Source organism: Papaver somniferum, chromosome 7 (genome assembly GCF_003573695.1).
Source record: "Papaver somniferum cultivar HN1 chromosome 7, ASM357369v1, whole genome shotgun sequence".
NCBI lineage: Eukaryota > Viridiplantae > Streptophyta > Magnoliopsida > Ranunculales > Papaveraceae > Papaver > Papaver somniferum.
In genome coordinates, this window is record NC_039364.1 from 228,312,943 (window position 1) to 228,437,830 (window position 124,888).

The 124,888-nt window shown below is 36.7% G+C and overlaps 9 protein-coding genes, 3 non-coding genes and 2 pseudogenes across 13 annotated transcripts; 5 read left to right on the forward strand and 9 right to left on the reverse strand.

The window, feature by feature from the left end:
- Nucleotides 1-13,104: 13,104 nt before the first annotated feature.
- Nucleotides 13,105-17,224, forward strand: LOC113299739 (syntaxin-32-like). The gene is made up of 5 exons (XM_026548813.1): nt 13,105-13,756; nt 15,033-15,283; nt 15,394-15,569; nt 15,842-16,051; nt 16,818-17,224. The coding sequence occupies exons 1-5, from the start codon at nt 13,516-13,518 to the stop codon at nt 16,975-16,977; spliced, it is 1,038 nt and encodes a 345-aa protein (XP_026404598.1). The 5' UTR covers nt 13,105-13,515; the 3' UTR covers nt 16,978-17,224.
- Nucleotides 17,225-17,691: 467 nt separating this feature from the next.
- LOC113293444 lies at nt 17,692-19,226 on the forward strand. Its single transcript, XM_026542079.1, has 3 exons — nt 17,692-18,555; nt 18,722-18,778; nt 18,863-19,226. Exons 1-3 carry the CDS (start codon nt 17,733-17,735, stop codon nt 18,913-18,915), a joined length of 933 nt encoding a protein of 310 aa, XP_026397864.1. The 5' UTR covers nt 17,692-17,732; the 3' UTR covers nt 18,916-19,226.
- A 10,484-nt stretch (nt 19,227-29,710) lies between these two features.
- LOC113299741 (UPF0481 protein At3g47200-like) lies at nt 29,711-32,370 on the forward strand. 2 transcript variants are annotated; one of them, XM_026548815.1, is made up of 3 exons: nt 29,711-29,982; nt 30,666-31,353; nt 31,443-32,370. In XM_026548815.1, exons 2-3 carry the CDS (start codon nt 30,757-30,759, stop codon nt 32,172-32,174), a joined length of 1,329 nt encoding a protein of 442 aa, XP_026404600.1. In that variant the 5' UTR covers nt 29,711-29,982; nt 30,666-30,756; the 3' UTR covers nt 32,175-32,370. The 2 variants fall into 2 exon arrangements, with proteins under 2 accessions (XP_026404600.1, XP_026404599.1); XM_026548814.1 differs by lacking the exon at nt 29,711-29,982 and having other exon boundaries at nt 30,475-31,353.
- A 101-nt stretch (nt 32,371-32,471) lies between these two features.
- LOC113299742 (chlorophyll a-b binding protein of LHCII type 1-like) lies at nt 32,472-33,475 on the reverse strand. The gene has a single exon (XM_026548816.1). The coding sequence runs from the start codon at nt 33,398-33,400 to the stop codon at nt 32,585-32,587; it is 816 nt and encodes a 271-aa protein (XP_026404601.1). The 5' UTR covers nt 33,401-33,475; the 3' UTR covers nt 32,472-32,584.
- Nucleotides 33,476-55,652: 22,177 nt separating this feature from the next.
- On the forward strand, nt 55,653-59,882 carry LOC113299743 (bifunctional TH2 protein, mitochondrial-like). Its single transcript, XM_026548817.1, has 7 exons — nt 55,653-55,968; nt 56,102-56,421; nt 56,523-56,634; nt 57,429-57,701; nt 57,827-58,241; nt 58,394-58,654; nt 58,872-59,882. Exons 2-7 carry the CDS (start codon nt 56,216-56,218, stop codon nt 59,726-59,728), a joined length of 2,124 nt encoding a protein of 707 aa, XP_026404602.1. The 5' UTR covers nt 55,653-55,968; nt 56,102-56,215; the 3' UTR covers nt 59,729-59,882.
- Nucleotides 59,883-60,649: 767 nt separating this feature from the next.
- On the reverse strand, nt 60,650-60,811 carry LOC113300736. Its single transcript, XR_003335912.1, has one exon. It is a non-coding gene; the product is annotated as a U1 spliceosomal RNA (small nuclear RNA).
- A 1,023-nt stretch (nt 60,812-61,834) lies between these two features.
- Nucleotides 61,835-62,047, reverse strand: LOC113300929 (annotated as a pseudogene).
- Nucleotides 62,048-74,587: 12,540 nt separating this feature from the next.
- On the forward strand, nt 74,588-74,669 carry TRNAS-AGA. Its single transcript has one exon. It is a non-coding gene; the product is annotated as a tRNA-Ser (tRNA).
- Nucleotides 74,670-75,051: 382 nt separating this feature from the next.
- Nucleotides 75,052-76,285, reverse strand: LOC113293445 (annotated as a pseudogene).
- Nucleotides 76,286-91,408: 15,123 nt separating this feature from the next.
- LOC113300659 lies at nt 91,409-91,564 on the reverse strand. The gene has a single exon (XR_003335871.1). It is a non-coding gene; the product is annotated as a U4 spliceosomal RNA (small nuclear RNA).
- A 375-nt stretch (nt 91,565-91,939) lies between these two features.
- LOC113296071 (serpin-ZX-like) lies at nt 91,940-93,276 on the reverse strand. The gene is made up of 2 exons (XM_026544411.1): nt 93,205-93,276; nt 91,940-92,782 (listed from the first exon to the last, which is right to left on the reverse strand). Exons 1-2 carry the CDS (start codon nt 93,274-93,276, stop codon nt 91,940-91,942), a joined length of 915 nt encoding a protein of 304 aa, XP_026400196.1.
- A 475-nt stretch (nt 93,277-93,751) lies between these two features.
- LOC113296072 (zinc finger BED domain-containing protein RICESLEEPER 2-like) lies at nt 93,752-95,469 on the reverse strand. The gene is made up of 4 exons (XM_026544412.1): nt 95,218-95,469; nt 94,077-94,968; nt 93,846-93,959; nt 93,752-93,756 (listed from the first exon to the last, which is right to left on the reverse strand). The coding sequence occupies exons 1-4, from the start codon at nt 95,467-95,469 to the stop codon at nt 93,752-93,754; spliced, it is 1,263 nt and encodes a 420-aa protein (XP_026400197.1).
- A 69-nt stretch (nt 95,470-95,538) lies between these two features.
- Nucleotides 95,539-95,853, reverse strand: LOC113296073. The gene has a single exon (XM_026544413.1). The coding sequence runs from the start codon at nt 95,851-95,853 to the stop codon at nt 95,539-95,541; it is 315 nt and encodes a 104-aa protein (XP_026400198.1).
- Nucleotides 95,854-100,384: 4,531 nt separating this feature from the next.
- LOC113293447 lies at nt 100,385-102,358 on the reverse strand. Its single transcript, XM_026542081.1, has 6 exons — nt 102,175-102,358; nt 101,721-101,989; nt 101,443-101,600; nt 101,212-101,331; nt 100,721-100,931; nt 100,385-100,450 (listed from the first exon to the last, which is right to left on the reverse strand). The coding sequence occupies exons 2-5, from the start codon at nt 101,812-101,814 to the stop codon at nt 100,896-100,898; spliced, it is 408 nt and encodes a 135-aa protein (XP_026397866.1). The 5' UTR covers nt 101,815-101,989; nt 102,175-102,358; the 3' UTR covers nt 100,385-100,450; nt 100,721-100,895.
- Nucleotides 102,359-124,888: the final 22,530 nt, after the last annotated feature.

Consider the following 124,888-nt stretch of genomic DNA (forward strand, 5'->3'; position numbering starts at 1 on the left):
TAAGAGGCGACCTAATTACTAAGGGGCATCCATTTCCAGGTAGCTGCTAAAGGGAGACCAGCACAGGATAGGGGGAGGTCACTTTCTTCTCAAATTCGAATGAAATTTTGGCGGGAAAAATATCCAGCAAAGAACCAAACTTTGGGTTGGATTTCGAAGATGTTTTAGAGAGATTCAATCGCTGAAATTTGTTGGGCTGGACGTGATTGAGCATAACAGGCTTGGTATGTGCGCTGGAATCGATCAAATTGGGATGGATAATCCAGAAAAAGGAAACAAAGTTTGAGTTTTGCACGAAAACTTTGTGGAATTATTTTAGGAATTCCAGGGAGACTAAAGGCGTGATATTGTTTCCTAAGGTGATATTCTATCTAAGGAAGAGTTTCGGATGATTTGGAAGTCTTAGAAACGCTTAAGCAAATCGGCAGAGAAGATTATTTTCGTGGCTTGCACGAAAAGAAAAAGAGAGAATTAATCGCTATTTTTAGGTTTCTGAGTAGTATAAAAGGTGTGTTCGAGTCCCAGGGAAGGTTACGAAGTTATTGGAACAATTTTGGGGAAGTTTAGAATACCACAGAGATCAACAGGAGGAGTTGCAGGAAATCGAGTGCTGCTGGTGTAGAAGGAAGAACACGAAGAACATTAAACTCCTCAGGACAGTCTTTTATTCTACAACAACGCCTTCTGTCGTTTCCTGTAACAGTTTATTGCAACAGTTCCCTGTGACAGTCAGTTTGTAACGCCCATAAACCGTTGCAAACTGTCTGCTTAACTAGTTTTCTCTTGTTTTTCACCCTTTTGAGCTATGAAAACCTATTTTGAGTATGTGAATAATATGAAGAGCTAAACCCCATTGCTGAGGCGACGGAGGAAGCCATTTTTCCAATTATTATGTGGTAAATTCTATTTAATTTAATTTTTGTAATTCTTTTATGATTATTTGCACTGAACTGAAATCGAATATATGATTCTGATTAAGTGGTTGTGTTCTCAATTGATGGGTCATGCTTAGGTTAAGTCTTTTGATGGTCCATGCTTTAGATTTACAACTATTGTTTTGAGAATCTACTTGTCTAGGCAAAAATATTAGAATCACTTTAAACATAAAGAGTTGCATAAATATTGACTAGATTAAATCACATAAAAATTGGAGATTGGTGGAATCCTGAGTCTCAGTGCTTTTTATAATCTTGATAACAATTTCATTTTAAGTTTTCTATTTTAATTTGAGTCTAAAATCGAGTCTATACAGGCTGAGTTGAACAAACTTTACTACCACTTAAAAACTACATCACCTAGTTAATAGTTAGAGTTGTCCTTTTCCTCTGAGAAACATAATTAGGTTTACGACTAAAAGACTTTGCTTTAGGGGTGCGTGAATCTAGGTCCGACTATCTTTTATCTTGATAGTTTATGTATCCCGATCTTGTTGTTATGTTATCGAGGTTTTCGTAATCTCTTTCAGTAAAGATAAATAGAAATCGAAAAGTCCTCTTCGTCTCACACTTTGTGATTCCTCAAGATAGATATCTGAAAACTGTTACTAAATTGATTATTTCAAAATTGTTCTTAAGAGTGGTTAAAGATCCGGGATTCTCAGCTAACTGAGTGTAACTGTTCTGAATTGTGAGGTTTGCCAGCTTTATATATTGCAAACAGATTTCAACCCTTGATCTTTGATCTAACGGGAAATGAAAAAGCGGGGGTCTAACAATACCACCCAATATTTCTCTTAGCAATCTGTATGGACAAACTCCGAAATACTTTGCTAGAGAATCAACTAGACAACTAGACTCAATCTAGATTAAAGTATCTCAAGGAGTCAATATCTCTCACTTGTTTTGATTTACTCAAGCTAAAACAATAACGAGACTTTAATCAAACACAAGGAATAACTTGGACGGTACCAAAGACCAATATCCAAGGATCAATCAATATCAATCAACAACCAAAGGTCGGATTTCCAATTTGATGATCACGAACGCATAACCTGTATTATTTCAATTATATAGCAAATATATTGCGGAAAAGAAATAACACAGACTACAGAAGTTTTGTTAACGAGGAAACCGCAAATGCAGAAAAACCACGGGACCTAGTACAGATTGAATACACACTGTATTAAGCCGCTACAGACACGAGCCTACTCCAAGCTAACTTCGGACTGGACTATAGTTAAACCCCAATCAGTCTCCCACCGATCCAAGGTACAGTTGTACTCCTGCGCCTCTGATCCCAGCAGGATACTGCGCACTTGATTCCCTTAGCTGATCTCACCCACAACCAAGAGTTGCTGCAACCCAAAATCGCAGACTTGATAATAAACAAATCTTTCTCACACAGAAAAGTCTATCAAAGGATAAATCTGTCTCCCACATAAAAACCCTAGGTTTTGTTCCGTCTTAAGATATAAAATCAAGGTGAACATGAACCAATTGATAATCCGGTCTTATATTCCCGAAGAACAACCTAGATTAATCAATCACCTCTCAACAATCCTTCTTGACTACACAAGCGGTTTGTCGAGGAATCACAAACAGTCAGACGAAGATGTTTGTGACTTCTTTATCTTGCCTATCGGAGAACTCTCACGATCTCAAGCCAATAAATAGATTGTACTCATATGATAGAAGATGCAAGATCAGATCACACAACTACGATAAAAGTAGTATCGGTCTGGCTTCACAATCCCAATGAAGTCTTTAAGTCGTTAACCTGATTTTAGAGAAGAAAATCAAAGGTTAAAGGAGAATCGACTCTAGCGAGCGCACTAGTATCACACAGACGTGTGGGGATTAGTTTTGCAAAATGCTAGATCTTTATATAGCCTTCAAATCAGGATTTTGCCTTAGTTACAAAACAATCAATATTCACCGTTAGATGAAAACCTAATTTAGATTCAAGCTAATATTTCTCAACCGTTAGATCGAAAACTTAGCTTGTCACACACATTTGAGTATATACGTTTACTGGGTTTGTGAAAACCATGCCCAAACATGTGCGTGTATGTTGGTTCAACATAGTAACCCAAAAGGTTATCCATATGAGCATTTCATATTAACCTTGTTCTTCTTCACCATAACTAGTTCAATTGACTCAAATGAACTAGTTAGAGAGTTGTTCAATTGCTATGAGATCTTATGTAACTACACAAGACACAATTGAAACAAAGATGATTCGATTCGATGAATCGTCTCATGAACTTTATAGCCACGGTTTGCATAAATCATTCCTTAGTAATTTAAGTTTCATGTTCAAAGCACATCTTTAGATCATAACCACTTAAGATCACAAACAAGTTCGCGGACTTAAGGCAACCGGCAGAGTTTTCCAAACTCAGCAGAAATTCTCGGCAAGGAGACATCCGCCAGTTCGGGGACTAGGTTCGCGGACTAAACACGCAAACGATTTTTTGGAAAATCCCGGCAGAAATTCTCAGTAAGAGAACTTCCGTCAGTTCGGGGACTGAGTTCGCGGACTGGGTTCACGGACTTGGCAAAGCCAATTCCTCCGGTTTCTCTCAATCAACAAAGTTCAAAAACTTCGGATTAAGGAATACATGGTTATGTAATCTAAAATCTCATTCCAATCATTAAGACATTCTCAGAGGACGTTATATAGCCATTATTCACAGACCGTTTCACGTCAGAGCAATTCTCAAAGTAATTGAAACTTTTCATGACTTTCGTCACTAGGTGAAGATAAACTTGATCAAAGCGAAACGCTTTACCAACACACGATTTCGAGATATAGATAGGCGATATATACTCGGACCGAAATGTCAAATGTGTATGATTCAGTCTATATAGCATACGACTTTTTGTCTCATAAGAAGTAGGAGATAGAATAAATAGACTTTTGAGTGATAGATAAGTTCAAGTCTCCACATACCTTTTTGTTGATGAAATTACACGGTTCCTTGAGTAGATCTTCTTCGTTGTATGATGAATCGCCATGAAGTCCTTGAGCTCAATTACACTTTTCTATCCTAGTCCGAGACTTAGCTACATAGACTAGAAATCAAGACTCATAGTTTTGATCACTAACATTGACAAACATGCTTGAGATAGAAACACATGCGAGGTCGACCGAGCTATGCTCTAAAAATATCCCCCTTTGTCAATTTTAGTGACAAAACTATTAATACATATGGAATACAAAAAAGATAAACTTTAGTGGCTCCTATTCCATAGTCTAATCTTCAACGTTCCTTGAAATCTTCGTCCTTCCAAGTACTCCAATGATCCAAAAGATTGTAATTTTAGCACCACCGTTGTTGAAGATCCGTAGCTATAACAATGAGAGAAATCAAGATTCTCGATCATTATTATACAGTGTCATAGTATCATTATGTAACATCAAAGTCCAATTGCATCACGACTTTAACAACAATATTATGGTGATATGTATCACTCCCCCCTAGTCAATACTCCATCTCGATCATGGAAACCACTCCCCCTTACACAATGATCCGAAAACCATATGTATTTGTAGTGTGAACTACATTATTTCTCCCCCTTTTTGTCAATAAAATTGGCAAAGGTAAAAGAACGGGATCATAATGAAATTTCCACAAGAGACATTTCATAGACTAAAAGAAAAATACATACCAACTTAATTTAGATGCAATCATAAAGCCGAAGCTAAATGCATTCATCAAGGAGTTTAAAGATACAAGATAACCCCTATAAAATTCCATAGCCGCACACCCCGCAAGATATTACCGTTAAGCACAAGTTCAAAAGAACTCTCCCCCATCAGATGTCATTCCCGAGAGAACAATAAGAGCGGCCTTAATTTCTAAAGAAAAGAAGGATTTTTTAATTGGACACCAAAAACCATAGGAATGGTTTTCTATATCCAAAGCTCAACCAAATTAATCACAAGTAAATCCATGATTAATTCAATTGAAAACACAACTAAATCAAACCACAAAAGTGATCAATTTAATTGAAAGTGCTCAACATAAGTAACCTTACGGATCTACGACTAAGGTAATCATATGGAGATGACTAACTTAATCGTTCACATACTCAACACAAGGAAAACCTTACGGAATGTACGACTACATTAACCAATAGAACATGATTAGTATAGCCGTTTATATACTCAACACAAGAATTTGTGGAATATATGAAAAACTCAACTAGATTAATTACAAGAGAACCTATAATTAATCTAATTGGAATACACAACCAAACTAATCACCGAAGCAAACAATTTAATTGTCAAAAGATTTTGCTCGATAAAAGAAGACTTTCGGAGCAAATAACTAAATAACCAACCAAGATGATTAATTTAGTTCATAATGCTCAACATATAGCATCTTATGGAACAACCAACAAGCCAATAAGAAAAATTGACTTAGTTGTATCGTGCTCAACATAAGACACACAATGGAGCCTTCACGGTAATACAAAAAGAATGGATCAACGAAGATCAATACCGTGGATAACATACAAGGATCTATTATATTTTCCATCACTATTTGCATAACGACATAATAGACTTTATCCTTGTCAAACAAAAGATTTCATCCTATTTTCCATCAAATAAATGACTGCATAGGCATAACTTTTGTAATTGTCAAAAGTCCATTCGTCCTTTCATCAATACGAATATCAATTTATGAACGACTTTACTTTTGACAAAATATGGGACCTTCAAGTTCACGTATGCAAACAATACATATCCCATAAAAATATTTTAATACTTCAAAACAGATTAATACTGCAATAATATCATCCTCCAAATATTTTTAGAATTTAAAAACAAATAAACCTAAAAAATAACAACAAGATGAAAATAAAGATAGCTATGTGTAGTCACAATCATCGCTATTGAACACACTAGTTATTCTTCCAACTAAACCAAAAAGAAGACATACTAGGCAACAATTCCTTTGAGAAATTCTTTATCATTCCCGAACTCCTTGTTATCGACAACCATCAGGACATAAGGTTCACGGAGATAACTGTCAATACCCACGAACTGTCTTTGCTGAAGAGGTCGAATTAGGGTCCTCTGAATTTCCAAAGATTTAGACACGAACGTCTTTATTTCATAAATCTCCCTTCTTATTTCCTTTAACTCATCAAGAACATCAGAAAACTTCTGAGAGTTAGAAGGAACAACCCTGGGTTTTCTTGTATTCCTTCTTTTTCTTTTCAGGGACTTAGAAACATGAGATTTCTCTTTTTCCTTGATTGAAGACTTAACAATCATGTTGACATCCTTTCCATCTGACGACATAGTGCTTTGAGAACAGTTATGAACAACTAGATTTGTGTGATGGAATCACTTAACTCAACAAGCAGTCTTATAAAGGATGTCAAAAGGAAAAAGGAATGTAGGGTTCGAAACCTATTGACAGGTTCGTATACGTCCAACTCTAAAACCCTATAAGGAGTAGAATTGTCGATAATAACCCTTTCTTTTATTTGATAGACAAAAAAATAACAAATCTAAGAAAAGAAGGAAAAACTTTTCTGAAGCCTGGATTAACGCTCCATCTTGTCTCTTTTCGAACAGGCACATGAGACAAGATTTTCTCAACAACACAATCAAGTTGTGTTGCGATGAACAATAATTTTTCCATCTTTTTCCTCATGGGAGGAATCCTCTGATCTCTGTCTATCAAAACGATTTGACCATATTTTATTTTCAAATGGTCTCATTCTATCCTTGGAAACCAACTTCTTAGACGAAGATAAGATCCTACATACCTCGACGGTCTTCTGAGCGAGTTTCAGCTTCCTTGCTAATCGATCTGCTCTTCGTTGAAGTTTGCTAGCGTGCCTTATTTGGTGCTTGTATTTGTAACACCTTGATAGTTCGTGTCCCTTCATCGAACAAAATGAGCACGTCAATCTTGGATAGTATTCAGGCATATGAGATGTGAAAGCAGCTAGACATACAATTGATCCTGAAACATCACTGATAGGGTTTCCAGTTATCGGATTCAGTGAATCTTCAAGCTTGATTGGGTTTCCCTCTTCTTCGAACCCATTGAGGTTGATATATGTATTGCTACAAGTATCAAAATCGATGTTTTCACAAAGAAGCCTTACACTTGATTTCCTATCTTCATCGGAATCATAGGTTTCAGATATTTCTTCAAGTGTTACAGCTAGACCTTTGTTCCCAGTGTATTTTCTACGATTTGGGAATTCGTTAGCAAAATGGCCAAAACCCTTACATTTAAAGCACTGAGGCATGTCCTCATCATCAGCCTCGTCAGCATCCCTGTTTTTAGGAGGTACGCCACCGTGAGGTTTGTCTAATGACTTAGGTTTGTTTCTTGAAAACCATTTACTTATCTTCAACAGAAGATCCCTAAACTGTCTTGTGATCAAGGAGACTGATTTGTCAAGATCTTCATCCGAAAAATCATCCTCAGACTGATCATCCTCAGAGACATGAACACTCTTACCTTTGACAAGTAATTTAGTGTTATTTGTGCTTTAAAGGCAACATCCTTACCGACTTTGGATGTATGCTCATGGTCAAAGATCTTAAGCTTTCCAACCAAGGTGTTTCTGGAAAGATTATCGAGGTTATTCCCCTCAACGATGGCATGCTTCTTATACTCGTATCTAGATGGCAGCGATCTGAGAATTTTCATCACAATGTCCTTTTCAGGAATAGTCTTACCCAATGCAAAAGATGCATTAACAATTTCAGACACTTTGTTATTAAACTCATCAAATGTTTATTCATCTGCCATACGAAGGTTCTCCCAATCGGAATTAAGGTTTTGAAGCCTAGCATCCTTTTCACTGGAGTTGCCTTCAAATACGGTTTCTAAGATATCCAAAGCATCTTTAGATCTAGTGCAGTTTGTCACATGATACTGAAGATTTGGGGTAATGGCATGTATGATAGCATTCAAACCGTCGGAATTTTGCTTCGCAGCAGTTATTTCAACAGTGGTGTATTCACCAATAGGTTTGGGAACGTTTACATTACCAACTGCCACAACGGGAGCATCATACCCATTAACCACATATACCCATGATTGAAAATAACGCGATTGAAAAAAAGCTCGCATAACAATTTTCCACCATAAGTAATTGGAGCCATCGAAGACTGGTGGTATGTTAATAAAAATAACACCTCTGTCCATAGAGTCAGATCGCTACAAACACGGACTTGTTAGGTCTTAAACGTGTTTGCCTGCTCTGATACCAATTGAAAAAGCGGGGATCTAACAACAACACCCAATATTTCGCTTAGAAATCTGTATGGACCAACTCCGAAATACTTTTCTAGAGAATCAACTAGACAGTCAGACTCAATCTAGATTAAAGTATATCAAGGAGTCAATATCTCTCACTTGTTTTGATTTACTCAAGCTAAAACAATAGCGAGTCTTTAATCAAACACAAGGAATAACTTGGACGGTACCAAAGACCAATATCCAAGGATCAATCAATATCGATCAACAACCAAAGGTCGGATTTCCAATTGATGATCACGAACGCACAACCTGTATTATTTCAATTATATAACAAATATAATGCGGAAAAGAAATAACACAGACACCAGAAGTTTTGTTAGCAAGGAAACCGCAAATGCAGAAAAACCCCGGGACCTGGTCCAGATTGAATACATACTGTATTAAGCCGCTACATACACTAGCATATTCCAAGCTAACTTCGGACTGGACTATAGTTGAACCCCAATCAGTCTCCCACCGATCCAAGGTACATTTGTACTCCTACGCCTCTGATCCCAGCAGGATACTGTGCACTTCATTCCCTTAGATGATATCACCCACAACCAAGAGTTGCTGCAACCCAAAATCGCAAACTTGATAATAAACAAATCTGTCTCACACAGAAAAGTCTATCAAAGGATAAATCTGTCTCCCACAGAAAAACCCTAGGTTTTGTTATGTATTAAGATATAAAATCAAGGTGAACATGAACCAATTGATAATCCGGTCTTATATTCCCGAAGAACAGCCTAGATTAATCAATCACCTCTCAACAATCCTTCTTGACTACACAAGAGGTTTGTCGAGGAATCACAAACAGTGAGACAAAGATGTTTGTGACTTATTTCTCTTGCCTATTGGAGAACTCTCACGATCTCAAGCCAATCAATAGATTGTACTCGTACGATATAAGATGCAGGATCAGATCACACAACTACGATAAAAGTAGTATCGGCCTGGCTTCACAATCCCAATGAAGTCTTTAAGTCGTTAACCTGGTTTTAGAGAAGAAAACCAAAGGTTAAAGGAGAATCGACTCTAGCGAGCGCACTAGCATCATATAGACGTGTGGGGATTATTTTTGCACAATGCTAGATGTCTCCTTTATATAGCCTTCAAATCAGGGTTTTTCCTTAGTTACAAAGCAATCAATATTCACCGTTAGATGAAAACCTGATTTAGATTCAAGCTAATATTTCTCAACCGTTAGATGGAAAACTTAGCTTGTCACACACACTTGAGTATATATGTTTACTGGGTTTGTGAAAACCATGCCCAAACGTGTACGTGTATGTTGGTTCAACATAGTAACCCAAAAGGTTAACCGTATGAGCATTTCATATTAACCTTGTTCTTCTTCACCATAACTAGTTCAATTGACTCAAATGAACTAGTTAGAGAGTTGTTCAATTGCTATGAGATCTTATGTAACTACACAAGACACAATCGAAACAAAGATGATTCGATTTGATGAATCAGCTCACGAACTTTATAGCCACGGTTTGCATATTAATTTAAGTTTCGTGTTCAGAGCACATCTTTAGATCATAACCACTTAAGCTCACAAACAAGTTCGCGGACTTAAGGCAACCGACAGAGTTTTCCAAACTCAGCAGAAAATCTCGGCTAGGAGACTTACGCCAGTTTGCGGACTAAACCTTCAAACGAGTTTTTGGAAAATCCCAGCAGAAATTCTCGGTAAGAGAACTTCCGTCAGTTCGCGGACTGGGTTCGCGGACTTGGCAAATCCAATTCCTCCGGTTTCTCTCAATCAACAAAGTTTGAAAACTTTGGATTAAGGAATACATGGTTATGTAATCTAAACTCTCATTCCAATCATTGAGACATTCTCAGAGGACGTTATATAGCCGTTATTCACATACCGTTTCACGTCAGAGAAATTTTCAAAGTAATTGAAACTTTTCATGACTTTCGTCACTAGGTGAAGATAAACTTGATCAAAGCGAAATACTTTACCAACACACGATTTCGAGATATAGATAGGCGAGATATACTCGGCTCGAAATGTCAAATGTGTATGATTCAGTCTATATAGCATACGACTTTTTGTCTCATAAGAAGTAGGAGATAGAAAAGATAGACTTTTGATTGATAGATAAGTTCAAGTCTCCACATACCTTTTTGTTGATGAAGTTCTACGATTCCTTGAGTAGATATTCGTCGTTGTATGATGAATCGCCATGAAGTCATTGAGCTCAATTACACTTTTCTATCCTAGTCCGAGACTTAGCTATGTAGACTAAAAATCAAGACTCATAGTTTTGATCACTAACATTGACAAACATGCTTGAGATAACAACGCATGCGAGGTCGACCGACCTATGCTCTAACAGGAAATCAAATAGGCTTTTATGTAAGAGGAAAATTAGTATCAAAATTCTTCATTTAGGTTGCAATAACTCTTAGGCTGTAAAGGACGTCAGCTAAGGGAATCAATTACGTAAATCCTTACGGGGTTCAAGAGACGTAAAGATTACGACTGTAACTGAATCACTTGGAGGATGGATTCAGTCTCAACTATATTTTAGTCCGAAGTCTCACTTGGAGGCTAGTGTCTGTAGCGTCTTAATATAGTTTTGGTGTTCAAATCTGGACGAGGTCCCGGGATTTTTCTGCTACTGCGGTTTCCTCGTTAGCAAAACTTCTGGTTCCTTTGTTTTCCCTTTCCACATTATATTTTTCATCTTTATAATTGGATTTACATAGGTAATACGTATTCAATCTTAGTGATCGACTAAGAGACTCGTTCTTCTAGAATTCATATCTTGAAAGTTAGATAACAAGTTTGATACTTGGCAGAATTCTGATCGGATCATTTGGATACGACTAGATTGATCTTGGATATTTATTTTTGGGATCGTCCAAGTACTATTCTTAATAATCAGGTCCACAGATTTTATTGACTAGACTTTTTGATTGAGAAGAGATAGAGATATAAACTTTATATACATATTGTCAAGGTTAATTAAGTTGGCCTAATTTTTTTCCATACAGGTTGCAGAACGAAAAAGCCGACGGTGTACTTGGTACCCTCTCTTTTTCATAGAGAATAATAAAATAAATAGATAATGTTAAATACATAATATTTATAAAATATAGTCGATGGCAGCATACAAACTGCCTAACATCGCTAGTGTTAGTATAACTATCGCTAAGAGGCAAAGCCGCTAGGCTCCCTCCGCCGTTTGGCAGATGATCAATCATTTTTCATGTTTTACCATAGTGGAAAAATGTGTTTGCCTATTCACATGGCTTAGAAAATTTTTGTTGTTAAAACTAGCCTTAGGCCGGTTTTTAAGGAGGAGGCAAAGCCTCACGTTTGCCACTTTTGCACCCACTATGGGGATGGCAAAGTGGCAAATTTGGCACTTTTCCATGCCAGGTCGACTCTCGACCGCTCGGTGTAATCTACAACGAATGATCAAGAGTCAATCCACATCGTTGTACACTCGACCGCTTACTGCATGTCATCCGACGGTCATCAATTCATCACCCTATAAATATAATATTCAATTTTTTTTTTCATATCACACAATTTCTTCAATCTTCATTCTTTCACTCCATAAATCCAATATGTCAGTTCGAGGTCGCATATTTAGCTTATCTGAAGATGAATGCATTTGCAGGAATTATGTTCGTGTCGCACAAGATATCGTCAATGGTGCACAACAACAACAACTTACTGTATGGAAAAACATATTTCAGAAATCTTAAGAAGAAACATTGAAAATCAATAATCGAGATGCAAATTCTTTGTGTCATCACTTCCAAGTAATCAACAAGGATGTGATTTTGTTTGTTGCTACACTTATTCAAGGCAATCAAAACCGAGTAAATGGTTAAAACAAATTTGACGTGGAGCAAATGTATCGAGCTGAATGACAGAACATAGTGGGAAAATATTTTCAATTTGATAGTTGTTATCATATTTTGAGAGTGTTCCCCAAATGATGCATTTAGATTAACATTTGTAGGACGCATTTAATCAAGATTTAAAGTTATTATCAAACCTTATTGAAGTTAAGTTTAATTTTAAGATATTAAAACTAGTCTATCTTTCATTAAGTTTGATAATCTAATTTTCGAATTCTAATTTACATTAGTTTCTCTTTCATAAATCTAGATAATAGGATATAAACTAGACATTCATAACTTGCAATAAAGACTTTAAAGATAAAAATTAGCGACAATGTTCTTCATGTTGTTTATCTTCTTCATTTCACCAAACTTCCAGTCAATACGCTCACAAACGAAGTTTCCTTAGTTTATCTTCTTCTTTGCCTTCAAATTTTCCTTATCTTGAAAGTTTATTTATCTTTTCTTAGTTGGAGGTTTGATTTGGTTAATATCCAAAACTTGTAGACTTATTTGGTTATTACCCAGTTCTTTACAACTGTCACACATCTTACTAACAACGACTTTAAGCACCACTCCCGAAAAATCAAATTGGGTAGCCAAGTCTAGTTGAGATTCGAACTTTGCCGTTTGAATTATTTTGGAAAAAAAGATAGAAAATTTTCGAATAAAAATTTTGGTGTAAATTTTGTGTTTCAACTTCACATTTTTATAATTATAGAGAATGAGCTGATGGAGATTCAAAAACCACCGAACAATAGAGACTACACCGTTAGCGGTTGACACTAACCACTAGCAGTCGAGACCCGATTGCCTAACAATTTTCCCATAATGACTCGGCTAGTTTGCCAGGCCACCTGGCGTGGTATATGAGTGGGTTAGCCACCCCACCGGAACTGGCCTTAGGTTGGTATCCTTACCACAATTGGTTAGATTGTTGATTGAAACGCTCAAAAGTTGATAAATCTAACGGTGAAATTTGCTACTGTAGTTTAAGTCACAATGGGATTTACACGCCATCAACCTGACAAGAAATCCTTCTATTGAGAAATTAAAAAAGAAAACGGAGCCAATTTCTTCATCCTTGAGTTTTCCCTTTTTTCTCTCAATTTTCCAGCTGTAAAAAGGTATCCATTAATAATACAAATTTCTGATTTTATCATTCTCAATATCTCAGTTATTATCCCCTTCTTGAATTTGAGGGCAACATCAATAAAACTCCCCCCTAAATATCCAGATCTAGGCCTTTATCTTTACATCTCATCAAGTTTTGGTACTCTATTGCCGAATCCAGAGTAAATTTGGAGATTAGGGTTTTGGATCTGTTCATGTGATGCCAAATTCATCTTGATCCGGTAAAATTTGGAGGAATTTGGGAATTTCAGATAGATATACATAAGTTTGGTTAAATTTAGGTTAAAATGCCTGTTAAAAGTGCGCAGTCGTCATATAGGGATCGGACACAAGAGTTTTTGACAGTAATAGAGAGATTAAAGAAGAGTTATTCGCCAGGAGGACAAAATAATGTTCCAAGTAGTAGTAATTCAAGACCTGAAGGTCCTCGATCTGGAATTTCTATGCAATCTGAGTTTAATAAAAGAGCTTCTAAAATTGGTTATGGAATTCATCAGACTTCACAAAAGCTTGCAAAACTCGCTAAATGTAAGTATAAGTGTTTAATTTTATCAATATTACATTGAAAAATGTGGGTGTCTATCTTTTTTTTGTAATGTTGGAAGATTCATTAACATGATAAGTGAGTCTTGTACTGATTATAGTTGGATAAATTTTTCATTAGTTTTTGTAACGCACACTAGAAGCATTGTTATTCTTAAAGAGTAGAGAAATTTCAAATTCACTATCGGAGGAACAAACCACACAAACTAGATTACTGGAAGTACCCGAAGCACTAATACTGGATAACACTGGATGTTCGTAAATACACGTTGGTAGTAGGTAGAAGTATTGGAACATTTGTAGGGGCTGGTTAAATATAGGATTGAGCTTCCTGCACACATTGTTGCTAAATGTTATGCTGTTTGTATAGGGATCTGATTATTAGGATTGATGAGGAAAAAAAGCAAATTATACTGCTCGTGAGCAGATAATTTGTCCATTATATGTTACCCTACTGTAGTCCGAGTTGTTGCTGGTTTGTTAGTGAGATGGGAGGTTGCATGCGCTATTCGTTTGGGTATGCTAATTAGCTATCATCTAATGTTTTTTTAATTCTTGTGTGGCAGAAATTTAACCTGCTGTACATCAGTAGACTTTATAGCACTATTGTTTTCCGCTTTGTTTTATATTCCTACTTTTTGATCCACCAGTTTATGTGCTTAATGCTTTTGCCAACAATTTGGTTATTTAACTTATTTTATGTTGAAAGTAGGCTTTTCTGTGTGGATATATCATATATAGGAATTGATGTTTAAACAAAATGATTCAATATTGATGCAATTAGACATATTCCCGCTGTTTGACGTGTTATTTTAATAAATTAAATTTTCCTTTCCGCTTAATCTGCAAATACAATAAAATTTCAAAGTTTCTCCAACGAGTCAATTCTGATGTCTGCAGTGGATGATGTCGCCTCTACAAGATGATATAAACTGCTGCAACAGATGATGTCTGTCTCTACAATATGATATTCTTGTTTGCAATGCATATATATAACTGAAAACTGTTCTTTTCCTCTAGCACCATGCTTATCAAAAACACATAATTTTAATATTTTGGATTCAAAGAATAATCGCAGTCTTTATGTTTAAGTTGCTGATTCAATGATTTGTTGGTAGCTATAAGAGCAAGGGCTCGCTTTGCTTCCACCCATTTTTTTTTATCAATATGCTCTGCTAACTCCAGTTCATCTGTTATAGTAAAAAAATTGGCTTCCACTAAGCTACAAAATCCTGACTATGGTTTCCAATTTACATTGCAGTGGCAAAGAGAACATCAGTTTTTGATGATCCAACTGTGGAGATCCAAGAGTTAACCGCAGTTATAAAACAGGACATCACTGCGCTGAACTCAGCAGTGGTAGACCTGCAGCTTGTATGTAACACCCAGAACGATAGTGGGAACATCTCCAAGGATACCACCAGTCACTCAACCACAGTTGTAGATAATCTGAAGAATCGCTTGATGAGTGCCACTAAAGAATTTAAAGAAGTCCTTACTATGCGGACAGAGGTAGGTCTATTATTGCTATATTTCATGTTTATCTGCTGTCATGTATATGATCCCAGTAGTTCATAAATATGATTCTGTTTCTGAGATTGGTTTTACCTTTTGTTACTCAGAACTTGAAAGTTCATGAAAGCAGAAGGCAGTTATTTTCTTCCACTGCTTCAAAGGAATCTAGCAATCCTTTCGTACGACAGCGTCCATTAGCTGGGAGGGGAGCTGCTAGTTCCTCCGCTGCACCTCCTGCTCCATGGGCCAATGCACAAACTTCATCATCCCAGTTATTTCCTAGGTATGAACATATATTACTCTTGAAGTTTTGTTATCCATGATATGTATATTATAGTACATTGGCCAATATAAAGAAGCCTAATTCTCTGATGTGAAAATCATTTACTAAGTAACTATCCAGTATCAAGAAGTTTGTTTGTTTCATGTGATTGTCCCGCTTCCTGCAAAGTTTTTCGCTGATGAACTATTAGTAGTGCATTCGTGTTGCAAAAAGTGTTATACATATACGTTTTTATTCTTTTCTTATTTTTATTTTTATGGACATCCCTACAGGAAGCATAATGATGGAGAACCGTCGAAAGAAAATCAGCCATTGCTGCAGCAGCGTCAACAACAACAGCAACAAATGGTTCCATTACAAGACAGCTACATGAATAGCAGAGCTGAAGCGCTTCAAAATGTTGAATCTACCATCCACGAGTTGGGTAACATCTTTCAACAACTGGCGACAATGGTGTCTCAGCAAGGGGAGTTGGCCATCAGGTTTGTTTCTGGCTCAAAATGTCTTTATTGTCTGTTTCGTTCAGCTGTAAAATCTATCCCTAGTACTTGGCACTTGCATATTCTAAATGCTAAGACACAGTTTTTAGAATGTTGAAGTTGTTGAGTTGATCTGTGCATTTTTGACAGTAGCATCGTAGCATTGCTTGTTAGATGACGTAGTAAACGCATGGAAGACAAAAGTGGTGGTGTTAACAAGCAGCCAGTTGTTGGGTTCTTGTGTCTCAACTAAAAATTCTGTAGTTCTGAAAACCACTTCAGAACCTTTGGATTTGAAAGATTTGAGATGAGATTAGAACTTATGGTCGGGGTACATTCGTTTATAAATGAGTGCGCCATCTTGTTAGGAGAAAAGGTTTTGTTTTATTATAGATTGAAATTGGGAGCTAAAACATTCAAGCATGCAATATAAATACTAGACCTCCAGAATGTTTCAACTATAAAATGTATATGACATTATCATGTTTGGTATCAAAATTCTTCACAAGCATGACATTATCATATTTGAATTGTACATAGAATATGTTCGTTAAGAAACCTGTATGGTTATGTTTTTATTACTGGTACTCGCCGTTGAATTTGCTAACAACACATTGCATTACGTTCTGTGAGATCTGTGTCTGGGTGTCCTTAAATCTTTCTCCAGTAGGACTTGACAGTGATTTTTTTTTTCTTTGAGTTACATGTTTCGGTATCTGTTACCCTGATCTCTTTACATAAACTTAATTATGAATTTCTGATTTGTCAGGATCGATGAGAACATGGATGACACACTTGCAAATGTGGAAGGAGCGCAGGGAGCACTACTGAAGTATCTTAATGGGATCTCTTCCAACAGATGGCTGATGATCAAGATATTCTTTGTATTGATTGTATTCCTTATGATCTTCTTATTTTTTGTTGCATAGTAATGTTAGAAAATTTACAGGAACTCAAAGTAAACCAAAATATGACCGCAAGTAATGCTTTTTCAATACATTTACCTTCCCATGAGTCTGTTTTGTTTTCTGTCGTTAATTCTCGGACTTTCTTGTAGGCGTCTCAGTTGAAGTTTAAGCATCTTCACGAGAATATGAATATTTTGTAATAGTATATATGTGTAGTGTGTAAAATCCTTTACACTTTATAAACGGGAAGCCTATTTCACTCATTTAACCTTAGATTGTCAAAAGCTGTCAAGTTTCTTGCATAGAAAAACTGGTTAGATGGATGATAGAACCATGGAATTTGAATCGATTAAATATAAATTTCTGTTTTGATCGATAAATTTCTTTGTTGGTTCGACGTTTCATTTGAATCTTTGTTCGAGTTTCAGATGATGGATACTCCCATCAGTCCAACAGTGTAGATGCATCTGGGCTTGAAGCCTAATATCCCTCACTTCCATTTTTTCCTAGTTTCCTGCTTATTTTTAGAGGGAAAAGGGCGTTGAATCTGGGTTTTTAAGTTAAAAAAAAATGCAGCGGTGCTTAGTCAATGATTTTGATGCTGCCAGTTTGAAGCGTGTTACTTTACACTAAACTGTTTGGTGTTGTTGCCTAATATTGAAGCAAAGAATAATATTTGGCATCAAAAAGCTCCATCCAATTGCTTCTTCTGTCTCTTCATCTTTATGTAGCTAAGCAGCAAACCTTAACCTCACTTCACTCTCATGTCCTAGACAATGTCTCTTCTTAGTTTTGTTTTACTCTCAATCTTACTAACAAGAGCAGTTTCAGCTAATTTTGCTCACAGGAACAACACTTGTAGATCTTTCTGTGGAAATCTAACAATAGACTACCCATTTGCTACCCGGTCAGGTTGTGGCCACTTTGGCTACCGCGACCTCCTCTTCTGTGTAAACGATGTCCTCATGTTTCACATTACTTCGGGTTCTTACCGTGTCTTGGAGATTGACTACGCCTTCCAGACACTTACACTCAGCGATCCAGCCATGTCAACTTGCAATAGAATTTTACGAGATGGAAAAGGAAACGGTTTTGAAGTGGAATCATGGCGAAAACCTTACTTAAATCCAGCACCAGATAATATTTTCATGTTACTAGGATGTCATGCGCAGTCTCCACTTTTTCAAGGATTTCCCGAGAAACATTTACCATGTCGAAACGTATCGAGTATGGGTTGCGAAGCATATCAAGCATGTCCCGGGTGGACTTCATCTGGTTCTTATAAAAGTGAGAGAAATACAATTTATGGTTTGAGTCCACCAGACTGTTGCTCAGTTTCATTTGAATCAATTCGATCTATAAATCTTACTAGACTCAGATGTCAAGGGTACAGCAGTGCTTATAGTCTTGCCCCTATACATGTTTCTAGTACTCCTAATTCATGGTCGTACGGGATACGCGTGATTTATTCTGTTCCAGGTGATTTTTCATTTTGTCGATCGTGCGAAGCTACTGGTGGTACTTGTGGTTATGATGCTGATGCTGTTAGAGATTTGTGCTACTGTGGTAATTGGAATTCTACTTCCAACTGTGATAAAGGTCAGCAACACAAATTCTTTTTTATAAATGGTTTCTGTTGTAACATAAGTTCAATATCATTGTACTATGTTAAATGGTTTGTGCCTCCAGACATTCCCAACTTAACAATTCCGATAGGCCGTAACAATTTGGTGCTCACCATTGCTTTTACTTTTGTATGGTGCAGGTAGTAACATTAGCTCAGGAGGCAGACAGTTGTTGCCATCACTGGATTCTAAAGCAGGTACTCTTCAGCTAGCTGTCTGCTACTATTGTTGAAATCTTATATAGAAATGTCTGACAAATGACAATTTTCTTCTTCTTGCAGGGTTATGGGCTTGCTTATTAATATGGATGACTATTTGGCAAGTTTCAACATAAAGCCTAAGTCAGCAGATTCTATACTTGACATTGTCACTACCATAGAATTGTTTGATTTCTCCTCCACTAGTTTGGTCCGGAGCAGTCATTTTTGGCTTGAATTTTCATTTTTTATTGTATTTTTGGGTGAGGGCAGTTGACAATTGAGTTTTTTCATATGTACACATTAAAATTTATGCTTGAGAAGAAAGAAAAAAATACAAAGAATTTTGTAGTAGAATATTATGGAAAGAGAAAGAGGCAGAGAAAGAAACGAATTTCATTCATAACAGTTATCTCCTTTATGTACATGGAGAAAGGAAAAATAAAAGACTTCCGTTTTTGGACCACACATCAATAGACATGGGCCCTTTAACAATCCCCATTGTGAGGTTCAATAAAACTTCATATGAAATGCTTCACATTTAGGCTTCGAATGTTGATCTTCAAATGTAGTTCACTCCTTTATGACTATTGTGCCGAAATCAATTGCCTTACTAAAACTTTGACAAGGAAAAACCATGTGGGATAAAACCTTGGTACAACTCTTCGCATGTTGTCTCGTACTTTACATGGAGTTCATCACATGCAATACGATCTTCAAATATCGACGATTCTAAGTTAATTGCCTCGTTAAAACTTCGTTAGGAAAACCCAAATGGACGAAACCTGAACTAAAGAAAAAGAGTAAAATATTAAGCAAACTTAGAATTCAGTTGGACTCGAATATGTTGCCTTATTAAAACCTTGACAAGGAAAAACCCAGTGGGACAAAACCTTGGCGAAAGGAAAAGAGTACAACGTGACAGATGCAAGTAAAGATGATCAGTTGCAGATGATCACTTTGCTCAGTTGAAGTTGACTAGTTGCTTCACAACTCCTAAGGCAGAAAATCCTTATGGGAAAGACAATAGCCTTAGTTGGGAAATTACTTACCCGGTGTTTGTTGTCGTCTCATTAAAAACCTTGTCGAGTATTAAAACCCTGTGGGAAAAAGAAACCTCGGTGAAGGAAAATAGTTCAACACACCATTAGATGCTCCCTCTGATGTCAGACAATTTTCATTAGTCTAATGCAGTCAAAAGGAGTTTATCACACTTTACTTTGGTGACTTGAATGTTTATAAGACCATGTTATTGATTCTGGAAGTTACGTTGATTAACATACTATCACGTTTAATTTCTTTCATTTAGATATTTTCAGTAATATCAACGCGATCTTTGTGTCTTTAACGTTCAACATGCTTGATGTTTTTAATGTTGTCTCGCTAAAAACCTTGTCGCGTAACAAAACCCTTTGGTAAAAACTATTCTCGACTGAAGGGAAAAGAGTACAACACAGCTTCAATTTCGAAGTAAAATATGTCGACATCATATCCTTGGATCCTCCCCCTGATGTCGGCATCTCCCGCTGATTACTTTCAGAGTTGTTCCAGACAGTTCCTTTAGTCACATACTTTTCGAAACTGAATATCGGTACCATATCTCCCCCTGATTACTTTTGTTGGAGAAGAGATTATTGTTCATTCACAATCAACAACTTTTGGATTGCACTTTCATTAGCATTCCTTTTAATGTCTTTGCAGGGATAAAACAAAATTATGGCAATGATTACTTTTAAGTATATGATTACATTCACTATACCATTCCAATGACGTTGCGTTGGCTCTGAGTTATATCTAGCTAACAAGTTCCCCGAGGATGTAAAACTTAATCGAGTACATTATTATACTAAGTATAACAATGCGTCTATTGTACTTAGATATGAGAATTGCATCTCCCGACACATCTTCGTCATTTTCCTTTAGACGAAATGGCCACTTACTTACATTTGAACCTCGACTAATCATGAGAGTGCTAGCAGGATGCATGCCCTTATTAATTTCCTGACAACTTTAGACCTATGCAAACCGGTGAAATAATATACCATAAGCTCAATTTTAGATTGAGCTTTTCCAAGATTTCTCATCTCAAATTTTGATTTAGAGTAGCTTGTAGGATCTCTTATTTCATCAAGAGCACCCATCATGTCTGTACCATTGACATAGGTAGCTACAATTCCAAATCAGGAACTTGCATGTGAATACGCAAGGAAAAATACCTTACTCGTCTATCCCCTCCAAATCATATATCCACTTAGACGGTTATAACCCATTCACATGATTGTTTCATTCTGTAAGTGAACGCCCAGTTTAATTGTAAACACACTTTGTGGTCTAAAGTCACTTGATTTGGGTAACAAAAGGTTATCAGGGACTTCTGAAAATATCTTCTATCTCTTGATTCTTTCAGAGATACGTAATAACCACATACATATGATGCATTTCAAGTCCTTTTGAAACTACCAAGCTAACTAAGTAGCGGAATGCTATAACGTTCATTACAATAAAACAATTACAGGGTTTTGTGAAAAACCTCGTGCCACAAGGCGAGTCTTGATACTATGAGACTTAATTCTTCCCATTGTGCTCTATGACAAATAATCATGTATGTCCCATAGGATTTACACTTGGTTGGTTAGCACTACCACACCAAATACCTGTAAATTTTCCAAAGAACCAATTTCTACCTGGATTGTGTAGGCCAAATATGCTCTTTTTTGATATTAAACAGTAAGAAGCATGGTTCAATCTCGTCGTTCTCTATTTTATTAAGCAACTATATATAAAAATAATCATTAATATGTTCGCAAGATCTATCCATTGACTCGTGTGTGTTCTCATAATCCTTTAGGATTTCATTGTTCTCTGGAATCATTAAACTTCAGAGCATCCTCCAGTATTGATTCATGGAAATAATCAGAGACAATCAAATGAAATGATTTCATTAATGATACAAATTAGGTTATGCCTTACTCATCTACTTCCTTTCTAGGTGAGCATTGATCGAACCTGGTAGTCTCTCCATCTTCCTTTATGGAGCCACGACCTCAACCACACTCCCACTAAGTGTAGTTGCAACACCTTATGGTGTATATCCCTTATTGAGGATTCGTAACCTTGCAGGTAGGTTTGCACCTGGTATGTGCGATCTCATCACTTTAGCGTCGTCAGTGTACATTCTGAAAATCGTTTATTATTTGTCACTTCACATTTACATTTTTGTAGTACAAGAATCAATATGAGACAGCGGGAACACACCACGACAATTCATGTCGTTCCCTTAGAAAATATTTTTTCTTATCTCCCCCTAACGACGGGAAGATTGTCTCATTAAAATGACAACCCGCAAATCTAGCGGTAAGAGATCTCCTGCAAAAGGTTTGAACACGTGGATAATTGTTGGGAGTAAATATCCAACATAACTACTTAATCGTTTTCGTGACCCATCATAGTACGATGTGGACTCGTAATGACACATATATAGTGCAACCAAAAATGCGTAAGAACACGAATGTCAGGCTTATATCCAGTTACCAACCGGTACACATAAAAGGTTGACTAATATTAGGTTCTAAAACGAATGTAAGTAAAGGTACGTTTAATATTGCATGTCCCTAAATCAATAAAAGGTAGGTTGGTACACATAACTTATGCCGTAGACATCATCTATAACCTTTGATGATATATAGCATTTGCGAGACCATGAGGTATAGGATGCTCTGCATTGATCCTATAACCATGAAGTTCTTTTGATGTACACTCGCTAACATTTACAAGGAGTGGTGAGCCCTTACTTGTAAAATATGTGCTAGTAGTTTTCAAATCCAAATTCCTTAGGAACTATTACTAGTCCAAGATGTCAAAACATTCACCAGAGCCATAAGTCACTTTAATGTTCCGCATTCTGCATGAATATTTTTCTTAATTTCACCTTGTTATCTTTGTAATATGGATTGTTTACCATTTGCATCTTAGGATGGTCTCGATCCTGTTTTACTGAAGAATTTGTAAAATGGGTGACATGCTCTCTTACCTAAAAGCATAATGGGAGGGAGGAGGGGGTTGTGCATCTAGTACTTTAGAAAACAATTATTGAGAGATATGTCGTTACTTCACATTTTGTCAATCTTTTTCCCGTTGTCTCATCCACTCAAACACAATGATGTACGTATGAGTCATTGCAAAATGAAACATCATGTCACAACCAATTTGGTTTTATGGTTATGCCAAAGTCTGTATGAGTCAATTCCCGACATGTCGATGTCGGGGTTAATATGGATTCAATAATCCAAATACTAGTGATTTACATTTCACCAAATCGACTCATAAATTTCTCTAAGAATATGCTTCCTTCCAGATTCATTAAAGACAATAAAATATGCAATCAATTACATTCTCATTACTACGAGTTTCCATATGATAACCATTTGCATGGATGTCTTTGGAATTTAACAAGGTGTAGATAGCTCTAGGTAGATGCAGAGCTTTTGTGACTTTTGGTCCTTGTCCATTATAGAAACAAAGTTTGAGCGGTACTTCGCTCGATGACCCAATCATCGTAGTCATACTATCAGTTAGACATCGAGTCTTCTCCGGTGAGGTTTAATAAGTGGTGTGGCCTTATTACCTAACAAAAGTATTCAAATCAAGTAATTTAGCGTGTATGCTATGGTTCAGGGGAGATGATATACTTTTCATACAAATATATCTCAAGTGCTTTAGAGAAGTTTTCATCTCGTGATAATGATGTATTTTTCAAAAGTGTAGAAAATGGATCTAGTTCAACTGAAGTCAATTGGTTAGGGGAAGTTCTTCTTGCCAATAAAGTTGATATCTAAAGTATCACGTTCAAATCAAAATTTGTTGCTACTATGGTACCTGCATTACATTGCTTGTACTAATACCAGTAACAATTAATTTTTGATGCGAGCTAGAATTACATCTTAGCTTGATCCCATGTTCGGTTGATACCTATACTTTGGTGTCATTACTACCAGAGACAGAAATACATCTTTGTCTCATGAAATATATATCCATTTACACATGCTTCACATAAGTCAGTACACCTAACCCTCATTACTTCGGGGTTCTTTTTATTTTCACTTTTTCTACAATTAGCTTAATTTGAGAAATTTATGCATTGAACGGGTCAAGAGATTCTCACTTTGCATATCAACCACTTACTTTAGGTTGAATAGCTTACAAAAGATAGTGAATCTCGTTTGGATACTTTAACACATACTGGTTAGTTAGTATTATAAATGAAGTAGAAAAATTGAAAGAGAATAATTTCTGACTATTGCTTTTTGTGTGTTCGTTATACAAAGGCATATATTCCTTTCTCACAAATGAAATGGTTTCCACATCAAAAATACAATAACGGTGCTCAAGTACTTTTGAATCCAAAATATTATTTTTGAATGGAGTTGGGTCCAACTAAAAAGTACCTTAATAAAGGGTATTAAAATAAATAATTCCAGTATGATAATCCCAAACCAAATTTTGTTATGGTTGAAATGGATCTTTAGTAACAAATAGTGGAATATTTAATCCACATGACTGAGTTTCCCTTTTTCAGAAGTACACTACTTTGCTCTTTCCCTCGCTAGAAAAAAAATCATAAGCAACGGGTAAAGAACCCTCACTTCTTGTAGCAAGTAAACCACTAAGTACACCAGTATCAAATGTCGCGTAACTTTATTGATAACTTTAAAACTGAGTTGGTTGATTAAAAAAAAACTATTAGTCAATCTTCATAATTCCACCAAATTAAAAATTAATGTCAAATTCATAACACATTAACACAATACATACGTTATCAACGTTTGTAGACAAAGACTACGGAGAGAAAACAAACAATAAATCTAATACAAGACATGTATATAAATATGACTAAAATAGAATCTAGCTTGACACTTTGACACATAGACACAACACTTTGACATACTAATAAAATACATGTTAAACCAATAGACACCATTTCATGGCAGACAAACCAAACAACACCACTCAAAACGTGAATATATATATATATATATATATATATATTATAAAAACAATGATCATAAACATGTGATTTTAAGAAACATGATTAAAAATCTATCGAATTATTAGCAATATTTCATTACAGATATATCATAAACCATATCAAACACTACAATCCACGCAGTACAATCTAAGATTTGAAAAAAGAAAGAGTAATGATAGATGGATCATGAGTAAAACTTAAAAAGTGTTATTCTTTTTATGTTATTATAGATGGTCCAGAAGGAAATTTTTTTTATGAAAATCATAAAGATTTGATTCCAAGCATTTCAAATCAGTACAAGGCTATTAGCACTCATAGCATATCACCCTAGATGTTAAAACGAACAAATACAATTATGTATATCATGTAAATACAGAGAACATCTGAGGAGGACGATCAATTTTATATATATCTACTTATTTTTCTTTCAAGAAAATGATATGATTCGTGCAATCACAAGTATATCGATCATTTTTTTTTTAAAATATTTTATAAAGGAAAATTAACATTATATTAGACAGACATGTAAGAATAGAAAGAAAAAAATACCGCATAAGCATAGCCTAATATGACAAATCAGATGGTAGATTTGACAATAACATAATTATATATATTATAATATTAATCAATAGAAGAAAAAAAACAATTAACATCAAAACAGGTCGTATATATGAACATTAAGGGCGAGTCAAAAACAAACAAAAAGAGCATACAAGAGCATATGAACATGGATGATAGTCAATGATAATCAATTGATCTAACAATTCTTTATGGCAGACAAATAGGATCATAAGTAACTTGTTCTTGTATTAACGTCTGATGTGCAATAATGAAAACAAAAATGTTTAGGCATTCTTAGTGATTTTGATCGAAAACACAAAACAAAGTTCCTTGGAACCGTTCTCGATAGAATCAGATTATTGCGTCCACCTTAACTATTCAATCCAAGAAGAGAAGTATAGATCCAATGACGATGGAGATTTTTGCAGAAAAAATCAGAAACGCAGATCCAACTAAAAGTAGCGCTTCTTTCAGTGATTTGATGATAACCCAAAAGAAGACGGAAGAAAAAAAAATTCCAGCGGATGAGCTCGTGCTTGATAACGTTTTGTAGTAGAATATTAGGGAAAGATAAAGAGATAGAGAAAGAGAAAGAGAAAAATTTCATTCATAAGAGTTCTCTGGGTTACATAGATAGATTATCCTTTATATACAATGAGAGGGGGAAACCAAAAGACTTCCGTTTTTGGACCACACATTCATGGGCATGGGCCCTTTAACAAAAAAAGGTTATAAATCAAGTAGCTTCAGAGTGGACGTCGGAGTACCGCCAATCCACCGAGACAGTTCATTAGTTGCATAAAACAAGTGGTTATATGCATGATACAACAATGAAATAGAATTCCTTCGGATCCCGAAAGTATGCACCAGATTGACTCGATAAATATATTGAAAAGATGATTTGCTTGGTGGGGTATTTCCGAGATAAAATTTACTCAATGTCATCTCATAGACAATGACACTGCATAATGAAGAAATTCATGCCTCATCCTTTCCACTTCTGCAAGTGCATTATCATTCAATACACCAAAAACAATGACAACACACTTTCCCTAATCAGACGGAAATACCCTCTGCTACTGCCAGCAGTTGTTTGACAACGGGGAATTGAGTGAGGGTACTAATGTCATCTATTAGTATTTTACGAAACCTATTATCGGGGCGTCACATTCCAATAGAGGGGCTTCACATGAATTCCTAGTGACTAAACAGTTGGTTATGAGGTGTCTTGATGCGATAGAAAATGCTTAAGTTACCCTCCATCTAAACTAAAAATACAAAAACATAAAATCAAAACATAATTCTAATTTTAAAAAAATCTGCTCATGATCCTTTTTTCTCTTAAAATCCTTTCATAGTTTTTTTTCTTCAATTAAAATCGTTTTATCATCTTCAACAAACCTCAATTGAAATCGTTGCCCAAGCATGTGTTCTTCTCCTCTTCTTCAGTTCAACCGAATTATTTTAGAATGGAAAAACCCATCTTTTTTGTGTGTTTTAAATGGGTTAAATTGGTAGAAACCACAAAAAGATTAGGGTTGTAGTATCACTTACGGTTAGAAATTCTTAATTTCCTAACTATAAATTTATTTTCTGAAGCTGTTACGGTTAGGCAACTAGAGAATTGTCAACTGTAAAAAAAAAGTTACATGTGTTGTTACGGTTAGGTTCATAACCGTAAATGGATTTACGGTCAAATACGACTCTCTGAAAACCTAAACGTAAAAAATTCTGACTTACAACAGTTTTCCAAGTTTTCTAATAAAATTTGCGGTTGAGTTTGATCTTAAATAAACCAACCGTTATACATTTCCGTCTGGGTTCGACAAACACCAAACCTATCTGTAAATTTCCATCCACACTTATTGGCATTTGGCGACCCTACTAAGAATCTGTATCAGCCAGCCTCAATAAAATATGTTGTAGACCTCGATTTCCTTCCATACTTAGTGAATTCAAGTGATAACATCAATTACAAAATGTGAGAAAAATAAAGTTAATCAACTCAACTGCATTCAAGGTGGAATTAAGCAAAGTAGGAAGTCAGCGATGTGATTTAAATTTTTTAATACAGTTTTGATTGTGATACTTCCCATCTTTCTTTTTCTTTCTGCTACGGGAAGAGATCTAAGATTATTGATGGAGATGATGAAGAGAGAGGAGAGGAGGGAACAGTACGAGCAAAGAAGTAGTGGTAGAGAGAACTAATTGTAGAGAGTAGAGATGGTGCTGCCAAAATTGGCAAGCGATATGATTATTGTTGATCCAAAAAGTGGTTTTTGTAAATCGAGTTTCAATATTTTTAGTCACTCATAGGGGGGGTTATAAATCCCACCGCCTCTCCCTCTCTCACTCTTACAGTAACCGGAAAAAAAAACTCCCTGTTCTTCTTTGTTTTTCTTTTGAATTTCCCAGATTTGATACTGATTTTTCAGATCTTTCGGGAAGATCAAGGTTAATTTACTTTTTTTTGTACAATTTCAATAAAACAAATTGTTGTTCCAATAATTTTTAGGGTTCTTTTTATTTATTTATTTATTTTATCTGTCAGATGGCTTATGTATGTTATCTTGATTTCTTATTATATGTTTGTATAACAATTCCGTATAGCCTTCAAGGAGATTTTATCGATTGTTTCAATCGTTTTAAATACATCTCCGAGGGCGAATCACATTGGTTTGACGTTGATCGACATTAGTGTTAAGATCCATGGCTACCGGATATGATCGTGTTTTCGATTTACAACGGATATTACTCCTCTGTTGCAGGAGCGTCAAATCTTAAAGAAGAAGATAAATTTGCTCTTGATGAAGAACAACAATCCAAATGGTGAAATCAGAAACTTCACACCATCCCTCAAATAACATCGATTTCCTCAACGAATTACATGGATTTAATAATTTTGTTGTATTTTAAAACACATAGATTTTGTACATGTTCATGTGTTTCAGTTATGATGTATTCGATCGTTGTAAACGTTCTTATTAATATATGAAATTGGGAGCATTTGCTCCTGTTCCTTCAATTTTTTTTTAGTCAATCCAAAGAGATATGAAGTCTTATTCTTCTCTTCCGGAGTTGTTACTAGTGGCGGTGGATCTCAAATTAATAAAATATTTGATGCCGGGAGTTGTTATTGGTGGTGTTGGATCCCAAATTAATCAAATATTTGATGCCGAGGGTTAGGGATAGGGATAAAGGATTGTGTCCAAGAACTTTAGAGAATTGAAGTCGTCTTCCAAAACCTAACAGTAAATATTCACAAAATTACTTTAAATTTACACGATGAATTTTGGTTAGCTCCGAGATATCAAAATCCCAACCGTAATTGGTTTGTGATTTGGCTTTTCCTAATTTTATCAGGTTACAGTTAGGAGTTTATCACCGCCTAACCGTAAAATGGCCCTACGGCTGGCCATAAAGGAAAAACCTAACCATAAATCAGTTTGAAGCTGAAAAAAATTCAATTTTTGGTTGGTTGGATTTTGATCTCCACCTCAAATTTTTCACTGTATTAACTAGGGCTGCACAACGGGTAGGGTGGGTAGGATATGGCCTATACCCGCCACCCTACCCGTTTATTGGCGGTTAAGAAAATCTTTACCCGTCACCCTACCCGCCAAATAGTGGATAGGGTAGGATACGATTAAAAAACTGGCGGGTAGGGTAGGGTTGGCGGGTATGGGTAGGGTATGTGCACCCCTAGTAGGAATTGCTCGAAGACCAGTAGGGTAGGATAATTTCGAGCTTTACCCGTCACCCTACCCGTTTATTGGCGGTTAAGAAAATCTTCATCCGCCACCCTACCCGTCAAATAGTGGATAGGATAGGATACGGTTAAAAAACTGGCGGGTAGGGTAGGGTTGGCGGGTATGGATAGGGTATGTGCACCCCTAGTATTAACTCAATTTTGTTAGGTAAATCAAAAACTAGAGTTTTCAAAAAAGATTTTTTCTTTTCTTTTCTTTTTCTATTTTTTTTCCTCCAAAAACCAAATCACTAACTTTAACTATAAATTAAAATCATTAATCCAAACTAATAAAAACTAGACTTAGCTAATTCAACTAAATGGTTAACACTAATTAAAACAAGAGTTGTTTAGTTATTATAAAAATATTTTAGATAAAAGGTTTTTAGAATTCCTAACGGATGATCCGTTTTTGTCCTATTAGTGAAGCCCTTCTATTGGAATGCAACGCCCCGATACTAATAGGTTTCTTTATTTTGTACTATTTCCCATTAGTGCTCCCGAATGACCAAAACGAGCTAAGATTGAAAACATCCCCTTCTGAATGCAAAACCAGTTCCCCGAAAATCCTGATCAAGCTCCCAAATCATTTATTGCGGTAATGAATCTCTTCTGGAAAGATGGAAGGTTCAATAGCACAACTTCGTTCAAAAGCTTCTCATTCTTCATCACCATCATTATCAGCTTCATCTGTAGTTGGATATGATGACTGATAACGATGATGAAGAAGAAGAAGATTCAATGTGGGTATATACTAATGTTCGATTTGGGAGCAATTCAAATTCGAGGAATGCAAAAACAAGCTGGAGATTCTTCAATAGACCTAAAACTGGAGCTTATAGCTCAAGAAAAGATTGATTGAAAAGCGAGGTAATTCTTCATAAGTTCATAAAATTTGAATCGATTTAATTTATATTTCTGTATTTTTTTTTAATCGATAAATTTATATTTGTTCGTCTTTGAATCTTAGTTCAATTTGAGTTCAGATAATGCATTCATTCCTAGTTTCCTGCTTATTTTTAGAATCTGAGCTAGTATCAGGGCCTAAACTTCTTCTTGCAATGTAATAAGCTTTTAAAAGCTCTCTTTGACTGTCTATACATATAAGAAGTTTCATATTCACATTTTAAAGGAATAATGGCAATTACTTTAATCTTGTTTTTTTTTCCTTTTTCTAAAACCTCTTTGGAAGGGAAAGGAATAATGGCAATTTTCATAGTTTCATATTCACATTTTAAAGGAATCCATTTTAAAAGGAAAAGAAAAAGCATTTGGAATGATTTAAGCCTCACTCAATTAGGCATGTTACTATATTAAAGAAGTGCCTGCAAAAGGAATTCATACCCAGTCTTTTGCCTCCTTTTCCCCACTCATTGTTAGATTAATGAACTACTTGTTGAAGATGGCACTACTAGTGTCGGATTATGTAAGAGTAGTTCAATCCTTCCACTGGTATTTATTAGAGCTACTTATCCTTAATCAAATCATTATTAACATCAGTATTATTCTTGTCTTCCGAACATGTCCTCCTCAATATCACTGTCTGAAATTAGTGGTCAAGAAGTTGAGCAACTTTATCATGAAAGCAGTAACAGCAGACAGAATAGTAAATGGGTAATCGATGTGAAAGAAAAACTAGAAAAGATGGATACATCAAATGAGGTGGATCACTGGAAGAAGAAATGCATCTACCAGATACCGGCATGCGTCAAAGATCTGAACAAGAAAGCTTACAAGCCGCAATCGGTGTCTTTCGGTCCCTATCACCATGGAGAAGAGCACTTGGTTCAAATGGAGGAACACAAGCACAGAGCGCTACTCCATTTCCTCAAGAGATCTAACAAACCAATCGAGTCTTATATGGATGCCCTTCATCGCGTTGGTAAGCATCTCATTGATTCTTATGATTGGCTTGACCTCAAGTGGCTCCAACAACGTAATGATAATGATGAAGCAAATGATGACCATGATCCGTATGGTAACTACAACGAACAATTCTTGCAGCTCATGATGCTGGATGGCTGCTTCATGCTCGAAGTTTTACGAACTGCCACGGGAACCACTGACGATTATGCTTTCAATGACCCAATTTTTAGTTACCATGGTAAGCTTTACATAATGCCGTACATAAGGAGGGATATGCTCATGCTCCAAAACCAACTCCCAATGCTTCTTTTGGACACTTTACTTGCTGTTGAAACTGGTGGAGCAGGAGGTACTACAACTGGTGGCAAACCAAAGGTAATATCGTCATTACAACACATACGCCTCTTATTTTCTGCTATTCATTTCTAACTTCTGATAGATTTCAATTATTCATCGACAAACAGAACGAGGAGTTCCTAAACAGGATCATATCCAAGTTCTGTTCCCCAACCACACCCATCCACAGCTTGGGGAAATGTCTACATGTACTAGACGTGTACAGGAAGAACCTGCTTCAAGAGCCACGAAAGAAACATCATCAAACACGTCTTAAGAGTACAGGTGATTACAGTGAAAGTAGTGGTGATATCATCCGTTCAGCGATGGAGCTTTACGAGGCTGGAATACGGTTCAAGACTAGTAAGACCACGAGTCTGAAGGATATCTCCTTTCGCGGTGGAGTTCTCAGACTCCCGTTGATTGTGGTGGATGACACTACTGAATCTACTTTTCTTAACTTGATGGCCTACGAGAGGTTCCATGTAGGAGCAGGAAATGAGGTTACTGCTTACATCTTCTTCATGGATAACATCATTGATTCGGCCAAGGATGTTAGTCTCCTCCACTCCAGCGGGATAATACAAAATGCAGTTGGCAGTGACAAGGCAGTTGCAAAGCTGTTCAACGAGCTGTCCAAGGATGTGACGCTTGATCCTGATAGTAGTCTAGATAAGGTGCACAAGAAGGTGAATGACTACTGCAAGAAGAAGTGGAATGAATGGCGTGCTAACCTGATTCATACCTACTTTAGGAGCCCGTGGGCCATTCTTTCCGTTGTTGCGGCTCTTTTCCTAATGGTACTCACCGTCGCTCAGACCTTCTATTCAGTTTATGGCTATTACAAGCCTAGAAACTAACAGGTGCTAACTAGTTTTTTTCTACTTCAAAGCTGATGAAGACTTTGTTATTGTGCCAACTGTGTCTTGTTTTGTTTTTCCTATTGGCAAGCATTGTGTATGTCTGTGTTTTAGACTGTGTTGTACTTTGAAATTTATGAGAAAAATGTGCCTGCCTGAGTGCCTGAACACATTCAGGATGCTTAGTTGCACTAAATTGTGCACCAAATTCTTGTTAGCAGGCACTAGAATAAATGTGTCTAAGCCAGAAGAAAAACCAAAAAACTACTAGTGACGAGAAGAACAGAAGATTCACAATTGGCACAAACAAAGTCTTCATTAGCTTTTAAAAAATTTACAAACTCACTAAAAATTCACATCTCTCCATCAGTTTTCAATTATCTAATCAGACAATCTCATACAAAATTTCTTCACTTGCCGGGTGCGAAGTTAGTGGCGTAGTTCCAAGCATTGTTGCTAACTGGATCAGCTAGGTGATCAGCCAAATTTTCCAAAGGTCCCTTACCAGTCACAATAGCTTGGACAAAGAACCCAAACATTGAGAACATTGCCAATCTCCCATTCTTGATCTCTTTCACCTTCAATTCAGCAAAAGCCTCTGGATCGTCAGCAAGACCAAGAGGGTCAAAACTACCACCTGGGTAAAGTGGGTCGACAACCTCTCCAAGTGGACCACCAGCAACACGGTAGCCTTCAACTGCACCCATCAAGATCACTTGTGTTGCCCAGATTGCGAGAATACTCTGAGCATGAACCAAACTTGAGTTACCCAAGTAGTCCAATCCACCTTCACTGAATATCTGTGAACCGGCTTTGAACCATACAGCTTCGCCGAATTTAACACCGTTACGGGAAAGCAATTCAGGGAAGACACAACCAAGAGCTCCAAGCATGGCCCATCTGCAGTGAATAACTTCTAGCTCACGGTTCTTGGAGAAGGTTTCAGGGTCAGCAGAAAGCCCGGCTGTGTCCCAACCATAATCACCTGGGAATTCACCAGTGAGGTAAGATGGAGACTCACCGGAGAATGGTCCCAAGTACTTAACACGGTCGGCACCGTACCATGGGCTACCAGAGGATACAGATTTGGTTGGCTTTGCTGTCTTTGGCGCTGTCTTCTTTTGGAAGAGCATGGTGATCCTTCCTTCACCAATGACATCTGGTGAAAGCTTCACTGCCTTCCCAGCAAGAGAGGGAGAAGAGAGAGCCATAGTTGAAGCAGCCATTGGGAAATGTTTGGAGTTGCAGTAGAAAGAAGTATGAGAAGGTTAATTTGGTTGTGTGATTGATGAAGGTGCTGGCGTTGGGTTTTATACTTGGGCAGCACTAGTAAAGATAAGATAAGAGAGATCAAAAATACAGGTAAATTATCTTCAGGGAGTATCTCTATCTTTCTTCTCATTGGTTAACAAGGTTCTCAAAATCCCATTTGGCTCTGCAAGTTGAGTGCCTGTACAGTTGGCTCTCTAAGATCCACTAATTCCATCTGACATAATTTCTGCACCACACAAAATCTGAGAGTTTTTTACATGGCCAAGAGTTCATTTGCTGCTAGATTTTTTTTTTCCTAGTTAGATTAGATTTATTGAAGATGTAATTAAGTTTCCGTCTTTGTGGTTTTTTACTTCAATTAGAATTACTGAATGTGCAAAATGATGATTATTGGAGAATTAGGTACTACTTTTGTCCGAACAATCAAATATCTGCACACACATACAACATGCATTTGTACATTAGACCATCAAATCACTAAATCTTCATTTCATTAGTTGGTATAAATTTGAGCAATAACATATTGATGACTTGGGTGTATATACTTTATATTTATTTTATTTTTCCCCCCATAAGCAACGAACAGTGAATAAGATTCTCCCTATTATGACATAGGGGGGACTGGAGTGAAATAGGGGTACAGACCATGCCATACGGCTGACATTAGTTTTAACCCATTGAGCTAGATCATGAGCAATTCCATTTACAAAACCGTTAACAAATACAAAGGATATAAATTTAAACTTAGAAATTTGGATTTTAATATCTTGTAACAGACAATGGGTTCTCTGATCTCCCATGAAGGTCTTCTTGTTAATTTGCTCCAAAATAGCTAAAATATCACTCTTGACAATGATTCGATCAAGTCTTTTCTCCACAGCCACCATCAAAGCATCTCTAATTGCTCAAGTCTCTGCTTCTTCTGTAGAAAAACATACTAAATAAGTTGACCGAGCATAAACAAATTTATGGTTTGAATCTCTAAAAATGAAACCAATTCTCCCATTTGGAGAATTTGGGTTCCAAGCACCATCGGTATTGATAAGTCCTTAATTTACATGATTTTAATGTCCATTCATACTTGTTTTAGCTATATTTCTTGCATTTTATGTTGTATTACTCTTGTTTTCTTTCTTATTTATTTATTTAGTTGAATTATCACAAATGAGTGGGAATTCCTAGAAAAGTGCTAAGGAATAAAGTTTACTAATTGTTAGAGCATTTCTCGCTCGAACTCGCAAGTATTGCTATCTCAAGCTTGTTGTATAATTTAGTTGCCAAAACCATAAGTCTTGATTTCTAGTCTACTTATTGCTAAGTCTCAGATTATGATAAAAAGTGCAGTTGAGCGTTAGACTTCACGACGTTCACCGATTGAAGACGAAGAACTACTAAGGGGAGCTTGTGGAACTTCATCAACAAAAGGTGTGAGGAGACTTGAACTCATCTATCGCTCAAAAGTCTATCTACTCTATCTCCTATTTGAGACAAAAGTCGTATAGCTATATAGACTTCATTTATACACATTTGATATTTCGAGTTGAGTTTAACTCGCTTACATATTTTTCGAAATATGTGTTGGTAAGCTTTTATTTTAACCAAGTTCATCTTATATTCTTGACGAAAGTCAAAGATGATCATATGAAAATCTCCTTGTAACATCTCATTTGATGTAGACTCGGAATGTTTCATATTGATTATGTCAATCACTTGAAAATAGCTTTGATGCTAATAGTTTGTGAAAACAACTATTGTCATCCTCTAAGAATGTTTCAATGATTGAAATAGAGTTTAGAGCAATTGGATTTAAACATAGTATGTGTACTTGCATACATGTAATCCATTTACGGGAACCATGGTATGCATAACCGTATGCGTACTGGTTGGTTTGAGAAGTCCGGCAACCTGGTATGCGTACTGGTGTAAGGTTCATGTCCGAAAATTTCTGCTGAGTTTGGATGGTATGCGTACCAGTTCGCGTACTGGCGAAACCTAAACTTGGTCCGGCTACTTACGTATGTGTACCTGTATGCATACCTAAGTAGATGATGTTCTAAAATCGGTTTGTTCATGAACTAATACATTTATATAATAAGGAATGCAATCTTTTGCAAATCGTGGCTATAATGTTCATGACTTGATTCGAGTGAATCAAAATCGATTTTGCTTCAATTGTATCTTGTATACTTCTATGAGAATATAAACAATTGAATAACTCTATAACTAGTTTCATTTGAGTCATTTAAACTAGTTATGATTAAGATGAATAAGGTTGATATGAAAGTGTTCATATAGCTAACTTCGGTTAACTATTGTTGAGCCAAAAAGGTGTACACGTTTAGGTACGGTTACTCATATCTAAATGAAGGTACATTTCATTTGTGTGTAACAAGCTAAGTTCGATCTAACGGTTGAAAGATATTAGCTTGAGTCTAATCAAGTTTTCATCTAACGATGAATATTGAATGCTTTGTTACCAAGGTAACATTGACTGCAAACCCTAATTTGAAGACTATATAAAGGAGAACTCTAGAAACTGGGAAACCTAATCCCCACACCTCCTGTGTGATACTAATTGCGACTAGAGTCGATTCTCCTTTAACCTTAGGTTTTTTCACGAAACCCTGTAGATTAACGACGTAAAGATTTCATTGGGATTGTGAATCCAGACCCAACAATTTTCTCTGTAGTTGCGTGATCTGATCTTGCATCTTGTATCGTGATTGAGTACTATCTTCTTTAAGATTGGCTCGAGATTTATTCTCTGAAAGCAAGATAAAAAGTAATCACAAACATCTTCGTCTCATCATTTGTGATTCCACAATATGTTGTTGCGCCACCATATAATTAAGATTATAGTGAGCTGATTGATATTTCTAGGTTGTTCTCCAAGAATATAAGTCTGGTATATCAATTGGTTCTTGTTCACCTTGATACAGATTTATCAAAAAACGGAACAAAACTCATAGGTTTATCTGTGGGAGACAGATTTATCTACACAATAGACTTTTTTGTGTGGTACAATTTTTTTTATCAAGTCTTCGACTTTGGGTCGTAGCAACTCTTAGTTGTGGGTGAGATCAACTAAGGAAATTAAGTGCGTAGTTTCCTGCTGGGATTCAGAGACGTAAGGAGCGCAACTGTACCTTGATCAGTGTAAGATTGGTTAGGGCTCAACTACATTCCAGTCCAAAGTTAACTTGGAGTAGGCAAGTGTCTGTAGCGGCTTAATACAATGTGGTTTTCAAATATGGACTAGGTCATGGGGTTTTTCTGTATTTGCAGTTTCCTCGTTAACAAAATTTCTGGTGTCTGTGTTATTTATTTTCCGCATTATATTTTGTTATAGAATAAAAATATCACAGGTTGTGCGTAGTTCAATCAATTAGAGAAACCAACCTTTGGTTGTTGATTATATTGATTGACACTTGAACATTGGTCTTTGGTACTGTTCAAGTTTTTTCACATTGAAAAAGCGGAGGTCTAACAACGACACCCAATATTTTGCTTAGCAATCTGTATGAAGAAACTCCAATATACTTTCTAGAGAATGAACTAGACAGCCATGCTCAATCTAGATAAAAAAGTATATCAAAGAGTTTATATCTCAATGATGAGTGTCAAATAATGCATAATTCTATACATTTTTATTGGCATTTAACTCATCTTTTGCGCTTTAAAATCATATATTATCCTAAATTCTGTATTTTTATTGTTTTCAAGAATAAATACTTGTGCTAATTAATTTTGTGTTTTTGGGTTACTATGTTGAACCAACATACACGTACACGTTTGGGCATGGTTTTCACAAACCCAGTAAACGTCTACCCAAATGTGTGTGACAAGCTAAGTTTTCGATCTAACGGTTGAGAAATATTAGTTTGAATCTAAATCAGGTTTTCATGTAACGGTGAACATGGATTGCTTTGTAACTAAGGTAAAACCCTGATTTGAAGGCTATATAAAGGAGACATCTAGCATTGTGCAAAACTAATCCCCACACGTCTGTGTGATGCTAGTGCGCTCGCTAGAGTCGATTCTCCTTTAACCTTTGGTTTTCTTCTCTAAAACCAGGTTAAGGACTTAAAGACTTCATTGGGATTGTGAAGCCAGACCGATACTACTTTTATCGTAGTTGTTTGATCTGATCTTGCATCTTCTATAGTACGAGTACAATCGATTGATTGGCTTGAGATCGTGAGAGTTCTTCGATAGGAAAGATAAAGAAGTCACAAACATCTTCGTATCACTGTTTGTGATTCCTCGACAAACCGCCTGTGTGGTCAGGAAGGATTGTAGAGAGGTGATTGATTAATCTAGGCCGTTCTTCGGGAATATAAGACCGTATTATTAATTGGTTCCTGTTCACCTTGATTTCATATCTTAAGACGGAAAAAAACCTAGGGTTTATCTGTGGGAGACATATTTATCCTTTGATAGACTTTTCAGTGTGAGACAAATTTGTTTATTATCAAGTCTGCGATTTTGGGTTGCAGCAACTCTTGGTTGTGGGTGAGATCAGCTAAAGGAATCAAGTGCGTAGTATCCTGCTTGGATCGGAAGCGTAGAAGTACAACTGTACCTTGGATCGGTGGGAGACTGATTGGGGTTCAACTATAGTCCAGTCCGAAGTTAGCTTGGAGTAGGCTAGTGTCTGTAGCGGCTTAATACAGTGTGTATTCAATCTGGACTAGGTCCCGGGGTTTTTTTGCATTTGAGATTTCCTTGTTAACAAATATTCTGGTGTCTGTGTTATTTCTTTTCCGCATTATATTTGTTATATAATTGAAATAATGCAGGTTGTGCGTTCGTGATCATCAGTTGGAAATCCAACCTTTGGTTGCTGATTGATATTGACTGATCCTTGGACATTGGTATTTCGTACCGTCCAAGTATTCCTTGTGTTTGATTAGGACTCGCTGATTTCTATTAGCTTGAGTAATATCAAAAACAAGAGAGAGATATTAACTCCTTGAGATACTTTTATCTAGATTGAGTCTGACTGTCTAGTTGATTCTCTAGCAAAGTATTTCGGAGTTAGTCCATACAGATTGCTAAGCGAAATATTGGGTGGTGTTTTTAGACCCCCGCTTTTTCAATTGGTATCAGAGCGGGCAAACACATTAAGACCTTATCAGTTTGTGTTTGTAGCGATCTGACTCTATGGACAAGAGTACTATCTCTGATAAACGCGTCACCAATAATAAATATCGTCTCTCGTCTAAATCTATTAAAGAGAAAAGTTCAATCTCGAATATAGAGAAACCTTATGGTTCGACGAGACAGACATACATTGACATGAGTGTTCATGACTACTCTTCGAAAGAGACCTTATCTTCTAATGAATGGGATACAACTGAAGAGAGTAAATTGGTTCTAAATCTTGTTAGATTTCAAGCTGTTAGAATGAATCAGTTAAAACACCATGTCAATGTTCTTCTTGGTATTGTAAGAGATTTCAAAGTCCATGGCAACACTGAAGATCAGTCTCCGTGCTTGACTCTTGAGGCTAGCCTCGAAAAGGATGCCTTGGATATTGAATGACGCTTGAATAAAATCTTCATTCAAGGATGTTCAAATCAATCTAATGTACCAAGAACTTCTGATGCTTTACATTCATAAGCAATTACAGATGTTCCTAATGTTTCCTCCAATCTTGAACTTGGGACATTCTGTAAAAGAGACAACTCTTCTGACGATGATCAAAAGGTATGTCTTGTTTGTGAGTCCAAGTGTTCTGTTAGACAAAATAGAAACTCCAAGTTGAATAAATACTCCTTAGTTCAACTTCAACACACCATAGATTTGATTCTCAAAGGTGTGACTGACATCCGTATGATTGAGCCAATTGGTTTTCGTACCTATCATGTGTATGCAACCAGGAAAGTTGATAGGATCCGGAGATACCTATTTATATAAACCGCAATTGCACGGTGTCTAACTAGTAGAACAATGGAAAGTACAGGTCGTTCCCACGAGGAGCGGTGGAAATACGTAATCAATATCTCTAATGGACTAACAAATAAAGATGTTTTTGGATTTTTGAAAGAATAAAGACAATGAGAAGAATAAACTCAAGTAACAAAACGAATCAAATGGGAGAGTTAGTAACCAGGGTTTAATGTATCCACCACTATTTCTATTCAAATACTGAAATGAAACATAATTCATGAAATTTATTGTTCGTTCTATTGACATCACCTATTATATATATTAGAGTCGCAAATATCACTGGGACTCCCTAAGCATGGCACATCAAAAGACTAAACCAAAGCATGCACCATCAAATTGCATTAGCGAGAAATTTATACGAAACTAAATACAGGTTCTCAAATAATACCTGGTTATTCTAAGCATACCCCATCAAAGGATTTAACCCAAGCATGAAATATCAAATAAGTAGACAAATATATTTTCGATCCTAACAATTATGCACAAAGGTTATACGAAACCGGTGAAGCAACAACTCATATTATCATTAAATCAATATATAAAATCATGGAATTATTTATTCAATTCAAAATGGTATATTGCTATATAATCCAATCAATCAAAAATGACCTAATACCCATGTAGTTTCAACCATAAAAATGCTAGTTACAAAATAATTAGCAAGCCATTGCTTTCTCAAAAGCCATAAATGAATATATTAGATATTCACTAGCTAATCAAAATGGAATTAGAAAAACGGAAGAACGCAAACCCTTCTCCGTCTCTCCTTCACGGCTATGTAGCCGCCTCCCTTCTATTCGTCTGCCAAAACACTCAGAACCCCCCCCCCCCTTTTCTTCTTCACAATACAGAAAATATATACCAAATAAAGGTGTGTCGTCATTCTCTTAATTAGCCTTAATTGAAACTTGCATGGTGGTCATCAATGTGATCTCCGCATATATATATTCTTCTTCATTTTGCTTGCATGAATATTTGGTAGACTTAAAAAGAACCTCACTGGTGGGAAAGCAAAATCTTTTTAATTCATTTTTCTCCCTCCAACAAGATATTCACGTGGACCCATTTATTTGTTCCAATATTCCACTATCTAACAGGCTTTCCTTTCCAACTTCCCAAAACTATGCATATATGTAAAGACACATGGCATAGTAACCCCTATAATGTTTTCTGCTTGCATGAAAATCACACGACTGTTCTTCTGAGCCCCACAAAACCATCATTCAGGGGAAAGCATGTGTACGTGCTTGACCTCCTTGTTTTCAATTAGACTGTCCCCCTTGTGTATCATCCCTTCTCTGTCTGGCTTTGGTATTTCGAGTAACCTTGCTGGGTTTTTTTTTTTGTGGCAACCACTGTTTTAGCTTCACATTTCGCCATTTATTCTTGGATGATTGGATTTACTTCTACTTTCTACAAAAGCATTAAAATAGTATTATTAGCAACAATATCGAGTCCTAGCTAATATAAATATGGGTACAAAATGTAGCACATACGTGCTTATCAAAAGTCAGTACAGTGAGTTCCTCCAATGTTCAAGGGCAGAATAGACGTCTTAATAAACATCGTCCAAAGGAAGTTCAATGCTTTGTCTCTAAAAGCAACATTGTTCCTGTTGAGAAAGTCATTCCAGAAGAAAGGAAGATTGATAAGATAAGAAAAGATATTAAAGAGATAATTTTAAGATACAAAGAGCTTGTCAACATATTATCTACTGCCTCATGTCAAGGCACTTATGGTAAGAACTCTAACTATGTCTCTTCTTTTGATGACAGTAAATTTTATGACAATTTCTCATGTCAAACGGGATCCCTCTCTAAGACTAAGAGGAAAAACAAACTTAACCAAAGACATAAACCTCGTAATGAGCCCGTGGCTCGTACTTGTGCTCATTAATCACAAGGTTCGAGAACTTATTCATATAAAATCTTGTTGAGTAAGTTGTGTTAAAAACAGGTATACTTGTTACTTGCATCTGTTAAGTTAAGTTATTTTCTTATCGTCCATAGCTAAACTTGTGTTGACAGATCCGCTAAGATCAAGTATTGGTTAAGTCAAAAGAAGATGTTGTATACTGTCTTAAAATTTGTTTTTAGGTCCTGTTTTCAAAATGTGTGAAGGAATTTATTTCTTGGGTATTTGTTGTACTCGAACGGATTCCATTCTGGCCCGAGTCAACAACTTTTTTTTGAAACCCTAAACTGTTGTCCCTAAGGATAAAATATCCAACCTCTTAGGGTTACAAGTCACGTATGTGTACTTCTGGTGGTTTTTGGATTTTCAAAGAATATCTTCCTCCTCTTCTTGCTATGGTGGTTTCGCAAAAGGGTTTCTTGAAAATAGTGTTGAGGTTGATTCCAGGAGGAAGAGAACACTTGTAGATGAAGATCATCCCAACGCTTCATGCTTCTTTGCTTATTCTCATGAAGATGTTGAGAAGGATGATATGATCTCTGCTGAAGTTGTTCATGACTTTCTTAAGTATTTTAGGGAAGCAAAACAATAGCTTGTTGATACTTTAAAAGGTCTTGATAAGGTGAAAACTGAGTTGGAAAAGGTTGTGTCAGACCTTGGTCTCATAAAATATCAAAACAATGATCTTCTCAAAGAGAATCATCTCTCTGATGATGCAGAGAAGGCTGGCGTTCACAAGATCGAAGATTCCATGTCTTGTGAGGATCATGTACTTCCCATATCCCTTTTCGCTGTTAGGGAAACGATGGAGTCTGATTCTTTCTAGCTTGTCTTTTTTGTTGCCTAGTATGTATTCTTTTTGGATTAGTTGGAAGAATAACTAGTGCTTTGAATAGCGATGATTGTGACTACACATAGCTATTTTTGTTTTCATCTTCTTATGTTATTTTTTAGGTTTATTTGTTTTAAATTCTAAAAATATTTGGAGGATGATGTTATTGCAATATTGATCTATATGATTTTGTGATATTGCAATTTGATTATGGGTATTTATTGTTTGCGTCCGTGAACTTGAAGGTCCCATATGCTGTCAAAAGTAAAGTCGTTCATAAATTGATATTCGTATTTATGAAAGGACGAATAGACTTTTGACAATTACAAAATTTATGCCTATGCAGTCATGTATTTGATGGAAAATAGGATAAAATCTTTTGTTTGACAAGGATAAAGTCTATTATGTCGTTATGATGGAAAATAGAATAGATCCTTGTATGTTATCCACGGTATTGATCTTCATTGATCCATTTTGTTGTGTTTTACCGTGAAGGCTCCATTGTGTGTCTTATGTTGAGCACGATACAACTAAGTCGATTATTCTTATTGGCTTTGTTGGTTGTTCCATAAGATGCTATATGTTAAGCATTATGAACTAAATTAATCATCTTGTTTGGTTATTTAGTTATTTGGTCTGAAAGTCTTCTTTTGTCGAGCAAATCTTTTGGCAATTAAATTGATTACTTTTGTGATTAGTTTGGTTGTTTGTATTCAAATTAGATTAATTATAAGTTCTCTTGTAATTAGTCTAGTTGAGTTCTCGTATATTCCACAAGTCCTTGTGTTGAGTATATGAACGGCTATACTAATCATGTTCTATTGGTTGATGTATTCGTATATTCCGTAAGGTTTTTCCTTATGTTGAGTATGTGAACGATTAAGTTAGTCATATCCGTATGATTACCTTAGTCATAGCTCCGTAAGTTTACTTATGTTGAGCACTTTCAATTAAATTGATCACTTTTGTGGTTTGATTTAGTTGAGTATTCCAATTGAATTAATCATAAGTTTTCTTGTGATTAATTTGGTTGAGTTTTGGATATAGAAAATTATTCTATGGTTTTTGGTGTCCAATTATAAAATCCTTCTTTTCTTTTGAAATTATGGTCGCTCTTGTTTTTCTTTCGGGAATGACATCAAATGGGGGAGAGTTCTTTTGAACTTCTGCTTAATGGTAATATTTTGCGGGGTGTGCGGCTGTGAAATTTTATAGGGGTTATCTTGTATCTTAAAACTCCTTGATGAATGCATTTAGCTTCGGCTCTATGATTGCATCTAAATTAAGTTGGTATGTATTTTTCTTTTAGTTTATGAAATGTCTCTTGTGGAAATTTCATTATCATCATGTTCTTGTACCTTCGCCAATTTTATTGGCAAAAAGGGGGAGAAATAATGTAGTTCACACTACAAATACATATGGTTTTCGGATCATTGTGTAAGGGGGAGTGGTTTCCATAATCGAGATGGAGTATTGACTAAAGGGGAGTGATACATATCACAATAGTATTATTGTTAAAGTCGTGATGCAATTGGACTTTGATGTTACATAATAATACTATGTCACTGTATAATGATGATCGAGAATCTCGATTTCTCTCATTTTTATAGCTACAGATCTTCAACAACGGTGATGCTAAACTTACAACCTTTGGGATCATTGGAGTACTTGGAAGGACGAAGATTTCAGGGAACGTTAAAGATTAGACTATGGAATAGGAGCCACTAAAGTTTATCTTTTTTGTATTCCATTTGTATTAATAGTTTTGTCACTAAAATTGACAAAGGGGGAGATTGTTAGAGCATTGCTCGGTCGACCTCGCATGCGTTGCTATCTCAAGCATGTTTGTCAATGTTAGTGATCAAAACTATGAGTCTTGATTTCTAGCCTACATAGCTAAGTCTCGGACTAGGATAGAAAAGTGTAGTTGAGCTCAAGGACTTCATGGCGATTCATCATACAACGACGAAGATCTACTCAAGGAACCGTGGAACTTCATCAACAAAAAGTTATGTGGAGACTTGAACTTATCTATCACTCAAAAGTCTATCTCTTCTATTTCCTACTTCTTATGAGACAAAAGTTGTACGCTATATAGACTGGATCATACACATTTGATATTTCAAACCGAGTATATCTCGTCTATATATATCTCGAAATCATGTGTTGGTAAAGCGTTTCGCTTTGATCAAGTTTATCTTCACCTAGTGACGAAAGTCATGAAAAGTTTCAATTACTTTGAGAATTGCTCTGACGTGAACGGTCTGTGAATAACGGCTATATAACGTCCTCTGAGAATGTTTCAATGATTGGAATGAGAGTTTAGATTACATAACCATGTATTCCTTAATCCGAAGTTTTCGAACTTTGTTGATTGAGAGAAACCGGAGGAATTGGCTTTGCCAAGTCCGCGAACTGACGGAAGTTCTCGTAACGAGAAATTCTACTGGGATTTTCCAAAAACTCGTTTGTGTGTAAGTCCGCGAAATCAGTCCGCGAACTGGCGAAAGTCTCTTTGCCGAGATTTTCTGCTGAGTTTGGAAACCGTGGCTAAGTCCGCGAACTGGCTCACTCCGCGAACTGGCGAAATATCGGCTCTTGTGTAACTTCGCCGGTTGTCTTAAGTCCGCGAACTTGTTTGTGAGCTTAAGTGGTTATGATCTAAAGATGTGCTCTGAACATGAAACTTAAATTACTAAGGAATGTTTTATGCAAACCGTGGCTATAAAGTTCATGAGCCGATTCAATCGAATCATCTTTATTTCAATTGTGTCTTGTGTAGTTACACAAGATCTCATAGAAATTGAACAACTCTTTAACTAGTTCGTTTGAGTCAATTGAACTAGTTATGGTGAAGAAGAACAAGGTTAATATGAAATGCTCATATGGTTAACCTTTTGGGTTACTATGTTGAACCAACATACACGTACACATTTGGGCATGGTTTTCACAAACCCAGTAAACGTCTACCCAAGTGTGTGTGACAAGCTAAGTTTTCGATCTAACGGTTGAGAAATATTATCTTGAATCTAAATCAGGTTTTCCTCTAACGGTGAATATGGATTGCTTTGTAACTAAGGAAAAATCCTGATTTGAAGGCTATATAAAGGAGACATCTAGCATTATGCAAAACTAATCCCCACACGTATGTATGATACTAGTGCGCTCACTAGAGTCGATTCTCCTTTAACCTTTGGTTTTCTTCTCTAAAACCAGGTTAACGACTTATAGACTTCATTGGTATTGTGAAGCCAGACCGATACTACTTTTATCGTAGTTGTGAGATCTGATCTTGCATCTTATATCGTTCGAGTACAATCGATTGATTTCCTTGAGATCGTGAGAGTTCTCCGATAGGCAAGATAAAGAAGTCACAAACATCTTCGTCTCACTGTTTGTGATTCCTCGACAAACCGCCTGTGTAGTCAGAAAGGATTGTAGAGAGCTGATTGATTAATCTAGGCTGTTCTTCGGGAATATAAGACCGGATTATCAATTAATTTCTGTTCACCTTGATTTCATATCTTAAGACGGCACAAAACCTCGGGTTTATCTGTGGGAGACAAATTTATCCTTTGATAGACTTTTCTGTGTGAGACAGATTAGTTTATTATCAAGTCTGCGATTTTGGGTTGCATCAACTCTTGGTTGTGGGTGAGATTAGCTAAGGGATTCAAGTGCGCAGTATCCTGCTAGGATCATAGGAGTAGGAGTACAACTGTACCTTGGATCGGTGCGAGACTGATTGGGGTTCAACTATAGTCCAGTCCGAAGTTAGCTTGGAGTAGGCTAGTGTCTGTAGCGGCTTTATACAGTGTGTATTCAATCTGGACTAGGTCCCGGGGTTTTTCTGCATTTGCAGTTTCCTCGTTAACAAAACTTCTGGTGTTTGTGTTATTTTTTTTTCGCATTATATTTGTTATATAATTTAAATAATACATGTTGTGTGTTCGTGTTCATCAATTGGAAATCCAACCTTTGGTTGTTAATTGATATTGACTGATCCTTGGACATTGGTCTTTGGTACCGTCCAAGTATTCCTTGTGTTTAATTAGGACTCGCTGATTTCTATTAGCTTGAGTAATATCAAAATCAAGAGAGAGATATTAACTCCTTGAGATACTTTTATCTAGATTGAGTTTGTCTGTCTAGTTGATTCTCTAGCAAAGTATTTCGGAGTTAGTCCATACATATTGCTAAGCGAAATATTGGGTGGTGTTGTTAGACCCCCGCTTTTTCACATCCCTTTATCAAAAAAAGTATTGTGATGAGCCATTTCCTGATTATGAATATAACACACCTTCTGCTTACAATCGTAGGAAAACAATGTTATATGGATAAGTGATAATTCTTGTATGTAAAGAGAAAAAAATTTCAAAGAAAAAAAAACTTCAAACTCCTCTCTTTCCCTCAATGATGATCTTGTTACCAAAATGGGTGTTCCTGATTATATTCACATTAATAATCGTGTTTCGGAACTTAAGACGTGTATCAACAATCTCAAGCGCAAGATCAAGAAGGCGAGAAAAGCTGTTGTTTCAGGTAACTCATGTCCTTCCCTTGTTAATTCTTTTGAAGTTTCTCATATTACTCCTGGTTTCTGTCAAGAAAGAGAAAAGGAAAATATCAACACCCTTGATGAGCTTCACGCTCATCAAATTATAACTTGACCATTTCCTTATGTGTATCCTCTGTAAGACCATAAGAAGATACACATAACTCTCAAGAAGATGTTCCCTTATTGAAATGGTTTGTGTTGTATTATTATTGGCTTTGATATTTTTGAGCCTTCCTCCGGATAAGTGTTGTGTTTTGTTCTTCTGATGCTTTATTTAAAACTTCAGTTTGTTCTTCCTTAATGACAGTTGACTTCCAACCTTGTGTTGTACTCCTTATGAACCAAAGTTTCCTGTCAGTTGCTCAAAACTTGTTTTTTTTAAAACATACTTCTAACTGAGTAGCATCCTTACATGCACCTTTGCAATGCATGATAACATAACATTCAGTGCAAATACCACTTGGCTGACGTTCGTAAAAGAACTTAATCCATTTTCATAATCCTGCATTTTTAATAGCTTTGACACCCTCCTCAAAGGATCAGTAAGATCTATATTAACACAGACTTTCACTGGGTCACTGCCAACTGGCATGACATCTTTTAGTTCAATGGCCACAATCTCTCCCATGATTTCACCAATTTGTGCGATAGCTGCTACATTCATGTGTTCAGGCAGGAGAAACTTGAGTTGAATCCAGAACTGCTGGAATCCCCAATGCTTTTTGGAGAATATCATTTTAGGGATGTAATCATGAACCACTAAAACTTTTTTGTTGATACTCCATGGACGTTCGTCAATCACTCTATTTAGTAAGTTCCAATTATTAAACCTGAAGATGAAGAGATTAGGTTCAATCTCAACAATTTTAAGATCTTCAGAAGCCATGAACGACCAAGTAAATTGAATGTATTTTTCAACCAGATCATGATTCATTCTTCCTTTTATGATGGCTTTGCCAATTGCAAAAGATTCCCATGAAAAATTTCGTTCTTCTTTTTCATTGAGATTTTTTTCATGTTGAATAACAACCACATCATATGTATTTCCAAGATCAAGAGTTTACTTTTTGAACTTGTTAACCAAATCTCCAACTTGACTGACACCTTCTTCCTCCATTGTACGTCGGCTAAAAGAATTAGGGTTTTTGAGTTTATGATGGTACAAGAAGGAGTAGTAAGAGGTAAGATATGCCTCAGGGTTAAAACTAGTTGGTTGCAATATAGTGTTGCCTTTTTCCTGATTATACTATTAATTATAGGGGATATTGAAACAGTATGCATAAGGAAAGTACAATAGGATAAAGAGAAACCGATAATAATGTGAATCCTGAATCTAGGAGTGACTGGGTTCTTCCTTTTTTTGATTTTTTTTTGAAAATAAGGAAAGGGGGGATAATATCCTAAACCTGTTTTCAGAGTTGAATCGAAGAAAAATCCTCTTCCACCAAAGGCCATTAACATCCTCACAGATCTTCCATACTATCAAGCGTTAAATAAAAAAACAGACTCATCAAACGCCATGAACACAACAATAATAGAGGTAAACGTCCTTATAAAAATCACAAGCTGCAAATTCATCTTAGCAGAGACGGAGCTTAGTGGAAGCCATGGGTGGCTCACGCCTCCCTTGAAACATTTATAATCTATTAAAAGTCCTTTATCATTTCTATTATTTCTAAGAAAAATCTATTACTACCCCCACCCCTAATTTTTTGTTTTATTGATTAGCTCCCCTTGTATAAAATTTCTAGTTTCGTCCCTGCACCTTAGGAGAGAGCAGAAATGATTAGTTAAGCATTTTTAAAAACTTAAAGGAAAAAGATTGCAATAGTTTAAGGTTTTTCATAAATACGATGTACGGTTTAATTATTCATAACCCATGAGACTTAGTCAGTCAAATTGACCTATAAATCAAATTTGACCTTTTATCGTTATTATCCATAGCCCACGAATTATGTTGATCCAACTCGTGCTTTTTTATTTTTGTTCTCTTCCATAAAATTTATCACGATTGTATTCAGATTGATGCCAAAGTTTAGCAGCATGGTTTTCAGTTTTTTGTAAGAATAATTTATGATATGCACGTAATTAGCAAACTAAAACTAAAACTAAAGGAGTTTATATTGATCTAGCTACAAGTATTTTTCGACCTTTGTTATGTTATCAAACATATAATAAACCTAATACGTTTACAATCCATTACCATGTTTTCATGGGGTTATAGAATATCAAAGTTTTAAAGAGTTTTCCCATTTTGCTTCCATGGTTTGCAGTCTGATGACCCTTTTTGATTCATTGGGAAGTTTATTGGGTTTTCGCTATTGTTGATTCTCCGTCGATGTTTTTCATTTTACTCCCTTTTCTTATAGATTTTAATGGGGTTTCCTCAATTTTAATTATGGTACTAATAATATCTTTTTTATTGATCCGTCCACAATTTTGTTTGTCAATCATCTCTATTGTGCATTAGTAAGAAGTAGTTGTGATATAATCAGTACTCTGGATCATTAAGATATTGGAATACTAATGAAGAATAATATCTTGGATCGGCCTTCAATCTATCCAAGTTAAAATTCATGGGCTATAGATAATGTTGATAAAAGGTCAAATTTGATTTGTAGGTCAATTCGACTGACTAAGTCTCATGGGTTATCAATAATAAAACCGTGGGCTATATTTAAGAAAAGCCTAGTTTAAAACAAGAGAAAATGAAATAGTTTTTAATACATATGAATCAATAAAACAAACCAAACAAATAGGAAAAAGATGGAGATTACTGGTAGGATTTTGAACTGCAAATTCAATATTTTGAATGAACTAAGTTAACCCAACATTGTCGCTCGACTCGCAGAGAGAAGTAATATTACAGCTTGGAAAAGGAAGTCGTGTGATAATGAGGGTAATTTTGAAAAATCTATTTTTTGGATAGGTTGAATTCTGGACTAACTGTAATGGGGCATGTAAAGACGGTGCTGCATATTTGGAAGCTCTTCACAAGAAATCGTTGCCATTTGGAGGTATAAGGAGATTGAGAAAGTCAATTGCTGCCAGACCTAGTGATTCTATAACTCCTAATCAAAATGTTAGGGTGAATGGTAGGAACAACATTTTTACACCTCCTCAAGATGGGGTTGCTGTCAAGCTTCTTTCTGTGACTGATTCTGAGGAAGTTCAAGCCAGACTTGAAAATAGACAAAGGTTTGTGGATAATAATCAAGCTACTGAAAATGCTGAGCAGGAAAATGGTGATGCAAGTAATATTGAAGGAAAAGCAGGAAATCAAACAACAGCTAGGTCCATACTTTTGGACAAACAATCTGGAGTCACTGGTGGGGAGAATGAGGTAAATCTTTTTCTTAGCCTTAGTAATATTTTTAAAATATTAAAATTTGAAATTTCTGTTATTCAACTTGAAATCATGAAATTCTTGTCTTGAATGTATGTGGTTTTGAAAATAAAATCACTAGAAACTATCTTAGAGACCTTGTCAGATCTAATGACCCAGATGTTATTTTTTTGATTGAAACTAAAAATATCTCTAGAAAAATGAGGAATTATATTTCGAACCTAAAATATCCTAATATGTTTCTTGTGGAACCAATTGGCCTATCTGGTGGGCTTTTCCTGATGTGGAAGGAAGGAGTAGAATTGCATATTCTAGAGTCTACTTTAAATGTTATCAATTGCAAGATTATAATTGATGCCATAACAAACTATTCTCTTTTTACTTACATTTATGGTGCTCTAGATGATTTTTTGAGAGATGCTCAATGGGCTTTTATGAATGATGTTGCTACTCATCTTAATTTGTCTTGGAATATTATAGGTGATTAAATTTTGTTTTGAATCAAGATGAAAAGGAAGGAGGTAACTTAATATCTCAGTATGCCCTAGATAATTCTAATAGACTGTTAAATGTCAATGGTCTTCATAGTATGTCTTTCGTTGGGAATCCCTTCACATGGACTAATAAGAGATCTGGTCATGAACTTATTTTAGAAAGGCTTGATAGGGTCCTCTATAACTTAGCTTGGATGAATAACTATCCCAATTCTACTTCCTTTCATCTCATAACCCTAGCCAGTGATCATTGCCCCATCTTGTTTGTAACTGATAGAATAGATAACAACACATATAAACCTTTCAGAATGAATAAAACTTGGCTTAGGGATCCTTCTTGTAAGGAAGTCATTAAAAGTAATTGGACTGTCCGTAGATCTGGATCATATGCTTATAAAGTTACTAAAAGTTAACACCATACTAAAGTAGCTTTGAGGTACTGGAATCACCATAGCTTTGGAATTATTGACACTCAAATAGCTAAGACTAAAGCCCAAATAGAAGCTCTTTCTAGTGGTAATAGTACTGGTAACCAAAATGAATCCCTCGAGGACCTTGAGAAAAAACTAATTTATTGGATTGATGCTCAAGCTGATTTCTGGAAACAAAGGAATAGAGATGAGGATCTTAGAAATGGTGACAAAAACACTTCCTACTTTCATAATAAGGTGAATTTCAGGAAAAAAAGAACTAATATTGATACTCTTAAAAATTATGTGGGTGATTAGGTTTCAAATAGGAATGATATTGTTGTCACCCTTAAAAATCATTTTTTTAATATGAGTAGAACTACTACACCTGATGATCCTACTGAGTACTTTGATTCTATATGTCCTTGCATTACTGATGTTGACAACATCATGCTTACTAGAATCCCAAATAGTGATGAAGTTAAGAATGTTGTGTTTAGTATGCAACCATGGACTACCCCTGGTCCTGATGGTTATCCACCTGGTTTTTACCAGCATATGTGGGATGTTGTAGGTGATGATATTGTTAGAATGGTGCAATCCTTTTTCACTCTAAGCATATTCTCAAGGAAATAAATCATAATTTTACTTCTTTGATACCAAAAAAGAATTGCCCCACTAGCCCTGTTGATTTTAGACCTATTAGCTTATGTAGTGTCACCTACAAAATGATCTCTAAACTATTAGCTAATAGACTTAAGCCTTTACTTGACAAGATAATTTCTCCATCTCAAACTGTTTTTTTTCTGGTAGAGTGATAGCTGATAATATTGTCATAGTTCACGAACTGATTGACACTATGAAAAAAACTAAAAAGAAAGATGGTTGGATGGCTATTAAACTAGATATGTCCAAGGCTTTTGATAGGGCAGAATGGAGTTTTTTGATTGATTCTATGAAAAGTTTAGGTTTTCAGATGACTAGTGTTCTCTTATTAATCAATGCATCTCCACAGTGACTACTTCAATTCTTCTTAATGGTTCCCCTGGTGATGTTTATAAACCTCAAAGAGATTTAAGACAAGGTGATCCTTTATCACCATATTTATCATTCTTTGTATGGAATCATTATCTAGAGCCCTTTATTCTGCTGAAAGAACTGGTGAAATTCATGGTATTACTGTAACAAAAAATAGTCCTTCTATCTCTCACCTATTTTTTGCAGATGATTGCTTAGTTTTTACTAAAGCCAGGTCCAATGAAGCTGTAGCTTAAGTCAGAATTATTGAACAATTCAGTAAGTTTTCTGGTCAGTCTGTGAATTTTGAAAAGTCAGGAATAGCCTTTAGTTGCAAGGTGCAGGACAGCATTAAGCAACAAATTGCTGGTATTTTGAACATTCAGAGAATGTCTCTCCAAGACAAGTATCTGGGTGTGCCTCTTTTACTTCAAAGAAGTAAGACTGAATCTTTTGCTCCTCTAGTGGATAAATTTTCTGATAGGCTTGCTACTTGGCAATCTTTCTTCGTTAATCAACCAGGTAAGACAACTTTGACTCAGTCTGTGTTAGGTACTCTAGCTAATCACCATATGGCTGTTTTCAAAATGCCTAAAACAATTACTGACAAAATGGATGTTGTGCAGAGGGGTTTTTGGTGGAACAAAAATGGGAATGGTAAGGGTTCCTTTTTTAAAAAAAATGGAAGAGAGCCTAAATACCTAGGAGGACTTAACATTAGACAATCTGAGATTTTGAATCAGGCCCTTCTGTCAAAACTTACTTGGAGAATGTTAGAAAACCCTTCTTCTCAATGCTCCTCAATTCTGAGGTGCAAATGTTTTAAAGATACTAATCCTTTATCTGATGCTTTGAATGAACATGGTAGTTGGATTTAGAGAGGAATTTGTGAGGGAAAATGGAGAATATTAGGAAATTCTAATGCTGTGAAGTAGGTGATGGCTCCAATATTTCCATTTGGAAAGATAATTGGATACCATCACTAAATAGGCCTCCTAGGTCTAGTTTTGTGTCAACTAATAGGAAGTGGGTTTCTCAACTTATTTACCAAGATACTAAGAGTTGGAATGTTCAAATCCTGCAATGTTTGTTTGATAGTCAAACAGTTGAGGCTATTCTTAAGACTAGAATCCCCAGGAATGGTATTGATAGATTAAGATGGGTGCCAGCTAGAGATGGTATCTTCTATGTTAAAACAACCTATAAAGCCATTTTAAATGACATCCCCGAGATTGCTTATATGAGAACTCCAATAAACTGGAAATCCTTGTGGAAAACCAAGTTGCCCATAAAGATTCTCCATTTTCTCTGGAAATTTATTCATAAGTGTTTACCTATTAGAGAAAGACTAGCTAGGCATAATGATAATGTAGATCCCGCTTGTCCTCTTTGTTCTAGTCCTGTTGAATCTCTACAACACTTATTTTTAGAATGTCCTGTCACTGTTACTGTTCTTAGAGCTATTGATTTAAATCTGTTATTGAGATTACAGGGTCGGGATATTTATAGTTGGGTTGCTTCATGGTTTGATCATGATACCCAACTCAGGCCTAATAACATATCTCATTTTCATATATTTTGTTTTGTTATTTGGGAAGTTTGGAAACACCGATGCAGGGTAGTCTTTGAAAATGCACAGGTACATTGTGACTCTGTTATCAGAATTGTGAACTCACATATGACTGATTGGCAGAGAGTACAGACAACTATGCCTTCAAGAAATGATTTCATACATATTTCAGGTTCCTATGTGTGGAGAAGACCAGAACTTGATTTGATTAAAATTAATTTTGATGTTGCATTTTGTAGATATAATAATAAATTGGGACTAATAATTAAAACTAATGCAGGTACGTCCGATGGAGCTAGAAGTGCACCAGTCAAAGCATTAGAACCTGAAGAGGCGGAGGCATTGACAGCTTTGGAGGGGATCAGATGGGCATTAACTAAAGGGTTTAGGAAAATTCAGTTAGAGGGAGATAGCCAAAACGTAGTCAATGCCATCAAGGAGCAGTTTCTTGGTTACATAATAGTATTATTCAAGACTGTCGTTTTTTATTAGATAAATCATAGAGATGCAAACAATGTAGCTGACCAGCTAGCTAAGCATGCCCTATTTCTATCAGATCCAGAAGAATGGTTAGATGTAAAACCACTTTGGTAGGAAACAACATTAGCAGATGATAGACTATCTATGTAGTTTCTTTCGAATTAATAAAAGTAGGAAATACCATTAGGTCCCAAAAATAATATATTAGGATGAGTCTAGTCCAATTGACCTAGTCAGTTGTCTGTTTGGTCCTATTTGGTAATATAAATTATAGTTTGGTCCTAAAAATTATAGTTTGGTCCTAGGGTGATGTCATGGATGATGTAAATGTCATCTTGTGATGGCAGAAATACCCTTTTGGGACCACATATATAGAAAGAAACCCTAGAAAATATCTTATTTTCAGATTTACTTTCTCTCTCCTCCTATTTTCAGATCTAGCTTCTCTCCTCCCCATTTTTTCTTTTTTCTGTTGCTGCTCATGAAGACGATGAAGAACGACGAGATTTTTTGGTTTATTCATCACTATTTGTTACTGTTGTTGTTCAGTATGATGATGAAGACGATGGAGATGATGAAGACGAAGGAGATTTTTGTGTTTCTTCGTCACTATTTGTTGTTGTTGCTGTTGAAGAAGATGAAGACGATGGAGTTTTTGAAGATTTTTCTGCTGCTGTGTATGACGAAGAAGAAGAAAAAGATGAAGAAAACTAATATAACCTTCAATCTTCATCTTGGATCTTGATTTTTTTGGTGTTGTTAACAAAGATTTGATGTTGGATCTTATTTTCGATGTTGTTGTTGTTGTTGAAGACGTCGAAGAAGATGAAGATGATGTTGCTAATGTTTTTATATGGACTTCATTCCAGAAATGAAGTTTGTTTGTATATGGACTTCATTTCTGGAATGAAGTCTGTTTTTTTATGTTTTTATGGACTTCATTTCTGGAATGAAGTCTGTTTTTTTATGTTTTATATGGACTTCATTTCTGGAATGAAGTCTGTTTTTCTTAGGTTTTATATGGACTTCATTTATGGAATGAAGTCTGTTTTTTTAGGTTTCATATGGACTTCATTTCTGGAGTGAAGTCTGTTTTTTTATGTTTTTATATGGACTTCATTTCTGGAATGAAGTATGTTTTTTAGGTTTTTATATGGACTTCATTCCTGGAATGAAGTCTGGTTTTTTTAGGTTTTTATATGGACTTCATTTCTGTTTTTTTTAGGTTTTTATATGGACTTCATTTCTGGAATGAACTAGTACAAGAAAATAAGTAAAAATTAATACGAAAGGGTACTTTTATCAGTTTAATATTTTTAAATAATTACGGACCAAACAGTAAAGGCGTTTGACCAAAGGACCAAACAGACATGCGCCCACCTAAAAAAGGACCAAACAATATTTTTCCCATAATAAAACTCCTTTCGTATAAAAAAAAACAATTATGGACTAACTCGCTCGAATTTTGGATCAATCTGCCTATCCGTAAAAATAAAATAAAAATGTTGGACTATTAAGTAGCGGGCTTGGGAACACAGGACTAGAGTGTCCAAAGCCCATGGGAAAATGGTACGAAACGAATCATTTCTTCCTTATCCATTTACTCTAAGCCATTGCCTGAGAAGATGTTCTCAGAAATTGCATCGTCTGTCGTTACAGTTAAGGTTTTAGATTGGATTTTAGGGTTCCAAATGCATCGTTTCTTCTAATTTCAGTACTTGTAATAGCTTTTAGTTGCCAATTTGATGATCAATGGGCGGTTTCGCTACTGATTATCTGAAGAGTGAAAAACTCCCTACACCAGCAGAGATGATTCAACCCCGTTATAACTCGGAGTATATATTCCTAATCAAGCAGCAGCGGCAGCCGATGTATGAAATACATCCAAGCGCGGCTAAGGCTAAGCAAGCCTCTTTGGTGCAGCCGAGGTACAAATGGCGCTTCTCCAGGTTAGTGAAACCTCTTCTTCTTTCTTATAAATACTTGTTGCTCTCTTGGATTCTTTGTTAGTTCTTGAAGCTGATCAAGAAAACATATCTCCTTCTCTCATTCTCTCTGCTTAATTTCTACTCCACATTACAGGAATCATCAAAACAAGTTGAAGAATCATCAGAAGAAGTTGTTGAAATCATGTCTACATCAGAACAAGTTCAAGAATCATCAGAATTATCAAAATAAGTTGTTGAAATCAACAGCATGTCGACATCAGAACAAGTTGAATCAGAATCATCAGAATCTAAGATTAGTATTTCAGAACGATTATGGAAAAACTGTGAGAATGAAGCACTGTACTTCTGGTATTTACCTTTGTTTCTTCACGTGAATTCTGGAAGTTTTGATGATAAAGAATTTTATCAATATATTGCTAATTATGCACATTTGCTGAACAATTTTCTGGAAGTGTAAGTTTCAACCTTTTCTTGATTTTTTTTCCTTCAATTTTTTGGTTTCTTGCGTTTGTGTATTGATTTTGATGTGTATGTGTTCTGGTGTACATACTCAGGTTCAAGTTAGCAGCAAATCAATGTGAAGATGATTCTGATAAAGCTGCATTCTTAAGGTGGAGTAAAAATGTGAAGCAAGAACTGGAAAGGCACAATTCTTTTGTTGAACAGGTAAGAGTACTATGAGGATTCTTTTTTTCTTGCAATGATTTATTGATTATGCTGAAATAGGATTTTATTGAGATTTTTTGTGAATTCCATCTTTCTTTTTCTTGCAAGATTACTAGGTTAGGTCCTTTCAATTGATATTGTTCATTTAGCTTCTTATCAGAATCATAGATACCTAGGAACTATCTTCTTTTCTTATGAAATTCTTTGGCCGATTCCGTTGGATATGTCTTGTTATAATGCAGTGGATAATCTGGCTTTAGATCCTAGAAAGAAATCTTCGTTTTCACACTTCTTCATTTGCATCAGATGAGTATGATTTAGTTCTGTTTATCGAGAAGTTTCATGTGGGTAAATTGTTATTATCTTATGTTACACCTGATGCATAACATGTAGTTAGTTCCATGAAGTTAGCAGAGACAATTAGGAATGCTCACATTCTTGTCGCAACAATCTTGAATCATTTTGATTAATTTAGAAAAAGGACTCTCAACAAAAACTGCAGTTGCCAATCGTAGATGCAGATCAATTGCCACCGCTTTTTTGCCTTTATAGAGTATTGGACTTACATACATAACTGTGTAGTAAGGAAAATAACAACACGAACTGTGAACTGTAGATGTAGATCAAATGCAGCTGTTTTTTAACCTACCAACTCAGATAAAAGTGAATGGAAAGGAATAAACAGATGATTCATATGCAATACACATCTGTGTATATGTTTACCAGTTAGCATGATTTTCGACGTGTTTAAAGAATTTACCATTATATATAATCAAGAAGTTCTCTTTGTGCAGAAACTGGGTTTTGACCCTACAAAAGAAACCATTATTCACACTGCAACAGCAAAACACGAAAAGTTCTTGTTAGCGACTGCATCTGGTGATATACAAGTTCATGAAATTCCAATACATCAGTCAAAAATTCCTGCTTATACTCTTGGTGCTATGATGCCAAGCCTGAGACTCTATGCCTTTTTTAGTAAGGCGGTGCGAGAACCTGGTACTCCTGATGGTAGTTCTCACCCACGCAGCAAGTGGATCAAAGAATATACTTATGAAAATTTCAAGGTGTGTTGATCATTAGTCACTGATCTTTTTCCTTATTCACCTTTCACACACTTCTCAAGATTTTAAGAATCATTGATATTATTTGCATAAGGAGCTTATGACCTTTTTTTTACATTTCACTTCAGATGTCATTTCTGCATGCTGAGGTATTGCTTGATAAGCTATGCAACTCTTTGTCCCAGGAAGAGATTCAAGTCGTAGAAAGGCTTTATCGTCGTGCTATGAGACTTAAAATGGACTTCTTTAATTCTCAACAGTCTGCCCTGATCATCCCAGTATATACAAAGCTTGATCCTAAGGAACATCTGATGCTATTTGCTGATTTTGATTTTACATGTACTGATCTGGGTTCTTTGGGAATTTTAAAAAATATTGCAATAGTGACTGCTCAAAAAGCCGATCAGCTACTGCAGGGTCAGGATAGAGACATACCTTCTCATATTACATCAACAAATTTGAAGAATATTTGGGAGCTTCTTTCCCAGCAGTCTACTTTCGAGTATGATAAATGCATAAAGAAAATTATGCTCGGTGAAAAAGGTATGATCAGACATTTTAATCGTGGATTTACATGTTAAAGTTATCTAGGACATTTTAAGTTGTTTGTAAACCGAGAGAAAGCAAGTGTTCCTGCTTAGATTTCTAAAGCACTCAAATCTCAGCCTTGTGTCTTCTTTTATTTTTCATTGCAGCTCTTAGTTTTAATTATCATGGACTCCAGTCACTCCACGGTGCCCTTGTAGAGCTCTCATCTTCTGAGGGACGAGCGGTTTCAAGAATATTTGATTCTGGTGTACTGAAAGGCATAAGCTTGGAGGAAATAAAGCAAGCTGGCAAACATATGATACTTAAAAATGGTTGTATGAATTTTTTCAAGAAGGTGAACAAGCTCGATGCATCTGTCAATATAATGTCATGTTGGAGTGAGGAGCTAACTAGGTCGGCTCTTTCAGGTACTAATTCATTTTTCACTAGTGAACCTTTTATATTTTATCTATACAGATTACTACTGAAATTCAGGTGTTTTCTACGTTATCATCCAACTTATCTCTATATTAATCTTTTCACTATGGCGAAGGTATCACTTCACAAGGTCCTGGTCATAAGATTATGTTCTAGTTTATGCTCCTTTCGGATACTTTTTAAGTGAATATTTATGTTTTTTGCCAGGTGGTTTAGACACGTTTGAAGTAGATGGGAATGCGTTCAGGTATGCAGATGGAATCTTCACTGGTGAAGTGACTCGTCAGGCACATCAGTCTGTTAAAGCAAAACGTAAGTATTTCCAGGACATGGTGCAGGAGAAAGAAAATGAACATGGCTTGAATGCCCTTACTGTTTTCATTGGTACCTCAGTAGGTGACTTGCTATGCCTGCTCGAAGCTGATATTGGCATTGTGATTGGGTCAAACAGACACTTGATTGAGGTGGGAAAACACTTTGGTGTTAGATTTGTACCTCTGCTTGACGGCGTGGTGGTTAAACAGAAAAAACACTTCTACAGTGGCAACCCTAATGTCTGGATGGGTGGTCTATCTGGTATTCTTTACACAGTTTCTTGTTGGACTGAAATACATGCATTCATTCTGGGTCGTGATTTAGAAGACGATGAACTGATAGCTCAAACCCAAACCCCAACTTCTTCTTCTTCTGGTTATTCTTCTACAACACCTTGTTCATCGACAACAATGGCAACTGCTGCAACAAACACCACAACAGCAATAACAACAGAAACGACTTCTTTACAGGTAGTTTCAGGTGGTGGTGGTGATGATTTGACTGTGAAATCAGTACATAAAAGGTATGAAGGATTAGTAGCAGCAAGGAATAAAGCTATTACAGGGAAAGGAGCATGGTACTGGGCTCATTTAGAACCAATACTTATACAGAATTCTGATACTGGTTTACCCAAAGCTGTTAAATTAAGATGTTCATTATGTGATGCTGCTTTCTCAGCTTCAAACCCATCAAGAACTGCTTCTGAACATCTTAAAAGAGGAACTTGTCCTAATTTCACTTCTAGGTAGCGAACTGTGTGAACAGTGAAGATTTCTCGAAATAGTTCTTTTTTTTTTTACTTCTATTTTGTCTATAAATTTTGGCATGTTCTTTGATACGATGACATAACATTGTAGTATCACCATATATGAGGAGGACTTTATACAGATTTTGAGCTTGGCTTTGGTTCTTATGAAAGACATGTCTTCTTGTGATCCCCTTGTCAGATTTTTTTTTTTTACCATTTATAGATTAGATTAGACGCTCATATCACGTGGAGACCACAGGAATATTAAATGTTTCTAAAATTGTGAAAATACTGCATTCTCCGGTGGCCATACTCCCTAAACCAAGGGCACAGCTAGAGGATCACGAGTTGGTCAGTAATTTTAAATTCTGTTCCCGCGAAGTAGAACTTTTTACCCTTCTTAATTGCATACTGTAGAATTTTGATACAGGCTCCTTTCAATCTCAGCCTTAAGGTAGCGCTTGGGTGCTCTTCTGGTGTAATTTTAGTTTGATTTTCTGTATAATTTGAATCTCTCATCGACATAAGAGTCACAAAATAGAACTTGATGGGGTGTCACATTTTGCTGTAACCTGATACAAATGCCTGACAAAGAGAAACAACAAGAATTCAACTAATGATGAGCAACCTCGATAAAGAAAAAAAAAAACATATCTGAATCTGCAATGAAAACCAAAACTTACAGTTTGCACTATTAAAGCCATCGAGTCTTCTCCAATAAACACGATTCAGTTTAGGGAATAGTTTGCAGTATTAAATCCTGACGTCCTATGCAATTTTGATGGTCTGATATGATTCAACTAACATTGCTGTTCGTGGTCCTTGTTTGTTCAACTTATCAAAATGCACCACTATTTAGCAACGCGCAGAGCTTTGATAAAACTCAAAACATATGATTCAACTAACATTTAAATTACAATTGGCAGGGGCCGCGCGGACGCGTTCCCCCTCAGGAACAAATTATGACGTAGACTCTCCCTCAGTGGGGAGATCTTAGGCGAGCGCCCTTCCAAAGTGCAATGGAAGTCACTAACCTAGGCCATGGACCTTCATGATCATCCATAGACCCAGTCCAGGTAAGTATGTTTTACAGCCTTCCTTCAAGCTCATCTTATAGGACGTCTTCTCTATCCCTTTTTGTTATCTTTATCATGTGGGACTAATATTGGATGCGCGCTTTTGGCCTTCAGAAACTCAGTGAAGAACATTAACAAGAACTGATGCAGGAAACCCACTAATTGGCTTAAAACTCTTCAAATCAGAAACTTTACCAGTATCACAAACCAAAACTGGTGATGGTGATTTGCTTAAACTACCAGTGCCCAATTTGAATTTTTTGCATCGACTGTAACCACTTTTGTTGCTCATTTCACTCTTCCAATTGCAAACAATCTCGATTTGCTTGTTCACTCTAACTGAACGAAAAGGATAAATTTCCAGAGGTTGACTCAATTTCCAGAGGTTAACTCCATGTATTATGCAAGGCTCTTAAAATCAAACCGCTACACATTGCTGAAAAATAAAATCTAAGATTCTAAACTTTTGACTTGATTGTGAGCATTAGTAAGTACTGATGTCCATCAGTTCACCAGAAACGAATGTGGCAGTATGAGAGAAGACGTGTCATGGGTATCCAGCTGATTTGAAGGTTAAGCCGATGATTAAGTGAGCATCCTTCCAAAATTCTAGGAAGACATTCTTTTCAACTTCTGCACATAGTACATGCTCAATTTATTCGACGCGGTTTGTAAGCTATGATTTATCTAGCAAGTTCATTGATTTATCTAGCAAGTTCATTGAAAGATAAGAAAATTGCAGTGTAGTCCGTGAAGTTAAAAGAGGATTAGTTGGGGGTTGTGCACCAGGCATTTGCAGTACTCAAAATTTAACGATGCCAGGCCTTCGCTGTAGTGCAAAGCATTGCCCCAGGCATTTGAAGTTGTCAAAATTTAAAGTTGTCGGGCCTGCCTCTGCAGTAGTGCAATGCGTTGCACCAGGCATTTAGAATAGGTAAGGGTGCGCCAGGCGCATATAAAATTGGTAGGGGTGCCGCCAGCCCTTTGCAATAGTGCAACGCAGGTAATCAAAATTTAAAGATTAGAAATGGTGGGGGTGCGCCAGGCCACTGCAGAAGTACAACGCAGAGGCGACGCTTGAGAACCCCAAGCAGCAAGCAGCTGTGATGGGAACTCCCCTATGAAAAAAAATAATTTAATATCATGTGAGCCGATGAGGTATTGAACTGATACCTCATATCAGGTATTGAACTGATAAGAACCGATACTACACTTGATCTTAGCCAAAAGGCCGAGAAAGGTATGCTTCTTCCCTTCTGCAACTTCGCGTTTTATACGCCTCATTTCCTTCTACCTCCTTAAAACTGAACAATGTGGGACTAACTAAATACCAAGCTTGTCAACTTGGATAAGTTTAAGCTGAGATGAGCCCGTCAACTCATACCTCAGATAGTAAAATCTCGCATCTAAAACATATCTTGAATGCAAGAAAAATTACTTCCCGAATATACCATGGCCATATCCAACTCATACCTCATCTGATATTATCTAAGATTTTGGAATATTCCAACAAACCCTATGCATTAAAGTCTCCTATATCCGTATTCAATACCCTTATCTAGCAACTACCTTTCATTGTTTGCGGCAACTTGGCAAGCAGGCAGATAAGAGAGATGGTCATACAAAAGAGCTAATAATCTGTCTATTTATAGCCACACCCAAAGACATAACATTTACATTGTCAATGCAAAAAAAAATACATTCATACATTAAATGGATCTATTGAAGCAACAATGTTTTTATCTGGTGATGATGATGATGACTTTTGGAGCGTTAGTGTGTGAATGTTCTTCCCATCATCTCCAGGAAAAAAATGGAATTTACAGGACAAATCATGTCAATGTGTCTAATGAGATATCACAAAGCGTGATCCTAAATATTAACTGCAGATCAATTCAGGATGATCTTGGGAGACATGCATTGTCTTATCAGCAGAATATTCATTGGCATTTCAAGATGGATTTGTTGGGCACAACATTGTTTTGGTGTGATATGTGGTGGAATGACGCAAATGGAAAACTAGTCTCAGGTGAGTATGACCTGTACGACTTTGGAAGAGATTACAAGAGATGCCAAAACTATTGCCATTATCCTATCCGTCGAGACGGTGTTTATGCATGGTTTAGCAAAACTCAGGAATATAGATTGGTATATGAATGGCCTAAACCGGAAACGGAAGAGAAAGGAGTTGCTGCTGCTCTACCTGCCTCCAGGAAGAACTTAGTTAGTAAGAGATCAGCTGATTCGAAATCAAAAGGATAGTTCGTTATATATTCTACAAAATACTCTCAGTATGGTCAATGTGTTTTTAGTTTGTAGTCAATTAGGTGAATAATTAAGTGTGGTTTCTGAGTATGCAAGATCTCCTTGTATTTGCTCCAATAAAAATGTTCAATTTAATGCTCATTATGATGCCCTCCATTTCTTTGATTTGTTTCCTAATGATCACCTATTATGTGCCCCTAGCATAGCAAAATGATAGAGCTCATCAATTGTAGAAATTTGCAGCTAAACCAAATTTCACTGGCAATTCATTCCTAGCAAACAAGAAACACTTAACTTCTGTGTGTGAGAATATTCCTGACATGATCAATGAACTAATAAATTAAACTGGAATCCAATCAAACAAAGCTCTAAAATAAAGGCAAAAACAGGTATAATCATGATGCACACAGACAGACACAATCAATTAACTTGCACAAGAGAATATGAATAAGAGGTTTAGTTTATTAATTACAAAATCCAAATAGGGATCAGCATTTCAGTGTGTTTCAATTACATTACATTACATCGGATGCACAAAGCAAAAGTGGAAGCAAGAAAAGAAAATCAGAATGCCAAGCAGATTGGGCTTGTGGACCGACAGATGTTTAATTTTCCGGACCCCTAGATGTTTACTTCTCCACTCTATTCGCGCCCTAACGCTGTCTCCATGGCTCTTTTTAGCATGCTTGCTCACCTGCTTCGGTTAAGCAGTAATTTTGTTCACCCCCTTTTCTTGTCTTTCCTCGCAATCTAATTTCCTTTTAGCAGCTTCAACTTTGGGCTCCTCATCTTGATTTTTGTATAAAAGGTTTTGATACATATTGGTGCCTGGTATCTTTCTCACCCTAAGACTGAGAATGCATCTTTCTCTTGGTTCTGTTTGTTGTTTCAAATCAACAACAACAGCTGGTTCAACAACTCTCATCGGTGAATCATCTTCAAAATCACTCCCAAATAGACGATCATACAAGTAAAACGTTTCTGATCAAGCAACTGCAACTCACCCCCCTCTGCCATGATTTTACTAAAAGAAGAAGTATAAAGAAGCAAAAGAATAGAGAGAATTCCTAGACTTATGAAATCTTTTGCTACGCCAGGCCTTCAGTTCTCTGAAAATATTTTTTGTTATGTTCCTGGTTGAGAACTTGGTATTTGTAGTGTTGCTGAAGATGATATTTGGAAAGGCTTCTAAATCTTAGCTTGCGAGCATATGGTCTGGTTTCCTAATATAAGACGCTGAGTTTGTTGACACCGGTATACCAGCTAGAGGTTCCAGAGTTCAGTCACAAACATAACCGTGTGAACTCACGCGGTTCGAGTTAGGATTAAATCGGGTAAACCTGGTTCAGAATCGGGGTATGGCGGACATTGATATGTAGGCCCTTCCCGCTTTCCTTATTTCTTCTCTCTTCTCTTCAAATTCTCTCTCCTTCTAACAGGGGTTAGTCCTCGAGTGATTTCGGGGGAGTTGAGTGTATTTTAAATCTCAGGGATTTTGAGAGAGTTTGAGAGAGTGTAGGGAGTTTGAGAGAGTTTTGTGTTTTTGAGTTCAGGGAGTTTGGGGGAGTTTGAGAGAGTTCACTCCTAACTCATTCTCTTTTAAGAAACAATAAACCCTTATTTGCAAATAACATTGATCTTTAATCAAAAGAAAAAAATAAATGATCATTGATCTTCTTCTCAAGTGTAGCTTCTACCAACAGTTCCAATAATTTCTCAGTCTCTCGAGTTGTCCATTGTTTGTAATTCGTAGTCACTTCCGTTTCCGGTTCCGTATTCTTATTCTTCCTAACATTCTTTTTCTTCTTGTTGTTTTCAGCAGGTTGGCTGGATTTTTCCATTCTATGGTGTGACATGTTAGCTACATTAGTACTTAGACTAATACTAGAACTTAACAAAGCAAGGATAGTAATAACACCAAACAGTCTAATGTAAACATGATAAAAAAATGTGATACTAGATTACACAATACTAACACGCAGAGCTACTTAGCCAAATTGTTAATCAAAGAAAATCCCTTAGCAACTCCTTGCAACAAAAGCACCGTATGAATTGGCTAAAACACGCCAATACGGAATGAAGTACGCCACTGTATTGAACTTTGGCATATAAAATAAAAAAGAAGTATGTGTCTAAATAAGAGGACTTAACAAGTGATAGTGATTCTCAATGACACCCATGCAAAGTAGAAAGCCAATTAATGCATGATGACATAACAAATTATGAAGATAGCTGTAAAGGAATTCTGTTTCACCGAAACACAGTTTCAGATTGTCCAATCTTTGCAGTACTAATACTTACCTGATCCTCTTGAAATTTTTACGGTACACTTACAACTCAATATTCCACAACACACTCAAAACTCATAGCATTCCAACGGTTCATTAAAAAGATACATTACTCAGAACCCGACTACTTTCAATACGTGCATACAGAATTCAGTTTCGGATTTCTCACACTTTGGTGTACCTAAATTGATCAGAACTTCATGAAATTTCTACAGTAGGAAACCTTCATATATACAAACATCATACTAAAATTTTAGCTTTGTCCGATAAGCGGAGAATGAGATAAATAGGAATCAGTCCCCTATTCGGGATTTAAACTCAGCAGACCATAGTCATATATTGTGCAATCTTTGCAGTAGCAAACGTGATCTGATCCGCGTGAACATTTTACTGTACTTCTATAACAAGGTAAAATACGATATACTCAAATTTCATCATATTCCAACTGTTGAATTTAAAGATATCATTATAACAAAAGCACCGTATGAATTGGCTAAAACACGCCAATACGGAATGAAGTACGCCACTGTATTGAACTTTGGCATATAGAATAGAAGAGAAGTATGTGTCTAAATAAGATGACTTAACAAGTGATAGTGATTCTCAATGACACCCATGCAAAGTAAAGCCAATTAATGCATGATGACATAACAAATTATGAAGATAGCTGTAAAGGAATTCTGTTTCACCGAAACACAGTTTCAGATTGTCCAATCTTTGCAGTACTAATACTTACCTGATCCTCTTTAAATTTTTACGGTACACTTACAACTCAATATTCCACAACACACTCAAAATCATAGCATTCCAACGGTTCATTAAAAAGATACATTACTCAGAACCCGACTACTTTCAATACGTGCATACAGAATTCAGTTCCGGATTTCTCACACTTTGGTGTACCTAAAGTGATCAGAACTTCATGAAATTTCTACAGTAGGAAACCTTCATATATACAAACATCATACTAAAATTTCAGCTTTGTCCGATAAGCGGAGAATGAGATAAATAGGAATCAGTCCCCTATTCGGGATTTAAACTCAGCAGACCATAGTCATATATTGTGCAAGCTTTGCAGTAGCAAACGTGACCTGATCCGCGTGAAAATTTTACTGTACTTCTATAACAAGGTAAAGTACGATATACTCAAATTTCATCATATTCCAACGGTTGAATTTAAAGATATCATTATAACAAAAGCACCGTATGAATTGGCTAAAACACGCCAATACGGAATGAAGTACGCCACTGTATTGAACTTTGGCATATAGAATAGAAGAGAAGTATGTGTCTAAATAAGATGACTTAACAAGTGATAGTGATTCTCAATGACACCCATGCAAAGTAGCAAGCCAATTAATGCATGATGACATAACAAATTATGAAGATAGCTGTAAAGGAATTCTGTTTCACCGAAACACAGTTTCAGATTGTCCAATCTTTGCAGTACTAATACTTACCTGATCCTCTTGAAATTTTTACGGTACACTTACAACTCAATATTCCACAACACACTCAAAATCATAGCATTCCAACGGTTCATTAAAAAGATACATTACTCAGAACCCGACTACTTTCAATACGTGCATACAGAATTCAGTTCCGGATTTCTCACACTTTGGTGTACCTAAATTGATCAGAACTTCATGAAATTTCTACAGTAGGAAACCTTCATATATACAAACATCATACTAAAATTTCAGCTTTGTCCGATAAGCGGAGAATGAGATAAATAGGAATCAGTCCCCTATTCGGGATTTAAACTCAGCAGACCATAGTCATATATTGTGCAAGCTTTGCAGTAGCAAACGTGACCTGATCCGCGTGAAAATTTTACTGTACTTCTATAACAAGGTAAAATACGATACTCAAATTTCATTCCAACGTTGAATTTAAAGATATCATTATAACAAAAGCACCGTATGAATTGGCTAAAACACGCCAATACGGAATGAAGTACGCCACTGTATTGAACTTTGGCATATAGAATAGAAGAGAAGTATGTGTCTAAATAAGATGACTTAACAAGTGATAGTGATTCTCAATGACACCCATGCAAAGTAGCAAGCCAATTAATGCATGATGACATAACAAATTATGAAGATAGCTGTAAAGGAATTCTGTTTCACCGAAACACAGTTTCAGATTGTCCAATCTTTGCAGTACTAATACTTACCTGATCCTCTTGAAATTTTTACGGTACACTTACAACTCAATATTCCACAACACACTCAAAATCATAGCATTCCAACGGTTCATTAAAAAGATACATTACTCAGAACCCGACTACTTTCAATACGTGCATACAGAATTCAGTTCGGATTTCTCACACTTTGGTGTACCTAAATTGATCAGAACTTCATGAAATTTCTACAGTAGGAAACCTTCATATATACAAACATCATACTAAAATTTCAGCTTTGTCCGATAAGCGGAGAATGAGATAAATAGGAATCAGTCCCCTATTCGGGATTTAAACTCAGCAGACCATAGTCATATATTGTGCAATCTTTGCAGTAGCAAACGTGATCTGATCCGCGTGAAATTTTACTGTACTTCTATAACAAGGTAAAATACGATATACTCAAATTTCATCATATTCCAACTGTTGAATTTAAAGATATCATTATAACAAAAGCACCGTATGAATTGGCTAAAACACGCCAATACGGAATGAAGTACGCCACTGTATTGAACTTTGGCATATAGAATAGAAGAGAAGTATGTGTCTAAATAAGATGACTTAACAAGTGATAGTGATTCTCAATGACACCCATGCAAAGTAGCAAGCCAATTAATGCATGATGACATAACAAATTATGAAGATAGCTGTAAAGGAATTCTGTTTCACCGAAACACAGTTTCAGATTGTCCAATCTTTGCAGTACTAATACTTACCTGATCCTCTTGAAATTTTTACGGTACACTTACAACTCAATATTCCACAACACACTCAAAACTCATAGCATTCCAACGGTTCATTAAAAAGATACATTACTCAGAACCCGACTACTTTCAATACATGCATACAGAATTCAGTTTCGGATTTCTCACACTTTGGTGTACCTAAATTGATCAGAACTTCATGAAATTTCTACAGTAGGAAACCTTCATATATACAAACATCATACTAAAATTTTAGCTTTGTACGATAAGCGGAGAATGAGATAAATAGGAATCAGTCCCCTATTCGGGATTTAAACTCAGCAGACCATAGTCATATATTGTGCAATCTTTGCAGTAGCAAACGTGATCTGATCCGCGTGAAAATTTTACTGTACTTCTATAACAAGGTAAAATACGATATACTCAAATTTCATCATATTCCAACTGTTGAATTTAAAGATATCATTATAATCAAATCATGCAATTTCTTACCAAGATCTTTTGAACCAGAAATTAGGGTTTTGATAGAGAGAGAGTACCCACAAAAAAAAACTATACACACAATCAAAATAAACAATCATGGAGATCAAAGATATGAAAAACAATCAAAATAGTACACAAATCAAACTATTATAAACAATCATGGAGATCAAAGAAGAAAAAAACATACCTGGAAAAAAACGTTTCCTCTTCTTTCTCCTATGGTTTTCTACGCACCAAACTCCTTCCCAAATCTCTACTCTTTTGAGAGATTTGTTGTGAGACCAAAATACATTAAAAACTCCTTCGAACTCCCCAAAGCAACCAACTCCCTAGTATTGTAGGGTTTTATGACTAACAGGGAGTTCAAGAGCTTTTTTTAAACTCCCCAGCGACTAACAGGTGTTTTCTAAAGAGTTTAAGAGACTCCTCTAAACTCCCCCATGAATAACGGAGATTTGGAGAGACTCCCTCAAACTCCCTCGGGACTAACAGGAAAAAACCTAAATACATTAAAATCTCTCGAACTATCCCACGACTAACCCCCTGTATTCTTTTCTGCTCAAAGTTCCAGTTTCTTCTTTCTCTCTGAGAATCTCCTTTGAAGAATCAGTTCTCAAATCTCTATTACGCATGATAATCTTTTGATTCTCTTAATTGTTATTGTTTATTTTGATTTCTATGTGTCAATTTCTGGCGAGAATTTGATGAAATTGTGTCAGGTGGAACTGCATTTAATGTTGTCGTTCCGGTTTCTGATGACGGAGGAAGTACATACTGCACAAATTAGATTTCTTCCAAATGATGTTCTGATGTTTGATTGAATTGAATTGAATCGATTGTTTTTGTTTTAATATGATAGAAAGTGATATTGTATGGGCAGTCCAGCTGTTGGAGATGTTAGAATACGGGCATCCAACTCAAAACCAATTGGCAATGAGTGGAGAGGCCCTAAGGGATTATAAACCGCAGGATCTTAGATTGCCTAACAATGTGGGACTAATAATCTCAACACGTCCCCTCACGTGTAGCCTCGTTGGGTCTAACACGTGGACAATTAAATCGGGTAACGCGGAGTAAAGGCGCAGTCTAATGACTCGTCGCAAATAGCCTGCTCTGATACCATGTTAGAATACGGGCATCCAACTCAAAACCAATTGGCAATAAGTGGAGAGGTCCTAAGAGATTATAAACCGCAGGATCTTAATTGCCCATACAATGTGGGACTAATAATCTCAACACGCCCCCTCACGTGTGGCCTCGTTGGGTCTAACACGTGGACAATAAATCGGGTGACGCGGAGTAAAGGTGCGGTCAACTGACTCGACACAAATAGCCTGCTCTGATACCATGTTAGAATACGGGCATCCAACTCAAAACCAATTGGCAATGAGTGGAGAGGCCCTAAGGGATTATAAACCGCAGGATCTTAGATTGCCCAACAATGTGGGACTAATAATCTCAACACGCCCCCTCACGTGTAGCCTCGTTGGGTCTAACACGTGGACAATTAAATCGGGTGACGCGGAGTAAAAGCGCGGTCTAATGACTCGTCGCAAATAGCCTGCTCTGATACCATGTTAGAATACGGGCATCCAACTCAAAACCAATTGGCAATAAGTGGAGAGGTCCTAAGAGATTATAAACCGCAGGATCTTAATTGCCCATACAATGTGGGACTAATAATCTCAACAGGAGACATTGATTATATGGACATGTTTAAGAATATTGTCAGATGAAATCAATTCTGAAGCTCTTGCTGTATGAAGATTGCTTGGACACCGCATTTCTTTGGTTTGGAACTTGAATTAGGTATGATGAGTTTCATTCATTTCAATTTCACTAAAGACTTTATCCTCCACTTGATGTCTACTCAATTTGATGCTTAATGGTGCACATTTTTCTCGATAGTTTTGGAGAGCCTGCCTAACCCTCGTATGCCGCTTTCACCTTTTCCACTTTAATGTGGTAAGATTTGAAATAAATGTCATTTTGAGCCAGGTTTCATGTTGTGGTCTTGATTTAATGCTTGGGTGGTAAAATGGTTCCCTTTTCTTAGGCTGCAGATTACTTTGTACAGAGTTTAGAGACACAGTGATTGATTTATGGTATTAGCAGTTTCGTTGTCATCTGATGGTGTTTCTGGTTGTGGAAGCTTAATAAATGCGAGAAAACGTAATAGTTTAGACAAAGAAAAGCGTGGATTTTATATGAAAAAGGAAAGAGATACTTAAAGCTTGTGTACGGGTTGCTAGTGACCTAGTTCTGGTATAAAAAATGACACCCATGGCACCTCTATACCTTGCTTTTCGGTTTTCTATACAGACCCTATAATTCAAGAGTATTACATGCTTAATACTACCAAAATATTTGCATGTCGAACTGCGCTCTTCCTCTTGGTTCATTGCTGGGAACTCACTTCTGTTATGCTTACAGCATTGAAAATTTTCTCTTTGCAGGTGCTCCAGTCTTTTAGATGCTGCAATATTCTTGTTTTCACGTGTTACAAATATTCCGACAGAAAGTCTCGTGCTCCCTGTGATATCCACAAATGACAGACTTAAGTTGGGATATGGATTATGCGTATGGTTGTCGGCTAATGTTTTTCATCTTTTTTCATAAATGCTGGTGCAGCATACTACAAATTTTCTGTTCCAAATAAGCATTGAACATGTTTGCCGATTACGGTGATCATAGTTTTCATGTAACTGATCTCAAGTTTGTTTCCAGTATTGTAACATTTCTATTTAGGATGGAACCAAAATACATGGACAAAATCAAATATCGCACCTATTGGATCTATTCGACCTGTTGACAAGGTATTTCACAATTTTGTCCATAAGTTATTTTTCTTTCTTTCTTCCTCTGTTTAAATAAGTAGATATTTTATGTTAAATGGGTATTGACTACTGAGTAATTGCTATTTTAATCAAGTGATGGCCAAGTTATCAATTCTAAGCCATATTACCAAAGAGCTTATGGACAATATGCTTGATAGTACCATATCAAGCAGTACAATCATCTTTTGACTCTTAAAAAAACTCACTTTACGAATGAACCTTGATGCATTGTTTCTTTCGTGGTCATGGTTTTTATCTACTAAAAGTTCTGTTTGACACCCTGTTTTTATGATTTCTTACCTAAAGAGAAGGATTGCAATATCCAGCAATCAATATTGGAGATAAATGCTGAAACATTGGATGGGAAGCTTAATCTTAATTTGATACTAATGTTGCGTATCCTGCATGACTTTTTGCATTAAGATATCAAAAGACATGATAAAAAGTTGCTGAATTATGGTTTCAGTATGGTGGTGTTTTTTAGGTTGGCGACTGCATACTAAATTTGGTTGATAGACATTATTGATGGCGATTTATTTTTGTCTTTATATTTATAATTCTTGAAGGGATCAGTTTTCTATGCACATAAGCTATACTGTGTATATATACTGTTAACATGGTATTTCTTTTGTATGTATTGACACCTATTGCTGCTTATTTCTGTTGTTTTATTCTTATGGATAGAAAGGCTCTTCTGTTCCAGCATTGCCTTCAAGAATAAAGAGAATATTCTACATGTCAAGCCAGGGAAGAAACTTGTTACACAAGGTTAGTGATTTTTATGGTTTTTGGTTGTTTGATCTTTTCATTTAGAGCTCTTATATTTTACGGTTAGATGAGACTCACCAACTTCCTGTTAAATGTGCTAGCTCTTATATTTTACGCAGGTTAGTTGAGACTCACCAACTTCCTGTTAAATGTGCTAATCTTTGGGTAACACCTGTCCATTTCTTATGCCATTACCTGACACCCACTCGTATTTACTAAAAGCAAGTGACTCCCCTCTTTGAGAACCCCCATATCAAATTCACTGACAGTTTTATGAGGGGCCACGCCTCCCACCTCCTTGGAAGAAATTCACTAGCTTAAACTGATTACTATGTCCCTAATCTCCCTTGGGACAATACGTCTCTCCTGATCTTGAACACACTTGTTTAGAGAATGGAGAGGGATAAAGGAGAAAATGAGTTTGAAATGGTAATATTGAATAGAGTTAGTGTGTCTTCTATGATTAAGTAGGACACCTTCCATATTTCCACTGACACCGACACCCACTAATACCTTTGAAATCTTCAGTTGACTCTGTCTCTAAATTTGAGATCTGTTTTTTTGCCAAGATACATAGAAAATCTGTATCACAAGAAAATAGAAAGGATTTCTGTCTTTTAGTATAACTGATAGGTAGTTACACTAAAAGACAGAAAACATTATAAGACATAAACCCTTTTTAGTTTCTTCGATTTCAGAAAACATCCAACAATTCCTATTAGGAATTTTCTTCTGAAAGCTGAGTATCATAGCTTCAAGAATTCTTTCTTCCACATTGTTTGCTTTAGAATGAGCTTCAGCTTGATAAGAGTCCTCTTCTTTACGAAGATGGCGTTGTAAACCTTCAAAATCATAGTTGTCTTCATCGTGCTTAAGTTTCTTCGTGTATTCATTCCAGATAGGAGAAGTCATGAGCTGAAAGATTTAAATGGATTTAGTATGAGCATATTTGGGCATTTAGTAGTGCTCTGATTCAAAATGGTTTTCATTTTATTAAATGGTAAAGATAGTTATTTCAATTGTACGTATTAAAATCATAAATATAATTTAGCTGCGAGTTATTGTGGTATATTATGTCTTGTGTTAACCTACATTTGTTTTCTTTCAGAAACTAATGGTTCATGTTTTCAAATGTACCCATGGTTTTCAATAGCTTGCAACCCTTGATACCAGATTGTCTCATTTGATTAGGTCTTACCCACAGTAAACCCTACTGTTCTGGAGCAGTTGAGTAAAGTGGACTCGTTGTTTATGCTATGGGATCCCTTTTTGCTTCGGTTTGCTCCCCACTGGTAAGCTTCGATGACCATATATTTGATTGTTTATGAGGCATATGTTCAATACTGCTACTAGAATTGACCAAGACTTTTGACAGTTGTCACAGTTCGCTACTCCATACTAGCACCACCTAACGTATTAAGTTCTGATTTTATCTGGTTTCCCCATATGAACTATGACCGTATACTGCAATTGTAAACCGGCACTCGTTTATACTATGCTGACAAAAAAAAAAGCATAAAATTTAGAAATTGTTACAATCCTATTTGCATGGTCAGGACCTCCTTTAGCGAGGTCACATATTTGGTGGGCAGCTACAAATTAGCACGCAAACAAATATATTCACATTAGGCATTGAGTTATGGCTGAACGGTACCAAGGACTTCCTGGTCCATTACTTCAGTAAGGCTTCCTTTATTGGGATGTCATAGGGTGAAGTCCTGTGGTGGTTGGCCTATCAGGACTCTTATCATGTGAGCATTTGGCCATGGGTACACTTTTAGGCATCTGTATGTTTTACGGATACTAAACATGACCAAAACATAAAGTGGCAGATTAATAAAAGATACTTCACATCTTTATATAAAATTTTGTTATGGAAGCCAAATTTATCAAGGATACTGAAAATGAGGGGTGTTTGTACAATTCCCTCATTTATTAGTCTCATGAATGTGCTGATTCTTTATCTGTTTCTCATCTGAATCTTTCGGTAATCGTTTTCTCGAAAGGGTGTGCTTTAGCCAGCTAACAAATATTTATCAGTTTAGAATGAAGGTCTTATCTGTCAGGTTTGAACTCTTGCTTGGCTTGCTTGATGATACAGTGCTTTTTGTCAAGTTGTTCTTCAATTATTGATTTGGGTAGAGTGCAGGTTTTTTTCCACAATAATATTAATCTAAGGGCTCTTGTTTGTAAAGATTTTTTGAATTAAGCTGTTTTCTTGGTTATATATTTGATGTGTTCTGAAGAGTACAACAATGTGGTCGTGCCGGAGTGGTTATCGGGCATGACTAGAAATCATGTGGGCTTTGCCCGCGCAGGTTCGGATCCTGCCGACCACGATTGGATTTCAAGTTCAACAGGCTTAGGAGGTAATTTTTCTTGAAATAGTTGTTTGTCCCTTGAGTATTTAAAGGTTAAAACATTCCGATTTCAGAAAGGTGTCACTAATGTCCACCATGTCTATCAATTGTGAATTATGACAGCATGTTAACTCTTAAATCATAACGTCTTCTGATGTATTTTAGTCACTACTTTCCCTTCTACTTACTAGTGATTGTTTTATATATTTTCCTTCCATGTTTTGTATATTTTCAGTTCTGAAACTTTCAGGTTAGTACATCCAACACATTCTTTTTCCAGAAAGCAGTTTGTAGTATTTAGTATAAGGAAAGGATAAACATAGATATATCAAGAGGAAATATTCATCTATAGTTGCATTTCTTATGCAGTTGGGTAGGAGGCTTCCATGGCAATACCACATAGACCTTCATTAGCATCAACATCTCTTTGCAGCATCAACATCTCTTTGCATCCGTGCTCACCCCATGAAGTTCCCCATGAATTCTTCACGAGCCAATACTTTGTTCCATCCTATCAGTCCCGTACCCTACTGCGGTAACACCATGGTCTAATTCAGTCCCACAAGTTCCTGTGAATACCCCGCTTGAGTTAAACTGAAAGTCCTGGCCACTGGCATCAATGGCAACTGAAACAGGTTGCTTTGAGACGGCTTTTAGTAAAGATGCCTCGTTATTGGCTGGCACATCTTCATAACCATTGATTGAGGCAGCATGGGCATTTGCCTTCTTAGTGTTGCAGCTTCCATCGACTCCGTTGTACGGGTAGTTAGCTTCTGTGGTGAGACCTCGGTTTTCTTGTATGAATTCAAAGGCGTCATCCATTAGACCACCCTCACAGCCTTGATCTTCACCTTTAGTATTGCAGTTTACTAACTCTTGTTCAGATAGAGAGGTTAGCTTACCAGTTGCCAATTGTGTTATTCCTTCCATGGCTGCCACTGCAGAGAATGCCCAACAGCATCCTATGTTTTGTTTCCACAAAATATGAAAAATATAAGTTTGGGATCAATTTAGGAATTGAAGCCAATTTTGTTCTTTTGCGGAATAGTAGAATAGGATACACATGCTGTGCACATTGTTATATGCCATTTGGGTAATCAGAATTTCTGGGGATTTTTACACAATATGTGGAAAATGTTGTTACTTACCAAACTGCCCTTGGTCCTTAACTGCTGTAACAGCTCCCTTGTTTCTCCAATCCATGGTGGATGGTACTGCAGTGACATTTTCGTACTTGAACTCTGTAGATTCATGTAGACTTCTTCTCCATGACCTCTTGTGTCCATTGCGAGAAGATTTAAATTCTTCAATGGTTTGATCTGCAAACTCGTCGACACTTAATTTGTATGGTTTGCTTCCAGCATTACTGGACTCGATGAGTTCAACATTGGCCTTGAATATATCAAAGCGTTCTCCTTTTCAGCTTGGTGCTTATAGACTTTCGCATATCGAGTCATCCACTGTTGGTGTCTATCAACCATGGCCGGCTCATGGAGTAGTACTACTCTACTTGACATAGCTTGAGAAACCCAGGTAGCCAAAATGATGAATAAGGCCATGAACATAAACTGAAAACGGGTTGATGAGGAAGCCATAGTTAGGATTTAAGATTGTCTAAGATTTAAAGATATTGCTTTATTTGTCCTTCAAAGTAGTTGGGGTGGGGATGCTCTGAAACCCAATTTGCTGAAAGTTTATATAAAGAGAAACACACTATTTTTTATTTGAATGGTTGCAGGTAACGGCATAATTGTTCTAACTGAACTACAAGAGTGTTTTGATATCCCTGAAGTGTTTTGATTCAAATGCAGCTGCTTAGAAAAGCAAAGGAACGTCCATCCAAGAAGAATAAAAAAGAATTAAAAAGATTCTGTAGTGATCGAAGACAATTTCATCTCTGTATCCAATTAGGGATCAAGCATTCCACTGACTCTTTCAATTACTTTACATTCGATGCACAAAAAAAGCCTCCCGTTTTTAGTGGCCATCAATTTATACCCAGCCAAAGACTCTAGTTAAGGGGTACCCTATATGATATAGAAGTTACATAAATGCCTTTCTGGTAAAACTGTATAAAAACCAAATCAAAAAAAAATCTACTTATTTCAACTCTTCTTCTTCCAGTTTCATATTATCTTCCGATTGTAGAAGAAAAAAAAACTTTCCCTCGTTCTTGTGTCCAACCGAAACATCGTCGCGAATCGTAAAATCAAAACATCGTCGATTCGTTTATAAAACAATGGATAAGGGAAATGAAACCCACAGATCTAGAACCAAAAACGTTGCTCGAGGTATCGATCCAAAGATTGAGATTTTAGCAAGAAATAAAGAAATTGTTGCTGCAAATGAAGAAGAACGCGAAGAAGAAGTACCCGTCGATGTAGTCGGTGGTGGCGATTCCGATAGTCAAACACTTCTTCAACTTCAAATGGCCCCAATTAGGTAAGAATCTATCATTTTTGGGGTTTATTTCGCTTTAATTCGAACGAATCGAGAAAAAAAAATTCAAGGATTTTCGGTTATTTATCCAGATTCGGGCGATATTCATGCTTATTTACTTCCGAATGTAGTCGTGTTCTTCATTTCTCAAGAACATCGACAGTATTCGGGAGAAATATTTGATGGTTATCGGCTGAATATTGTTGGTCATATCTTCATGGATACAAACTGGTAATAATCGGTAGTTTAATGAATTTTTTGGCTCCCGAATATATTTAAGTAGACACACAGTATTCAGAAGTACACTCACTACCGAATATATGTATATATATATTGAAAAAATCTCAAAATTTCTGATATAGGAAAAATCCCATTTCAGGGCTAGTATTTATTCGGAAGAAAATATAATGTTTTATACCTCCGATTGTGTAGGATAAAATTTTAGAGTTTCTGAATTCCAGTTGATGAATATTCGGTTGTAAACATGTTTAGTTATATTCCGATTGTTTTTCATTCGGGAAAAATATGTGTCTTCTTACTTCCGAATTTGTTCATTCGGGTTATAGTTGTTTACTTTGTCTTCTGATTGTGTAGGATGAAAAATTTAGAGCTTCTGAACTCCAATTGATGCATATTCGGTTGTAAATATGTTTAGTTAGCTTTCAATTGTTTTGTATTCGGGAACAATATGTGTCTTCTTACGTCCGAATGTGTACATTCGGGTTATATTTCCATACTTTGTCTTCCGATTGTATAGTTTGTAAATATTGTTCCTTTCTTTGTTGTTTAGACAAAGTCGAGAAAGGAGGAAGAAAGTGACAGCTAGTGCTAGGAGGGAAAGGAGTGCCAAAGATAATTCAAGTGCTCAACAAAGCTTACAAGGACAAAGCAGTCAACAAGGAGTGCAACCAAGTGCTGAACAAAGTGTAGAACAACAAGGCAGTGAACAAGGGGTGCAACCAAGTGTTGAACAAGCCGCTCAACAAAGTGCAGAACCAACTGCTCCACCAGTTACACCCCACCATGAAATTGAACCAGTTGATCCAGTGCCAAGAGTAGAAGAAGAAGGACAACCAAGTGGTACCCAAAAAGCCAAAAAAGGAAAAGATGGTGTAAAGAAGGATATTGCTAAGAAAGCATCACATCTTGTCCCTCAGCACTTGAAGAAGAAGGGTATTCCAGCAGGCACAATCCTTGGGCTACCGGCGGATGGAGGAAAATTGCTATTTGGATACAAAGACTCATGGGCCAGAGAAATATACGAAACCGAGGTAATAAAATTACTATTTTTTATTAATGTATTGTCTATGTGTTATATCGTAATATTTGTATTAAGGATTTTTTTATGTACTTTAATAGGATCATCAAGATGAGGTCCGTCTACTCAAACCTACCGCTGCACCAACAAAAATGCTTGCGTGGCCTTTATCCGGTGAATGTGAAAGGTTCAAGTCAATTGTTGCCAACTCGGGGTTAGCTAATGCCGCCGAGAATTCATTGTTGGAACATGATCGTGTGGCCATATCGGTGTTCGTGGAGAGAATGTATCCTGAGACCGATACTTTCCATATGCCGTTTGGGGAGATGACGATTACCCCGGATGATGTTGTGCAGATTCTTAACCTTCCCGACCAAGGCACAACTGTGAAGTTTAACTACACAAAGCAGTTAAGTTGGGCACAACTTTATGCTCTAACTAAAAAGTGCTTAGGTTGGGATGAAGAGACAACAACAGCAGAGTTTAGGAGGCATGCAAGTTACAGAACACGACATATCAACATTACAGCTTTGATGAATATGTTCCGAGGCACCTTGGAGAAGGAAAAGAATGGAACGTTAACTGATGAGCAAGTGAACCACGCTGCCACCGCATATCTCCTTTGTGTATTGGGATGTGTCATATTCCCCAATGCTTCTGGAAACCGGATCGACGCCAACCTTATACAACTTTTGGATCCTCTCCATGAAGTCGGTGACTATTCTTGGGGCACGGCATGCCTAGCATTCTTGATGGAAGAGTTGAGAAAGGCTTCGAGGCTAGGAACCTGCCAAGTTGCCGGGAACGTGGCTCTATTGCCGGTTTTTTCTTTAACTCTATAACTCACTCTATATGTGATGTATAACCCCTCTAGGATGATGTGACAACACGGGTATATACAACATCAACCTGTGGAGGAAATGGGGGATTACTACAAATTGGAGTTGGAGTTGTGCTCTTCTAGTGGTGACAATCTCACGATTGTTCACACAGGCCCACCTACTGTTCTTGATAACTGGGATAAGAGGAATGACTTCATTATCGACACTGGTAGACGAACCACCCGAGGTGATGAAAGTTCTCCAGACTATATGAGTTGGTATAACAACGTATCACATCCTTTGGTTATGCGTGAAATCAAATCCAACACTACTGCGGCGGGTTCAAGTTATAATTGTATCATCAAAGACAAACCAGCTGGTTATGATAGACTGGTGCGTGTTCTTATATTTTTGTTCATTTTATATTATTCCTATAAATCTTAGGTAATTACCGTTTGATGTTATGTCATTACGTATAAAAAACACGTGAATAGGTTCAATCGTGTTTCCAAAATGTTAACTGCATGCCTGAAGAGCGGAGATCCCATGCCAGCTGAGAAGATCAAAGAGGCTAGAGACCTAGTTGATAATATGGATAATGAAGATTATGCTGCCCAGTTTGGGGAGAAAGTCACGAAGAGGCATCCGCCCAAGGTGGCAGTATCAAAGACGGGTAAAAGAACTCGAGCTTCATCGAGCCCTGAAGGTGCTCCAACTGAAGCTTCTCCAACTGAAGGTGCTCAAACCCGTGGTCGTGCAGGACTGGGAGGTAGTCACGGTCGTAAAGTAAAGAAGAGCAGATAAATGACAATGATTTGTGTTGTACATTCGGGACTTTACAAGGGACAATATAGAAGGTTAGACAACCCATATTCGGAAGTTTGGGTAACTGAGTTGACTTCCGATTATTGCAAGTTCAAAATTTGAAAAGTATCAGTTTTTCCCAAATTCTAATTTTTGGGCCATCGTACATTCGGGACTTTACAAAAAAGAATTATCCTCCGAATATTACAAGTTCAAAACAAACCATGCCATGGCTTTAGGTGGTTCCAAGGGCCAATATAGAAGGTTAGACAACCCATATTCGGAAGTGAGTTGACTTCCGATTATTGCAAGTTCAAAATTTGAAAAGTATCAGTTTTTCCCAAATTCTGATTTTTGGGCCATCGTACATTCGGGACTTTACAAAAAAAAATTATCCTCCGAATAAAGTTCAAAACAAACCATGCCATGGGTCTAGGTGGTTCCAAGGGCCAATATAGACGGTTAGACAACCCATATTCGGAAGTTTGGGTAACTGATGAGTGCTAAAAAGTGCATATTTATATATATTTTTCTTGGCATTTAACTCATCTTTTGTGCTCTAATTCTCCATTTTAACCCATATTCTGTATTTTCATTGTTTTCAAGAATAAATATTTTTATTAATTAATTTTGCATTTTTAGGTACCAAATAAAGTTTGGATGAATTGCGGAGCGGAAAAGAGCAGAAAAGTGATGGAAGCCAAGAGGAATCACACAAGGAAGCCGCGGAGAATGTTGTGCGCAAGACCAGGAGGCTAGAACTGGGCTTGAAGAGGAAGAATTGTTCTTAAAGAAGATATGAGCTTGGCATACCCAAAGCCCAAAACCCTCATCCAAATCCATTTCCTATATCCATACCCGTTTCCCTTTCTAGCCGTCAGATTGGATCATCTCAGCATCCTACGGTCGCAGCATCGCCAGTACATCAAAGTCTGAAGCTCCTGTCTAACACCACATCACCTTACTCGATCTTGAGCCGTCAGTTTAGTTGTATTTTTGCATCCAACGGTCGCTCATGATCTGTCTTCATCTCGCCGTTAGATCCGTTCCAGAAGATATTATCCCACGGCTCATCTTCGCAAGACATCAAATCTTGATGTTCCCGACACACACCCTAACACCTAGGTCTATTATACCCAAACAAACATACCCTAAGCTATAACGCCATCGACCTTCTCTTTCCTTCTTCTTCCCCTCTTCTTTCTGCAACAACCATGTCCGCCTCAACCACTACCATGTCCGCCTCTGCCACCACCACAACTCTCACCAAAGACATCATGGCTCCTACCAACTGAAACCCACTCTTCCCCTACTCCTCTAGCTTTCTATAACATCAATTCCTCGATCTTTTCCTCTCACAGGAACCCTAGGTTAGGGGTTGATGAAATAGATGAGCTAGAAAAGCAATTAGGGCATGGGAAGAACAAGAGAAGACGCAGGAAGAGGAATAGAGGCATGGGTGAAGAGTCATAATCATTTTCAGAGATTAGGTAAGATTTTTTATCAAACCCTAATTTTTCTGACATTGGGGATTTTTTGGGGAAATCGATTGTATGTCTAAATTGAAGTATGAGTCACGTAGTAGGGTTGTTATCAGTAGATTAGGTTAGCCAATTTTGATTTTAATTGTATTTTTCAGCAAACCCTAATTTTGCTGATGTGGTACTGATTTGGGGATTCTTTGATCAGCAGCAGGCATAGAACCTCCACTGCCACCTAGTTAGTCAGAAAGCCTAGAAGCTGACTGATAACTAACAAGGGACAAGAGCAGTATTGAACTGAGATTTCCTTAGCATAGGTAAAATGGTGGATTTGAAGCCTTAGTACCCTGCCACTGTTACCTTTACTTTCAGTCACATACCAAAACAGCTCAGTTGTGTTTCAACACAACACAAAATTCATTCCCACTGTCACTATAAAAGTAGAAACAACATTTGCACCCTCCAAGTCCCTGAGGACTTTCCCTTTCTTCCCATCACTAGCTACATTCGACCCTGTATACTTGCAGGTGTAGTTGTAGGCTTTCTTAAAAACCTATAAAGTTTTTGGCGCCGTTTCCGGGGACTCGGTAGCGGCGCTGTGTTGTCTCTTTGTTTTTCTTGCATTCTTGCTTGCTGTCCATAACCATCATTCCCTTATTGCACTGTCATCTTGCATATATTGCATTGTTAGCTAGTGCATCTTCTTGCATATACTGCATATTCATAGCATCATTGCATCTTGCATTCTTGGTGTAACTTAGTGTAAGCCTGTAGATTTAACTGCATTATCATTAATTGTTGTTAGTTTGCTAGTTTATTGTACTTCATCTTAGCTTAGTTTGCATTACTGTTACCTAACTGTCATAAGCATTATTGTCATCCTCTTGTTCATTTCTCTCACTGCATAACTTGCATACTTTTCATCACTGCATCACTGCATCTTGTCCTGTTCTCCATTTCTTTTCTTGCTTACAGCAGCATCTCAGTTACAACTCAGATTGTATCATAGTGTAACGTAGCTGCACTGCACCTGAATCTTGTTCTTCATGGCTATGCAATAGTCACTTTGCACCAGTTAAAATTGGTTCCTAAGAACTGCAATCTCTGCAATTTCTATGTTCATTCCCATTGTTGTGCACTGAACCATTGTTTCTGTGCTATGTTGGCTATCTCTGTTGAGCCAATTTTGAGTTGTTGCAAGAACTAATTAACTCTATCTGTTGCAGGTACCTGAGGAGCTGTTAATGGACTTGAGAAGCTGTTGCTAGCAGCACTGAGAACCAAAGACTGCAGCTGTTGAAGTTGTTACACAGTCAGTTCTGTGGGCTTGAGTTAAACAAAACACTGCTGGTGCCAGAACTGTTGCCTGAAGCCTGAACCTGCCTTGATGAGCTGCTGATCTGTTGAGCTGGGCTGGGCTGGTGTTGTTGGAGTAGAAGTTGTGACCCAACTGGGCCTCTGTTAAGGAGTTGAAGAAGGATGATCCAAAGCCCAACTGGGCTTTTGCAACCAAACTGAACAGCTGGGCTGTGCTTAAGCAAGTAAGCCTAAACCCATTAAGAGAACCCAACCTGTGGGCTTCCATTTTTAATTTGTGGGCTTGTAATAATTTTTTCCATTTTTCTGTTGGGTTTGTAATTAATTTTTTGTGGGCTTGTTTGTTTAATTTCTTGTGGGCTTGTTTGTTTAATTTCTTGTGGGCTTGTGGTGTTAGATTGATTTGGGCCTGTAGTTTTAAATTAGAAAAACTGAACTTTTGAAAGCCCAACTGGGCCTCAGACCAAACAAGCAACAGTTGGGCTATTTCAAAAGCTACATTGGGCTTCAGTTTGCATACACATTGTGGGCTTAGTTCACATTCCCTTGGCAAAGCAATTTCTCCCACCAATGTGGGCTTGCTCCCAATACTAAAACCAAAATTTTTGCTCCCAGTTAAAAACCAAATTTTTCTACCTCTTTAAAACCAAAATTTTCCCATAAAAAACCAAATAGTGGGCTTTGTGTCTTTTCAATATGGGCCAACCTCGTGCTCTCCATGAATACATGTATCCCATAATAAAAATTCCATTATCATGTATTGTCTTACCTCAAACCAATAACCCTTTTTAAATAAATGCAAGCATGATACAAATACTTCCTATATTTCGAGGGTTCGATTCTGAGAATCCCTATACTCATGTAAGAGAGTTTGAACAAATTTGTCGGACTATGCAACCTGATCATATGTCCGAAGACTCTCTGAAATTGCGTTTGTTTACATTTTCTCTAAAGGAAAGGGCCAAAACATGGTTTTACGGTTTGAGACCACAATCAATCAACACTTGGGACCAACTCACAGATCTATTTTTCAAAAAATTCTTTCCACATCATAGGACCATCGCTATTCGTCAAAGTATCAATTGTTTTGTCCAATTGGATGCGGAAACTGTTTTTCACTATTTTGAACGTTTTAATGATTTGTTGAGCGAATGTCCGCACCATGGATTTGAGAAGTGGAGACTTGTCATCATCCTCTATGAGGGACTATACTTTAAATCTCGAACCATGGTTGAGTCTATGTGTAATGGTAAATTTATTGATAAATCTGTGGATGATGCATGGAAATTTTTAGCTGAAATTGCAGAGAAAACCCATCAATTGAAATCTGTTAGGGAAACTAGGACCATGCCACATGATATGGGTAATCACCATGAGTCAGATGTTGATTTTCCCAATGAGCTTAATTCTGGATATAGTGTTTCATACCCTATTGCTGAAAATGTCAATCCATATTCACCTATTTTATAGGCAGATGTATGGACGAAAAACACTAATGGTTTTGACAAAGTAGGATTTTCATGTATTTGTGATGATGATGATTATGATTATGATGATGTTATATTAGAAGAACATGTCTATGCTGAAAATGTTATGGAACCTTTGGGTTCAAATACATTAGGCTTTTCTGCCCCGACCTTCATGAATGATGTTTCTTCTAGTATTCCATATACATGTGATGAGGCTACTGATTTAGATATTGTGCAGTTATCCTGTGAAGAGCATGACTTAGGTAATGTTGAATCTTCTGTTGACACTAATGATCCTATGCATGAAAATATAGTTGATGTGTCTGATTTCATACCTAAGCCACAATATATTGCTTCTTTTGATGTTAATTTGGATATTTCGGATAACCATGATTCTGAATTTGGACTTGTGAAATTGTGTTGTGATGATGAGCATGCTACACAACTTGATTATGATTTAGAAAATGCTGATGTGACTGATAATATTGGTACTTTTGATCTCATGCATGTGAGAAACTTAGATGTCACCTTCTTGCCTAAGTCACAGATTGAGATTATTCCACCCAACCTAGATTTGGTTTGTAACAAAAATTTTAAACCAGCTTTTCTGAAGATTCCCAACCTAGGATTGGAACTGTGTGCCTCTCAAGTCCCCTTGGACTATTTTTCATCTAAATACAATACTTTTAAGGAGCCACAGTTGGAATATGCATGTTTGTCCATCCCAAACAAAGTCCATTTTGAGTTAGACCTTGTGAATCCTGCACCCCTAAAATGGAAAGATTTTGTGCTTAAAAGTAAAACTGCTGAAAATTACAGGTTTGGGGGTGATTCATCCGGTTTTTCACTCTCGCTCTCATTTCAGTCCAATTTTAGTGTTTTGAAACTGTCTATGTTTCAACACTTTGTCTTTTGGGTTGATCCTCAACTCTTTAGACTGTATGTATATAGTAAATTGTTTGTATATAATCCGGTAGGTAATGTTTAGTGGAATCATATGTTTCTTGTATATATTGTGTTAACCCAATGTGAATTCAGTTGAGTTACTGTTGGTTTTTGCCTTGAATAATGGAGTTCAAAACTTGCTTTCGCCAATATCCGGTAATCTCTTTCCTTTTTCTACACTTAGCATCGTTCTCATGGTATGTGTTATAATCATGTTTATCTTTTGAAACATTGAGGACAATGTTTAGTTTAGGTTTGGGGGTGAAAAGTAGATACTTTGATAACATGCTATAATCGAAAAATAGAACTCATTCTTTTTGAAAAAAAAAAAATGAAAAAAATGGAAAAATGAAAATGAAAAATTAAAAAATTGAAAAAAAAACATAAAAATGGAGCTCATTTACCTTGAAATGTTGACTCTTGTGCAAATATGTAATTTTTAGGAGTCTTAGTCTAGATATTTAGGCACCCTGATTCTAGCACAATTCACATAGTGATAAGAAACTTGCACGCGCACGATCTACCAATACATGTATAGCCTCGATTTTCAAGGTGTTTGATAGGAAGTTAGATTGCCAATCACTTTAGAATACTGAATGAGACTTGACTAGCTTGTTCTTTGGTTGGCTGGGATAGAAGGTGGAGGATACGTTAAGAAAAGCAACCATAGAATTTGACCGGATGCATTCGATAAGGGCCACCTCTTGCTAAGAGTCATGTAATTATGTTTTTGTTTTTATTCATGTATCAAAAGTGTCACTATGTTGTAAAGATCAAAGTTATTTCTTCAAAAAAAAAAAATCAAAAAAATCAAAAAAAAATAATATTCAATCAAGTATTTATTTATTCCATGTTTTGTCATGTTAAAGACAATATTCTCTCTTGTTCCAAAAATAAAAGAGAGTAATCAATGTAAATAAGAGTCATGTAAAGAGTCATATTTTTGTTGTAAATAGTCTTGTAATAAGCAAGGAGGGTGCAGCCATCGATGTATAACGCGGGTAAACTGAAATATCCCCAACTCATTGGGTGAACATTCACAATTCTCGTAAAGCCGGACAGCTAGCTTGGCTTAGAATTCGGTTCTTAGCCTAAAAACTATCTCTTGGTGATTAGTAGTCATAACTTCAGGTCATTCTAGAAACATGTGTAGATACACTTTACACTCTTATCATGTGTCTTTAGTTGTTATCAGTGCTAGTATTGTGCCTTAGATAACTAGATTGACATCTCCATTTTGCTGTGAGCTTCTACTGTCTTGCACATGTCACATTTGATGGAATCTGAGCTTATATTTTGTCCTAGAACTTTGTAGGCACGTTCTAAGCAAACCTTCACGAGACTTCACTCGTCCACTAGGGACACTTAGTGGTTTAAAAGGCTTAGTGCATACGTTAAATGCATTCGAGAGACCAGCGACAGTGGTATAGTTAGGATTTCTTTAGTTTTGTTTTACTTGAGGACAAGTAAAATTCAGGTTTGGGGGTATTTGATGAGTGCTAAAAAGTGCATATTTATATATATTTTTCTTGGCATTTAACTCATCTTTTGTGCTCTAATTCTCCATTTTAACCCATATTCTGTATTTTCATTGTTTTCAAGAATAAATATTTTTATTAATTAATTTTGCATTTTTAGGTACCAAATAAAGTTTGGATGAATTGCGGAGAGGAAAAGAGCAGAAAAGTGATGGAAGCCAAGAGGAATCACACAAGGAAGCCACGAAGAATGTTGTGCGCAAGACCAGGAGGCTAGAACTGGGCTTGAAGAGGAAGAATTGTTCTTAAAGAAGATATGAGCTTGGCATACCCAAGGCCCAAAACCCTCATCCAAATCCATTTCCTATATCCATACCCGTTTCCCTTTCTAGCCGTCAGATTGGATCATCTCAGCATCCTACGGTCGCAGCATCGCCAGTACATCAAAGTCTGAAGCTCCTGTCTAACACCACATCACCTTACTCGATCTTGAGCCGTCAGTTTCGTTGTATTTTTGCATCCAACGGTCGCTCATGATCTGTCTCCATCTCGCCGTTAGATCCGTTCCAGAAGATATTATCCCACGGCTCATCTTCGCAAGACATCAAATCTTGATGTTCCCTACACACACCCTAACACCTAGGTCTATTATACCCAAACAAACATACCCTAAGCTATAACGCCATCGACCTTCTCTTTCCTTCTTCTTCCCCTCTTCTTTCTGCAACAACCATGTCCGCCTCAACCACTACCATGTCCGCCTCTGCCACCACCACAACTCTCACCAAAGACATCATGGCTCCTACCAACTGAAACCCACTCTTCCCCTACTCCTCTAGCTTTCTATAACATCAATTCCTCGATATTTTCCTCTCACAGGAACCCTAGGTTAGGGGTTGATGAAATAGATGAGCTAGAAAAGCAATTAGGACATGGGAAGAACAAGAGAAGACGCAGGAAGAGGAATAGAGGCATGGGTGAAGAGTCATAATCATTTTCAGAGATTAGGTAAGATTTTTTATCAAACCCTAATTTTTCTGACATTGGGGATTTTTTGGGGAAATCGATTGTATGTCTAAATTGAAGTATGGGTCACGTAGTAGGGTTGTTATCAGTAGATTAGGTTAGCCAATTTTGATTTTAATTGTATTTTTTAGCAAACCCTAATTTTGCTGATGCGGTACTGATTTGGGGATTCTTTGATTATAGCTTGTATGTATAAATAGGGGTCTCTGGGTGTTGTAATGGGGCAGGCCTGGACTAGCCAGAGCACCACCAAGAGGCCTGGAATAGCCAGGACCTCAACTGTTAATTTTGTTTTCAATATCAGTTCATTTTAAATTTCAGTTGTTCATTTCATCATGTTCTAGTTTAATTGCTAAGGGGGAGATGAAATCATGATGCTTCTGCTAATTCAATCCAAGCTAGATATTGTGCTTGTTGTGCTGAAATGTTTAGGATAGTCTTAATCAAAGAACATCCTTTAGGTTGTTAAAACACCTAAGTGGCTTCTCTGCGGGTAGTTGCAGTGTGAGAGCCCCAACTATCACAAGGTTTAGAATTAACTTAGTGCCTTTAGCCTCCTTTCTAACCCAACCCTTTGATGAGCAGCAGGCATAGAACCTCCACTGCCATCTAGTTAGTCAGAAAGCCTAGAAGCTGACTGATAACTAACAAGGGACAAGAGCAGTATTGAACTGAGATTTCCTTAGCATAGGTAAAATAGTGGATTTGAAGCCTTAGTACCCTGCCACTGTTACCTTTACTTTCAGTCACTATTTCAGTCACATACCAAAACAGCTCAGTTGTGTTTCAACACAACACAAAATTCATTCCCACTGTCACTAGAAAAGTAGAAACAACATTTGCACCCTCCAAGTCCCTGAGGACTTTCCCTTTCTTCCCATCACTAGCTACATTCGACCCTGTATACTTGCAGGTGTAGTTGTAGGCTTTCTTAAAAACCTATCAGTAACTGAGTTGACTTCCGATTATTGCAAGTTCAAAATTTGAAAAGTATCAGTTTTTCCCAAATTCTGATTTTTGGGCCATCGTACATTCGGGACTTTACAAAAAAAAACATCCTCCGAATAATATAGTCTTGTTTAGAAATACCAACCTAATCGGTAGATAAAAATTTAAGTTCGCTACCAAATGTCTTATTCGGAGGAAATACGTGTATCGTTAGCAACCGATTGTAGTGCATCATTGATACGAAACCTCAACGGCCATATTTTCAAAAATTAGAGCCGTTGGAACTCTAATCTATATAAGGAGGGTAACCCCTCTCAGTTATTATTGAGTAAAAAATCATAATGAAAAACCTTTTCAATGGAAAGTCCATCATCAATCGACAACATACTTCGAAGATGCAAGCGAACAACTATATCAAGCGAACAACTACATCAATTGCAGCAACGGACAATCTTTCTTTACTCTTAAACCGATAAAATGCATTTCATTCACAAATGCCATTACGATTCTTCTATCTTTAACCGACTCGTCGCAAGACGTTATTGTGGGTGCAAACGTCATGCTAAGTCCATACATAGGAGGAACAAAGAAATGTACCACGCAATTCAAAACGTCCGCTAGGAGATATCCAAATTTAGGCATTGTCATCCAATACTTGGATCCGATTGTCTTCAATCCCTTTCGGCACTTCACACGCGCAACTAAGTCTTTGAACTCTTGTTCTTTGTCGTATCTATCTCCTCGCCTCATCATCTCCATATAAAAACCCTTGTCCTTCACTAGTTGTACGGCCATATTATTTCTTAAATATTGGCATTGGGTGACATCTTGGATATCCGCATTTATTTTACTTAAGATCGCACTTGCTTTTTGGATCCTCATAGACCTCACCGTCTGCATTTGATGTGGTTTTAACTTGGCAACCATTACATGTCCAATTAAATCTAACGGATCATCATGGTTGTGACAACCGTCATCAACTTTATACATTTTATACTCTTTACCTTTAATACCATCGGGCTTATAGAAGACAATCTTAAATGGGCATCATATCTTCTTGGTATTGCTTTGGTATTTCCTATTCGTCTTCCGTACGTACTTACTATTCTTTCCCTCGTGACTCTTTCGCGTCCCACCTCGCTCACAAATCATTTCAAATCGAGTGTCACTAACATGATTATTTTGAACTACCACGCACATGTTATCTTTTGCCTTGTTCATAAGCCATTCCTTTGCCTCCTTCTTACTTTCAAATGTCTAAACGTGCATAAAACAAAACAAATCTAATAAGCATAACCATTTAACATATAAATTTTGAAAGAAAAAAAAGTAGTAATGAGTATACCAAATCGTTTGCATAGTATAGGGAAGTGTCGGGCCTCAAATAGAAATCATCAACAAACTCTTCAACGGCCTGCATATGAAAGCAACAAATTATTATACAATAATCGGAGGTTATTAAATAAGTCAAACTGCCGAATATACTATATTCGGAATCCTATCGGTTACCCAAAACACCTGATTTATGCAAATGAGTGTACACAGTTTACTGAGTGCAAAAAATGAAATAATCGGAAGCTAAAATATATAGTAAAACAGCCGAATATAAATAACCGGGAGATAACTTTAATCGATAAACATCCGATTTCAAGTTTTCGGAAATTTTATTTTGAGGCCACTGTTATATTCGGCAGTCAAATAATGTTAAACTATTACCGATTGTAAAGGATAAGAATACTGAGTTTTGAAATTTTTTGAGGAATTCGTTTTTGGGGACATTCGGGGGTAAATAACTCTACATAACTACCGAATGTAGATTTTTTTGGAAAACCAGTTTGGGTTTTTTTCTCATATTCGGCAGTAAACTACTATCTTGGAACTACCGAATATACATATTTGGTACTCAGTGTGTTATATTCGTAAGTTTATTCGAGAAATTATCTACCGAATCTGGGTAGTTCATGGCATTCAATGCATGAAATAATCGGTTTTTCTTGTTTACAAAAGCACACAAACACATGCAAATCGAGTATTTGAGTTTCTTAACACAATACCTGTGTTTTACACGCATCGTTAGCTTCAATATCAGGCGATTCTCCATTTTCTTCCATGAAAAGGTCGTCTAGGTTTTCCTCTCCACAAAAGTTTGGATCATTCAACATATACCCCAAATCGTCTTCTCTAAACGGTCGTGAACCCTCAACATTTTGTTCTTCGCCATGATTCTCACCTTCTTCTTCATATCCATTCATTTTTGTAGTGATAAAATGGGTTTTCCCTTTTTTCCTTCACCTTCTTCTCTAACAACTCAAAAATGAAAAAGAAATGAAAAAAATGAAACAGAAATCATTGTAATACTGCACCGACTACAATCGGAAGTCTGGGTAATATTTTGGCTTCCGATTGCAATCGGAGGATAAAAATGTTATCATATCCTCCGATATATAAGGGTAATTTTGCCATTACGAATTACGTGAGATAAGGGATGGCTACATTTTCCCTTTGGGTGACCTTTTTTGTTTTGTTTTATTGTTGGCCCCTAAATCCTTTTGAGTGGCCCCTAAAAACGCGAGGAAAAAAATAGTGAAAGAAAGAAAAAAAGAAACCAGAATCCCATTTTGGGTGCTTGAATTTCTACTTCCTTGTGAAGCTTGAAAAAAGCTTAGTCGCACAGCATATGTCTATGCAACGATGCATTATAGACAAAAAAAGTTTTGAATTAGTGATTGTAGGGCTTTATCCTGGATTAGAGGGAGCCCTTCCAGAAATTCTCGACGGCCCTGGGAGACCCAAGGCCGAGGAGGGGGTTTGGAAATAGTTTTCAACAAGCAATTGACGTTCCTCGGTTATTACCTCATTAGCTGCGTCATTGCCCCAAGCGCAAAGATAGTTTCTGCAGCTGCTCATCAGGGACGGTTTATAGTTCTCTCACTCACACCTCAACTCATTTTTGAGTGATATGGGACTAAATATTTGGCTTAAACTGAGGTTTTTTCTATTTTTCTATTTATTGTAGCAGCAAGAATGTCACCAAGAGTTTATACTGATGGATATGGAGCACAATACACAATCACTTTCATGAGAATTCATTCTTTTCAAGCTAAAACATTAGTAACTTCGATTAGAGAAACAATTAAAGTATATATGCTAAGCGTAGAACTTAACATTCAGTTTTAAAATCTAGCATCTAAAATATATCTTGAAGTCAAGAAAGAATAAAAAAAAAATATTACTGCATTATACCATGGCCATGCACAAAGCCTTCACGACTTTAGCGAAGGATCGAGGACATGCCCAATGAACAAAACCACTTCACTTCTCTCCTCTCTGATTATGAACATGAAAGGATGATCATCAACAAAATCAACAGGAGGAGGAGGAGGGGGATGACTATTTAAACAACGCTGTCGTTGTCCATAAACAGCTGTAGAAGCAGCAGCTTCAGTTCCTTCTTCATTAACTTCAACAAAACACTTGTGATAAACCTTGGAAACATGAAGCTTGTGTACATCACTAGGATTACGAATATTCACCATCTCAATCAGCTCTGCTCTGGATTCATCAAAAGCCAAAACTATTCCGAACTCCTTGAACACTCGTGATACTTCAAAATCAAAAATGATAGCGAACTTTGGAATCTTGAATTGTCTAGTTGGAACATATGGATGATCTACCGAGATATATCGATCGAGAAAACCAGCTGAATCCGAGCTCACCTTCTCAATAAGTTCACCAAGCCCATCTCGTTGCTCAGGTAAAATTATATACATAGAAAAATATGGAGCATTTTCTTGTGTTCCTAATTGGTATGGGAGTTCAAGTACTTTGAAGCTTTTATGACATTTAATCCGTTGATAAGCACCGTTACTAGTAGACATGAAGGGAATTCTTACTGATTTCTTGCCACCAAGTAAATAGAACTCAGACTTCTCTGTAAGAGATGGCGTAAAATGATTGTGCCTCCTCCAACAGATTTTGAAATAGATTGCATTCTCCAGTATAACCTTTGTTTCATCATCGACGGCTCCATTAGGGAGAAAGTCTTGAATTAATCCGCTGGTTTCTTTTTTTACCCATTTGTTCACCCTCTTCAGCACCTTTTTACTCTGAATAAATTACAATAAACAAATCAAAAGAGATGAACACAGGAAATACAAAGCGGAGAAGAAAACAGTACTCAAAGATACCTTATTTTCGAAATCCACGGTCTTGGCTTTTGCTTTATAAACTCCGTTTGAAACTTTTTTGAATGATGGTTTGATAGGAGAAGATTTTTCGACCCAAACACCGGTAACGAAAGACAGTCCAGGTTAGGCCTGCACACGGTTCGGTGCGGTTATAGCTAAAACCGTTCACCTAACTGTGTTCGGTGCGGTTATCACAATTAAAATTGCAGACGAACTGTTTAGTATTCGTTTCGGTTTTTAACCGCACCGATAATATTCGGTTACAGTTCGGTTCGGTTTTCACCTATATCCTGCACCTGTACATAAACAAGTTGACCTAAGTCTTAAGTATAAAGATTAACCAAAAAGTCTGATGAAACCAAAGTTAAAAAGCAAGTAGCATAAAGAGTTTCCAGTAAAAGAAAAAGAGTCATTCATTTGATCTTCATTTCTCAAGTAGCAGACCAGTAAAAGATTGCAGTCCATCCATCTCTCAAGCCAATCATCCCCTTAATCTTCATCCTTTCCCAAAATGTCTGCAACAAGAATGCAAAGAAGAAATATTCAAATATATTCAATGAAGTCCAATGATAAAAGGTATAAAAACTAACAGATAAAAGAATATAACATTCATTCAAATTTCAAGTCAAAAGAGAACAGATTCTATTACCATCTTCAATGTTGGAATTGTCATCTGGTACATAGTCACACAGAAAATCAAGAGAGATAGGTTTCTGCAACCAGCTTTGCGTACATAGAAGTGCTTCAACTATCCTGGCAGATAGCGAGCTTCTCCATGGGGTAAGAATGCGCTTTCCGGTACTGAATGCAGATTCTGATGCAACAGAAGACACTGGTATTGCCAAAATATCCTTCGCCATAAGTGATAGCACCTTGTACTTGGTACTATTAGCCTGCCACCATGCCAGAATATCAAACTCCCTGGTAGAAGCTTCACAGTCATCAAGCAAATACCTTTCAAGTTCTGACTTTGGATGAGTACTATGAACATTCATTCTTCGCCTTTTCTTCCTTGATTCAAGCATATCCTCGATGTTCTCTTCTTGCACAGAAACAACCATGTCATCAACACCAGCAGCAGCTGTTGACCCAGTACCTAAGACATCAGAACAATCAATCGTAAGTAATGATGATAACAATCTTTATGATAAAAAGAAGATAAACAATATTAAGTAATGAACTAATGATGATCAATAGTAAGTAATGATTTCACCTTCCTCTGCATTGGCATTTGAATACATGCTGGTGTACTCATCATAAAGTCTTCCCATATCTTGTTTCACAGCCTTCAAAACAGTTGTAACCCTGAAATCATCTTGCTCATACAAACATTCCAGATCAAATTTCAAACCAGATTCTTTCTCCCGAGGATCAAGCAACTTAGCAAAATACATAACAGAGTTCATATCTTCATAATCCCCCCAATATGCGTTATACTTCCGAAACATTATTTCTGCCATCCTAGAAATATGAGGATCTCGGTTTCCTATAGCTCTAAGACGAACCAACTGTTCATGGATCAATGCCAACTGCCATAGAAATTCATATGAAGTAACCTGAACTGAAGCCGAGAACTTAACAGTAACATCAAAGAATATTTTTAAACACTTAACAAGACACCTAGCATATGACCAGTCTGCAGCATAGGGAGCATGATGACGGGGCTTGTTCTTTTTCTTAGTATTCTTCTTTCTAGATACATCTCCCTCACATTCAGATTCACTAGATGAACTAAGATAATAATCTTCATTATCAATTACAACAGTATCATCATCGGTATTAGGTAAAGCTTCACTTTCAGATTCTTTGAAAATATACTTAGAACGAAAGCTCTTGTCCTCCCTTTCTAACCTCTTAAATACCTTTTCATATGGAATGGCAGCTTCAAGCATCAGATACGTAGCATTCCACCTGGTCTTCATATCAAGGAAAACCGTCTTCTTACAATCAATCTTCTCGAGAGCAGCACATTCTTTGAATTTGGCCAACCTAGAGGGAGATTCGGTAACAAACTTGATAACTGATCTGATCCTTCCAACTGACTTGTGATACAACAACACATCATCTTTGACAACAAGCGCAAGAACATGCGCAGCACACCTTACCTGATAAGAATGGAACAAGGAAATATCATCAAAAAATCAGTAACAAGCACAAAGAAATATCATAAAGCATGTCATTTCATGTACCTTGATCAACCTACACTAAAATGTAACTTAAACAACCTGCTATCAACCTACTAGAATCAGTTTTCATATTGAGTCAGCTTCAAGTTTCATATTGAATATATATGCTATCAACCTACTAGAAGTATAGAATAAACATAGCAATAGAGCTAAGAAAATTAATTATACCTGCATGTATTGAGCTCTCATTACTGCTCCTGTCCAATTGATGACACTGGTTTGAAGATACTCAATTGCGACACTATTTGCACTGACATTGTCCAAAGTCACACCAAAAAGATCTTCTAGACCCCAATCCAGCAAACATTTCTCAAGCATTTTCCCAATCTTCTCTCCAGTATGACCCTTGATCAAGCAAAACAGGATGATCCTCTTTTGAAGTTTCCAATGGATATCAATAAAGTGCACTGTCACACACATATAATTGAAGTTGTTTGGAGAGGTCCATGTATCAGTTGTAAGAGAGACTCTTTGTTTACTTTCCTTGAACTATTTCTTCAACTTCTCTTTCTCATCTTTGTACATAATTAAAAGATCTCTGTAAATGGTCATCCTGCTTGGCACCTTGAATCTAGGTTCAAGCTGTTCACTATATCTTCTAAACCCTCCTCCTTCTACAATTCTAAATGCAAGTTCATCTATGACGACAAACTTAGTCAATCTTCTTCTACACATATCCTTGTCATAACTTACAACAACCAGCTGTGATGACTGTCTAGGCCTTGGTGGTGGAAACACCAAACTCTTTTGTCCCTTGAGCTTCTTGTTGGGATTCTCTGGACATGTGCCTAAATGTGTCTTCATGCTGGAAGTTCCATTTCCTCTACTATGTGCTTGCAATTTCTTGTGACAATGCTTACACTGTGCTTTTTCTTCGCTGATCCTTGTAAAGTCATTCCAAACTTTTGATCTAGTTTTCCCCTTCTTCTTCGGTACAACTTCAGGTGCAGGGTCCTATGTAGCCTGCTGTGTAGCTTGTGTTTCTTGAGTAACATTAACTTGAGGTGTTATAGATAGTGTCACATCAGTAGAACCAGCTGCAGTGGATGGAAAGGGAGATGCATTTGCCATCTTGCAGCTTGATAATGAAGCTGAACTTGATCCAATCATTTCCCTGCCAAAGGTAAACAAGTTAGTTCTTACTTCTTAATACAAGCACACATATTTCTTAAAACAATCAAGTTAGTTCTGATTCTGAACTTGATAATGAAACTACACTTCATGTGAGTGACATTGCCTGCCATCTAACTCAATTTTAATTAAAAGCAAACAACAAAAGTTGGAAATGGCTAGCACCTACAAAGTTATTAATACAACAAAATTTGAAAAAATAATTTGGATATGATTTTCATCACATCAAACATGATAAATCTCCACCAAAATCCAAACTATTCATTCAATTTCAGGCACATACCATTAATATCTCAATTACACAAGCAAAATCCAAACTGCTCTTTCAATTTCAGAGTAAACCTGACTAATTCAACACCCATTAAAACCCTTTTTCACACAGTCACAGATCATTAATCACTTCGTTAATCAACAAACCTTTTTCAAAACATTTTACATCAACAAACCCTAAGTTCAAAACCAGAACAAGTCAAAATGAAGATTGAACTAGTTAGTAGTTACCTGTAATCAGACTCCTTCCTTCCCTTAACTCAAACTGAATGATAATAGCTTTCAGACTCCTTCCTTGAGTTCCTCCCCTTAACTCAACCGAAACCTAAAATAAAAAACCCATGACTGTAATCAGAAAAATAAGATTTGACAAAAGAAATTGATTGATAAACACAAAACAACAAGCAAATGATTTCGATAAAAGAAACCCTAAGTCCTAACAGAAGAATAATTAAAAAAAAAATCCTAGAAACTGAAAAAAAACAAATCAATCGAAACGAGAATGAGAAATAGAACATGAGATCTATTTACAAACAAGAGGTGGTGGTGCTCTTGATGGAGGTGGTTTAAAAGATCAGGGTCTGCTGAAGGCTGAGGTGAAGGCTGAAGAGAAAATGAAGAGTGAGAGGAAGAGAAATGAAGAAGAGAAAGAAAATGCCGAAGAGATTAGGGTTTCAAAATATATATGGTGGAGGCTTTAATCTAGACGGCTAGGATTAATCAGGATAAAAACTAATCGACGGTCCCTATTAATCGGTTGTTCGGTGCGGTTAGTGTGCGGTTATGGGTGGAACCGTTCACCGAACCGTAGATCTAACGATTATTAAAATGAAAACCGTGACCGACCGTTGGATCGTCAGTTCGGTGCGGTTTCGGTGCGGTTAGTGCGGTCTCGGTGCGGTTAGTGTGCAACCCTAGTCCAAGTCCTGCTCGGCCAAAAGATTCAATGAGTTGAGAACTAAATGAATGTAGATCTTCAAGGCTTTCACAGTTGAGAAACCCTAATATCTCTTTTAAAGTTTCGGCACTTGCTCCTGAAGCTAGTAACCATAATGCATTGTCGATTGAGAAGGGAGAGAATGCAAAATTCTTGTTCTTCGACTCGTTCAACCAGAGGTCTCTCACAAGCTTTACACATGAATTGTCAGTTTTTACGGTGATTTTTGGCAGCTTCGATTCTTTCACACGTTTTCTTCTTGACGATGATCCTTGAGTTTTGAACGAGGGTGTGTTAACTTTAAGTTTTTGCCCTATCATATCTACCAGAACAGTCGAAACCCTAATGCATCAAAGTTCAAACAGCTGAATCATGAGATTAATTTTCACAGGTAATATAAAATTGCTCAGTTAAAACTTGTGCCGAAAGCTATGCAAAAAAAAAATGGAAAGATTTGACATTGGGCCCTAGTGGCACTGTGGCAGCTGGTTATAGGCTCTAAAGCTATTTCCATCCGCAGAACAGAGCCCAACTTCTTGAGAAATATTAGTAGCATACGGAAGAAGTTTAACCAATTTTAAGCAGGAGAAGGTGCAATTGCTGCATGTTTGAACTCGATTTTTAGGTGGCAAAAAAATTCAGAATTTGAGAGACCCTTCAGAAACAAATTATGATGTCTCCCTCATTGAGGAAATTTAAGTTTATAATATTGATTGACTGAGATATATAATTTAAGTTTATAATATTGATGACTGAGATATATCTGACTGGGTTGACCTAGTTATCTGAACCTAAAATCAACATTTAGTTAGTTCACAATAAACGCTGCAATAGAATCTAGATGTTTTTAACGAAGAAATTTTTATTACAATTTTGAAATGGTACAGCAAAAACTGATTTCTTTCACGGTACAAAAGATGAATGCAGTACTGAAGTTCGTAAACAACAACAAGAAAGCCCAAAGACCTAAACCACGATAACTAAACATACAAGTGGCAAGATATACACCCATATGGCCCAACCCCTTCATAACATCTGCAATGTGGCTTTGTTCACTTTAATCTAGATATACTCCGTCAAAGATCTATAATACAAAATAGAGTGGGTTTTTTAGCTTGGACGCGGATAACATTTTGAGATACAAACGTTGCATCCGACCATCCCAGTCTCATCCCAGCGAAAGACATACGACGTTACGACACGATATCTCTCTAGTTATTTATTAGAATTCTCTGTTAACCTCATACCGTGCCGTTACGGCACGGGTTATTTCTAGTCTGCAACAAAACAAAATACAGATTATGTCATGGCCAACCACATAAACCATCAGCGAAATTTTATCATTTAAGTTGTGGATCTTAAACTAAGTTTTACATGAATTACATAAAGAAATTGGCAACTGAAGCACTGTGAAGAGGGAAATACTTGCATAAGAGTTCCTAGGGAATGAACAAACTCCAAGTTTGTTCATTTTGCTTCCACCATGGACTCAACAAACATGAAAAATGAATGTTCAAATCAACAAATTTGTTGATTTGAACATCTAGATGGACCACCCAGTGCGCGCCTGTGATAAGGTCGGGCGAGCTTGACACAAACGCTGGCGTGTGTTTTAAACTCGTGCAAATCAAATTCTCACGCCCTCGTGTATGCCAAATCCTCCAGCGTTGAACAATGAAACGCCAACTGCTACTCCTTATCATTTTCCGTGTATTTGGTTATCTTATCTCTCTTTCACACATTATTTTATTATATACCAAATCATTATATTATAACTAGTGAAACCGCACGCGCGATGCGCCTGCCCTGCAAATCTAATGCTTTAGCAATTCGAAGCTGCCGAAAAAGAAAAGAGAGAATTGTAAAGACGGTACAAAATCCGACATAAAGACTACCATATCAAATCAGTGTCTGGTTAGCATCAAATCGATTAATTTTATGAAAGTAGTTCAAAAAGATACTTATGCTGGATAATACAGAAATACTGAACAGTCTACAACATCTAATTTTAAGAAGTTCAAGCATTCCTCTCAACATCAAGACTCAAAAAGTTTCTTCTCATAATATTCTTTGAATGTGCTCTCTCTAGTGGCTCCCAATAGTCAGCATTACTGTGATCTGATAGAGGATCAAGACTAAACCGTACAGTCACTGAATGCTGTATAGGAAGGATCAGAAGAACAAAGCAACATTTGCGAATGAAAGAGGGTGATTGCATGACAGTAATCTGACATTTTTAATGGCCCTTCAATAAGAAAAATCCTAGTTGGAATGACAAACTCAAGCATGACAGTAGAAGTAGATAGATGATGTTTATGTTCAATCTGGCATGTAAAAAGTAAAACCTTAAACCCTGTACATTACTGTTAAGAGGAAACAATACTTGATAGCTGCCATTTAAAAAATTGTTGGTGGAAACTTACTTACCAGAAACAAAATCAATTCAAACATCAATCCTCAGGGAAAATTCCTGGATAAAATAAAATTACTCAATCTAAAGAACCAAGAATCAAAATTACTCATGAGGCAGATGTAGGAGAAGCACTCCCTGCGCCACCATTATTTGCATCCAACATGCACTCAAATGTATGGATACTTGCAAAATACTATACACCTCAGCGAGAAGGCTATAATATTTCATATCATCAAATGCAACAAACACAAAAGAAAAGGCGAACAAATACCCTTATCATCTGTTTTTGCAATTTTCGAAACTAATCTGCAAACTTCCATAAGTTCTCGCGACACAGAATACCATATAATTTATATTTCTATCATCTTCAAACCCGGTATTAGAAGACAAAGAATATGTACGGAGACTGATCAATATAGGCGGGGGGCGTACCTACATATGGCTATTCAACCGCAATGGATCATAATTGAACGTCAGACATGCATTCCTGACAAACTCATGCATTCCTAAACACAACACTGAGCCTCATCTACAGTGTTGTGTTTCTAAGATTTGCAGGCTGACATTAAGAATGTCTTGTAACCCTCATGTGAACTCCTTGAGCCTGTGTAAATTCCATTACCATCCAGTCTTGGTTCAATACATTATACCTGCCAAGCAAAATTGCACATTATACCATCCAGTATTAGGCATTTCAACAAACAATTAGTAGTAAGAAAAAATATTAATCACTTAACCACAAACTAAAAAAAAAGGGGATTTGATTTTCTAAGTTCCAATTGAAATTCAAGTCATACCAGAATATACTCTTCACTCATATCCAAAACCATATAAAATCCGAAACTCATACCCAAATTTTATAGTGAATGGAAACGATTAACGGAATTAACAATTTCATAAGTACGAAGAATCAAAAATACCTTGTAACCTTAATCCAATTCCTGCCTCAACTCGATTTGAAGTGATTTCTCCTTAAAAATATAACATCAACACAACATCAGAATAGGTAAATTAATTATATCATAATTTCCCCTTTTGATGTTGAGTTGTTGTCTCTTTCGACTCTCCTTGTAGGATTGCAATCTGGTGCTTCTTTCATGGCGGAGGTGTTGCAGAAATCATGAGAAGGTGCTGTGGTGTTTTGACGAAAAGAGTTTGAGATGGAGAGAAAAGGAAAGAGCTTTGTTTTACATAGTGAAATCAAGTTACGGTATCACCCTTTGTTGCTCAGTTTTGATCGAGAAGTAAGTGAGGGCAGTCTAGTAAAAAAGGGGGGCAACGTTTGAAAAGTCCCCCTTTTCTTTATTATAATAAGATATGCAAGGTGTAGTCTTAACACCACATGTTAAAATCAAACTCAGTAAGGGTGTGTTTGCAGATGCTAGATGCATATGCAATATAAGAGACATACCCTTTCTGAGAAATCTCCTCCACAAAAATCTATATTTAATTCCTTGGTGGTCTCCGTGTTAGTTGTTATTTGTGTTGCCATTTGTTTCCCAGTTCCATGAACGACACGAATAGGTCCAACCTAAATTTTAAATGCATTAATATTTAGTAAAACAAAGAGAGCACTTAACACTTAATGTTTACTTTTACAGTATAGTTTAAATTTGAGTTAGTATAGTTAAAGTTGACTTACCAAGAAATCTATGCGACCATTCTGGATTCGAATTATGTTTACTGTAGTCTGAGAAAAAGTGGAACTTAGAGTTGAAAATATAGATTCAACAGTTGGATTTGTCTCCCTATAAACTTGAGTTGTGGGCTTCAAAACTGGGACCTGATCACTCTCCGTCGCTACAGATTCATGATGTCAAATCCAAAACCAAGGAAATGTCAAAACTAAAACAATTGAAGGCAAAAAAATTAAAACTATTTAGGAATTCAACGTCCTGTGATTATGAAAACAGATCTTACGTATCACATTTTGTGTATGTGCTCGTTCTTGATTCTGTTCGAATAGTGCAGGGGTTCTCTGAAGTGTTATAGGAGGTGGCAGACCACCCTCCATGGCTGGAAAAAGTTGATTTTCAGTACATTTTCCATTTACAGAGTAGTATTGTAGTATTAAAAAAAACAGTACATGGTGATAAACCACTTCCACATTTCAGGTTCTGTTTGAAAGTGCTGCGTGAGTTGTGGACTTCTATGAAGGTTCAAGTCACCAGCGTGAGTGCCCGCCATTGCTGCAACAGATGGAAAACAAAAAATTAGAAAGAACAAAGGACATTTAGAAAATTAGAAAAAAATTAAAATCCACTTCAAGAGGACGTTTCTTGCTAGTTTCACTGTCTGTGACAATATATTCCAGTTTCGAAGATTGATACCATTAATCAGTCTCCTACATGTTACAGTTTTAATAAAACAGTACCTTTCTCAGTTTGGGAAGTAGATATTGAAGCACCGGCAGGACCTGTTTCTTGGTTCACATCAGAACTTCTCCTTGTTCTATCTGCAGTACGCCGCATTTGTAACTGAAGACTTCGTTGTTGCAGTTCAACCTCATAACATCTCGTCTTGTTTGTTTCAATGTCTGAATAACATAAGTCGATACTTTTGAGCTTCCATATACATCAAAGATGTAACCAAGCTAAATTGTAACTCTATCATAGTAAGATAATAATTCAGGCAGAAATTCTATGTATCATTACTATCATGCCACTTGTTTTGTTCTAGTCCCCTCGTAATGGTTTTAGCTTAGGAAACTCGTAATGTTTTGTTCTAGTCCCCTCGTCGTTGTCGTTGAATCACCATGAAGTTCTTGAGCTCAACTACACTTTTCCTATCCTAGTATGAGACTTAGTTAATAGGCTAGAAATCAAGACTTTATAGTTTCGATCACTAACATTGACAAACATGCTTGATATAGCAACGCATGCGAGGTTGACCGAGCTATGCTCTAACAATCTCCCCCTTTGTCAATTTTAGTGACAAAACTATTAATACATATGGAATACAAAAAAGATAAACTTTAGTGGCTCTTATTCCATAGTCCAATCTTCAACGTTCCTTGAAATCTTAGTCCTTCCAAGTACTCCAATGATCCCAAAGGTTGTAAGTTTAGTATCACTGTCGTTGAAGATCCGTAGCTATAAAAATGAGAGAAATCGAGATTCTCGATCATTATTATACAGTGTCATAGTATTATTATGAACATAAAAGTCCAATTGCATCACGACTTTAACGATAATACTATGGTGATATGTATCACTCCCCCTTAGTCAATACTCCATCTCGTTCATGGAAACCACTCCCCCTTACACAATGATCCGAAAACCATATGCATTTGTAGTATGGCCTACAATATTTCTCCCCCTTTTTGTCAATAAAATTGGCAAAGGTACAAGAACGGGTTCATAATGAAATTTCCACAAGAGACATTTCATGACCAAAAGAAAGACAACATATCATCTTAATTTAGATGCAATCTTATAGCCTAAGCTAACAACATTCATCAAGGAGTTTTAAGACGCCAGATAACCCCTTTAAAATTCCACAGCCGCACTCCCCGCAAGATATTACCATTAAGCAGAAGTTTAAAAGAAATCTCCCCCATTTGATGTCATTCCCAAAGGAACAACAAGAGCGACCTTAATTTCGAAATAAAATAAGGATTTTTATTTGGACACCAAAAACCATGTGAATGATTTCTTAGATCCAAAACTCAATCAAAATACTCACAAGTAAACCCATGAATATTCTAATTGGAATACGCAATTAAATCTAAACCACAAAAGTGATCAATTTAATTGAAAGTGCTCAACATAAGTAAACTCACGGAGCAACAGGCTACGACTAAGTTAATCATATGGAGGTGACTAACTTAACCGTTCAAGTACTCAACATAAGGAAAACCTTACGGAATACGTGACTACATTAACCAATAGAACATGATAGTGTAGCCGTTCATATACTCAACACAAGAGCTTGTGGAATATATGAAAACTCAACTAGATTAATTACAAGAGAACATATAATTAATCTAATCGGAATGCAAACAACCAAACTAATCACCGAAGTAATCAATTTAATTATTTTGGGCTCAACATAAAAGAGATTACGGAACCCCGACTAAGATTATCATGGACCATGACCATCTTAACCGTACATGTACTCAACATAAGAAGGAAAACTTATGGAGTACAAACTAAATAACCAAGGATGATTGATTTAGATCATAATGCTCAACATATAACATCTTACAGAACAACCAACAAAGCCAAGGTTAATCGACTTAGTTGTAAGGTGCTCAACGTAAGACACACAATGGAGCCTTCACGGTAAAACATAGCAAGATGGATCAATGAAGATCAATACCGTGGATAACACACAAGGATCTATTTTATCTTTGCATCATTATATGCATAACAACATAATAGACTTTATCCTTGTCACACAAAAGGTTTAATCCTATTTTCCATCAAATACATGATTGCATAGGCATAACTTTTGTATATGTCAAAAGTTCATTGGTCCTTTCATCAATACGAATACCAATTCATGAACGACTTTAATTTTGACCTCAATATGGGACCTTAAAGTTCACGGACGCAAACAATACTTATCCCATAAACAAATTGCAATATAACGAACCAAGAAAATACTGCAATAATCATCATCCTCCAAATATTTTTAGAATTTAAACCCAATAAACCTAAAAAATAAACACAAGAAGATGAAAACAAAAATAGCTACGTGTAGTCACAATCATCACTATTCTAAACTCTAGTAATCCTTCTCAAAAATAAGAATAAATTCTCATAAGAAGTTTCCTAGGCATCAAGACAAACTAGTAATGCACATACAAGATGATTTGTCCTTAGAGGGTAGAATCAATCTTTTTCGCCCGGATTTATGCTAAGAATAGCTACCAAAGGCGTATAAAAATATTTTCGTAACAAATAAGAACATACAAAGTTAATAACGACCATGCACCATAGTTCACAAAGGATGATTGTGAACATTCAAGAATTCCATAGCATTGCGTACTACTTTCCATTCTTGAAATTCCTTCTTTGTGATTCCCCAACAACATTCTTGTAAAAGCTATGAATTATCTTAGAAGAGTAGTACTCCAAGAATCCAAGTGCCTAAGTTCAAGAGAAGTGGAACAAGTGCAACGACACGGAGCAAAATACTCTAAAACAATAGAGAGGACAAATACCAATCTTAACTCATTCAAATTCAAGGTTTCTCATCTCTATTTTGAAGAGAATTCAAAAATAAAGAGAATGCAAAAAGAATGAGGTCACTCCGAGTTCGGACGAAGAAATTACGGCCAAAACAAGCTTACCGAATATCGACGTCTACATGCAAGTATGCATGCGGATTTGCAAACGAATTTTCATGACTTTGAGCAGTTTGCATACTGGGTTTGCGAAATTAAACCCCTGGATTTTGATTTTAAAAGATGTTATGCATACTTGGTATGTCTACCATGAAGTCCAAACCTCCCGGACTATTATTTTCAAACCTACACATATAAGAACCTTAAACACAGATCAAGTTAGGTAGAAATGAACGATAAGCAAGGTACATGGATCATCATAGGTACTCTAAGCAAGTAAAAACACAAATATTGCTCAAGTTTATGGACATACCTTTAGAATAATCCAATTGAACTCTACATCCTTACCGAACATAATCTGTGTGCCTCAAATTCTTGTGCTTCCTTCACCGTATACATAGTAGGGCATTTCTAGGTGAGAATGCACTTTCAACACAAACAAGTTGTGTTGAGGTGAACAATGTCTTTCTCACCATGACACCAAGAAAGAGTTTCTTTCCAACAACTCTTCAATTTTGTAGTGTTGAGAAACACCCAAGGAACTGTTTTTATAAGTATATCAAAGAATTTCAAGAGAACCCAAAAATAATTGTGTTTCTGATTTCTTGTTTTCCAACTTATAAAAAACAGTTTATGCAGATAGTTTTTCGTATTGCAAAGGGAAACTCTTTTGATGAAAAGAGACGTCCTAGATTCTTCATAAAAGAAGACAATACTACTATCTTGATAGGAAGTATCAGGAATTGAGCAATGAATCAATTCATGCTTTGAGGTGATACACTCAGATGACTGAGATTTAAAATCCTTTTGTAATTCGTTTAGTTTATCACAACTAATTGGGTTACGCAGAGGAGGAGCATTGCTCTCACTGATTAGTAAATCAATATCAACCTCCACATGAATATTATTCATCATATCTTGATTTAGCCTGTCAAGAGATTCTTGCTCTTTCTGGAGGTATAACTCAACATCAAGAGATAAGCTCCCAAGCTTCTTTTCAAGCCCTGAAAACACTTCAAGGGATTTTAAACCTGGTGGAGGTTTAGATAGAATTTCTTCTACAGATTTTATTAAATCAGTCATGGAAGAGAATTCTGAAATCCCAGGATCTGGTGGTGCATTTACTGAGATAGTACTACAGTACGTAGAGTCATATCGCTACAAACACAGACTTGTAAGGTTTTAAACGTGTTTGCCTGCTCTTATACCAATTGAAAAAGCGGGGGTCTAACAACACCACCCAATAATTCGTTTAGAAATCTGTATGGACAAACTCCAATATACTTTTTATGAGAAGCAACTAGACAGTCAGACTCAATCAATAAAAAGATATATCAAAGAGTTTATATCTCAATCTCTCGATTTGATCTTTACTCAAGCAAATATAAATCTGTGAGTCTTTATCAAAGAGAGATAACTTGGACGGTACCAAAGACCAATGTCCAAGGATCAATCAACTACAATCAACAACCAAAGATTGGATTAGAGAAGTTGATGATCTTAACGCACAACCTGTATTATTTCTATTATATAAAATATAATGCGGAAAAGAAATAACACAGACACCGGAAATTTTGTTAACGAGGAAACCGCAAATGCAGAAAAAACCCGGGACCTAGTCCAGATTGAAAACACACTGTATTAAGTCGCTACAGACACTAGCCTATTCCAAACTAACTTCGGACTGATCTATAGTTGAACCCCTACTAATATCCCACTGATACAAGGTACAGTTGTACTCCTACGCCTCTAATCGCAGCAGGACACTGAGTACTTGATTCCCTTAGATGATCTCACCCACAACTAAGAGTTGCTGCAACCCAAAAATGACAGACTTGATAATAAACGAATCTGTCTCACACAGAAAAGTCTATCAAAAGGATAAATATGTCTCCCACAGATAAACCCTAGGATTTGTTCCGTCTTTAGATATAAAATCAAGGTAACATGAACCAATTGATAATCCGGTCTTATATTCCCGAATAACAGCCTAGATTAATCAATCACCTATCTACAATCCTTCCTGACTACACAAGAAGATTGTCAAGCAATCACAAACAGTGAGACGAAGATGTTTGTGACTTCTTTATCTTTCCTATCGGAGAACTCTCACGATCTCAAACCAATCAATCGATTGTACTCGTATGATAGAAGATGCAAGATCAAATCACACAACTACGATAAAAGTAGTATCGGTCTGGCTTCACAATCCCAATGAAGTCTTTAAGTCGATAACCCGAGTTTAGAGAAGAAACTCAAGAGTTAATGGAGATCGACTCAAGCGAGCGCACTAGTATCACACAGACGTGTGGGGATTAAGTTTTGCTCTAGCTAGCTAGATGTCTCCTGTATATAGCCTTTCAAATCAGGGTTTTTCCTTAGGTACAAAGCAAACTCTATCCACCGTTAGATGAAAACCTGATTTAGATTCAAGCCAATATCTCTCAACCGTTAGATCGAAAGACATAGCTTGTCACACATACTTGGGTACACGTTTACTGGGTTTGAGAAAACCATGCCCAAACGAGTACAGGTATGTTGGTTCAACATGATAACCCAAAAGGTCAACCATATGAGCATCTCATATTAATCATGTTCTTCTTAACCATAACTAGTTCAATTGACTCAAATGAACTAGTTAAGAGTTATTCAATGCTATGAGATCTTATGTAACTACACAACACACAATTGAAGCAAAGATGATTTGATTCGATTAGAATCGGCTCATGAACATTATAGCCACGGTTTGCATAAAGCATTCCTTAATAATTAATGTTTCATGTTCAGAGCACATCTTTAGATCATAACCTCTTAAGTTCACAAACAAGTTCGCGGACTTAAGTTAATCGGTTGAGTTTTCCAAACTCAGTAGAAATTCTCGGGTCGAGAACTTCCGCCAGTTCGCGGACTGAGTTAGCGGACTTAGCACACAAATGAGTTTTGGAAATCCCAGCAGAAATTCTCGGTCGAGAACTGATTAATTTTTTTTTTGATTGTCATTGTAATTGTAGTAAATAGGGATTCGAACTCTAAGACTTGTTAAGATTAATTTTAAAGGAATACAATAGAGAGTTACTGGGTCTAGGATTCGGCCAAACTCATATCAAGAGGTTCAATTATTCATTCTCAAACAATTATCGCTCAATAAATAAAACAATATTGACTCTTATTTTTGCCAAGGTAGATTCTCCAAACATTAGTTATAAATCATAAGCATGGGACATCAAACATCTAAGCAAGCATGACCCATCTAATAAAATGATAACTAATTTTTTCAAATCATATTTCAATTAAAATTAATGCAAAAGTCTTATAAAGAATTAAATAATTTTACCCATGTATGAAATTCGTCTTCCTCCGTCGACCCAGTGTTGGGGTTTAGCTTCTCATGATAAATACAAACTCAAAAATATAATTTATAGCTCAAATGGTGTTTTTATTAAAGAGAACTAATAATACAATGAATCCGCAACGCTGTGTCAGCGTTACAGAAATCACTGTTACAATACATGTTTCAAATACAAATTAAGCGTGCCAGAGAAACTGTTACAAGTACTGTCAATAAACGACAGTTTCTTGTGACAGTCCGTAGGCGTCAAAGCTCTTCTTCTTCTTCTCTCTGCAGCAGCAGAGAAGTTCCTATGCAACTCTCTATTTTCTTCCCCAGACTCTCGATACCCCATCTATGGACCTAGAGCCATCTATTTATACTCATAAGCCTCATTTAATCATGCCATATCTCCCAAATAATCTTCATTCATCATCATTATTCTATTCGGCCAAAATTTCCATTTTTATCTTCACCACGCGTTAAACTTCTTCCAGCATGCTCCAATTCGTCATGTACACGACTCATATGTAGTTATACCCACTTCTATCTCACGCCATGCACATGAGAACACGTCCAATCCCGTGAAACACTTCTCCCGTTGATGTGCTTCCCTGTTTTTTTTCTTGCGAGTTATCTAGCCAAATTTAACCGAAACAATCAACCATACCACGTCTGTTATGCTCAATCAAGTCTTCCCATAAAATTTTAACCATTGAATCACACTATAACCCCTCCAAATCACGAACTGAAAATCTGTTTTCTAAAAATATATTTTCCCGCAAAAAACCAGAATTCAAAAGATGAAGATGGGTGCCCCTTATCCGGTCCTGGGGTGCGGTTAGCATCTTCCTAGAAATGGTGTGCCCCTTAGTAGTTAGGTCACCCCTTATCCAAAGTGAGGGTCCGTATAGCAAATGTCCTCCGGGGGTGCTCCGAGCAATTTTTCGAGCCGAATTTTCCAACAATATTTATTTCCTAAAAATACATAAAAACACAATATTAGTACAAAAATCGAGTTCCAACAAAACAGACATTGAGGACAATTTAGACACAAAAATGTGTCTATCAAGAACTTCCGTCAGTTCGCGGGCTTGGCAAGTCAATTCCACAATCCTACCGATTTCTCTTGATCAACAAAGTTCGAAAACTTCGGTTCAAGGAATACATGGTTATATAATCTAAACTCTCATTTCAATCATTGAAACATTCTCAGAGGGCGATATTCAGTCGTGAAGAACAACAGACCTTTATCGTCTGGGCAATTTCCAAAGTGATTGAAACTTTCATGACTTTCGTCACTAGGTGAAGATAAAACTGATCAAAGCGAAACGCTTTACCAACACATGATTTCGAGTAAAAGATAAGCAATGAATACTCAGCTCGAAATATCAAGTGTATATGATCTAGTCTATATAGCATACGACTTTTGTCTCATAAGAAGTAGGAGAAGAATAAATAGACTTTCGAGTGATAGATAAGTTCAAGTCTTCACATACCTTTTTGTTGATGAAGTTCCACGGTTCCTTGGTGTAGATCTTCGTCGTTGTCGTTGAATCACCATGAAGTCTTTGAGCTCAACTACACTTTTCCTATCCTATTCCGAGACTTATCTAATATGCTAGAAATCAAGACTTTATATTTTTGATCACTAACATTGACAAACATGCTTGATATAGAAACGCATGCGAGGTTGACCGAGCTATGATCTAACACATGTATTCTTTAATCCGAAGTTTTCAAACTTTGTTGATTGAGAGAAAACGAAGGAATTGGCCTTGCCAAGTCCGCGAACTGACGAAAGTTCTTGTACCGAGAATTTCTGCTGGGATTTTCCAAAAACTCGTTTGCGTATAAGTCCGCGAACTCAGTCCGCAAACTGGCGAAAGTCTCGTTGCCAAGATTTTCTGCTGAGTTTGAAAAACTCCGTCAGTTGTCTTAAGTCCGCGAACTTGTTTGCGAGCTGAAGTGGTTATGATCTAAATATGTGCTCTGAACATGAAACTTAAATTACTAAGGAATGCTTTATGCAAACCGTGGATATAAAGTTCATGAGATGATTCAATCAAATCGAATCATCTTTGTTTCAATTGTGTCTTGTGTAGTTACATAAGATCTCATAGAAATTGAACAACACTTTAACTAGTTCATTTGAGTCAATTGAACTAGTTATGGTGAAGAAGAAAAAGGTTAATATAAAATGCTCATATGGTTAACCTTTTGGGTTACTATGTTGAACCAACATACACGTACACGTTTGGGCATGGTTTTCACAAACCCAGTAAACGTCTACCCAAGTGTGTATGACAAGCTAAGTTTTCGATCTAATGGTTGATAAATATTAGCTTGAATCTAAATCAGGTTTTCATCTAACGATGAATATGGATTGCTTTGTACCTAAGGCAAAACCCTGATTTTAAAGGCTATATATAAGAGACATCTAGCTAGCTAGAGCAAAACTTAATCCCCACACGTCCGTGTGATACTAGTGCGCTCACTAGAGTCGATCTCCATTAACTCTTGAGATTCTTCTCTAAACTCGGGTTAACGACTTAAAGACTTCATTGGGATTGTGAAGCCAGACCGATACTACTTTTATCGTAGTTGTTTGATCCGATCTTGCATCTTCTATCGTACGAGTACAATCGATTGATTGGCTTGAGATCGTGAGAGTTCTCCGATAGGCAAGATAAAAAAGTCACAAACATCTTCGTCTCACTGTTTGTGATTCCTCGACAAACCGCATGTGTAGTCAGGAAGGATTGTAGAGAGGTGATTGATTAATCTAGTCTGTTCTTCGGGAATATAAGACCGGATTATCAATTGGTTCTTGTTCACCTTGATTTTATAACTTAAGACAGAACTAAACCTAGGGTTTATCTGTAGGAGACTGATTTATCCTTTGATAGACTTTTCTGTGTGAGACAGATTTTTTTATTATCAAGTTTGCGATTTTGGGTTGCAGCAACTCTTGCTTGTGGATGAGATCAGCTAAGAGAATCAAGTGCGTAGTATCCTGCTGGGATCAGAGGCGTAGGAGTACAACCGTACCTTGGATCGGTGGGAGACTGATTGGGGTTCAACTATAGTCCAGTCCGAAGTTAGCTTGGAGCGTCCTAGTGTCTGTAGTGACTTAATACAGTGTGTATTCAATCTGGACTAGGTCCCGGGGTTTTTCTTCATTTGTGGTTTCCTCGTTAACAAAATTTCTGGTGTCTGTGTTATTTCTTTTCCGCATTATATTTTTATGTAATTGAAATAATACAGGTTGTGCATTCGTGATCATCAATTGGAAATCCAACCTTTGGTTGTTGATTGATATTGATTGATCCTTGGACATTGGTCTTTGGTACCGTCCAAGTTATTCCTTATATTTGATAAAGACTCCTTATTGATTTTAGTTTGAGTAGAAATCAAATCAAGAGAGAGATATTAACTCCTTGAGATACTTTTATCTAGATTGAGTCTGACTGTCTAGTTGATTCTCTAGCAAAATATTTCGGAGTTAGTTCATACAGATAGCTAGTAGAATTATTGGGTGGTGTTGTTAGACCCCCGCTTTTTCAATAGGTATCAGAGCAGGCAAACACGTTAAAGACCTCAAAAGTCTGTGTTTGTGGCGATCTGACTATATAGACCGTAAAGTCTCAATTGACGCTTCACCAGGTGTAAAAAATAACCGCAAGAAAAGGTCTGACAAACTGATGTATCTTCAAAAAGGGTTGGATGAACAAATTCGGATCAACCATGATCTTGTTGCAAAAATTGAAGTTCTTAAGGATTTGATATCTGGAAATACTCCCTTTGAGAATTTGAAAAATCTCAGTTGTTTCTCTCTCAAGAAATGTCATAAGTCAGATAGTAATCAACGATAGGATGTTGAGAAAACTGATGTGACAAGAAACCAATCAGACAATCTTCAAAGCATAGGCTCATGTTGTGATCCATCCGATCATATACAACAGGCATGTATGTCTTTTCAAAAGAGTTTTTACGTTGCAAGTAATCTTTATAAGAAAACTAAACAACTGTATGATTCTCTAAAAGCTCATACAACACTACCAGGAAACTCTAAATCAAGAAATACTAGTAGTATGGGTGCCTTTGCTTTAAGATCTACATCTCCCTTTCAATGGTTTCTTGATAGTGGATGTAGTCGACACATGACAAGAGATCTTACGTGGTTTTTCTCGTCTGTTGACTATGAAGGAGGCCCTGTAACGTTCGGATATGGAAGTTGTTGCTACATCAGCAAAAAGGGAACGATCAAGCTACCCGGTGTTCCAGAAATCCATGATGTGGTATACATTAAAGGTATGACTATTAATCTTCTTTCTATTAGTCAAATTTGCGACAAGGGCCATCGAGTTATCTTCAATGCGAATGGATGTGACATTGTTGACAAATTTGGGAAAATGATTTTCCAAGGAACTCGTGGTAAAAACAACTGTTATCTTCTTGATACTTAGTTTAGCAACCGCCAATTTGACTAAGATGGAATCTACACATCTTTGGCATGAGCGTTTTGGTCACATCAATTATCGACTTCTAACTAAGATCATTAACAAAGAACTTGTTATAGGCATTCCCAAAATCAATACAAAGATTGAAGGTGTATGTGGTGCCTGTCAAAAGGGTAAGCAAACAAAAGTTCACCACAAATCATCTCGAGATATCCTCACTAAAGATCCACTTGATTTAATTCATATGGATCTCTTCGGACCAATTCAACAACCCACGGTTCTCGGTAAGAAGTATGCTTTAGTTATGGTAGATGATTACACCAGATTTACTTGGGGTGCATTCCTATCCCATAAGAATGAAACCCTTGGTGAATTCAAGATTATTGTTAAAAGAATCCAGAACGAACAAGGTCGCAAACTAAAGAAAATTAGAAGTGATCGTGGCACTGAATTCAAAGACACCAAGGTATTTGAGTTCTGTGACGAACTGGGGATCATTCAACAATACTCACCACTGATTACTCCTCAAGCTAATGGAGTTACTGAAACAAAGAATAGGAACATCCAGGAAATGGCCAGGGTAATGCTCCACAACAAAAACTTACCTTTAAGATTTTGGGGAGAAGATGTATTTACAACATGCTACTTGATCAACCGTGTGTATTTGCGGTCTAAAACCCTTAACACTCCTTATGAGTTATGGTATGGAAGGAAACCCAACCTACACTATCTCAGAGTGTTTGGAAGTAAGTGTTATATTCTGAAAGATCGAGAAGAGAGAGGGAAATTCGACACCAAAAGTGACGAATGTATCTTTCTTGGCTATGCGTCTGATAGTCGTGGTTTTCGAGTTTTTAATCTCAGAACACAAGTCATGATGGAATCTGCTAATATTATCATCGACGATATTAGTAATTTTCGTCAAGATAGTTCTCCTGCTGAGTTGCCTCCAACAGAGACAATTGAGAAAGTAAAAAAAATCCAGAATCGGTTGAAGTCATCCCAACTGTTACTGATCCTAACATTTCTAGTGACGAGGAGAAGAACATTGATCAAGCCAATTCTGATGAACAAGAACGTGTCCCTCCAAGATATCTATGGGTTCAAAGGAATCATGACCCCAACAATATTATTGGGGGAAGGGATTCTACAGCCAATACAAGGGGTCAACTTCAAAATATATGCAATTTTGGTTGTTATCTTTCGCAGGTGGAACCAAGGAATATTGATAAAGCTCTGAAAGATCCTTTTTGGGTCAATGCGATGCATGAAGAGTTAAATCAATTTGAAAGACAAGATGTCTGGGAACGTGTACCTTGTCCTCAAAATGTAAATTTTGTCGGTCCCAAATGGATATTCAAGAACAAGTCTGATGAATTTGGCACAATTGTCAGAAATATAGCTAGACTTGTCGCTCAAGGATATTCACAGATTGAAGGAATCGATTTTGACGAAACCTTTGCTCCTGTGGCACGTCTTGAGTCCATTCGACTTGTATTGGCCCATGCCTGCTTCCTCAAGGTTAAGTTGTTTCAGATGGACATAAAATCAGCGTTCCTGAATGGAATTCTAAAAGAGGAAGTCTTTGTCGCTCAACCTAAGGGATTCGAAAATCCTGATTTCCCAGATCATGTGCTGAAACTCAAGAAGGCATTATATGGATTGAAGCAAGCACCAAGAGCCTGGTTTGAGAAACTTACTACCTCTCTTATTAGAAAAGGATTTTCAAGAGGAGGAGATGATAAAACATTGTTTACCAAATGGAGCGGGAAAGATGTTGTAATTGCTCAAATCTATGTATATGATATCATCTATGGATCAACTTCTGAGAAATTCGCAAAAGACTTTCAAGTCTCTCTTGCTAAAGAATTTGAAATGAGCAATGTTGGTGAATTAAGATACTTCTTAGGATTACAGATTCAACAACATAAGGAGGGGATTTACTTATCCCAGGAAAAGTACACACGAAATCTTGTGTCAAGATTCGGTCTGGATAAGTCATCTCCTAAGCTGACTCCCATGCCTACTACTGGTAAATTACACAGGGATGAGAAAGGAGCAAAAGTGGATCAAAAATTATATCGATCCATTATAGGTAGCCTTTTGTATCTTACAACTACTAGACTTGATATTTCCTTCAGCGTTGGTTGTTGTGCCAGGTTTCAGGCGGATCCAAGAGAATCTCATCTTGCAGCTGCAAAAAGAATCATACGATATATAAATCACACTGTTGGGTATGGTCTCTCGTACACTTTTGATACTAATACTGACCTTTCTGCTTATTCTGATGCTGATTGGGAAGGATGTGTAGAAGACAGAAAAAGTACATCAGGGGGATTCTACTATGTGGGTCTCAATCTTGTAGCATAGCATAACAAGAAGCAAAACTCTCAATCCCTTTCTACATGTGAAGCAGAATACATTGTTGCCGGATCATGTTGTACTCAACTCCTATGGATGAAACAAATGCTTGCTGATTATGGAGTTGATACTGGAATAATGAAGATCTTTTGTGATAACTCCATTGCGATTCGAATTACTGAGGATCCTGTTGAGCACTCAAGAACAAAGCACATTGACATAAGATACCATTTTATTCGTGATATCTATGAAAATGGTATCATTGATATGGAATTTGTGCCTTCCGAACAACAATTGGATGATATTCTCACCAAACCATTAGACACTGCAACTTTTCAACTCTTGCAGCAGTCTATTGGTGTTGTTTTGGTTCATTAAATCGTTTCGATGACTCTTTCCCCTATGCTTATTCTTATCTTTTGTGCAATTAAGCCTGAAACTCCAGTAGGTAGGTTCCAACTTCAGTTTTTGTAAGATTGTTGCCAATTTTTTTAGTATCTCTTTTGTGCTTCAAAATCCTTATTTTCTTTCGAAATTAAGGTCGCTCTTGTTATTCTTTCGGGAATGACATCAAATGGGGGAGAGTTCTTTTGAACTTGTGCTTAATGGTAATATCTTGCAGGGTGTGCGGCTGTGGAATTTTATAGGGGTTATCTTGTATCTTAAAAATCCTTGATAAATGCATTTAGCTTCGGCTTTATTATCGCATCTAAATTAAGTTGGTATGTATTTTTCTTTTGGTCTATTAAACGTCTCTTGTGGAAATTTCATTATGATCCCGTTCTTGTACCTTTGCCAATTTTATTGAAAAAAAGGGGGAGAAATAATGTAGTCCGCACTACAAATACATATGGTTTTCGGATCATTGTGTAAGGGGGAGTGGTTTCCATAATCGAGATGGAGTATTGACTAAAGGGGAGTGATACATATCACCGTAGTATTATTGTTAAAGTCGTGATGCAATTGGACTTTGATATTACATAATAATACTATGTCACTGTATAATGATGATCGAGAATCTCGATTTCTCTCATTGTTATAGCTACGGATCTTCAACAACGGTGATGCTAAACTTACAACCTTTGAGATCATTGGATTACTTGGAAGGACGAAGATTTCAGGGAACGTTGAAGATTAGACTATGGAATAGGAGCCACTAAAGTTTATCTTTTTTGTATTCCATATGTATTAATAGTTTTGTCACTAAAATTGAAAAATGAGGAGATTGTTAGAGCATAGATTGGTCAACCTTGCATGCGTTGCTATATCAAGCATGTTTGTCAATGTTAGTGATTAAAACTATGAGTCTTGATTTCTATCCTACATAGCTAAGTCTCGGACTAGGATAGAAAAGTGTAGTTGATCTCAAAGACTTCATGGAGATTCATCATACAACGACGAAGTTCTACTCAAGGAACCGTGGAACTTCATCAACAAAAAGGTATGTGGAGACTTGAACTTATCTATCACTCAAAAATCTATCTCTTCTATCTCCTACTTCTTATGAGACAAAAGTCGTATGCTATATAGACTGGATCATACACATTTGATATTTCGAGCCGAGTATATCTCGCCTATCTATATCTCGAAATCATGTGTTAGTAAAGCGTTTCGATTTAATCAAGTTTATCTTCACCTAGTGACGAAAGTCATGAAAAGTTTCAATTACTTTGAGAATTGCTCTGACGTGAATCGGTCTGTGAATAACGACTACATAGCGTCCTCTGAGAATGTCTCAATGATTGGAATGAGAGTTTAGATTATTTAACCATGTATTCCTTAATCCGAAGTTTTCAAACTTTGTTGATTGAGAGAAATTAGGAATTGGCCTTGCCAAGTCCGTGAACCCAGTCCGCGAACTGACGGAAGTTCTTGTACCGAGAATTTATGTCGGGATTTTCCAAAAACTCGTTTGCGTGTAAGTCCGCGAATCTAGTCCGCCAACTGGCTAAAGTCTCTTTGCCGAGATTTTCTGCTAAGTTTGAAAAACTTTGTCGGTTGTCTTAAGTCCGCGAACTTGTTTGTGAGCTTAAGTGGTTATGATCTAAAGATGTGCTCTGAACATGAAACTTAAATTACTAAGGAATGCTTTATGCAAACCGTGGCTATAAAGTTCATGAGTTGATTAAATCGAATCGAATCATCTTTGTTTCAATTGTGTCTTGTGTAGTTACATAAGATCTCATAGTAATTGAACAACTCTTTAACTAGTTCATTTGAGTCAATTGAACTAGTTATGGTGAAGAAGAACAAGGTTAATATGAAATGCTCATATGGTTAACCTTTTGGGTTACTATGTCGAACCAACATACACGTACACGTTTGGGCATGGTTTTTACAAACCCAGTGAACGTCTACCCAAGTGTGTGTGACAAGCTAAGATTTAGATCTAACGGTTGAGAAATATTATCTTGAATCTAAATCAGGTTTTCATCTAACGGTGAATATGGATTGTTTTGTAAGTAAGGAAAAACCCTGATTTGAAGGCTATATAAAGGAGACATCTAGCATTGTGCAAAACTAATCCCCATACGTCTGTGTGATACTAGTGCGCTCGCTAGAGTCGATTCTCCTTTAACCTTTGGTTTTCTTCTCTAAAACCAGGTTAACGACTTAAAGACTTCATTGGGATTGTGAATCCAGACCGATAATACTTTTATCGTAGTTGTGTGATCTGATCTTGCATCTTCCATCGTACGAGTACAATCGATTGATTGGCTTGAGATCATGAGAGTTCTCCGATAGGCAAGATAAAGAAGTCACAAAAATATTCGTCTTACTGTTTGTAATTCCTCGACAAACCGCCTGTGTAGTCAGGAAGGATTGTAGAGAGGTGATTGATTAATCTAGTCTGTTCTTCGGGAATATAAGACCGGATTATCAATTGGTTCCTGTTCACCTTGATTTTATATCTTAAGACGAAACAAAACCTAGGGTTTATCTGTGGCAGACAAATTTATCCTTTGATAGACTTTTCTGTGTGAGACAAATTTGTTTATTATCAAGTCTGCGATTTTGGGTTGCAGCAACTCTTGTTTGTGGGTGAGATCAGCTAAGGGAATCAAGTGCGTAGTATCCTGCTGGGATCAGAGGCGTAGGAGTACAATTGTACCTCGGATCGGTGGGAGACTGATTGAGGTTCAACTATAGTCCAATCCGAAGTTAGCTTGGAGTAGGCTAGTGTTTGTAGTGGCTTAATAGAGTGTGTATTCAATCTGGACTAGGTCCCCGGTTTTTCTGCATTTGTGGTTTCGTCGTTAACAAAATTTCTGGTGTCTGTGTTATTTCTTTTCCGCATTATATTTTTATATAATTGAAATAATACAAGTTGTGCGTTCGTGATCATCAATTGGAAATCCCACCTTTGGTTGTTGATTGATATTGATTGATCCTTGGACATTGGTCTTTGGTACCGTCCATGTATTCCTTGTGTTTGATTATGACTCGCTGATTTCTATTAGCTTGAGTAATATCAAAAACAAGAGAGAGATATTAACTTTTTGAGATACTTTTATTTAGATTGAGTCTGACTGTCTAGTTGATTCTCTAGCAAAGTATTTCGGAGTTAGTCCATACAGATTGCTAATCGAATTATTGGGTGGTGTTGTTAGACCCCTGCTTTTTCAGGTCTTAAACGTATTTGCCTGCTCTGATACCAATTGAAAAAGCGGGGGTACAACAACCACACCCAACAATTCGATTAGCAATATGTATGGAAAAACTCCAATATACTTTCTAGAAAATCAACTAGACAGTCAGACTCAATCTAGAGAAAAGTATATCAAAGATTTTATATCTCAATCTCTCGATTTGATCTTTACTCAAGCAAATAGAAATCTGCGAGTCTTTATTAAAAAGAGATAACTTGGATGGTACCAAGGACCAATGTCCAAGTGTCAATCAATTTAAATCAACAACCAAAAAGGTCTGATATTCTAATTGATTGAACAACGCACAACCTGTGATATTTCAATTATATAAACAAATATAATGCGGAATAGAAATAACACAGACACCAGAATTTTGTTAACGAGGAAACCGCAAATGCAGAAAAACCTCGGGACCTAGTCCAGATTGAACACACACTATATTAAGTCGCTACAGACACTAGCCTACTTCAAACTAACTTTGGTCTGGACTGTAGTTGAACCCCAATCAAGCTCACACTGATCCAAGGTACAATTATGCTCCTACACCTCTGATCCCAGCAGGATGCTACATACTTGATTCCCTTAGATGAACTGATAACCCACAACCAAGAGTTTCTACGACCCAAAGTCGAAGACTTTAATAAACAAATCTGTATCACACAGAAAAGTCTACGGTAATAGATAAATCCGTCTCCCACGAATATACCTACGAGTTTTTGTTCCGTCTTTTGATAAATCAAGGTAAACAAGAACCAATCAATAACCCGGACTTATATTCCCGAAGAACAGCCTTTTATTGTTGATCACCTCACAATAAGCTTAATCTACGCAGCGAAAAAAGATATTGCAAAATCACACAACTATGATAAAAGTAGTATCGGTCTGGCTTCACAATCCCAATGAAGTCTTTAAGTCGTTAACCTAGTTTAGAGAAGAAAATCCAAGTTTAAAGGAGAATCGACTCTAGCTTGCACAACTAGTATCACACGTAAGATGTGGGGATTAGGTTTCCCAGTTGCTAGAGTTCCCCTTATATAGTCTTTCAAATCAGGGTTTGCAATAAATGTTAGCTTGGTAACAAAGCATTCAATATTCACCGTTAGATGAAAACCTGATTAGATTCAAGCTAATATTTCTCAACCGTTGGATCGAAAACTTAGCTTGTTACACACAAATAAAATGTCCAATTTTGGGTTTATGAACCGTACCCAAACATTAACATTTGTTGGTTCAACAATAGTTAACCAATGGTTAACCATATGATCACTTTCATATCAACCATATTCTTCTTCACCATAACTATTCCAAATGACTCAAATGAACTAGTTAGAGAGTTGTTCAATTGCAAGGAAATCTTAAGTAACTACATAAGACACGATCGAAGCAAAAACGGTTTGATTCACTCGAATCGGTTCATGAACTTTATAGCCACAGTTTGCCAAAGCATTCCTTAGTTTATTTAAACATGAGTTCAAGAACAACCGGTGTTAGATATAACCACTCAAGTTTGCGGACTGGGTTCTCGGACTTAAGCTCATGGAAGGAGTACACAAACTCCAGCAGAAATTCTCGGGTTTGAGAACTTCGCCAGTTCGCGGACTTGGCTCACGCCAACTTCCATTTCTCTTGATCAACAAAGTTCGCAAACTTTGGTTCAAGGAAAAAGGACTTATACATATATGTGTTTCCACAACAATGCTTATATCCTACCAATGGTTATGTAATCTAAACTCTCATTTCAATCATTTGAAATATTCTCAGAGAACGTTATATAGTCGTTATTCACAGATCATTTTTCGTCACAACAATTTCCAAAGTGATTGAAACATTACATGACTTTCGTCACTAGGCAAGGCAAAGATGAATTTGGCTAAAGCGAAATATTACCAACACACATTTCGAGAAATCGATAGGCGAGATAAACTCGTCTCGAGATAGCAAATGTGTATAATGAAAGTCTATATCAAAATGACTTTTGTCTCAAAAGAGTAGGAGATATAGTAAATATACTTTTAAGTGATAGATAAGTTCAAGTCTCCACATACCTTTTAGTCGATGAAAATCCACCAGTTCCTTGAGTAGTCCTTCGTATTGTATGATGATTGCCATGGAGTCTTGAGCTCAACTACACTTTTTATCCTAGTCCGAGACCTTTAGCTAATAGGCTAGAAATCAAGACTTATAGTTTTGATTACTAACATTGACAAACATGCTTGAGATAGCAACGCATGCAAGTTCGACCGAGCAATGCTCTAACAATACCCACCCACCACCCCACCCCCACCTCCACCCCCCTTTTGCACATCCTTGTCCTCAAGGATGGAATCAGGGAAATGAGAATGAATGTGACTGGATTCCTCCCAAGTAGCATCTTCAGGTGGTGAACCATCCCATTGAATGAGCATCTGTAGGACAGGGTTATCTTCTATGAGAATATATCTGGAGTCCAAGACAGCAACTGGCAACACTATGAAAGAACCAGAAGAATCCACTAATGGTAAGTTGGCAGCTGGAGTAACATGCTGGCCAATCTTCTTCTTCAATTGGGACACATGGAATACAGGGTGTATCCTAGAACCCACTGGTAATTGAAGTTTATAAGCCACAACTCCAACTCTTTGTAAAACTTCAAAAGGACCAAAGTATCTTGCAGAAAGCTTCAGATTACTTCTCAAAGCCACATATGACTGTCGGTATGGCTGCAACTTCAGGAATACCCAATCACCAACTGAAAAGGATCTGTCAGTCCTCTTAGCATCTGCAAACTGCTTCAGTCTGTGCTGAGCCTTTGTCAAATCCTCCCTGATGAGTTTAAGCATGTGATCCTTGTTAACAAGTAGTCTTGTACTGTAGCAACTGAAGTAGTGGCTTGTACAAGGAATGCCAAATGTGGTGGTGTATAACCATATAATGTCTGAAATGGGGTCATTTTGAGGCTGGTGTAGTAATTAGTGTTGAACCACCACTCAGCTAAGGCCAACCAATTGAACCACAACTTAGGAGAAGAACTAGGCATGCATATTAAATATTGTTCTAAACAAGCATTAGTTCTCTCAGTCTGCCCATCAGCTTGTGGATGGTATGAGGTGCTATGATTCAACTAAGTGCCTAAGGATTTAAAAAATGCTGCCAAAAATTGCTAAGAAATACATTGTCTTTGTATGAAATATTGGAAGTTGGCAGGCCATGCAGCTTGAAATGTGGTGCATAAACTCCTTGGCTACTGAGATTGCAGTAAAGGGGTGACTCAAGGCAATGAAGTGGCTGTATTTATTTAGTCTGTCCACCACCACCAATATGACATTCTTCCTGAAGGACATGGGAAGGCCTTCAATGAAGTCGAAATATGCTGCCATGCTGTGTCTGGAATAGGAAGAGGTTGCAAAAGACCAGCAGGAGAGGAAAGTTCATGTTTGTGACATTGAAAGACATCACACTCATCAACAAAGTGGAATATGTCATCCTTTATCTTGGGCCAATAAAAAAAAGTTTTAGCTCTATTATAAGTACCCATCATGCCATAATGGCCTCCTACAGCTGAAGAGTGAACTGAATGCATGATTTGGCTTCTAATGTGTGCCCCAGAGCCAACATATAGTCTAGATTTATACCTCAAAACACCATGTTTAAATGAATATGGAGATATAAGGAGTTGAGATATCAACTGTTGAGCATGAGCATCTGCGTTGTAGATAGCAATAATGTCTTGAGTCCATTGTGGTTGTGCTACTGACAATGACTGGCATGTGGATGTAGAATGAGGAACTCTTGATAATGCATCAGCTTCTTTGTTTTCCAAGCCCTTCTTATATTTGATGACATAATCCAAGCCAAGTAACTTCATTAGCCATTTCTGTTGTATGACAGTAGTGATTCTTTCCTCCATAAAATTTTTCAGACTCTGGTGGTCAGTGTGAATAATAAACTGATCATGAGACAGGTAATGTTTCCACTTTTGAACTTCCATGACAATGGCCAATAGTTCTTTTTCATAAGTGGATAATGCCAAAGCCTGTGGACCCAATGGCTTACTGTAAAAAAGCTACGGGCTTGTCTGCTTGCATTGAAACTGCACCCACACCTGTAGAAAAAGAACCATTTTTGGGGACCATGGTTTTTTTGTGGGGGACCATCATTATATTTTAGGCAAGACATTATAAGTAATCATAAGTCACCTCTTATCTAAATGTTTTTCTTAATACCAAACTTACCCTCCTTAATTAAATGTGTTAGTTTAATGATTAATTAGTTATTAGTTAATGATTAGTAATGATTAGTTACCATTAAGAAGTTCTATTACAAAAAATTGAAAATTTTCTTTGCGAGAAATTTTAAATTTTTTTGCGATTAAGTTCGGTTACCCAAATTTATGACCAAAAACGAATTTAATGATTAGTGATTAGTATGATTAGTAATGATTAGTTACCAGTAAGAAGTTCGGTTACAAAAAATTGAAATTTTTCCTTGCGATCAAACCGAACTATATATTTGGTGTGACCATTAAATAGTTCGGTTATAAAAAAATTTAAAACTTTTTACAATCAAACTAAACTTAAAGTTCGGTTGGGAAATGTTTTTTGCAACTAACCACTATTAGGATTCGGTTGGGAAATGTTTTTTGCTACTAACCGAACTAAGGTTCGTTTGGGAAATGTTTTTGCAACTAACCGAACTATTAGGGTTCGGCTGCGTAATGTTTTTTGCTACTAACCGAACTATTAGGGTTCAGTTGAGAATTTTTTTTTGCGAAATAGTCAAACTGTTCTTCATGTTCATCATTTCCATTAAGTTCGGTTAGTTCGACAAAATTTTTCACATAATTCCTAGCCGAACTTCTCTCTGCAACTTCCATTTTCAACTCATTTTGATGGTTAATACTCATTTTTCAATCGAACGAGGAACATCAAGCAAAGAGAGAAGAAGAAGAGGATAATTTTTTTTTCAAAACTAAATTTTTTTGATTCCCCCTATTTTTGTTTTTGATTTTGATTTTGGTTAATAGATTCATTTAGATTAGATATATATGATTAGATTTATATAATTATTAGGTTTTTTTTTTAAATTAAATTTTATTAGATAAGGAATATTACATTAACTAGTTAGAAGCCTAACAAGCTAAGCTCCAACAACATACTACTACATTAATTGAACAGGTTGTTGTGCTAGCCTACCAGCGAGCCTCGTGAGTGACCTAACCAAGGGGGGTGCCGAAGCGGATGGGGGGGGGGGGGGGGGCTGAGGTTGTGACACAAGGGGGGCAAACTAACTCTACCTTCCATGTTAATTCCTGCAATATTACGTCATTGGGGGCTCGAACCTGGGACCTCCTGGAATGCATGCAACTTCGGGAAACGGGGATGACCAGCTGAGCTAGGTTCCCGTTTGACACCCCTAACTTTAAATTAAATTAAAGGGTAGATGTGTGCTTACCTAACTTTAGAACACCCCTTATAAGTATAGAGGGGTTGGCCTAATAAGACCATGGTCCCCAAAAAAACCATGGTCCCTGAAAAATGGTTCTAGAAAAAGGAATTATGGAAGCCTATATAGAAGTCCATGCATCGTAGAGGAACCTATCCAACACAAGTTTTCGGTATTCCGGACTACTATTACTACGACTAACCCAATTATTTGGCTAAGGGGTACGTCGGGGATACGACACCATTATAATTAGTTGTTGCCGTGTGTGATTCTGAGACCTTGTTGTTAGTAGATCTGTTCTCTTGATGGCGGGCTAGGGCATCTTCATCTATTTGAGTGAGTTTATTTGCTATGTATTTCGTTTTTCTTCTCTTTGTTGATGAATCTGGATATATCTTTAAGTGACCTAGATTTGATATGTTCATTTTTTTTATTAGGGTTTCGTTTGGGTTATTATCTGATTTGGGGTTTGTTTATGTGCTATGTACTTCGTGTTTTCTTCTCTTTGTTGATGAATCTGGATATATTTTTGAGTGACCTAGATTTGAGATGTTCATTCTTTTAGGGAAAATTTT

Excerpts from the sequence above, each read along its gene's own strand:
- LOC113296073 (XM_026544413.1), bottom strand. The coding sequence starts at position 95,853 with ATGAAGACACATTTAGGCACATGTCCAGAGAATCCCAACAAGAAGCTC.
- LOC113299739 (XM_026548813.1), top strand. The coding sequence starts at position 13,516 with ATGCCTGTTAAAAGTGCGCAGTCGTCATATAGGGATCGGACACAAGAG. Across the intron at positions 15,284-15,393 it reads TCCTTACTATGCGGACAGAG|AACTTGAAAGTTCATGAAAG; the intron begins GTAGGTCTATTA and ends TTTGTTACTCAG. Across the intron at positions 16,052-16,817 it reads CAAGGGGAGTTGGCCATCAG|GATCGATGAGAACATGGATG; the intron begins GTTTGTTTCTGG and ends CTGATTTGTCAG.
- LOC113299741 (XM_026548814.1), top strand. The coding sequence starts at position 30,634 with ATGTCCTCCTCAATATCACTGTCTGAAATTAGTGGTCAAGAAGTTGAG. Across the intron at positions 31,354-31,442 it reads CAACTGGTGGCAAACCAAAG|AACGAGGAGTTCCTAAACAG; the intron begins GTAATATCGTCA and ends ATCGACAAACAG.
- LOC113293447 (XM_026542081.1), bottom strand. The coding sequence starts at position 101,814 with ATGGAGGGTGGTCTGCCACCTCCTATAACACTTCAGAGAACCCCTGCA. Across the intron at positions 101,332-101,442 it reads ATGGTCGCATAGATTTCTTG|GTTGGACCTATTCGTGTCGT; the intron begins GTAAGTCAACTT and ends TTTAAAATTTAG. Across the intron at positions 100,932-101,211 it reads GAGGAGATTTCTCAGAAAGG|CACCTTCTCATGATTTCTGC; the intron begins GTATGTCTCTTA and ends AAAACACCACAG.
- LOC113299743 (XM_026548817.1), top strand. The coding sequence starts at position 56,216 with ATGTCGACATCAGAACAAGTTGAATCAGAATCATCAGAATCTAAGATT. Across the intron at positions 56,422-56,522 it reads CTGAACAATTTTCTGGAAGT|GTTCAAGTTAGCAGCAAATC; the intron begins GTAAGTTTCAAC and ends GTACATACTCAG. Across the intron at positions 58,242-58,393 it reads AATTATGCTCGGTGAAAAAG|CTCTTAGTTTTAATTATCAT; the intron begins GTATGATCAGAC and ends TTTTCATTGCAG.
- LOC113296072 (XM_026544412.1), bottom strand. The coding sequence starts at position 95,469 with ATGTGTGTGACAGTGCACTTTATTGATATCCATTGGAAACTTCAAAAG. Across the intron at positions 94,969-95,217 it reads TGAGAGCTCAATACATGCAG|GTAAGGTGTGCTGCGCATGT; the intron begins GTATAATTAATT and ends CATTCTTATCAG. Across the intron at positions 93,960-94,076 it reads AAATGCCAATGCAGAGGAAG|GTACTGGGTCAACAGCTGCT; the intron begins GTGAAATCATTA and ends CTGATGTCTTAG.
- LOC113293444 (XM_026542079.1), top strand. The coding sequence starts at position 17,733 with ATGTCTCTTCTTAGTTTTGTTTTACTCTCAATCTTACTAACAAGAGCA. Across the intron at positions 18,556-18,721 it reads TACTTCCAACTGTGATAAAG|GTAGTAACATTAGCTCAGGA; the intron begins GTCAGCAACACA and ends TGTATGGTGCAG. Across the intron at positions 18,779-18,862 it reads ATCACTGGATTCTAAAGCAG|GGTTATGGGCTTGCTTATTA; the intron begins GTACTCTTCAGC and ends TTCTTCTTGCAG.
- LOC113296071 (XM_026544411.1), bottom strand. The coding sequence starts at position 93,276 with ATGACTCTTTTTCTTTTACTGGAAACTCTTTATGCTACTTGCTTTTTA. Across the intron at positions 92,783-93,204 it reads TGGTTTCATCAGACTTTTTG|AGTAAAAAGGTGCTGAAGAG; the intron begins GTTAATCTTTAT and ends TAATTTATTCAG.
- LOC113299742 (XM_026548816.1), bottom strand. The coding sequence starts at position 33,400 with ATGGCTGCTTCAACTATGGCTCTCTCTTCTCCCTCTCTTGCTGGGAAG.